This window comes from Aphis gossypii, chromosome 2 (assembly GCF_020184175.1).
Source record: "Aphis gossypii isolate Hap1 chromosome 2, ASM2018417v2, whole genome shotgun sequence".
NCBI classification, from domain to species: domain Eukaryota; kingdom Metazoa; phylum Arthropoda; class Insecta; order Hemiptera; family Aphididae; genus Aphis; species Aphis gossypii.
The window spans coordinates 49,170,685-49,306,836 of record NC_065531.1 but is presented as its reverse complement, the minus strand read 5'-3'; the positions used below and the strand labels follow the sequence as shown (position 1 = coordinate 49,306,836).

Below are 136,152 nucleotides of genomic sequence, written 5' to 3'. Positions count from 1 at the left end.
TTTTTTCAATTGCACATGCATTAATAGAATATGTATTATCATATTATATCATATTATATCATATTATATCTTCTTGTACTTGGTTGGTTATATTTAACTAAATAGGATGTGAAATAAAGTCTTTTCTAACTTAATCAGCTAGTTATTTTCATATAGTCATCCTTTGGACTTTTTGAAAGTAATTTTATAAACTAGAGTAAAGACTATACCTATGTAAGACGTAGGTAGGTATAGCGAGAAGAGACTCGCGAGCCACCAAATTAATTAATAAATATAGAAGAGCCAAAATGTAAAAAAAAAGTCATATTATTTATATAATATATAAATTCATATTAAAACAATTTGTTTGTAAAAATGTTACGATAAAATGCAAGCCGCAAAAGTCTATGTGGCGAGCCGCATGCGGCTCACGAGACGCGGTTTGGCCACCCCTGGTATATTACATACCTCATGTTCTCATCCAAACAGAAAGTACTGCATAATAAATTAGTTTATTGTACTTATTAAAATCTTTTATTTGGTTAATAAGTTTATTTAAGAGCATGATAGGTGAGGGTGATGGAGAAATTCCTTACTCTCTTGAGATACAGTTTATTACTACATAAAATATTGATTTTTTCTGACTAAATTTATTGTATATTTTAACGTGTTTTTATATTAAAATATGATCTTAATAAATTGTAAGTGGCTTGTTTAATACCGAATTTATTAAAATGCTGTACCAATATTATTAGATCTATAGTATCAAATGCTTTTGCTAAATTCAATTCAACAATAACACATTTGTTTTAGCTCCAAAGGAATTAAAACTATTACTTGATACTGTTGTAATGTGGTAACTTATTTTGTGCTTTCACTCAGTCTAGGGTACACAATGATACATTATTATTTTCAAGACAATTGGCAATTCTAAATATTTTTGAGATTAAGCCTTAACTTTTATTGTTCAACTACTCTTCTTTTTTGTACTCTTTATTTTTTATGATTTCAAACTTAAATATCATAAAAAAGCTAATGTAAAAATAAAGATAATGTTCTGAACTTTAAGTTTTATGATAGGTACAACTAAATGTCTAAAAATCTAAATACTATATAGCTCTATAACAACATGAGATTAATTTTGCTGGAAAAAGTATAATATGGCAAAGCACGAAAACAAATTGCTGTGCTCTGACATAATTTTAATTAAAAATTATTATTTAATATTTTAATTTTTAAAATATTTTCTATAATTCCATCTAAATTATAAGAACAATTATCTTTTAGGTCCTTCATCGCTTTTATAATTAGTATTTTATAGTTGTATTTTTTTATAAATCTTCAACGATTTTTATTCATATAATCTTTTGTTTTTAAAATTGTAAATATTTTAAAACAAATTAGTTTTTGGAAGTCACTTATCTATAAATAAATATGTACTATTTTTTTTTTCTTATTTATTTCTAAGTAAAAATCATATTTCTCGACATCTAATTTTCACTAAGAAATACGAACTTATGCACTTTTTCATACGGTGAAGTTAAATTATATATTATTTAATAGTTTTATTCATCTTTAATTACTCATATAAAATATGTGTATATTAAAGTATTAAAACAAGAAATCATTTAGAAAATTACTTTAAACACTTATTCAATTTAATTTAATTGTTCGATTATGAATTGGTACCAGTTAATTTATTTTATAAAACCTACGGCTGACATTGTTGCATTATTAAAAAAAAAAACAAATGTTAGGTTTGGTCCAAAACGTGGGGTGGCTTTCAACTCTTTGAACCTACTCTTATATTGCAAGCTGATTGAAAATATTACAATGTGATTTTATGGCGCATAGTAATTACAAATTTGAATAATGACTATGAGCATAGGCAGTGAATACAATACGCTAAAGACTATTACATGAATCACGCACGTTTTATTTTTGGCACTTTATTCATCATGTAATAATTATAAATAATGATAATGGAGTATATTATATTAATTTTTTCTTTTTATCGATTTACGCGTTGGAATTTTCGAGATACGGTTGAATTGGATACGTAATTGAGTTGGTGCGTTACATCTGTGTTGTGATATTGAGTTTAAAAACAATGGCCAATGATAAATCATCACATTTGAAAAATGTTTCTGAGCGAAGTTTAACACACTAAATCTATTTTATCGACCATAATATTGCTTAGTGTACATTTCTATAAATAATCTATATCTTTACTCCAATAGAACCAATCGAAAATATCGTATAATGACTTACTTCAAGTGTCAATTATATATGATGTTTTGAACCAAAAGGTATTTGAAACTATAAAGAAACAATTTTAGTATTTTATCATAAATAAAAGAATCTACGGAAAGTAAATCCTATAAAACAATAAAATGTCCAAACAGATAAACTAATTTAAATACAAGAGGATAAGAAGTAGCTTTGAAAAAAAGGTTTTTCCAAGTATATATATAAATTTATTTTAATTTTAATTTTATTTCTATGAAATATACTTAACTTTCGTTTGTTTAGGTATTTTTTTTTTTACTCACGCCTTCGAAAGTAAAAAAAATCAAGTATTACGTCGTCATAAAACAGAAGCTACCTAATTTTGTTTCGATTTTAAAAATTAAAATAATAAATTTAATATATTTTTAGATTATTTAAAAACATTTAATACCATAAATATTAAAATATTTTAAATATTTGTCATCGTTATTTTATGAAAATAAATATTTTTAACTTGTCTATACATAAATTTAGCTTATAAGTTATGTTATATTATGTATAATTTTGAATTATAATTATTCCTATTAGAAGGATCCCACACACATGTGTTTTCGTCTCCATCGTATAGTCTTACATACAACATTTTTGTTCAGCGGAATTAATTTTATGTTGTTAGCTTTAATATTTTTAAGTGAGTTATAGTTATTTAAAATATTAAAACTTTAAAATGTTCGTTATTAACTTATAAATCAAAATATCAATAAAAGCCTTCCAAATTTCCAAAATAATATTAACACTTTTAAGTTTGATAATAGATAAATCGATTCTAATATTAAAGTTAACAGCATACAGTTGATTCAGTTAAAAGCAATTTTCTGTGATGTATGTATGAAAAATGGAGTCAACACATGTGGGTGTGACGTCCTTTTAAACTTGAATTATTTCACAAAACACTGAAATATTATTATTAATATTAATATTATTATTTAAGAATTTAATAAATTTCACTAATATAAAAACAAAATATATTTGTATAAAAATAAAAAATAAATTTTCGTTATTACCTAATGTACTTTGACTTAAATGTATATTATTAAAACGAACAACTTAATAATCAAACTAATTAAGAATTTAAGTTTACCTTTTAGTCTTTAAAATTGTACATATTATCATATTATGAAGTACATGTTACCTTTATATTAAAAAAATAATAATATGATAATATAAAAAAAAAAATGGAAATGGCGATTTGGTTTTTTCATTAATAATAACTTATTACATATTCGTGTCTGCCTACCCGACTTTAAACACTATTTATGATACAATGCATACATTAAAAGGTTCCAATGGTTATAACTTATAAAAAACATTTTAATTATTATAATTAAATATTATATGCGTGTACAAACAAAAACACGTAAGAAATGAGACTGATCGATCATTGTACCAAGACAATCATTATTATTATTATTATAACAGGTAAGTAATATAATAATTATTATGATAATATTGTAAGTTATTATCCATAGAGTAGGTGCATTATTCGCATTTAATGTTAACAACAACAAGTTGAATTACAGTAGGTACTAGAACTATATGGGTAGGTATATATTTTAAGACCCCACGGATACAAATTAATTATCCATTTGTGTTTTACTGGTAGATAACTAATAAAAAGCTTAATCTTTTTCAATTTTTTACATTTTACAATATTATAAAATATAAAATATAAATATTAAGCCTTACCTACATAATTATTATACCTAATATAATATATTGTACAATATTTTCATTGACTCAAAATATTCATCTTAATAAATAAATTTAAAAATATATATATAGAATTGAATGATATATAAATAAGATATCCTAAATGATAAAAATTCACTATTTAACCGAGTTTTAACTTTACCCATTAACATTACATTGGCTAGTTGATTAACGATCATCCAAATTAATCAAATCCACGCGATAAAAGATTGAAATGAGTATTCACGCGGAAAGTATCCTATTTTAAAAACTTAGCTTGAACTTAAAATTGATTCGTATACATATATTTTTTTTTTTACATAGACAATATAATTTTGTAAAAATAATCAAAGAGATTTATTTAAAATAAAATTATACCTGAATGCTGTGTACTGCATGCATGCTATACAATAAGTAAAATATTAATTATAGAGACGAGTAAAACTTCATTATTCTGTTTGTTAATTTACATTCAATAAAGTCACCTATTTAATATCTACCTACTATCTATAATTTAAATTTATTTAATATTGTAATATAAATCCATAGTAATAAAATTATATATGTTGAAACGTGCTTTAATACTGTCTGTTCGTTATTTTTCTCACATAAGACCAAAACTACACCAACGTGCCGCAATAATAATCATAAACTTTTGTGCTGCTAACAAAATTTAAAATAATATTAGCATTATTGATTAGTGATTATATTATGAAATAATTGTATTACCCGTGTTAACAAACAGCGTTATGTATTCTTGAGCTTTCAGTAACGCAATAAAAAAATATATTTATTTATATAATATAGAAAAAAAAAAAATCCGAAAATCCGAAAATAACATCTAATTTACATAACATTGAACCAAACGGAATTAAAATTCACGACGAATACCGCGATAATAATAATAATAAAATACGCATTAATAATTATTATTCGATTAAACAAAAGGAATATATTCGCACTTATCAACACGCACGGGGATTGAACAAGATTTGGTATAATCAATTATACTACACAGTGTGAATCCATATCATCGTTTGAGAATTACGACGGTAAAACGACAATAAATTCGATCGAATTATTTTGAAACAGAGACGTTTTATTATTATTATTATTATTATTATTATTAAATCAAGTATATTTTATGATTTTAGCGGTCGGGTGGAAAAAAAAAGAAATGATTCGTGTCGCACACCACGGGTTAGATAACTACGATACGATCGAATAGGTACGACCGTATGATATTTCGGTTACAGGTACGGTTACCACTGCCGAGAGATGAAAAAAAAAAACAAGAGATTTTCTATGTAGTGGCGCTTAATCGTATGCAAAACTTTCCGATGTGAGCGATCACGATTGTACGAATTAATTTTACGGTTGTGACGGGGCGGTGTTTGCCGACTGATTGAAACAAACTAATTCGGGTCGCGTTTGTTTGTTTTGTCCGTTACGTTGTTATTGAATTACAAAAGGATCGGACGAGCTCTTCTGGGACATGGATTCGAACGAGCGCGTGTTCCTTTTCCCGTGTAACACAACTGCTATAGCACGTCTCCATCTTTTGGCGGCGGTTCGTTAAAATTAAAATATGACCAAGTGGTTTCGATGTTATTTATTTTATTTATTTATTATGATTTTTTTTTTTTTTTTTTACCATACGAGCACAAAATTCCAAACAACCTCCATAAATTATTCGTTTTCTGGAATATAACTTTGACTGCGAAACCACATACGAAAAACTCGCACACGGTCTACTAATGGTGAGAGACCTCTCGGAACTACATAATATACGCTCAGCATATATACCTACTATATAAACTATTTAATCTTATTTTTTTTTTACACCATCGGTCAAAGCCCCCCCGCTGAACGTATTTTAAGCCCTATACCGTAGTACACGGACGTTGTATATAAGTACCCATCTACCTCATTAAACCATAATGTAATATTTGTAAGTGTCGTATAATAATTGTGCGCACGCAGTTTGAGTCAAATTATTACATTATTTACTCGCAATCGCTTGATGTGAAAATCAATAATTGGTTATTAATCTAAACGTTACGGACCATATAATAGCTACATCGTTTTTTCGCTTTTATACTAATAATTACGATCAGTCAAAGACTTAATTTTTATGAAATGTTTTGAAGATAGAAATTATTATTAAAGAACAAAATATTTAGTTTTCATTAATAATGCACAATATTAAAATGATAAAAAAAAGTTTAGAGTGGTTGTAAAAAAAGAAAATAATTTTAACCTGATCTAAATACAAAATTAAAAAAAAAAACATGTATATTCAATTTAAATAACATTTTCAGCATCAATATTAAATATTGTACGCACATACAAGCATAATAAGTGAAAAACTCGTTCTAATGTATAGTATGTGTTGAGTGTACCTTGTCATCGAGTAAGTTGATGTAATGAATGTATTAAATTCGATGATAAATATAATGTAGGTAATTGGTATATATAAATCGATTCGAAGAAGAGGCGGCTTTTACGCTTATACTGTTAAATATAAATGTTTCTTATATATTTATACTTAAATTAAAATTTATTTTGCTATTTGAAATACGATGGATTGAATTATTTTAATTATATCATATATTATATTTATTGTAACAGTAAACATTTATAATGTAATATAATATAAGTACCTATACTATTATTATATTAACTTTTGAGTCAATGATTACTTAAAAGTTGAAGTATAAACAAACAATATAATTTAAAATAAATCTAAATAGTTTGCAAATATCATTGAGACTAGTAAAATATTCCTATGATAATGTATTATGTAAAGGTGATTATTTTTAGTCATAGAAAATTAATATATATTATGAAATGAATTATGTATATGATAATTTGAGCAATAATGAACTATTTCGTATATATATATATGACTAATATAAAAAATGACTAACCAAAAAAAAAATGTATACCTAAAAATACCCTAAAAATTTATCATAAAAAGTCAAAAAAACTGTTATGGAAAAAATCTCAGTTAAAAAAATCACGTTTAAAACATTTGTAACATTTTCTATGGATTTATATTTATACATTGTATTTTGTGTTTATTTAAATTGCTATTTATTCACTTAAAAATTCAAAACAAACTAAAAATTAAAACAATAAACAGTTAAAATTATAAGCAGTTGTATATTTTTATTTTTACCCTTTGATTATTCCATGGCATAACGTATTTTTCGATATTTTTAAAAAAATGTGCTTTGGTTATCTGCTAATATATTTTTATTTATAGAAAAACTACGTTTAACATCTAAATGCATTTATGATAAAATACAATGTTCATAGTTTTCAGTTAATTATTTAAAAATATATTTCGATTAAAATTTAATATTTTACTTCAGAATTTTTAATTTTTTCCCTGTTACCATTTATTAATTCTACGAAGTATGAAATAAATTTTGTATTTGAAAAACATAATTTTAAAGTTATAATCTAAGAAATAAAATATTTTCCTATTAATCAAAATTATTTTACTTCACTTATGAATATGTATACTGTATAGGTACTTGAAACACATATTTTTAATCTTTAAAAATAAATTACACTTTTTTTTATAGGTTAATTTATTGAATTGAAATCACATTAATTAGATCTAAGTAGAACTTAAATATTTGAGTACAATTAATGTTATTCAATTGGTGCTATGTATTTTATAAACGCTATAAATATTATACATATATTATTGTGTATTTAAAATTTTGAATACTGTATAATGCAACTTTAATAGTATGTCTAAATTAAATATAATATAATTATGCACCTAGAAAGTTTGTTCAAAATATTAGGAAACTAATTTTCACTATTTGCACTTTTTATTATCTAAAAGCTTTAATATTACTAACAATATTTTAAGAATTTAATAGTATAATATGTGGGTACATAAAGTGCCTATTTAAATAAAATAAAAATATTTTATTTTAATTTATTATATTATTATAGGTACAATAGGTACATATTATATTTTTATACATTTATTATGTAAAACAATAAATTAAATACCATAATAATGTACAATTACTTTTTAGAAACCCAAGTTTGTTCGAGAACTGTATATTACAATGTTTAATACTCGTTGCATGTACATTTACATAAAAATAAACATTATTTAAAAACCTATTATAAAGAAATTTTATACGATATCTATTTCATTAGATACATATTTTTTATGGAAGTTTAATTTGTTTGTTAATTCCAGATAATTTAAAAATAATAAAGTATAATATATTGTTTACTTTTATAGATCTGAACGTTTCTGATATTAATTTTAAATTGCTCATAGTGCATGATTAAATAGTATATATTTTGAAATATTAAAAAATCTTAAATGTTTATAGCAACGTCTTATATGTTTATATAAATTTATTAAATACAAATTATAAATCTTCTCTAGGGTATCATAAAAATAATAATTTAAGTATGTTTTATAATTTTTTATACGCCAGTTAGTTTTTTTTTATTTGTTGAAATGACATAATAAAAAATATATACTTTTATAATGCTGTTCCTCCGTAATGGGTCATTTATTTTTAAATCTTGTAAAATTCACATCGTAAACTAGGAACCTTAAAACTTTTTACTGATTCTTTTAAAATTCTAATGAAACACAAGTAACTATTATATAACGACACAACATATTTCCTTAACAAACGGCAACTGGTGTTCGTACACACCTGTGTTGAGTATCTATACTCATTTCAATTTCATTAAATTATATTTTAACTTTATCTATTCATAAATTGTATTATTGAAATTACGTACTTATTTAATAGATATTATAATATAATATAGACGGACTCGGTTGTCAAAAATAAAATCAAACAATTTATTCCCGAAATAAAATAAACTAATTAACATCCACGTGCAACCTACTCTGGGTCAAAAACGATGATGGAATGACACGATTTCTAGATATATTATATAAACCTATTGTCAAAACTTGAGAAGAAGTTTGGTTATTTTAAGACATGAAAACATCATCAAAAGCACTTAATCTGTATTGAAACATTAAAACTAGTGATTTTGTTATAAGTTGAGTGACAGTGAACACACGATTATCTTTAACATTACCTTAATTTAAAGTATTATAATCAATAACATGTGATTTAAGTAAAACAGTGACATAAGTTGAAATGGTAGTAAGTGAAGTTGAAGATATGCGACCACTATAAGCTAAGTGTTTAAAGAGATATTTCAAAAAACAGAATAGTTGTTGATGTTGATATACGAAGATTATATAAAAATTCCTTGGCTAAAAAAATAGTATTAACGTCAATTTTAACGGTCTAAAAGAATTATTTCCGTATATGTTACGGTGATTTTATACAACTGAAAGATAGGTTTTTAAATCATAAGATATTTTTGTCTTCTTTGTACTTATAATATCAACCGAAAATGTGTGGTAAAATTTAAATATCAGTTATGAATTTTAACTTGTATTCCAACTTTATAGACATTGATTCACTATCTACAGAAATAAAACTATTAAATAAAAATAGATCACTCAGCTTTAAAACAATTATTTAACTACAATCGTTAACTATTTCACCGACTGTAGTTCTTATTTTTTTCCAAATATACATTTTTTGCAAAAATGTTTATCTACCTACAATAACACTTTAAACTACAACAGTCAAAATATACTATTAAAGAAAACCGATTAAATGGTATACATCTATTAAGTGTTGTATTCTATTAGGTATCAACGGGTACCTATAAGATGTATTAAATTAATTCGTCCTTCAAAAAGATAGATAGAGCAGTATTTTACTAATTTTTTTGTGTAATGTATTTATATTTTAAACTTAAAAAATATTTGAAAAATTTGTTTTTAGTCATTAATTGTTTAATAGTAATTTGTTCAATCGATATTTTTAATTTTCTTTTATCTTAATAAAATATTTTGTAGACATAACGTAGAAGAGGGTATATGTTATAGATTATTGAACAATGTCTATTGTCTAATCATAAAACAACATTGTAAAGCCTTTTATAATTTCTGTTTTAATTAATTTAAAATGCTCAAATTATAATTACAAAGCATGTTTTAACATGAACATAGAATTTAACATCGAAATTTGTTAAACTCAAGTACAAAGATCAGTTTTAAAACTTTATTACATTTCTACATTATAAAAAAAAGAGGTTAATTGTTTTAGTTTTAGCTACTATATGTTTGTATACATTACAAATTTAATAGGATAATAATTTAGGCATTCATTAATAATTATTATGTATCACATTTGGTTCATTTCAGTATTTCACCAAATTGTCATTCTAATAATCTATTAAATAAAATAATATGTGACTTAATAAATAATAATATATGAAAAAAAAAAAAAATAAAAAATAAAAAAAAAAAAAAAATAAATAAAATAAAATTAAAAAAATAAAAAAAATTATTAAAATTTTATTTAATAAAATTAAATACTAATAATATATGACTTTTACTACATAACATGTAACACATTTGCACTTATAAAATCAAATGTTAGGCAAGTAGAAAAAAAATCAGTTTTTATCTTTTAGATGTTTAAAATTATTAAACACGTTTTTAGAATAAATAACATATTCTAAGAAGTAAAAACATATTATTATTATAATGTTTGATTTGATCATATATTTTTAATAATAAAGAGTATTAAATGTATGTATATACAATATACATATATATATATATATTGTACTTCAGTATGTGAATATACAAATATAATTAGTTTTATTATAACATAATATTATTACTTATTCTCGGTAAATAAGTATAAAAATATGTTTTTATCAGAACATACTGCATTATAATATTACCTACGTGTATAAAGCAATATTATCTTCACAAAACTTTAATAAAGAAAATATAACAACACGATTTTAGAGTAAACACTATAAATAGGTACTAAATATAATTTAAAGAAATAAATATTTATAAAAATCAAAAAAACCTGCTCTAGGTATTTGTTTAACTTTGCTCACTTTGACATAATACATGCGATATAATAACAGTTAATAATAACAAAATAAATGTGAAAACAATGACAATTAATCTCGCATTAGTTCCTCAATGTCGTTGGTTTTTTTTTAGTTTCCATTAATATTTTTTCTCATAGAAAAAAATACAGTAATTTGAAGAGGTCATCAAATTATGTCCATGTCGATTGAGTATAATTGCCGATAACCGTAAAATATTTTGGAATAAATTCAAACAATATTGTGATTTTGTAGAAATTTCAACACATAATTTTCCATCGTTTTAAAATGTAATATCACAATGCAATATCAATATCATTTTAAGTTAAATATGGGCAATAACGAAAGCGATCTATAAAGTGATGAAGTACCCAGAGATGTAATTAGAAATATGTAAGCCCTGGGTCCATCTTTAGACTTTTAATAATTTTGAAATTCCACGTAATAATAATAAAGTTTACTGAAAAAAATATTTTAATCAAAAGCATAATTGAAAAAATGTAATTATATTCAAACAATTAACCTGAAAAATAAAAATACCTACCTATTTAATTATATTTGACTTTATTTAGATTATATTAATACTTTTCGAGATTTTGCTGCTGCATATTTTTCAACTACTCCAGAAAAAAATCTAATGATCATAGTATGTTCAACACTTAAAAGAGCAAAGTCTGAAGTCGATTTTGTGTCATTGAAATTCATAATTTGTTTTTTTTATTAATTTCATACTTCAAAATGATCGTTATACAAGTTCCTAACTATCGAGTATAAATTCATATTTGTGTCTCACTTTTATGGATTCATTTCACTAGGTATTTATTAATTTATGGAAATATCAATGATTGAACATTTTTTATTGAAGTTATGATTTTAATTTGTATTGCAGATTCCAATTTATATAAGTATCGTGTTTTGTATTTGCATAATTGGATGTGAAAATAAAAAATAAAAATTACTTTAAGAGGAGGCATTCGTTTTGTAGCGCCCCAGGCACCCTCGTCCTAAAATTCGGCCCTACAAGTATCTATCCGAAACCGGTGTATACTGTGGTTTTGACTATTAATTATGCTAACTGGCTCATGTATTATTCTAGTACAATAGTACTATAATATATAATATAGGTTTACAATGATAAAAAATATATTTAATAACATGGTTTATCACTTTTTAAAACTACGTGAATTTAATTTATTTATGTATACGAGTTGTAAGATGTATACCTAAGGGCTAAATTGATACCTATTTTGGGTCTTGCACTATTTTTTTTCATCTGCTTGGTATAGGTGCCGCGCTGACCTTCGATCCACACGTGTTCAATATACTATCGAACTGTGAGATATTTCAATCAGCCTCGACCTTTTGATTTTCCCGGGTGGAGGACAGATGAGCCTTCAATTTACTGTGTCCAAATTTCGGGTCACGCGTTTCACACGGTGTGTTGTAAGTTCACAATTTTTTTTTATTGAAATCGTGAGTGCGCCACTTCACTCGAATTGCTATTCATCCACGTCATGTAGTTGGGCTCCTGTTTAATGTTTCTATCATAATGTCTTATGTATCCGTTTCACGTCCAAGATATCTATTTTAAGCCGCTTAAACTTTCCGGAGTCGCTTTGCAAAGGATCTTACTCGAGTTTAAAACTCTGTAAACCTTACACGGTTTTACTGTGTTTTTACATTTCCAGGCACATATATAATATATATATATACATACATATTTATATATTATACACAATGCCCGGGTATTCGCTGTTGTAACCATATTATGGATCGGAACTACATTTCTTTTTATTCTTTCGACAGAGTTGAAAAGCTTTCGCTGTATTTATCTTGTTAAATGTGTCACTAACATCAACATGACCACGGTTTTCTTAAGTAGGGTTTTCCTTGAGAGCTGTCCGTAGAATACAATATATGTCGCGGTCTATATTAATAACATTTTCTTTTTTAAAAACATTTCGAATACAGCGTATACAGTGTACTCGAATAATAATTTATTTGCGAATATGATCATAAGAGTTTCTGTTAATCAATCAATCACTCTCCGTGTTCTTTTTTCGTCGTCTTTTACGAGTATTTTAACAGTAATAATAATATCCTATTCGCCTACTTATTGGTGAACGCTCCTCACTAATGATGATTCGATTTTCGTTTATTGTGTTTGTTCCAAATCATATGCGACGCTAATACATATACGATCGTAGTAAAATACGACACGCAATCTCATTTTAAAGTACATTATTCGGTAATTCAATATAATATAAATATACTATATATAGTACTGCAATCTCGTATTTGGGGGCAAGTTTATTTTTCATCAAATCCGTATGAAATATTTTCTCTCGTGAGTCGAGTGGGTGCTCAAAAATCGAACAGAAGTTCTAGTTAGTTTCTAACGGTTAACCAGTGTTATGTGTACATTGATAATATTATTATATTATGTACGCATTTGGGTCGAATAATTTTACAGTATTATCGTTTACAGTGATCATTGTGTCTGGTAGAATGTCGTAAGGTAAACGGGGGCGGTGGTGAGTTTGGACGAAGGTCCATCGAACAACGGCGGCGGCACATGTACAATCCCGCAATAATGTATAATGTTGTCGAATAGTTTGGTGACCGCCATGCCGTTCAAAACTCCGCAACGGAAAAGTATGGCGAAACTAAATCGGTCCGGTGCAAAATGTCACGGGTTTCGTTTTCCGACCGGTCGTCGCATACTTACGCCCTATCCCGAGGACCGCATACCACGGTACATTGTTTATTAACCAAGTTCCCGGGATATACTATATATGCGTGTGTGTGTGTGTGTGTGGGTGTATTCAGTGGTAGCGTAATTGCCAAACTGCACGGCGAACGGTGGCGGTGGCCCGAGTCGAACAGCAGTGTTGTAGTTCTCGACGGTTCGAACTCGTGCGGGTATATAGGACGGATAAGTATATATATATTAACTGTAAGAAGATTATTATTACGTTATTATTACTGCAATACATATACTACAACACACACAGCGCATACGTGTAACGCACGCTCAATTAGCGTTTACAGATGTGACCGGAAACCGCGCGTGTACCAGACGATACCGCACTGTGGAGCGCTGTGCCGCTATATAATATATCTAACAAAATAATAATATTATTATGTTGTAGGTATACGCAGTTGCAGTCGACGATGTGTTCGGGTGGCTGAGCGGTTGATTCAATGTCGACCAGGTTTTACAACAATTGTAATATTATCGTCGTGATTAGTTATTACGCGGAGTACACAATGAACGCGCCAAGAGCAATAATGATATTATCAGCTTAAAAATGTTAAATTTTGGTATACAAATGTATTCGACTAGCGCTCAACGGCAACCGCAGATTTTTAACGCTTAATACATATAGCTATTCTTTCTCAGTGCACTATATAATACCTTTTAAAACGCGTCACGGGTAATATCCTTAGACGGTTGGCTGATTTCGGACTTAGACCGTCGTTAAACAGATAGAACGAAGAAGCGATCATAAAAGATCACCCGTTTTGCCTCTGTTAACGTCAATATCTGGAATGAAAATTTCAGCAACAACAATTTATTTATGTTTTTTTTTTTTTTTTAATTTACTTAAATGTTATTCGCTTATACAACATAATATCGACATAAGTCGTATTTATATATATTATATATATCAACGGTGCGTTGATATTATAATTTTACGTATTTGTTGAATTGTTTTTATTTTATTTTGTTAGTTTTCATATCAAGTCGGTTGTAAAGACCATTTGTTGCAATTCCTTAGGTAGCGGATATTACAACATAATAATTATTAATCATAGTATTTACAATAGATTGTTTAATATTGAAAAATTAGGAATTTTCCTACATTTTATGACTCGAACCGAATGTACCTTGATGGGTGATACAGGTCATACCGACATTTATTTTCGATCTTAACGTTGAATCGTTGTTAATTTTATGAGTTCGTGAATGCGACTTAAGTCATATATTATCATATAAAATGTGATACGCACGTGTTTCGGATTAAACGCTGTCAATTCGGCCAATATTCGTTTTCAACGCGCAACTCATATAATATATATATGTATATACGTATATCTGCGACCCGTTTGTAACTGATCACACTACATTAATACCGGACGATATTATATCAAGCTATGTGTACGTTATACGTAGGCTTATAAATTATATTGTACAATACATCTTTTAGTGTATTATATAAATTATAGGCGTTCGGCACTATGCGCATAATGTATCGAATTCGAGTTGCACCTCCATCGAATTTGTCAAAGTCAAAAATTTCAAAATAACCTATAACGATTTATAAAATAATGCACGTAGAGCAAACGGTAATATTATTATTATATAATATATATGATATATTATTATTATATATACCATATACGTACCTATTATACTAAACGCATTAAATTAACGAATAAATAGATGCGATTAATAACCACGTGGCGGTATTTCAGTTTCAAATATTTCAAATAATTTTAATAAATAACCATCATTCGTCAAAAGATAAACCATACTGTAGTGAGTACGCAAAAATTATGGTCGACTATTCTATTTGCTCGGTTGGCCGAGGACGAAAAGCTCGGGAATATCATACCGACATACTTCCATTATTGTCGTCGCTAACTGCTACCGCCAAAGTCAATTATAAAGGGACGAAAATACACCTAGCACTTAATATCTCATGCGAGTGATCTCATTCTTCTGTTTTCGTTTCTTACGAGGAAACGTACCTATTTTTTTTTCTTCCACCGTTAATATTGTTACAACATTGTCAATACCATAATACTGTTTGTGTCGCGTCCCTTATAAATCATTTTAGTAAGTCTTTCGAAGCTAACTTGTAGAACACGTTATATATACTCAACGAATGATGTGATTATAATATTGTCGTCTATAGTCTTTCACACTCCGCATGTCGTGGATGTAAGGTTAACTATTTCGAAGGAAACTCGTCGTAATGAATTATATAATGTATATAAGAGCTCAGTAAGCATTTTGACTGTTGACTGTCATATTCGGCGGCGACAATAGCCAATGGGATATTATTCTCACTTCTCTTAATAGCGGTCGAGTTGGCTTTTAGAATGTTGACGGTGGACCTATTGTTCAACAGAGTCAATATTATACTATATTGTATTGTACTATAATATTATATGTATAATATATTACGCCTATATCGATATTATATTACATAAATAACATTTCACGTTCAACAGCCTCGCAATATTGCTCTTTTTATCATCAATATAACTGTATATTTTTTTAATTTTAGGTAGGTATGTGTTTTATAACTCTAAATTGAAAAATATTTAATTTTTTTCTATAGTTATTTGCGTGTGTATTAATAATTTTGATTCGAGTTGTTGGCGTTCTTTTGTTTTTGTTCGTTTTAAAAATTGAAATTTTAAATATTTATATTAAAATTGTTTACAAAATTATTGATTGCATTCGTTTAATACAATTAAAATTACCGATTTTATTAGTTTATGGAAATAACAAAAAAAATCCGTTCTATATATATATACGTATTATAAAAGATAAGCGTACTAAAAAAAATATAAAAACGTTCAACATTTACAGGTAATTACGAATATTGCAATTTTAAACGACTGTTTCAGCAGAAATACTTAAGCTTACGTAAATGTAATTATATACCTTTTGAACTTAAAACATTTATAAAATCGTTGATCTGAAATTCTGAATTATTAAGTGTTATTCAATTTTACGACGCATTTACCTTTGAGTAAAAGGTTGGTAGTTTGTGTAGACAATTTGGACGACATTGAAAATATATTCAATAAACGATATTTACGCGAATGGCGTACACGTATTGATTAAAATGCTATATTTAAATATAATAATATTAATGGCATTAAAGATTTATGAACAAAATGCAAAAGACACATGGAATGCCGATGTATTAAAAAAAAAAAAAAAAAATCCTAAAAGGTATTGGAGAGTGCAAAAAAAGGAAAATCCCGTTTTTGGAAATCATTCAACTACATTGAATTCGGAAATGAGGGGAAAAAAGGTTGAAAATGTTTATTCAAACGTCGATTTCAAACGTTTTACACGTTTAACCCCATTTCTTGGCATAAGCTCTATTCCAGCTTTTATTGAAACACATGGTCATGTGTGTGCACCTCAGGCGTTGGCGTAATTCCCTCTCGTGATCGCGGCCGCGGAATAATCGTCGTCTGTCCCCCGTCGACAATTGTCACTCGACGAACTATATCGCTCGAAAATATAATACATCATAATACCTACTGCTCCTACCCATAAGTACACGTATTTTTTCGTCGACACGTCATTTATTGCAATACGCAGTCATCGTATGTGCACGTCCCCTTTGCCTGTCGATCCTTTTAAAACAAATTAAAACCGTTCGTGTTCTACCTATATAGACGCAGTCTCTCGTACCATGGAATACTATCCTTCGGGGAGAGCTCCTTGGAAGCGGTCCAACCACGACGCATATCATATTCTTTTTATCGACGTATTTTATCATCATTGCGCCCATATGATATAGTAATAATGTAGACATATAGTGCGGTGAGTGCGGCACGACGACGGTTCCGGAGAAAGCTGTCCCGCCGAGCGACTATATATAACACACACACTCACACACCACAACAGTAGCATATTATTATATTATTATAATATATGCGACGTAGTTGTGGTGGTAGTAGGTATATAATATATGTATAGGTTAGTGCGTGTTAGGGGAGGGGGAGCTGAGGGCGAGAGAGAATAGCGTATAAATATATAAGTAAAAAGAAATAACAAAAAAATCCAAGAATCTTCGCGCGTTGCTTTATCGCCACGCGCTCGTTAAATATTCAGGTCACGTTTTACCCGTGGAAAATTGTCCCATATTTCATAATACTCCAGCAGCAGCAGCAGCGAGACGGTGTTTCTGTCCACGATGTCTTTTGCACATATAGCCCTTTCCCGTGGCCCGTAAACACTCCTTTATTATTCACGGCGTGCCGACAACAATGCTGCGTAGAGCACACACGCGCGCGCGGGAGGGTTTTTTCAGTGTTTTTCGTTTTCGATTTCACTACACTCGCGGCGACGCCCTCGCCCTGTTTGTATGTATATATAGGTACCTACTCGTTCGGTTTGCGTACTCTTCCCACAACACGTGTACAACACACGAATTTTATTCAATTGCTTATAGTTGCGAATCGTATTCGAATCGAAGTAATTCGGCGCCAAACCGCGAACACGGACGAAAATCGACGAGTGAAATAATCAGCACATCCGCGGGTCACACCGAGATTATATTTCACGAATCACTCGTTAATTACGGTGGTTTGGGTTTAGGAGAGAGTAGCTTTTAAAGGTCGAGACCTACTACACCTAACGTGTACACTGTGATTATGAATCCAAAACCGTTTTAATCCCGACGGCGACGACGAATTATAATCGCGATGTTTGAATAATACAACTGTACTATCTATATGTATTATTCAAACAAACTGTTATCGCATTTTTTTTTTTTTTTGAATCGTCAAATGAAAATCCACGCACCGTACCCGATGGCCAAACAGTAGGTATATACTCTCACTATTTTTCCGCGCATACATTATTATAATATTATAATATAAGCTTGCCAGGGCATTTCGTTCGTTTTTACTGCAGGTATTACACGAGTCCGCCTCGTTTTTACGATATCACGATCTAATGTAATTGATTAAAGCTCTCTCTCGAGTGTCTTGGGAACGGGTTCGTCGGCCGTACACTGCAATCAAATTAAAAATAGATATCTTAACCATGTTACATACGAGTAACTACAGTTCAAGCAACACGCAGGATTACATTTCGAGTAACCGACTAAGTTAATTCCCGCAAGTATAATCAAAACTTTTCGTTCAACTTTACACTGTTGGTTTTGGCCTGCTACCGAAGTATGCGTTTTAATTTTAAAAGGTTGTACGAATTAATGAAACTTTTTACGAAAACAGTCTTAAGTCTTTTTAACTAGGTATACATTCAGTGCATTTGAGAATTAATTGAACTAAATTTAAAAACGTATAAGTCCCACTAAGTATACAATGTTAATTCATCTCTTAATTAAAAGATTTAAAAAACCATGAAGGTTAGGAATTGATATAGTAATATACTATACTTATAGTCTTTTGAAAATAACAAATTACCGGTGTAGCACATTTATTTACGAATACAATATAATATATATTATTATTGTAATAACATAATAATCTATTATTACAGAAATATTTTGTTAAGCTAATACGCGATGTTAGTGATAACGTCATTACGGTCATTCCAAAGACATTGTAACTACTCGAAACCCAAACAAACATTTCACCCATAAGAAATATACAGTGAATAATTTGGACATTAATTTATTAATAAAAATAATTATATTTTGGCCACAATTTTAAGTGCATAATGTTCATCGTAAAAAGGAGAATTAAAAGGTTAATTGATTCCAACTTTGTTCTTATGTAATTTTAAATTTACAAAAGAAATAAATTTGGCGGGAAAAAAGTTAATTACAAACTACAATATTATTATGTATATTTTTAATATTATAATGTACAATATTATAGTATACTGCAATTGTACATTGTAAACTGCATTTTACGTCATAATATTAAATTATTTCTAGTTTTTGAAAATCATTAAATATGGCCCAAAAAAGTGCTTTAAGTTTTTCAACTATATCAAATTATTTTAAAATTAATCAAAAACAGTTGAAAAGAGGTGAATTATCATTTCTAGCAGGATATGTTTCAAAAATTAATTTTGATCCCGATGGACTTATTAAGGGTGATGTTAAAGCCAGTATGAAACAAACTACATATCATGTGCAGGTTATTTTATATTCATATATTACTTACTTATTATAGGAATATATTATAATGTATGGGTATTAAATTTGTTTAACTCTTATATTCATGGGCGTAGTATGCATGGGGGCTACAGCCCCCACAGAAGTTAAAGAATTGGACTAGAATACCATGACAAATGACAGATTTACAAACTTCAGACTTGGATAAAATACTTAAAAAAAAAAATATTCTGAATACAGTATTCAGAATACTACCTACCCATTTCTGCAATACTTCATATTGAAATAGACTTATCACATGCAATAGAATCAGAAAATATTCTCAATATTTTTCAGAAAAACAAAGACAACTATTGAACTATGTTTAATTTAATAATTACATTTTAATTGTTTTATCTTTTATACATTGTAAAATAAAATGCCAGATTAAGAAGTAAAATATAAATTTTTTTTTTTAAATGTTCTCTTTCTTTTTAATTTCAGTTAAATGAAAGGAGTTTTATAAATGGTATATTTTTCTAGTCCTATATACTATATAGTATATAGCCCCCACATATAATTATACCAAACTATGCCCATGCTTATATTAATAAAGTTTAATATTTAATTTATAGCACTAATATTATAGTGTTATACAGTATATTTGATATTTTGATAAATTTATTTAATATAAAATAACTAATACTTAGTTTCTCTATATTTCAAAAAAATAAAATAAAAAGAAATATTTTAATTTTTTAAAACATACTTTAAATTAAAATAAATGCCTTATAGGTACCTATGCGGCTATGCATATAGTTTCTATAAATTAGTGTAATGTTAAAATGTTAAACATAATATAAAATACATTTACTTTTTAAGCTATGTAAATGTAAAGGTACATGGCTACCTATTCCATCCTAACTTCAATATTTATTTTTAGATAGTCTTAAGTGATGACACAATATCGGACTCTATGTGTACATGCCCAAGAGGACAAGGCATTTGTCATCACATTGCTGCTGTATGTATTTTCATTCATAATAATTTCAGCTCTACTGACTTACCATGTACTTGGAATACTAGAAAATCAAATAATGATGCTGAAGTTCAAAGTATTAAAGATATTTATCCATCAAAACCATATACAGCAACTAATAGTATTCCAGATGATAGTATAGACCGTTTTAAGCAAAGTCTAGCATGTATTGGAATGCCTATAGGAGTAATGTGGTTATTAAAACCTGAACCTCTTATACCTCCACCAGAAATCTGTTCGCTAATTTCAATTGAAGAAGTTTTATTTTCCCACGAATATTTAACATCGAAAAATAAACAATATTTCCTCTCAGAAAAACTTTTAGTCACTAATGACATTATTTTAAAAATTGCTCAAGAAACTGTTGGTCAAGCTAAAAATGATCTATGGCTTATTTACAAAAAACATAGACTAACAGCTAGCAATTTTGGAGATATAATATCGGCTATGAAAAAAAAAAGTATACCAAAATCTCTTTTAAAATCATTGAATAATGAGTATGGAAGCATTAAACATGTTCGTGCAATAGAGTGGGGCCTGGCTAACGAATCAACAGCAGTAAATATTTTACAAGAAACTGAAAATATTATAGTTCAACCAACTGGACTATGGTTACACCAGTGTGGATTTATCGGAGCTTCACCTGATGGTCTTATTGGTGAAGATGATATTGTTGAAGTGAAGTGTCCATATAAATATAGAAAATGTAAATTATCTGATGCAATAACTGAGGATCAATCATATATAATTTACAAAATTAACAATGAGATATTCATCAATAAGCATCATAATTACTGGCATCAAATACAAGGGCAACTATTTATGACCAAGAGAAGTAGATGCTTTTTGGTTGTGTGGACTACAGATGAAACTATCATAGTTCAAATCTGTAAAGATACTAATTGGTCAAAAAATGTTAACACCATTAAATCATTTTATTTAGAACATTATATTCCATACATTTTAGGGAAATATTAATAATTAATAACAATAAGTAAAAATTTAAAATAGTAGGTAAGTATAATTTCTATAGGTAATAGAAAAAACAAATGTTTGTTTCAGGATTATTAAATTATTTAGAAAACATATTGAAATATTACACAGATTAATAAATAAGTGATACTTATATACTTTACTTTTAATAATTATTTCAATTAATTTACATTTTATCTTGAATTTCTTTGATTAAAGGAAATTTTAAATTAGTGAGAGCAGAAACTACTTTGAAAATACAATCACTGTGAGGCAATAATAATGTAGGAATATGATTTAAGATCCTATAACATTTAATTCTACGTATGGCACGCTCAACATGAATTCGAGCTCGAGCAATAGTTTCAGTTAAATAAATTTGTTCTTTAGTAAATTGTGGTGTATCGAGAAATGGTGGTATATTTAGATGGACCCCATTTGGCAAAATATCTCTAATCAAGAACCCTTTGTCGGCTAAAACCAAATCTCCTTCTTCTAGTTGTGCCAATAAACCACTATGTAAAGTGAGAATTTTATCAGACGTTGAGCCTGGAAATAGGTTACTACAAAATGTCACAATACCATTTGGTGCAACCCCTATTAGAGCTTTTAAGGTATGATAATGTTTGTAATTACTATAAGTAGATTTTTGAATAACCATTGATTTTCTAGTTACATCAGTAGGAAACTCTGTACAATCTATTATGATCCTACAGTTAGTAAATGAACTGAAAGCATTTGGTAAGCACAATTTGTTCTTATTCCTAGATGGTATTTTATTCATACATTTTAAGAATAAATTTTCATAAATAGTATAGATCCAAGTAATAAATATGTTGGTAATAGTAGCACGACTGCAATTGAAACGTTGGGATAAATCTAAATGAGGTAAATTTAACCTTAGTTTCATTAATGTTAATAATAATTGATCCTGAGGGCTTATAGTTTTTACATTCCATCCCAAAAAATAATTTAAATTTACATCTTTAAACATCTCAAAAAGAGAATTAAAAACTGCTGAATTTGGTAAACCAGTATAAAGATTAACTAACTCATCACTGTTGCATATAGTTTCATAAGAAAATGCAACCGATAGCTTATACAGTTTACTTTTCAGTTTTTCATTTTCGTTTTTGAGGAAATAATTTTCAGTTTCTAATACTGTTACACTTTGAATTGATTGTGTGGGTAGAACCGAAACAGATCTAAAAAAATAATAATACTAATAATACAATATTTTAATATTCAATGAAATATTAAATTGTGAAAATAGGAATACTAATTATAAAATTAAATAGGTAGTATGTAGTAATATTGTATCATCTATTTGAAGAGTGACATGACATTTAGATAAAATTAGTAAAAATAATAATATAAAATTACATAATTATATGTATATAATATACATATAAATTATAGTTTTATAAACCATTTTCAAAAAATTTGAAAATGCAATAATTATATCTTTCAAAACAATATGCATTATTTATGACAAGTACTAAACTATTATATTGTTTTAATTTAACATTGTATATATTATAATATTATATAAGTATATTCATAAACCTACAACCTACATTTAGTACATGAAGCATTATAAAATACCTATAGTCAATTTTAATATGGATAAATCTAATAATAAAAATACTAACTTTGAATCTAAATTCAGATCTATCTTCTTATTCAAATTCAATATTTCAATTTCTGAATTTTCATCAACTTTAGATTTCATATCCCTAGATCATATTATTATAATGATACAATTAATATCTTTAAATAGGTAACAAAGTGTATTGAATTGGTACCTATCAACGTCTAATGCATTTTGTGTATTAGTCTCGCATGATGGCATATCTATAGGTATGGACGGTATGGTTATTTTTTTAATACTTTGTATTTTTTTGGAGGGTGGAGGAAAATCATTATTAAACGCCTTTTTTAAGTGCTCTTGCAACTCAGGTCCGTTAATTCGAAGTCCATTTTTAAAATGACAACTACAAACAACACATCCACGACCAGGTTGGTCACTTCGCCTATAATTTTGTTTACATTAAGTACAGATTAGGTACCATTTGGAATATATTATTATTTTGTAACACATAATTTGTGTCACATATTATAAATATGAAAAAAATACTGACCTAAGTAATTTTAACCACTTGTTACGGGTTTTTGTATCTTTAGGGAGTGTAAAAAATTTACACTTTTCCCTTTGGTTGTGATGATTACATCCAACAGCCCAACAATAACCCATATTAATCTTTGTATAAATAATAAAAAACAATCAGATATTTTTGAATAAAAAATAATTATAACAGTTAAGTATAAATGAAAAAGCTTTAGACAAAAGTTAAGGAACGTTTAATTGCAGTATATTATACATCATAATATTAAAAATATACATAATAATATTGTAGTTTGTAATTAACTTTTTTCCCGCCAAATTTATTTCTTTTGTAAATTTAAAATTACATAAGAACAAAGTTGGAATCAATTAACCTTTTAATTCTCCTTTTTACGATGAACATTATGCACTTAAAATTGTGGCCAAAATATAATTATTTTTATTAATAAATTAATGTCCAAATTATTCACTGTATATTTCTTATGGGTGAAATGTTTGTTTGGGTTTCGAGTAGTTACAATGTCTTTGGAATGACCGTAATGACGTTATCACTAACATCGCGTATACCTACTTTATTCATTATAATAGAATAATTTAAGATAAGAATGGCAATATAATATAATATTATATTTTCTAATCGAAATTTAAGCATAAGGAAAAAAATGTTGTCAACTTGGCAAGTAAGTGGGTAACGCTCTGCTGTTCATCAGGGGTCGAGTTTATCACTATCATGGCCTATGGGTGCGTTAATTCTGAATTCATTGATGTATAACTGTATTTGAAAACAATTCTGAGCTGAGACGGTGTATTTATAGGTTTTCAATAATTTTTGATTGAGATGTTAAAAACTTATATGAGGAGTTTTGTATTAAATTTTCAAGTATTTCTATCCAGCAAATAGCTTAAACTGAAACAAAAGTGAAAATGTTTCATACCTATAAGTACATAACTTAAAAAGAGTCAAGATTTTAAAAATCTCGTTTTTATTTTTATTTTTAGATTATAAAAAAAAGTACAAGGCATTTTTTATTTTTACCTCTCAAAGGTTCAAACTAGATAGAATTTTCTTTCAAGAACTAACCCATTTTTTAAAACCAAAACATTGTTTTATCGACTACTACTCTTCTTTCTTGACATACACACATAAAAAAACACATCATTAAAAAATATCAGTAAAATGTAGAATTGTTACAATCAGGATCTAAAAAAAAAAAGCCAAATAAGAAATTATAAAATAGTTGGATATGCAGAATAACCATATCGAGTTCGTAATGGTTATTATGTAATATAATGTTTGGATATTTACAAATATTTGTATAATATGGTCAATTTATTGAACTTGAACACAAATAACACATTACTAATGTAGGAGCATGTCCAAAAGAAAAAAAAATAATATTAATTCAACGAGTTGTATTTTATTATATAAATATTAGTGACGTATACGATGTTATTATGTTTACATTTATATGGAGATTTATTTTTATAATCGAATATACTTACATAACATTATATACATTTGCGTTGATATAATTAAAATTATTAATACCCTATCAAGGCTAAATGTAAAATCAGACATACACACACACATATTATAAATCAATCTATTAATGTATTATTAAATCAAAATATCGATTATGTATTTTATAATATAGTAATGAATATTATATAACTAATAGAATGAGACTTGTCTAAATTTTGGCTAACGTCAACAACAAAAACCTGCAATCAATATATATATATATATATATATAGTGTTGTCTTTTCTTCTTAAAATGTGACAGTATTGACAATACTTTAACATATTACAAACAAATGAAAACGTCGGTGTTTTGTGTTTGACAACTTACTGAATACTGACAATACTTTGGAAAAAAAAGTGATTGATAAAATACATATAATATACTGAAGAAAAAATAATCAATTATTTGTATAATGATTTTTTGAGTATATTTTAATATAGCTATTAGAATTAGTAGTAAACAAAAGTTTATTAAAGTACCTAACATTAAAAAATTATCCGTCAAAGAATACTAAAAATTTATTTGACTAGTGTAAATCCTAAAATAATTTAAAATATTCAACTAACCTAAAAACAAATTAAAAATCGTTACAGTATACTCATCTGTTAACAATATAGCTGTAGGTAAATTTTATAAAATTTGTACATACTTATTAAATACATCATGACAATTATTTATTTTTTTTATTAAATAAAAATTATTTATATCGTAAATTGACATTCAAACAACTATTGTAGCATTGATTAAATTATATAATATGTTCCTGTATTATATGTGAAGAATTATATGGACATACAACATTACAATTTAAAATAAATAATATAAATTCTTGAAAATAAGAATCTAGCCCAGTCTTACATTTTATTTAGGGTTTCTCTAATAATATCTATTAGTTCTACAGAAAACCTTAATCATGTATCATTAAAAATGTGTAAATTAAGTACATAATAAATATTCGCCAATGATTCATACCAAATTGAATTGATGCGAAAATATTTTACATTATATAATTTTAAGTAGATTTTGTTTTTTTAAACAACATTGTAAAAACACCGTGTTAAAAAATTACGTAAAATATTAAAAATTACGTTTTTTACCATTATGCCACTTAAAATAGGTATCAAATATTGACAAATTGAATAATGATATTTCCAACTAATTCGCATACAGAATTTGAAGTGACTAATAATTAAATTTAATACAAGTAACTGTATATATTTAATAAAATGAATACATAAATCGTATTGCAGTTAGTTACGTATAGATATAGTTTAAAGGACACGGATATAGTATACTGAAGGGATACGAATTGAATTTTAATCTTATCGAGTTTAAATCGAATTTAATCCATTAATCATCGTACTTTTTTTTTTTTTTTTGAAGTAAGCCCAAGAAGAAATAATGGAAAATAGCTTGAAACATGTCTGTCAATTTGTTAGATAAGTGGTTCTCTGCAGTATATAAAGAATGTGCGATTTGTGTACGATCGCGTATATTGAGTTAAATCATTTATTACGAAATTCAAAACTATTAATCTAACATAATATTCGCGTATTATTCTTGATCAGTTTTTTTCGTATTACCTACGTCCTATTTTAATACAAATATTATAAAAATCAGGTTTTACCTTCTTAAGCTTTAAATTTTAATATTTGCTTATCTTAAATTTGAGAAATTTATAAGTTAACACTAAATAGGTTAACTAGAACAATTTTTTTAGGAATCATTAAAAAATAAAATTTAATGTTACCTAAAAAGAAATAGTAATTAGTAAATATCTAATTATCAAATATAAAATAACCGGTTATTATTTTACAAAGATCTATAAATTAAGCATATATAAGATAATCCAAAAAAAAAAATTCACAATATTTATAATTAATTCAATTATAATAGTTTCTTTATTCGACGAATTTCCATACAATTTTGTAGAATGGTAAAATTGTATTTTCATTGCGAAAAATCATTCACTATATATTTTTTTTTTTTGTATATAAATCGAAAAATACCCGTCGAGTACACCAAAGTATTTCCTGGAAAATCCGATTACCATGGAAGTAGGAATGTGAAAAGAAAATATATAATAATCGGATTATCAAACAAACGCATTTTATTTAGCTATAGTATAGTGAACAACATATTTACTTTTTCCTTTTTGCGTTTAGTACCATTTTCAAAAAATAACCAGTGTTATATAGCCTGAGCCGCTAAACAAAGAACATTTTTGAGCTGAGAAGTAATAATATAATAATTGGTCATGTTTTCAAAGAATAATGCTTTTAACATATAATAAAGCGAAACTAAAACCTTAACTGTAGGTATATTTTAAGACATACATACGTCAAACATATGCATTATTATAACATGTTTATAATGTATGTAATTATTTTTTCAACTTTCGTAAAGTTTTTAAGGTAAAATATTTGTTTCATATTTTTCATTTTAATAAGACTTAACCGATTATGTAATATTATGATATTTAAGGGATTCATTAAGTATTTCCGAAATTAGGTATTTTGTATTACACGGATAATTTATGAAATTATAAAGAGCCTATAAATTTCAAGACAATAAATCTCGTCCTGTTATAAAATAAAATAAATATCAGTAATATATTATATATTTTTTTAAATCAAGATAAAAGTGTAATCAACTAATTACAGTATGCGTGCTAATACATAATTAATTTAAGTAATAAATTGTAGAACTCATCAATAATTACTTTTTACGTGATGGAAAACGAATTAATTTATATTAAGCACATATATTTATTACATATTTCGTTAACAGTGAAAATTATGAATATATTATATATCGTCTATACCTGATTAACCTAAACGGCATAATCACTGAGCTTTAAACGGAACTACGGAAGTAATATTTTAGTATGTATCTGAGGTAATTTACAATAACGTAACATCGTATACGTAATTTATGTTTCAAAGTTTAACTACTACAATTTTACTATTAAAATTTAACAGTGACAATAACAATATAATATAATATTATTTTATATTACACATATTTTTGAAAAATAGCAAATTAAATTTTTTTTGAAATTTTACTGAAAACCTTCAATAATGAAATAATTATATTTTGTTGCTATTATTCTTTTTTATAATCTTTATTGCCTTCTTGTTTGTTCGATAGAAAAAAAACATAATGAATAGCTACATAATATTAATATTATAATAATTAATTATTTAATTAACTACTTTTAATATAACAATTCCTGTATTATGCTTATTTAAATAGGTATTTGAATAAAATCATAACATAAAATTATGATTATGATTTACAGTTCATATAATATATAAGGTAGGTGGTTATTTTTTTGATTGAAAAAATGATATTATAATCGATTATAAGCGAATACCAGATTTTATCAGTGTAAGACAATCTGCTTTGGAGAAACTAATTAAGGAAATACAAAACGTATTTAAGTATGCAAGATGTAAGGGCTTTTTATTGAATTTAATTAGTGATTATGTTAATAGAAATTAATGATGTACGAAATTTGTATGAATAATAATTTATTAAGTACTACAATTCTCTTATTATCGACATTTCACATATATTTTTAAACAATTAAAAAATGATTATTATTGTTATTATTTGCTTAAACTACATTATATATACATAATTTGAATCGATTTCTGAAATAATAATAAAATATACATATTTTATATATGATATGTAGATTACTTATGTACCTACAGTGATATATTTTTAACATATAATATTAATAAAAATATTAAATATTTTTTTAAAATATAAAAAAAAAAATTACCTTATCTATTAGCTACTATATTATATGATATTGTTTCTGCAATAAACAGAATACATTCATATTTACTTATTATGAGAACATTGTTTTATTTTTCAAGTAATAATAGTAATATCATGATTTAGATTTCTAAATTTTAGAATGTTTGTATTAACAATGAAACTAAATAGGACATTATATTGTGTTAATTAGTTTGAATTAATTGGCATTTTATACCTATCAAAATAACACAACAAAAATGTACCAGTATATCCATTATTATGTAGTTGAGATTTTATTGGTTGTAGTTTTAATTTTTAGATATATGCTAAAATCCTTATGACACCGCGCTTGAAAGGACTATACCAGATTCGTTTTTCAAAGTTAAGGTGCTGAATTATTTTCAAATTAATTCTATCACTCTTGTACAATGTACAAGCTTAACCCTAGGGTATTAAAAGCAAAACAGTTTTAATCTGCACCCCGAACTCTGGCACTGACGTATTTAAGGAGAGGTTGATTAATAGACAAAAACGAAGAAATGGTATCAGCGAACGTGAACCAACGTAAATGAACGGGCGAGGGCGGCGTTGGGGTGTCTGAGGCTGTGGAGGATGAGAAGGATTCACCTTCTTTTTTTTTCGATAGATAAAAATTAAGATTTATTCACGAATGGCGACGGTGTAATCCTACACGAAGAGGTATTAAGACAGATTTGGGATTTTAAAGCGTCTGCTGCAAGTTTATTGTACACTTGGGAACAGGAAGGGTTGTAGTTTCTTAATACCATCACTGTAAGTAATAGTATTGGCTATAGTCGTTGTTCAAGTTTACCGAATCGTTGATGAATTCAACAATGGTTTATTATTATACAGTTGGAAAAATAGTTCAATGGGCATTGTGTTTTGAAGCATATAAAAATGTTTTTAATCATCAAATGAATCTTATATTTCGTTGACTTGCCAGTATCGTTGTTATACTATATATGTCGATAAAAGTATGTATATAAGTTATATAACAATCTTGCGATGTGCAACGTAAACTGAAATTATGTTAAATTCGGTACTACAAAATCGAATATACTGATCGGAGTCTATGAAATATTCTATTTTTGGCAAAAGAAATTCATACACTCATTAATAGTTTAAATTCCAATTATTATTTAGTTAATAATAACAATAGGTATAATTGTATTTTTATGTAAAATATATAAAACACTACTATTTTACTATTTTACATAGGTAATTACTTTTTTCTTACTTTGAAACAGGTATGCAATAATGCGTTTAAAATTTAAATTCTGAAAAAAAATCGCAAAAGTTGTATAACGTTTTAAATCTGAATAATGATAAACACAACAGTTGAATATAATGTTTAAATTCTAAATAACGATACTCAAAATTTGTGTAGTGTAACGATTTTATTCAAAATAACGTTAAACGAAATTTTTTTTCAAATTCAAGCCCTGGTTTGAAATTCAAATATTGACAAAAATTTGTCAAAATCAAAATTAATTTAATAATTAATAATTTGCAAGTTATTTTGTAGTTAAAAATTTGTGTAAAATTTTGTATAAGTAGCTAAGAATTGAAAATGTAATACAATGTTTCTATAAGTTTAGCTTACATTAATTATAAAAGAAGTTGAGCATTGATCAATTAAAAAAAATGTTATCTTAGGTTTACATTTTTACGAAATCAAAAATTAACACGTAAAATAACGATTTATTATAGAATAATTTTAGATGTTTGTTATAGTTAAAAATTACTAGTCGTAGAAACTTGAAACACACCAGTTGTTTCAATCAAAACTTTTCTGTACATGATTTAATTTTATTAAACTATATCTCCGCCCAGAATCATTTTTTGTATACAATGATACTAATCATTGTTATTATTCTTGTATAATAAATTATTGTTATTGTTATACCTCTATAGGTAATATGTAATATTTTTATAAGTCATAACTCGTGACTCAAATTAAAAAACGATAATGGTTCTATCGTGTGTTATAATAGTTTATAAATTTTAAAATGTTTTTATAATTCGATCACATTTTTTTAGTTAATATTATGAAATCTAATTCAAGGCTAATAAATTAAATACAATACAGAATTGGTTTTTAAAATTTCAAGTCTCTGAAAGAAATGCATCTGACAAAAATACATTATTGATTACCTTGGCATTTGGTGTGTATTTCTTAACTTCATAATATTATAGGTAATGATATTAAAATGAGCTATATGCATGACTGCATGAGTTGCATATTATATTATAATCAAATATTAATAACCGTACATATTTATGGTTACGTAGTTTGAATTCACATAAATATTCAGTTGAAACCACCAAAACTATTATTATACTAGTGTAACTATTAACTCATATACTTATGCCAATATTGGCTAAAATACGATTATTTAAGTCATAGGTAAGTACTCTAAAATTATGATGTTCTAACTGGTCATAATTTGTTCAACTTAGTTGTGTTGCTTATATAATATACAAGTTAAAACAATTGACTATAAATACAAGTTACAAGTTACAAGTTACAAATAACTTAAGTATTATTTATATTAGTGTATATAATATAAAACAAGAATTTGAAACCATTGAAGGTTGTAACTTATACCTAAATAGTTTATAATTCATTAAATTTTATGTCTATATTTCTTGTCTTCGTACCTAAGTGAAATTCATAAATACCAACAATATAGTTTTAAAATGCATAGATATTTTTTTTAATAACCTTTTTTTTAAATTTAAAGTTATGATTTATACATAACTGATTTGAAGTAAAGATTATTATTACTTTTTTATGCATTTTTTGTTACTTAACAAATAAGTTTTTTTAAATATAATAACTTTTAATTTTTATTGTCTTTAAGTATAATCATAACAAATTGTATTTATATATTTCTGATATCTATTCTAAAGGGGATCATAATGATACTTAACTAAACCCATTTTAGTTTATTTTTTAAATTTCTTTCAAATGTAAAACTATATTTTACGAATGGATTGGCTATATTAGGAATACCTAATCAATTAATACATTTTGAACTGTGTATAATTTATATACATATTTAGTTAAGATTAATAATGAAATAGTTTTAGTTTGCTTAGTCAACATACATACATGCTCATAAAATATGTTTCAATATTATTAACATGCTTGTTAGTGGCCAGTTGGGTTTTCAGTTTTTGAATTTAAATAGGAAGCCGTTTGTTATTTTAAACATTCATTATTCCTCTCCTCAATCAATCTATCTAGATTCTAGGTACTAAATTTTCCCACTAGAATCATCAATCTAGAATATTTATGATGAAAATATTTCTATTTTAAAAATTTTATGACATTAAAATCGAAGATAATATGTAAAAATTATTAAATTAAACATAAATTTGTATAAAATAATTATACAACTTCAAAAATATTTATGTATAGAATGTGTTCAATGGATATTAAAATATAAACTGTGTTTTAATTGTCACCTTTTTGTAAAAAAAAAAAAAAAGAAATACTTATTCAAAAATTCTCTCATATAATCATACAATAAAATATTTTACATTTTAAATTCTGATCAGAACGTTTAATGTATTGATTTGACAGTAATATGTTTTTTTCATGAAAATATATTCTTAAATTTTGATGTACCTGATTTAAAGTTTAAACGAGTTATTTAGTTATCAAAATGTTTGTATTTAAGATTTATAGTCCTTAATTATAATTTTAACTATTTTTAAGTATACAAAATATAAAAATTAATATTGAATCAAGTATTTATTATACTCGACTAATTCTACACATTATAAATATTGATAGATTTAAATAAAATACTAGATTTTTAAATTTCCATTAACCCCCATATTATTATATGTTCCAAACCCATTATCCTTATAGTACATTAAAGTTAAAGAATTTTAAAACAACTTGTTTAAATTTTAAATTAAGTACATCAAAATACTAAAATATGATCTGAAAATAATTTAAGGAAATAGGAAAGGAATTCTTATTTAATTTAATACCCAGAATTTTGTAACGCAAAAGTATGAAAAACAAAAATTCTATTACCTATACTACCACCTATATGTGTTTAATAATTCCGAAAATCACGATTTGAATAAATTCAATATTAATTAAATAAAATGGGATTGAGCGTGCTATAGTAATCTGTAATCACCATTCACCTATTTAATTTTGTATTATATTTTGTATGCGGATATTATGTCGTATGTATATATGTTACAACGTTAACACTTCTACTCAAAAATCATTCATGTAGTTATTCACTAATAATTACAATAACAATTACAATTTTCAATGATATTTAATTAATACTTTATACAAAATAAATAATTTTTTAAAACTATTTTAAACATAAATTAATATAGTCTACCATCAACATAAAATAATGATAGTTATAGATACATGAAATTAATATCTACCTATAGTTTTGTAATCGCATAATAATACCCATGCACATTTTCGAATGATAATCAATTTTACACTGAAGTATATTAATAATAATTATAATCAAAATTATTTGTACTTTATGTTTTATTTTTATTAGGATAAAGGAACGGGACAGCTTTCTGATAAAATTTCTATGTTATGTTTTATTTACGAAAAAAATACTTTGTGCTTTGTACTTTTGTTCTCTGTTCAAGCAAAAAATTATTTAAATATTTAATTAAAAGATCTAGTTAATTGTTATACCGACTTATTATTTTAGCATAATATTCTTGTATAAGCACCTATATATTATTAAGATTATATATTTTTTTTTTGTAAAATAAAAGGTATTAAATTATATGAAGTCCAACATCTTTTTTGTTTTTAATTTATATCTAATAGTTAAAGACCTGGGTTAATTTAAATTTAGTTGTTGAAAAATGTTTTACAAAAAAAAATGTGTTATTAACTTGGTATAATAAGAGTGTATAGAATTAAAATTACTATTTCAATATTAATAAAACTTAATATGTTATAATTTCATATAAATTGTTAAATTTTACACATATTTAGTTTTGCAATACTAGAAAATAATTATTATGAGTTAGGTATATGAAAGAAAATTCTAATGTTCTAAAATATTTTAAATGATACATTATTAAACATTGATAAATAAAATAACTAATAAGTAAAAATAAATTCGTAATTTTAGAAAATAACTAATAGGTATAACTAGTAGAAAGACAAAGGAATTATAGAACGAAAACAAATATGTACATATTGTACATAAATCTGTTGTGTAAATGTTGAATGCTCATGTGGCCAAACCACGAGCAGATAGGACGAAGGTACATATAATTAAGACATGATTTTAATTACTTTTCAATTCAAAACACAGAAACGTTTGAATTTGAAATAATAATTATTAAATATAACAGCGTGTATGTTCCTTATACAAGAGGTTAAATTTAAATTTATTTATAATATTTTATTTTTAGCCTTCTATTCAATATTTTATAAAAATTAATATTATATTATAATATACTATTATTATTATTATTATTATTATTATCTGTATAGTGTATATATTACATTTATATAAACTTATTTTTTTTTCCAGCATTTCATTTGAATATCTTGATAAAAAAAAATAAAAAATCACGTTAAAATAAACTGGTTATAAAACTTTATTTTTAAAATGTATACGAAAAATATGTTAGATACATCATAAGTGAACTAAAAGTTTTAGCAGTTGAAAGTATAGTTTGTAACAAGAAATAATAACAATGATTACATCAATCGAATTATATCTTAATAGAATCTTGCTATCATATTATGACGTCATATTAATGTATTTATTATTATATTATACACCTATCTATATATTATATTATCCTCTTGGCCTCCGGCTCTCTCACTGACTCGTTATAATTTTATAGATGGGGAAAACTTATCTCAAGAAGCAATCAGACAATAAAGTCACAATTGTATTTCTATATTTTTAAAATTTAAACTTATTTAAGTTATAAATTATATAACTAATATTACTAATTAGTAGGTAATTAGAATAAAATTATTAATGTATTGATGTATATTAATGTATATTAATATATTTTTGGGTACCTACCATTTTATTATTTCTTTATGTAGATGTAAACAATATATATACATAATTACCTACATTTTAAATTTAATTATATTCTTATTATTGTATATTTAGGATGAAAATTCATAGTTAATAAAAATTTTTAAGAAAAAAAATTGTATGATTAAATAAAATGTTGAGTATTTCTTTAAAGACTTACTTTTCTTAGTAGTTTCTCCAGGACCAATATTTTAAATAATTTAGTCATTAAATTTTAAACAGAATTCTTAATAATAAATACCTATGCAGTAAAATATATAATGTACAATATTATGTAGGTGTGCTTTATTATACAAAATAAATATAGTCAATAAACTATTTCGAATTATATAGTTCTTAGAGAATAGCAAATACAAAATTGATATCCACTGTCGATAACAGTTTGGTACAAAATGTATTCAAAAAATAACTATTGATCGAGTAAACGAAACGATTCCTTGGAAATCGCAAACTACGATGGCTGCCAAAACAATTTACAATCAACTTAACTATCTGCTCGTCTATTAAACTCTTTAGAAGAATGTATTTGGCAGCTCCAAAGAAATCTGTTGATTTACTCACCACGTGCATTGCGCACGGGTACCTATATATTTAGTTTATTGGATTGGTTATCTATAATACATAGCAGTAAATAATGGAAGAGGGATTATTTCTTGTCATTCGAGTTTCCGTGACTTTTTTTTACGAAAGGGTATCTTTATTTAAAAAAAAAAAAAAAAGTGTATAAACATATTATAATAATGTAATGTTGCACGAAAAAAAAATAAATAACCCCTTATATTTGATAAATTATATACCTCTAGGTTTTTAATACCATTCATTTTAAAGGAGGTGCCTCGATATAGGCATATACATCGGTACCGTGAGTAACAAATTTAGCAGTGTTTAAAGTTTGATCGAAAGAATTCTACTTAACATTTTTCGTATTTCGAATAGGTGCACACTATACTTTTATAAATAGGTTCCCAAGTACATAAAAAGAGACTAAATATTATTTCGTTCAATCAAATAAAATATATATTATATCTGTTGTAATAATACATCATATTAAAATACAAGTAACATATGTATTAAATTTATCAACATAAAATCATAAAATATCTATTATCTACAGTCTACATTAACGTATTATAAATAATTATATTAACTAACAGTTATTACCACTTATCATAAATGACTACTAGTATATGCGAGTCCTTGTCTTTTGTTATTTATTTATACTATTGCATGATTGAAAAACTGAATAATTATTGATATTAATTACATACCATTTAGAGGTAAACAGGATATTATAATTAATCTAACAAAAATCGATACGCAATTTTATTTAAATACATTTTGTTTTTTTTTTGTTTTTGAAGCATCAAGACTCAGATACATTTTTGAAAAAGTTTTGTATTATTTGTTGACATAACATAATAAAATTAATTTATGTACGATGGTTTATGGTTTTCTGATTCTTCGAAAATTTTAAAAATATTTCAATTCTTTTTTATGTAAATACATTTTTCAAAAACTATCAGCTTGCACTAAGTTTGTAATATCTTCATTTAAAATTTAAGTAGCATTTATAATGATCAGTACATGTTTATACATAATAATATATCATCATAAAAATACAATATTAAGACAAGATAAATTATGTTTACGATATATAAAACATCTCTTTTAATAAATACATGGAATGCTTTTCATTAATATCACTACTAAAACTAAAAATACTATTCTGATTTATATTTGTATTTTTAAATACCTGAAATATAATATATTATTATGATATATAAATAAAAAATATTCAATACCTACCTACATTAGAAATTATAGTAAAATACATTTTATAAATCTTAAAATCTTAAACAATTATACAATTTGAGATTAGGTAGAAATTAGTAGAAATACTCAAGTAGTATTTTTAGAATAGTATGGAAGATAATATTATATAAAAAAAATAATAAGATTATTATACATCAATGAAAATTTGTCGAAAAATTAAGCCGCAGTCGGTAGGATTCGAACCTACGCTCCCAGAGGGAATCTGATTTCTAGTCAGACGCCTTAACCGCTCGGCCACGACTGCTCAGTGTAGGTAACAGAAAAAATATCGATATTTAAACGTTTTTATAGGTACTAACGATTTTATTTGTATCTTAAAAGTTAAAACTGTATAATATTAACTGCAACTTTTCAAAAAATTAATTTATTGAAAAGAGACTATGTCGAACCTCAAAATATTGTTATTTTTAATTTGGATAATAGGTGTCCTAAAACCTTTCTGAAGCACCTACCTAGTTGATTTGGAATCTTAGTGAGAATGTTTTTGGTGTTAAGCCGTTTAAGTAAGTACCTACTGTAAGTAATACTAGTAATAGCCAGTTGATGTTGTTTAAAGCTAGGTTGTGCTAGGTATGCAATAAAACTTAAAATAAACTTCGTAGAAACCACATGATAAGTTAATAGGTATCAATTTATAAACATTCATTAATAAGTAGGTAGGTATTAAAGTGTTTTAATATTATAGGTAAGAAAACGATTGCTGTTGGAAATCAATGGATTGTACCTACATATGAACTATGAAGGTGAAAATTGCATAAAATAGGTGTACCTACCTAGGTATTTATAAAACCTTTCTTTAAACTTATAGTGTAAACTTCAATAAGTTTTATTATTCACTCTATATGAAATATTTTATTATTTTTTTTTCTATTGGAATTTTGGACTATACCTATTAGATAGGTACCTACCTAGGTAGGTATGTTTAAAGATAAATATTATAGTTATTTTTCCATTTGTTTTTAGATGGAACTAAACGAATTTTTGAGAGCACTAAGACCTCAATCTTCCCCCCACTGGTTTCTACCAATGTGTCTGGAATCTGGATTAAATAATAAGTTTTAGAATCTATTATTTTCAACAGCAGTTTTAATCTCTTTGCACTTTAGTACATGATGGTGCTTTTACTTAAAGTGTTGTACAGCTTTGTATTTATAGCCACGACAATTGTTTATAAATATTATATATTATACATATATTTTGTACTTAACTTACAACTTATAAGAGTTAGAATAGTTAGGAACCTACATTTAATTATTTAAATATCAACACTACCTATATTTTTAAACTTAATATACAATAATACCTATATAATATATTATATAGTAGTAGGTATATTATATAGATTGGCTTTTTGTTCATTGACACAATATGAAAATACTAAAGATTAAAATAAATAAAAATATAATGTACAGAAAATTGGCCACTGAGCGTTTAAGTGTATGTTACATAACTAACACTAAATAGTAAACTGCCGTTCGATAATGTCGGGTCTTTCCATCCCTCGTAGACTCGTAGGAAACAACGATAAGCTTCAAAATATATTTATTTTAAATAAATTATAAATATTGATGCGTGTTGATGCTCCTCTGTAAATATCTATTTATAATATTATATTATTATTAATCATACAACTTAATATATTAATAAATAGGTAATAAACATTTGTAATCAAATTATTTAGAATACGAGAAGTATATTAAATTCAGTTTATGCCATACTTTATAATTTTTATAAACAATAATTTTATACTTCAATATAATATTTTATTTTTCTAAGAAGTCATAATATAATGAATGAAAAACACGCATATAAAAGGTAGACATTTTTAGATTATTTTCAATAACATAATTTTATTCTCAGAGTTTAGTATGTTTATATAGATTATAGACTATTGGATGACATAAATTACTTTTGAATGGATTTTAAAATAATATTCCAACATAAAACTTTTATTCTAAAATTTTCTAGTAAACATTTCAATCACACAATTTAGTTTGCTCATATTTTATTTTGTTTTTAATACATCATACGTAGGTATACCATATCCGATTAAAGTGGTTAAATATTAAACTTTAAATTTTGACCGCTGTATAATTATAAATTAAATTATTTTTCCTAGACGTTATAATGTTAAAATTTATATTCATTGGTTAATAATAGATGTCTATAACATTTAAAAAACCTAAAACAGTTGCGTCTAAAAACTTTTTATTTATTAATTTATAAACAAAAAACTTTTATTTTGTTTTATTTTTGTTTACCTTAATCCTACATTGATGACTTGGTCATTAGCATAACATTAATTTACATTATTGTTATTACATATTTATATTGTTAAGATTTTGTACGAATAATAAATTAAATAAAAAGAACAAACTTAATATTAGGTATAAAATTAAATGTATTAAGTTAGATAATATTACGGTTGTATTACAATAAGTACATCACTATGATTCGCAAAGCTTGCTTTTTTAAATTTTCCTTATACAAAACACTTATTAAAATTGTGATTTGTGATTATTGATTTTTATGTATACTAGTATACTTAAGGATCATATTGTTTTAAAATAGATCACCGGATTTTTTTACTCATTGAATTAAATAACATGCAAATATTTACAAGTCGTCGTACTTGCATGTGTTATCTCCAACATACAAATGCTATTATTATATAATAATATCGAAACAAATTTCACGTTCAAATGAATCTATATAATACTCTTGTACCTACTATAATATGAGAGTGAATTTGGCTATTATACAAATTATTTTTTTTTTTTATTTTTAAGAAATAGAACAACAAAGACTATAATTTATAATCTGTATTTATATTATATTTAACAAAATATAAGTAAATAAGATGGTAATACAATAAAAAAACACATGCACAAATTATGATGATGGAAATCATTCAGTGATGAAATTGTACAGGCTTCATATTATACAATTTAAAGCTTAAATATTATCCAGGTCCCTACGTAGACTTTTAATGATGTTTTAATTTTAAAGGCAGTTGTGAATATTTCAAAATTTTCATATTTATTAATTAATATTTGTTCATAATCTTTTACAAGTTACAACTAAAAGTATAGTGATTATCACTTTTTATGCTAATATTTATTTATAATTTATATATAATAACAGGCAATTGACTTAAGTTTTTGACTTTTTCAATACATATTTACTTCATAAATCTTAACTACACAAAAATTACAAGTTAGTTACGGGTAGCTATCTAAACAACTATTTATATTTTTAAATTATAGATACCCTGTCGGCTGCCAAACCCGAAGAACCGTGTTAGACATTAATGCTGGTAGGTTACATGTTTAGTAAAAAGTAATGACTATTTTCTTTGAATAACATTTGTTTGCGCTTCTCTCAATTTTGATTGGGCGTAAAACATTGTGTACCTGGTACTTAACGTTAACGAGCTTTTCCATTAGGGGGAAAAATTTAATTATTTCACAATTATTTGCACAACGCTAACTGTCATTAACTTTGATTTATGAATTCTCTTTTGTGTCCACACTCTCGAAGGCATAAGCACTGTTTACAAAACAACCTATCGACACTGTCATTGTATCGTGCATTATAATAAATATGAATGATATGACCTGTTCATGCTAACAAGTATTAAAATTATTTTTCATTTCGTTTTATTCCTAAATATTGATTATTGAAATTTGAAAATACATTGTAACTGATGAGCATAATTTTACTATACGTAAAATGTACATTATCGTTGCATTAAATGTCACTAAAATCACAACGTTCAAATTTAACGACTAATTAATTTGTATAGTACATGCGATATTGTACTCGTATGTAGGTACCTAGTCCATAATATTTTGTTCTAAAATTCTTTGATATTATATCTATGCTAATAGACTGAGAATGTCATGTTATTTATCATGATATTATTTTTTATCTGAAATAACCTCGGACGCCGATCGATGTTTGTCCAGTCCAGTTTGGTAACACCACACCCCCTTAATTAATCGATTTTCATTATCAGCTTTTGTTTCTGATGATCGGCTTTGGCTGAAAAATATTCGCCATGTTAATCTTAGCAAAATACAAACCATATGGTCGTTGGAATAAAGTGTATATAAGTTACATTTCGACTGAGATAGTATAATGGTTTTAGAAAATAAATATTATCGTTCTATAAATGATGAAGTGTAGTTATACAGCCAGTAAGGCAAAATCATATAATAGCATTTGCATTATTTTTTCATAATTCATAAAAGTTACAAATTCGTTTCGTGAACTCAATAATATTTGACCATGATTAATGGCATTAATATTTCTCATGATTTTATTTAAAAACCTTAAGTTCAGACTCATACTATAATAGACAACTAATATACACTTAGGCTATACTGTATACAATATCATTAAAAACATTTTTATTGATTTGATACTCATTGCCTAACTATGATAGGTTTTTTTTAAAAAGAATAAGTAATGTAAAAGAATTTTAAAATGTTATTATTTTCTTGAAATGTATAAAAATAAATATATGATATGATTGCATATATTTTATAAATATCATAATAAAAAATAAAAAATAAATTCATATTCTAATTTGGAAAACTTATGAAATAAGGATTTTGATTGTCATTTGAAGTGCAAAAATCTTATAATAGCACAATGATAAAAAGACCCAGGAAAGTTGCTTAACTGTACAATAAGACGTGTCAAGTGTACTCGTCATTGAGTAGGTTACTGTAATGAATGTGTTGAATTCGAATTCGTTGATAAATCAATGAATACTCAAAATGATTCTGAACGAAGATGGTCATCCAATTTTTTAAAGAATATTTTATTATACAATTATATTACTACTAATAATACTGTAGGTTTGAACATTTTTTATTAAAAATATTGTGTTTACTATAATCATACAATAAAATATTTGAAAAATAAAATATTATAATAAATTATTAGGTTCATAATATTATTTTAGGTTGTACCTATCATTACTAATTATTAATATATTATAATAATTTAAATTACTATAATAATACCATAATATAATTTTTATATGTAATTATATTAGTGTGACATGTTATTTCTATGTAAATAAAATGCAGAATTTCACTAAAAATGTCTTAATTTAAGAAATTTTATTAATATGTGGCAAATAGTAATAATTTAAGTTATAATGTTTCTACAGGTGTAGTTAAATCTTTTTAGCACTCCATTTAGGTATATAGTAATAATATTATTAATTATTATAAGTATTTAAATAAATAATAGGTTGGTATAGGCATATTTAAGTTACTTATATATATATAATATATATATATGAATGGATAAACTAATATTTTTGAATTTCAAGCTTCCAAAATCCAAATAACATTCATAATATTCTATGAAAGTTTATTTAGGTGGAGAAAATATAATTCATCTTAAAAAAAATGTATTATCCGGACACGAGAAATAGAGTTTTAGAATTTTTAGCCATTGTACATGAACTAGTGTGCCCCGGGGACGTAGTTTACTAAAATGAATATAGATTATAGATATAGGTTTTTTTGCTTTTTTAAAACAACGTGATACACGACTATGATCTGAAGTTCACGTGTTTTAAGCGAAAAACTATAAAATCCTATTTTTATGTTTTGCACAGAAACGCAAGCAATCTGCAATAACTAATAAGTAAATATTTCTGATCATAATAATATTTAAAAACCATACCCATATACAATTTGTGTAAAATCTATATGGCTTATAGGACTATATATTATAAATGTATACCTATTGATTTTATTTTCATCTACTAATTACATTAGGTAATTAACAATTATGTTATAACGATAAATAAGAAAATCATACAATAGTCTTAAAATATATAATACTATTGCACAAGTGCTATTTATTATTTTTAATAATTGCATAATTATATTTTAAAAAAATACCATGTTTTGCTTTAGAATACTAATTAGTAAAAAAAAATGGACTGTCATTTTAAATTCATTCATCCATTTGTTTTAAAAAGTTAAAAAGTCAAAATAACTTAATCATAAAAAATAAATGTTTTGCATAAATTTATACTAGTTCTTAGAAATGTATTTAGTTTCATTAAAAACATATTTTTGAAAATACAAATTTTGACTTTTATAATAAATAATATGTTTTGAAAAAAAATCTCACTGCATATTATAATTGATAAGAAAAAAAACATTTTAAATATCTCATTTAAAATTAAAAAGTTAACTCATTTGTTGGATAATTAGAGTACTTAATTTAAATAAATGTTGAAAACTTTTATTAAAAAATTGTTTACAATAATTTATTGTTAGTGATTATTATTATTATAATTATTTTTTATTTTGGTGTTTGCTTCTCCATAGTAGCACACATTATATTCAAGATTCACTGACAATATAATACAGTGATACTGTTTTATATATATATATATAAAATATAACGGTAGAATATATATATACTATCACTGTGTAATATATTATCTAAGTATATGATTTACCATAAAAATTTTATTATTTTTGGAAGATAAAATTGAAAAATATTATTCTATAGTATATAATGCCAATATCTTTTATTATAAAAATAATCTTTAAAATAAAGTAGTTTATTTTTTTAATATTTCAAAATTTCAAAAAATATGAGTACAACAAAAAATAGCCCATTATTAATTCAAATAAAATGTGGAAAAGCCAGACATAATAGGGCAGTATAGAGGCCTAGATATAATATTATACTTATACGATTACTATCATGATGTTCAAAAAATTATTATGAGCGAAAATCGGCAAAACTATATTAACTAATTTTTTTTTAAATGTTTTAACGATAGACAGAAGCTTCCTTATGCCTAGCCACCATGCTATTTACAATAAGGACGTACGAAAATCTCTCTCCCCAATTCATAATGTTTGATTAATTATATTTTTAATTACTACCACAAATAAACTATATCTAATATTTAAATTAGCTAGGTATTTGTGGGTACCTATTGTTAAATAGTAATAGGTACATTGTATTTAATTATGTCAACAAATTATATTACAGTTAAACACGAATTTAACTTAAAATATATGCTGATATTTGTAAGTACTATTGAGTAGCTCGAGTTTTTGTTCTATTTTTAAAAAAACTCGATTTTTTTTTTAAATAAACCATTATTTAAGAGTATTACTGGGTACCTACATATTTTTTTAGTATACATCATTTAATCACTTAATACTATAATTTATAATACATTTAGCTATATAAACTTTTAAACTTCCATTCGAGGCTCGTTAAATATTCGTAAAAAATGTTTTAAAAGTATCAACAATAAAGGATAAAACTATATTGATGAAGATTTAACCATTCAATAGGTCGGTAGTAATCAATTGGAAATAGCATGTAAATTGAAATAGATGTGTAGTAACCATCTTTACAAAGTCTAGAGCACATAATTTTCATCGATTTAATAAAAATCATTATTATATTTATAATTATATTTAAATTAATAATATTATATATTTTTCTATTTTTTTATTTGATTATAATGTGATTTTTTTTTAATTATTGTTAATTAATAATTATGGATTTTTCTATTTTTTCTATTTGATTATTATATGATTTTTTTTTAATTATTGTTAATTTTATTGTTAACAATTATATATTTTTCTATTTTTTTTATTTGATTATTTTTTTTTTTTAATTATTGTTAATAATTTATTATAAATAATTATATATTTTTCTACTTTTTCTATTTGATTATTATATGTGTTTTTTTTTTTTTAATTATTGTTAACAATATTATTAATAATTATATATTTTTCTATTTTTTTTATTTTTTTTTTAATTATTGTTAATAATTTATTATTAATAATTATAGATTTTTCTATTTTTTTTATTTGATTATTATATGATTTTTTTTTTAATTATTAATTTTGAGACAGTATTATCCAAAATGTAAAACGTGAAACCGTGATCGAAAAAAATGCAATTATTAAGTTGAAAAGAGAAAACTATTTTATCATTTTTGGTCGAAAAGAGAACGTAGGCAAAAAGAGGAAGGTCATTTTTGGGCGACAGGGGTTGTGCCAAAATAAGGGCTCTGTAGACTACCTTTGTCATACAGTTTTGAAAAAATATATTTTCAAACATTTTATTCAAGTAATTTGAATTTATACAACCTTTTAATCAAAACTTTAGTATGAAGTATTACTTTGACCGTACAGCTATCTAGTCGGTAATTTTGGAAGTAAAAAATTTAACTATTTTTGTAATTAATACGAAATTTCACCAAATCTTCTAATTATAATTATTACCTACCATGACTTAATACCTTAAAATGATTACTGTTTTGATTCTTGACTTTTTAATTATGACTTACGAATATACTTAATATTATTAAAATAATTAACATAAAAATGGATATATTGCTAGCTAGTTGTTTCTTTTAGTATACTTTTAAAGTTTTAAACATACTATTAGCTTTTTTGATTATTTTTCACTAACTTTAAGAATTAGTGATAATTCAAAAAAAAACCTTATAACTATAAAACAACGTCGTATAACGGGAAGCTGGTTACTCAACAACATCATTAGTGAATCATTTTTTAGAAGTTTGTCATTTGAGATTTTTAAATTATTTAAACAATAAATTTCAATTTGAAATATATTAAATTACAACGGTTTAAAATATTTTACATTAAGTATATATTAAAAACTGATTCTAAAATCTAAATAAGATATATTATGAAATATTTTTTAACAAAAATTCAGTAAGATAATTATGTAACAAAAATTTGTTGTAGGTACATGTTTCTGCTGGAATTCCTCAAAAGTCAACATATTTTAACATTTAGTATAATGTATACTTTGAAGACGATATAACCAGACAATATAAATCTTGTGATATTATTTATTTGTCAACCGTAAGTATATAAATTGATATAGATACATTATATTATGGCAATTTGATGTGAATACGATAACAAATACAATTATTTTAATTTATAGGAATACATTCTTTTAAAAAAATTACGGAACTATGTGTATACATATTTTTACAATCAATACATTATATAAGTATTATATACAAAATTTATATACTATTTAACTATTACTTATTATGATTGATATTTGACTATATTAAAATAATTGAATACAAAAATATTATACTTATTCTGCGTAAAATTAAAAATATGCTTTTTAGTAAAAAAATCAGAAAAAAATGTTTCAAAATAAAAGTTTAATGAACAAACTTTAAAAAGGAATATATTATCTTAAATATTTCTAAATTATTAAACAAGCAATCGTGAAATTGAATTGTATATAATAACGTACTTATTTACTAAGTTTGTATTTTGCATAAAAACAAACAAATAAAGTATAACTATTGAATATTGTGGATTAGGTATCAAAAATATTATATTAAAAAAATTTAAATATGGATTATAATATGATAATTTTCAGACTATTGCAAGTTATACTAAGTAAAACAAGTTTTTTTTTATTAATATAACGGAGTTATCCATTCAAAATTAATTTTATTTTAATATTGATTAAACAAAGGGTAAAAAAAAAGGGATGGCGTAATGCATAGAATTTATTCTTAACATTGGTTCATCGGTCCATGGATAATGATTAATATAAGCATAATTGTTAATGATATAATAATTAATAATTCATACGAATAATGATGATAGAAAATAAAATTAATTTATTGCACCTGTGTATTACAATAAATGTTACAATTCTTTCAATGTTGAATCACTTAACCAGCGTGTATACCACATAGCTACATATTACGCCAAGACAAGTAATAAAAAACAGTAGACTACATTTCAATTTACTGATGTCCAGAATAATTTGAACAGATTTTGGTTTTTGTATTAATTTCGATCGAATGACCTTTGAAAGATTGCCTGAAGTGAATTTAACCGGAACAAACTGTGCCAGACCAACAACGTTTTCATTTTAAAGTTTCAAACCTTTTACAATGTCAAGTAGTATTGGTAAAAAAACAATTCACGGACAAACATTTTCAAAGTAAAAAACAACCCAAAGTATGAAAACGTTTATATAAAATGATAATAATAATAATACATGTGTAAATTCACATATTCTTGCTTTTGGTTATAAACAGGCAATTCTCAGCAGTTTATTACACACATAATAAATTGCAATATAATCTAGCAAGGTATAACAATAAATTATAATATGTACGTCATAGACCCTTTTATTAGTTCTTTGTTTTATTCAGATATTTATCAAAAATAATAAGAAAACGACTTCATCCACACAATGGTTTATTTCAAGTTGACAAAGGTAATATAACTATAAGTAATCGATGCAATATAAAAATAGAGCTATTAATTCCGAAATTATAATTTATGTTATTACAATTTCAACAGTGCAAATATATAATATTTATAAAAACATCGATGATATAATTAAGTTTATAAGCTACCTATGTACTATATTCTACAAGAACGAATCTTTTAAAACATTTTAAATTAGATTGAAAAAAATGTTTTTTTCTGAAATAAAGAAGGTTTATTAAAACTAAATATTTTCTTCTAAATGTCGTAAGCACAGTTATTATAAAAAGCATCCATATATTTTCTTTCCTCTATACGTGGGAATATTCACCGATGCAATAACAAAAAAAAAAAGAGATCTAAAAATATTTAATGATTATCCATATAAATTTGTTAAAAATTAATTTAAATAATTTCTATTTATCAATACATTTCTACGAGCAGACTTTCATATTATATCATTGGTAGAACTTCACTAGTTTTTTTAACATTATAGTACATGATTAACTATTTCGTAGTACTGACTGATGTCTGCTGTATATATTATACAAATAAAATAAATACATTATTTGATATAATGTTATTGGTAAATAATACATACTAGTATAATTTAAAAATTAGATAACTACTTCAATGCTATAAAGTTTGAAATTTACTTACATCGCACATATTAAATATTAATTTTCTATCTATATTAAAAAAATGTATGTATGTAATATGATTGTGTAAATATTTCAATAAATGTATTAAATAATTACCAAGTGCATAAGCTATATTTTTAGATGTCAGTTTGTACTTTATAAAGTTTGTCAAAATGTATTCATTATATTAATCATATAATATTTTTGTTGCAAAACATAATACGTTTTTATCCGTTTTTTTTTTTAAGCAATAATTTTATTTACAATCGCCCGAAGTCATAAAATGTTGGTAAATATTTTCACAAAACTGTTAAGATGATAACTTTTGTGTACTGCATTCATAATATTGCATAACGCACTATGGGCTAACAAATTTCAGTAGTATATTGTTATTGTTCCAGAAATGTTTTCCTTATCGTTTTAGTTTTTGCATACATATATTTTATACTGTCAATTTGTTTAGATGTACGTAATAAAAATGAATATTATATGTTTTAGATGCAATGCATAACCTATAGAAATAAACAATAAATGAATAAGCAATAAAGCTATTGAACAAAATATATTTGGACGGGATATAACATAGGCATAAGACAAAGCTGTATACATTATTATCATACATTTAATGTAACGATATTTTTTACACTCACAAAAAAAACCATTTGGTTAATCACTCGTGATATTTATGGGAATAATTAGATAGTTTAAGTTCTTTACAATAATAGCTAATAAAAACGTGTATATCAAACGGTTTGATTCAAACGATTAAAGAGTAATAATTATAAATCGCAATACATTATTAGATGCTTACTGAGGTAAACTAATTGAAAAATCAAAAAATATTCTCCTTAAAGTATCAATAAAATTCAAAAGATATACTTATATACATATGCAATTTAAGTTATCCTTTTCACTTAAACAAATTAGGTATATGCATAATAATATATCAAAACGAACCGTATTCCTCCAACACTGTTTATATTTACATAATTATTATTCTATTAATCAATTAATCGGGATTTCGAAAATGAACATATTTTATTTTTCTTCTTCAAAACATTGTTATTTTACCAAATAAAAATATATGTATTTGAATTTATTTATTAATATATTCGTTTTTCGATAAATTATTTTCCGTTTATATGTATATAAATTCAATAACTACATTCAGAATTTTTTTCATACCTCTTCATTATAGTTTGTACTGAATGTGCCGGCAGTATGTGCGGTGGTATTAAGTCTCTGCATCCACCGACGTACTCATAATATACGCGTACATAATATAATGTATAATAATAATATACAATAGTATACATTATGTGTTCTGAATAAAATTGTCGCATTCTAGTTTATAAACTTTAAAAAAGAAAAAAACAAACATACTTATTTTTTTTAATAATTTTATATTCCTGTCAATAACCGCAATACGTATATATACCATCTGAACGTACAATATAAATATGTATAGCTATGGCGTATGTGTTCGCCGTGTACTTTTCTTATATTATTATATATTTTTTTTTCTTTATATATTTCATATAATATCATTATTCTTTGAAGCGTAAACGATTCGCGCCTCCGCAGCGTTTTGAAGATATTGATATTATGATAATGTCATTCCGGCTTTTCTCCGATGTATTGGTTTCAATCCACGCGCGGCTCTCTCCGGTTTAAGTAAAGCATATATGTTATATACATATATATATATAATATACCTACCTTAATTCGGTTTCGTGTTTCCAGACGTGTGGATTTGTTCCATAGTGGCAATATTCATTTATCTCGTTCAAGTACATTTACGTGATATGATTCAAAATATTCCCAGCACATAAACAAAGCACACGCGTGCTTATATAATATACATAATATTATATTCATATACATCCCGTCCACAATAAAATACTTGTTATCTCCGTCCGACGACTTGACGAGAGTTGTTATCTTAAACAACACGACGGCGCCGGAACCTTGAAGTGTCCGTCCGAATTGAATTCAAGCCAAACGCACACGTTAATTCGCCATTCCTACACATCATTATCATCGTGCCTTTGTTTTGTTTTTCCCCGTCGATGACGCGTGTCTGCAAGACTTTAACTTAACCGTAAGCAAGTAACTGAATAATAAATTCGATTTTTTCATATGAAATTAAACTCCTTATCTTGGAAATAAATTAAGGGAGTTTACGGAAATACTATCTACTCTTTTTTTATTGAATGTATACCTAGATACTTATTACATTAATTTCTACGTCTTCGTAATAAATTATGATATAATTATTTCGTTTCAGAATAATTTCAAATCTTCATTAACAGTTGAGAAAATTGAAGAAAAAAGTATACCTATCGTAATTATGTTGATACAAACTTATTTATAACTAGTACTACTGATTTTATAGTTTTTTATTTTCTACTTATATATTATATCTTTTGATCAATTTTATGTGATTTTTTTTTTTTTTTTACAAAATAATTCGTTTCATGCAAAAAGTTTTCAATATCAGATTGCCTAATACTAAAGTAATACAAAATACAATTATAATTTATAATAATTAAGCATTAATATTCTAGTTACCTATCTGTATAACATTGTTATTCGAAGTTCCAACTACATAAAAAAAAATACATAATTAAGAAGGTAAAGACATTAGACAACAGCATGTACCTACCAGTACCAAAACTATTTTTATTTTCGTAATTTAAGAAACTCAAGAAACAATATAGAATTGTTATAACTAATATTTAAATATTTAATAGCTTAAAATAAATTTTAAAACCATACAATACATACATGTTCACATAAGAAATTATTAAAAATAAAAAACATCATTGTTTAACTCCGTAATTGATAAATCATGTAACCAAAACATGGTAAATGCCATTTATTTTATTCTATTCAGTAATAAATAATAATTAATAACTTTATAATTTAATAAGTGAATTATTCAAAGTATTAAAAACAAATTAAATAATAATATTACCATGATCAAATAAATACAAGTCATAAACAGCTTTTTTTAAAACTGAGAAATTAATTAATGATCTTCGTGGTATTTGGTTTTTAACTTTCCTTTTAATATGATTTGTATAATATTTAATTTTAGAATAGTGAAAATATATTTTTTTATTTTATTACACAAAATATTGTTGATAAAATGATATTATACAACGGTTATTGTGCGTCACAAGGTTGCTCATATAATATTCATCACTTTACTTAATACATTTTGAAAATCTTTACTCGTAAATTGTTTTATGGGCACTTAAACTTGTAAAAACGTCGCACAAACACTATAATCATAAACCAAGCTCCCACTAGTATCGTTTTATTTTTTTTTTCAACAAAATGATTTGTCATTGCTTTCAAGTTTAAAATAATAACGTAATACTGGCTTTGTCAGGGTGACTGGAGCGAAACCGCGCGCCCGCGCCAAGTTACCATGTCCTGTCCATTTATTTTTTTTTTGGCACTACTTTTATATTTTCAAAATGTTTTACCAAAAGTATAATAGTGAACCACGATATTCACTAAATGCAAATAATCATTTTTTTAAGCAAGATAATATTTTTTTTTATTGATTTTAAAATATATAAAATATTAATCAAGTACTGAGTATTACATCTTACAACAAAGTGCTGAAGCAAAATTCATCATATAAAAATCAATTATATTATAAGTATGAGAATGCAAACAAGTTAAAATTTTAATAAAATAATGTGTTCGCTTTATTAGATTTGGAGAAGAGCGATGAATGTATTGATTTTATAATGATGTGTGTTATTTTCTAACTGTCATACCTTTTAGGGTAGTAAAAATACTTGGATTTTAAAATTATGAGGTTATTTTTGGTAGCGAATTTGATCATTTGAAAGTGATTTTCATAATCAAAAATAAAAAATAAGAGAAAACTAAAACTTTTACACTAAAAAAGTTTTCGACAAAATTGATTTCTTTATTTTGTTATCACTATGACTATATATAAAGGAAAATGTACTTTAATAATAATCAACGCAGAGTCAAACCTATTTGAGTTATCGAATTAAAATTTTGAGGATAGATTAATACTATAATTTCACCGTACACTAAGAAAGGGTTTTTTTAAATTTTGATTTTAAAGGGTTTAAATCGGTAAAAATAAGTTTAAATTTTTTATTTTTTTTATGCGATGGAAATTTTTGTTTATGAATGGTTGCTTTTTTAATAATAATTAGTTTTAACTTGTAATAATAAAGTGGTGAGTGTTTCAACATAATATAGGTCAGGTTTTCATACCAACTATATCAAAAACCACCAAATAGCACATTATTTTATTTAATCCACCGTATGTTGGATCTTTACACGATTTTGTATTCTCGGTCTCCTTACCCTATTATTTTTGTCCGTTTATCCGAACGTCCGTCAACCTTGACTACTCTTCGGATTTTCATCTAACACGGTATCACAGGGTCGCATGACCACAATTTATGGTCATAAAGACTCTGAGATCACTTCGGAAGATCGACCGGAACCGACGTTTGTTCTGTTGTCGGGGCGATCATCTCTTCCGTATCGTCCTCAATCGTGGGCTCCAGTACCAGACTCGCTCCGATTTGCCACGGTGTCCGTCGTCGAAAGTTCGACCTGGTATCATTGTCTACGTAGCCGATGACCTCAGCATCGTATGCTCCGGGGAAGGTGCAGAGCATCGATAACAATACATGAGATGACCCTACCCTTTGCGTGAAGTGCAACGTCACAGGGTTTAACTTCTGTGAGCTTGCGGAAGCTGTTTCCTCAGTTTAGCATACAAAACTTATCAGGCATTTATTTTTAAATTTTTCATTCTTCTTATTCTTATTTTTTTTTCTTTTGGAGTGTTTGCTGAAACTTTTTCCACAGCAGTTTTTTCTACGTTAAAATGGACGTAATTCTTTGGACAGTCCGTCAATTACAGAATATAAAAAGCAAAAACTTATTGGATTTATATTCGTTAAACGAGACACTCGTTGTTACTTCTTTGCTGTTTCAGAACTGTGATACTTCATTGGACTTAACAAAATTATTATTATTCTAATAAAAATTGTATAGTAATATTATAAAACCACTTTAATATTAACATTTTTATTTATTTAAATATATAATATTATGTTGATCAAAGCATATTATACACGTAAATTTAAATTAGTTTTTACTCTTCGGAATGAATACCAAAATATAGTAATAGTTTTTTGCTGTAATAAGTTTTTCTCAAAGTAAAAAATACATACATAGAACATAATATTATAATAATATATTCCTATTTTCAACGATTACATAACTTCTTTTTTTTATCTTATTCATATCATTATTTCGTTATTTCCCATTTCGTTCGGATTTCAAAAAATATATAAATAATATATGTACACTCTGCTTAGAATAAGCATATTGTGTATTGTTATTAGTTTTTGACTTTGAAATACAGCGAAATTCAAATATTTTTTATTATAACAATTTTATTCGGAGAATTAATAAACAATGCCTGCAATATTGCTAACAGTTTTCAAGAAATGTTGCAGTAAACCACAAATTTAAAAAAAAATACTATACAAATACAAATTTTCAAAAATGTATTTTTAACTATTTTAGCTCATTATAGTTCGAGTTTGTTTACCATTCACTTAACTTATAAGCTATAATTATTTTTCTACATATATTTTCAAACATTCATACTCTGCGCAGTGCGCCGTCTTATTGAATAATTTACTAATTCAATCCGATCTATTTATAGAATATAAAATAAACTTTTAATAATTATAATAATAATTGACATGTATTAATAATATAATATTATAATCGAATATCTTTAATTATTTTAGATACTTATGTAAAAACATATAATAACTGAATAATTTAAAAAAAAAAATGAATACTTATGAATAGCACAAACGATTAACAGTAAATTATGTTGCATAATGTTGATTTTATATAGTAAAAAAATTGTAAAACCATGATTACACAGCTTTTGATAATGTAAGAATATCTATTATGTTATACACCAAATCCAAAGTAGGTATAGCCTTTAGGCTATCTCATTAATTCTATGTTATAATAGCTCACCATTATGTAAAACATGTAACATAATAAAATTATAGTAATTAGTATTGACTAAAAATATTTTGAAAATTGTTTATTTTTTAAATATAAAATTTGCAATTTTTTTTTTTGCATATTCAATAATTAATGAATGAGATGAAAATAAGTTTAACATTCAACTAAATTCTTAAAATTACAAAATGTATACACATTAATTTTTTTTTTATTAAGTATTTTATCTATTTTAAATAATACAACTTTTTCAACTCAAATTGCGCTTTTAACAATTTGAAACGATTTAACAATGTAGCTTATTTTTTGTTAAATTTAATCTATTTAGATACAACATTTGTGCAGTATTATATCTTATAAAAATATATGTTTTGCAAATACATAAAAATAAAATGTACTTGCAAACTTTCAAAGTATTATATCAAATCCTTTAACATAATGTATCCTAAATGTTGTTAGATACCTACATGAAGATCTAAACTTATATATTTAAAACGAAATAATAGTCTAGAAAATTCTAAATAACTAACTAAGTAATTTAAATTTAAATGAAAAACTTTAAGAAGTCTTCAGCAGACGTGTTATAAGTTTTCAAATGTACAGACTATAAATTACATTTGTTTATTATGTACAGTAATATTAATAATATTCAGATTTCCATATTTCTCTATACAATATTGTCTTTCTTACGCTAAACGTTTACATATAATACATCTCTAAATTTTAATTAAATTTCGACAGAACTATTAAAATGTGTACATTACTCAAGTTATTTTATATATTCTTCTATCATTATCTATTTTGGTATTTTAATTTTATTATTATTAAAATGTATAAAGAAGTCGTTTTCTGTTACAAAGTTTACAGCTTTGGGTCGTAAAAACTGTCAAACTTGAAGGTGGTTTATTCCATCTAAACATGCACCCAGGGTTATACGTCATTACACCGTTCCCTATAGTTGCATTTTTCTTTTTATATTTTAAAATGACAACGGTAGTTTGCAGAAGTATAAAAAGGAATTTAGAAGAATTATGTTATTATAATATTCTGCTGTTACTGAAGTTTAAAGGTTAAATTCCTGGCTGAGATTAATTTATAACTTTTTTATTCTTTCTTTACTCTGTATGATGTATGCTATAAATTATTAACACTCAGACAAATTTAAAATGTGTATTAATAAGCTAATGTTAAATTAAAACAACACGGACAATTAATATTTACATTTTTTGGTTGCACAATAATTAAGAAAATATTCTGTACAATATAATATAGGTACTTAAATAATTATAAACCAACATATATATTAAAAAAAAAAAAAAAAACAATACATAGCTGTAAAGCTGCACTCGTGTATCTCTTAAAAGTTCAATAACCCGTTGAATACAAATAACAATAAAAATATCATTATGTTTTCTTAATGTCGTCAATATAAAGTACAAAGACAGGTAAACAATATACCAGGTATACTACGTAGCTTTTTTAGATTATAAATCGAACAACAAATAAAACATACCTATTTTCAAACAAACTGATTTACATAAATGAATCAACGATCAGATATTATAAGGAACAACCAATGCAAAAAACCCAATTAAATGTAAATAGCAATATTATCACAGTAATTGAAGCTAATATAAATAAATAACCTTTTTAATAATATTTCATTTATTAATTCTTTTTGAAAATATTTATTTATAAATAATAATAATCTTTATTAAAAATATAACCGTTAAAATAGCCAAGTTAAAGACTACTACCAAAAAAAAAAAAAAAACACCCATCTATCAAAGTATTGATGTTTACAGTATGGCTCAATATATTCTTGGTTTAATGCATAACCTCACACCAGTTATCTTTTATTTGTATTGCATAACACTTAGGCATTTTCTGAATTTGCCTGTTGTCAACACCAGGCACATATACCTAAAGACCAGGGGCGGTCAAATAATATCGCCGTGGGAGATATAATACTGATTTTTTATTACGTACTCTGATTATTAAGAATATAAATTAAGAATTATAGATCAATTTATTAAATTAAAAATAAACTAAAAAGTTAATTAATAGGTAACAATTATATTTAAATTAAAAAATCGATTTTTTTTTTTTGCTAGTTATCTAATACTTCAATTCAGATTATATTTATAATCCAAAAATGAATAACTATTACAACTAAATCATTGAGTTGATTTTAGAATGGCATGGTAATAATTATAAAATTAATAAAAATTGAAATTTTAAATAATTTTGATTAAATTATATAATGAGAAAAAATATTTACTTCTACAACTCGTTCAACTTAATCTTTTATAATCGGGAAAAAAATTATGTTATCGATAAATTTGAATGGATATTCGTATTTAAAAAAATATTATTTTTAAAATTATTTTCTTTATAAAAATATCAATAACATAATATAATATTACTATAAATATATGATTCATCCCACGGTTTTACGTTTTTGTTTAGTACAACCTTTTATTTCGGTATAAAACGGATTTGGCCACAATATAGATATTCCTATTTCGGTACATTTTTTTTTCGTACACATCATTAACTATAAGAGAAGTCAGACAATTTTTATTTAGATATTAAAAAACATTGATTACATTCAGAAAATATAACAATAAAATGTATATTTGAAATATTTTTCCCATACAATTAGAAAAAAATGTTATTTTTAACGAAAAATACATAATTTAATGATATTGTAATTTGAATACTTTAGAATGAAAGTATAAACGAATAAAAAACTTCAACAACAATATTATTTCCATGCAATATAATTTGTTTACAGCAATTTAAAAATAAAGTTAATTCATTAACTGCAGTCCACATTTAAAACGTAGAATAGTGATCATATAATAACCTCATCGACCCACTATATATTATTCTCACCATTCTTAAATAATATATAAATATTGTGGTCGTGAACACGGCGAAGAGGTGTTCATACGTTAATTATATAATATTATGATCACTTATTATGATATACCATTTACGTACCTACATACCAATGCTCGAAATTTTCGATGTACTACGATTTTATATGAATGTATAATATTGTACGTCAACATGATTATTATTTTTTATTAAATAAAACAGTCGATTTAATCGTCATTTTATCCGTAGTTATCGATAACGTAGACCACAGTAACCACACCGTCTGTATAGTTCATACTCCGCAGAAATCTCATTTTATTCAAATTATCTCCGATGTGGGTACACAGTTTAATACTATGTGCTATACTCTGCAGAACAATCACGAGTAATTTATAAAATATCTAGTTAAATTCTAAACGACACGGTTTATTGTCTTTATTTGATTACCTATAGCGTACACATAAAGCATACCCAGATATTTCACGAAATAACACCATCCCCGTGTATACACTTTAACGCTAACACAGTTATGATATACGCCGTGTGCGGTTTCAACTCGACTTTCCGCTGAGAATACAAAACGGCGTCGCATATGATGTTATTAAATATACATAATATCGTGTCATGTATATAGGTGCTATTAACACGACGAATATAATATATTGCAATAATATTTTAAAGGCAACATAATATAGATAGCTCCGCGCGCACACGGGCTTTTGTGCAAAATATACCTTCGGGAGTTCACGGGTGGATTAGTATATACTCTCTAATAATGTACAGCAATGTACATTGTATGTTATATTCTTATAAAACGTATATTTTATTATAATATTATTACATCGGGAACGCGTGGAAATGCGGTTCGTGACCTAAATATTCTACTGCGGTCGCTGTTGAATGTTGACACGGCTTGCTTTGCAATATTTTTGGAGTTTGATGGTGAAAAACTCTATATCGACCAGTGTGTGTGTGTGTGTGTGTGTGTGTGTGTGGTGTGTATTATATTATTTGGGTACTATATACATGGTCGCCTGTTGAAAACGACGGGAAAAGTCACGTTTGCATTGAAGAGGAGGTGAAAACCCAACGGGTCACCGATGGTTATTAATGACTTTCGAGCTCAAATCGACCTTCATTTGTCAGGTCTGGTTCTGCGGTGCCCAAAATCGTTTTACTATTTTGGCGTACCGAATCGTTCGTCCAGAAAACGTTTTGGCGTGCGTCAAACGCCACTGCCGTAGCAGTGGGTTAGGTTAGCAGAAACTATACGACCGCCACGGTAAACCTTCATGAAACGACGGTCACTTTGATCGTCATCGGGTCTTTTCGGGACGTCGGTTTGCGCCTTTGTAGAAACTAATTTCATCCTTTCTTAAACAAAAAAATTGAATTCTCTTCAAACATGTTTTGGAAAAAATAAATATGTATAAATAAAAATACATTAAAAAAAAAACAATAATTATGAAACACATAACGCAATAAATAACGTTTTCCAAATACCACTTCTTAGACTACTGATCGGTGTCTCGAGAATTTAGATCATACGTTTCAATGCAGCTGGTGGATTTAATAATTTTCTACCCCCAAACTAAATTAAATTTGCCAATCATTACTCTAAGAGCATTTCTGAAAAATATTCATTTATAAAAATATTTCTTCGATATTTTATATTTACTTTTTTTATATTAACTAAATTTAAAAATAAACGTCTTGATTCAAATATGTACACCATTTATTTAATCAAATAAAAATGTAAATTAATTTATAATAACACAAAAGAAAAACATCATAAATGTAAGTAATTTTAATAAAAACTCTTTACACTGTTTGGATAAGGTTTATTTCTTAGTTTTAGAACTTGAGTCTTCCATAATATTACATATTTTATCATAAAATAATATACTGTTTTCTGTAATATAAAAACCCAGTTAATAAGTATTGCAATTAAAAAAAATAATAATAATTTTTTTTTTTTTTAAATAATCAAAATGCTTTATCGATGTTTCTATCTATAAATTATTTATTTAATAAATTTAAAGTTGTAAGTGTAAACAAAGATATTAAACACATGTACTGATATTTATATCACAATCTCCGGAATTCTACCAAATAAGTCTAACATAGGTTTTTATAATTCGGTAACTCAATTCTTATGTACAATAAGTAGACTTGCAACAATTAATTATTATAAGTAATAATAGTATTATATTAATTTTCCTCAAAAATTGTTTTCTATTTTCACCACTGATTTCTCACTTAAGTTAGGATATAATATACGTATGTGATGAAATTGCGATGTTGAAGAAGTAATGAATACGTGTTATTTTGTTATCATCGCCTAAAGCCAATGTCGTGTATGTACCCATAAAATATCATATCAATAATGAAAAAAAAATATCGTACAACATACCACCTAAAAATGTTTTCCTATGTATTGATAAAATTGTATATAATATATTATAATTTTATAATTTATATGAATGCCATTTCACGTAAATTAACACATCAAAATTATGTTGCAATATTATAGTATACTATAACGGTCATGAATAATAATCCGAATATCTATCAAAGCGGCCGAATTCATATCACAATCGCGACGTTTATTTTTTTAACATAATATAATATTCATAGTAGGTAAAACAATTTTATATCTCGTCGATAATATGTCTTCCAAAATCGAACGTTAAACATTTACAACTGACCTGACCTTATCATACGATATTATGCGCACGCGTTTGTGTACCTACTACATATTAATGGTGGTATAAAGATTAAAATAATTAAAACTTCTTGAAGCGATTTTCGTTTCTTTTATCCACATCGTTTAATAGTATGAAAAGAAACACTTTTTACGTTCATTATAACCGTAATTAAAACTAAATTAGTCCATCATTTTGACACTTGAATAATAATCCTTTAATTCCGTGTATACGTATTCCTCATTTTAAATGTTGTTAAACTGTATCTATATATTTTTTTTTTCAAATCAAATTAAAAACAAAAGTTTCATCCGTCTTTTTTCTTGCGAGTTATGGTAATCGTAAATTTCCATCATAAATTAATTATAAATAAACAATTAGTGTCTTGTTTCGGGTCCAACCACTGCGAAAACCATGTATAATATATTATTATATAGACTCATAAAAAATATAACAGATTTATTAATAATTAGAGGGTAATCAACGTTTGTATGATAATAAGACGTATAATAATAAAACCGTTAACAATTACCAAATCGTAAAAACCAATAAACACTGTAACGAGACCAGCAATTGGTACTTTTTAGGTTTATCATTATACGTAGCTGAATAGTGCAATACCTAATAAGTATTAAGGATTGAAGCATACCTCGTTCGATTGCAATCATTTTCGATTTAGATTTCAAATTAACGAAACACAAACTGTCCAATCGAAATATAAAGATAATGCAAAAAATATAAGAATCTCTGAACAGATAATTTTATTTCACGTTATTTACTTATTTGAAAATAATAAAAACAGGAGGATCAAAACCATCGAATAAAATGGTCAAGCGTTATAAAAATAGTACCTATATAATTATTATTATAAATTTTTTTTTTTACTTTTACAATATACAGTGTTTTCTTATATTAGCCTTATGAGAAAAGAGAAAAACGCTATGGGCTAGTCCGTATATCATTTTTACTTTTATAGTAAAGCATATAAATATTATATTTAATGTGCGTTTATAGCTAATAAAGTGTATCGATCAAATACCCTAATAAACCTGTATATTATACAATATACCATCTTACCACACTACCAGAAATATTTTCTAGTTGAGTAAATATTATAAAAATAAAATATGTAAAATCCTCGAAACGAGTTAACATTATATTAAGATAAAATTATTATTTTAAAAAGGAGTAGGTTGTATTTTTATTTTTATTGACATAATTTCGTCATTGATATATAAAATAGTTTTAATACATTTTACGGGGAAATCAACAATTTTTAGATTATAACTTTTTGAGTACCACAGTTATCCCATTTGTTTATGAAACTAATTTAATACTATTTAAAATCGTTTATGAGATCATTATTAAATTATTAAGTTTTATTTCAACTAAAAATTTAAATATGAACTATTTTCTTTGTTATTGTATTTATAATTTTGGTTAAATATTTCGAAAAAATATACTGAAGTCATATAATAATAATATCGTAAAGGTTACAAAAATGATATCTAATATTGCATTAATATTTTCAAGAAAAATTCGTGGAATTAAAAATTGTACTTTGCTCTTTCATAATACCACAACATAGATTTAATTTTCTGTATTAGGTATCAGAAACTTTAAAAATGTCAAAATAATACTCAAAGCATTTTCAATTTATACAAATCAAACTAAACGCTATAGCGAACATATTTTAGAGAAATTATGTACACTATATACATTGTGTTTAAGGTGTTTTTTTACAGATGTGACAACGTCAGAAATTTTAAAAATCGAGTGAAAAATATCACGAAAGGAGCTTTTTTGAAGACGACAATTATTCTTGCAAAGTAATTTACTATATTTTGTTATTGCAATAAGTTTAAAACGAATAATCGGTTTCTAATTCCACTCACTGCAGGAGTATTATAATCATTAAACGAAACAACTTGAAACACTGCGTATAAAATATTTACCACGTAGTATTATAATATCGTTATGTTTGTGCGTAGTAAGCAAACATCTCAAAATAATTACGAAAAAACAGCAGTCCTCCTCAAGAGTACAAATACTATGATAATATTATTTATATGCTAGTAGGATATTATTACTTTTAGTTGTTGGTTTAATATAAAACATAGTATATGCGAACCCAAGATAAATCATAAACGTAAACGTTTTATGTCCTCTCCCGTTTATTATGCATGAAATAGTTTTAATAAACGTTAATTCAGTGGTTTTCGCAAAGTTTTATCTGTTTACGGTTACAAAATTATCATTTTAAAAGTATAAAAATAAAAAACTTGAGATTTCACGTGCTTTCGATTTTCCACCACATTTTACGACTAATGAATTCGAACATAATTTTCGTCTTCTTAATTGAATCATTGTTATGGTTTCTGTTAGTAATAATAAATAAATTAGTGCAGTTTCAAAGTGATGTCTCCGACAACCCGCGATACGTATTAATATTAATAATATTATTACATTGTCACTTCGGCGGTGGACCTTGTAACAGCTATGGTCTCCTTTTTAAGTTATTTTGATGTCAAATTCGTTTTAGGATTTACTGGTCTTTTTGTTCGAATTAAATTTACCAATTCACCTCGGATGAACGCATATTTCTCGAGACAAATCATATAATATTAGGATTATATCTCATGAATATTTTATCACGTCGGAGTGCTGCAAATTTAAATCGGTCAAGACCGGTGCTAATGAAAATTATATGCAAATTGTACACTATTGTTAGTATAAACAAATTAGCAGTCCAGGCATAATATTCCATAATCACTGACACTTGATGCCGATACGTTTTGCTAACGTGCATGTTTATTCAAAGGAACTCGCGTATTATAGCCGTTCATTTATAAAAGCTGTATACACTCGCCAATACGATCGTATGATTATATATGATTATTATTATTATTATTATTATCATCATCGTCGTTATTATTATTATTGTTATAAAACACAAGTAACAACTTTTAAATACCCAAAACTTTTCGGACAAACGTTATTTACAGCTTTAAAATTAATCTGTAACCCATTGGAAACACATGGCATCACTATTTTTGAAGTTTGTTATTTATTTTTATTCTTTTTGAAGTGTTATACATCAAATACGTTATTTCCACAAATTCTAAGCACTTTGCACCAAGTCATATAAATATTTTATTTTTGATTATTACAATAAATATGGTATAATTCAAAAATATATAATTATAAAATAAAATGTTTGGGGTTTTTTTATTATTGAAGACTGAATTTATGCAAATTAAAATTTATCAAGAAAAGTAAATTATTTCAAAGGAGAATATTACTTTATACAAATAAGCGGTAGATAACAAAAATGATATTAAAATATTTGTATGAAACGTTATCTTAAATTATCTAAAGTCTTTTGGTCTATTCACGAGAAAAATTCCCATACAAAAATATCAAAGCCCCTACACACTCAAAAAAATAAAAAATAAAGTAATGAATTTATAAGATATGTATAATATATTAGATTACAGTATTTTAAAAATGTTTGAATTAATATTTTCCTTGTTTTTAATTTTTTCTCTATTATATACTTTATGTAAATATAAATTCATTTAAATTATAAGTATTTATCGTAATATTCAGAGGAAACTTTTTTAATACTGGTTTTGTTATCTTAAAAAGTGATTAACGACTCTTTACATTTACTCAAACCATGTAGAAATGTAGAATATGCGCATGTCAACTTATTTGATAATTGAATACACCATTAATTTATTTACGTTTACTTTACTATAAACATTCAATTCGTATTTTTCTTTTAACTCATCCATTATAATATATTTAAATAATATTATGTAATGTAAATTATACATAGGACAGTCATTACAACGCCATTACATTAAGATAAATACGCCCAACCGTTATTATTTAGTAAAATACTTCTACTTAGAGGTGTATTAATTTTGAAACGATATAATAATAATAAATTACACTTTGTATACTGTTTATTTGTTATTAGTTATCAACTGAGCAGCAGCCAACGAGAAGATCGATACGTGTTGATATCGAGAGATACGGTCAGTCGTGTAAAATCCTTATAAATAATAATATTGTGACGGGTAGGAATTGGATGAGACATTTTCCAATTTCTTCACTGCCTTAAACTACAAATATGTCCGTACGTTGTGACTTTTGTGTAAAAGACATTATTTTAGACTCTTAAAGGTGTCAATATGTCATCCGACATCTTTTGTTTGCATTCTATTTGATTAAATTAACTGATTAAACCTTGCCTGTTACATTGAACGACCACCTTTTGTTTTTTGTCTCGTGATAGCAGACAGATGGTTCACATGATATGTATACACTTGTACCTTTTCAGTACTTACATACTATAAAGTGTTTGTTTCAATACACTTTATAGATTTAATCAATTAGTATCGCCGAAATTGTTGATTGCATAAACTTAAATTATATTGAAACATTTTAATTAAACCATTAATGCAAAACTCATAATAATTTAATAAAATGTTACTGCACGATTTTACTATATTGATGCATTTTCATACAGTTTATCAATTCATGACATTTTTTAATATCAAGATTCGAGAAACGAGACGTACGTAGAAACGAGTCGATAACCAGTAGGTATAATTCTATACCAAAATGTATTGAACTGTTATAGGCATTTCGTTAAAAATAGTATATAAAATGTAATGTTTTTGTTTTTAATTTCTTTAAGATAAGATATGATTACACTATTACAATATTTTATTGACTTTGATCTAATGTCAGCTATTATTTATTACATACCTAATGCTAAATCTGATATGAGATCATTTCTCTGGAAAATATTTTAGATTTTGTTGATTATAAATAACTTTTTAGACAGCTAACTTGAAAAAAAATGTGATCTACATATCAACCGTCTATACATTTATAATATCAATAAAATATTGAAAATGAATATATTTTGGAAATGGAAATTTAAAAAAATATATAGTATCAAATTCTGTGTATTTACATTGTATAAAATGGTTACTATAATAATAATATATTCTAAAACAATACTCAAGAAATAAATAGCATTAAAAGTTTGAATTTATATATACCTATAGTTAAAAAAATATTATCATGTTTTAATAAATAAGTTTTCGGGGAAATTTCTGTTCATCAGTTTGTTATTTTAAATAAAAACATATCATGTTTATTATCTTGTATTGTATCAATATATTTGTAATTTATTATTCCATTGCAACCCAGACAGTCATAATTATTCCTAGTAGTACCCTGCAGTATTTACAGTCAAAAATAGTCTTTTACCTTTTATAAAGTAAAGAAACGCCGAGGAATAAGAAATAGTATAGTTTATTTTTTTGTTCTATTCCATTCCGAATGTTGTAGTTGGAGCATTCTGAAGGCGGTAACCATTTGGGAAATTAGAGCGAACTACGAAAATGTGTACTCAGCATTATTTATGGTCACTGATGAACCGCAACAATGATTAACGCTTCCAGTCGGTTAGGCCGCAAAGAGAGAAATGAAAATTTATAAATTCTCTTGGTGTCGTTTTTAAAATTATTGTAATAGTTATGATAGTTATTATTTTAATGATATATTCTCAATAAAACTTCTGTAAACACATTCGCCATTAAATAACGCAATAAGTGAATACTCATATATATATTGAGTTTTAAGTTTTAAATTTCAGTGCCAAAAATATTATCAAATTTTATATTTAAAATTATTCTCATGAAAAACATATGTTCAGAATAAAATTTTTAATTGTTTAAATCAGTATTAATTACTGATAAAATTATTTTATCATATTGCTCTATCAACATTTTAGTAAAAAAAAAAAAGCTATGGGGTGATCGAAATTTTTACGTTTTCAGTGGTACATAAATCAAAAAAAAGGAAAAACATTCATTGATTATTGTTAAAAATATACAATTTATACAAAACTAATAAAATACAACTATCAAAATATGAACCTTGATTTTTCAAATATTATAATGAAGAATCGTACTTAAAATAACTTTTTTGCAGAAATTATATTCTGTAAAGTGTAGACGGTACTCTGTAGATCAAAAAATGTTTTAACGTTTGACAATCGTTCAAATTATTATTATTATATTATTAATTATTAAATGATATTATATAATACTATATTTTGTTGAAATTTTCAAACATGTTAAATTTGTTTTCATGACGTTAAAAATGATTTTGTTTTACTTCGAAAGCAATATGTAAAATTTATTATTTTATATCTGATGACATTGTTCGAAGCTTTGATCTCTAACAAATTATTTTCATTCACAGTGTCCTACCGACCTTTTGTTACGTTGATAAAAGGTTATTTAGGCACGATGCGATTGTACAACTACCAACCGAGTTAAAAATGCATAGTTATTTGTACTTATTCTACTGTTATTTTCGCAATAATAAGAGATAAGCGGGAAAAGTTTTGAGTAAAAATTGATCGAAATCTTAGAATGAAGGACTCGAGTAGTATACAAGTGAAACTCCGGTAAAAAGTAAGTTTTTTTTTCTTTCTACAAAATTATTTGACAAAGTTCTCGTGATTGTAAAACTAAAAAGCATGTTATATACAGATATCAATATTTAACGGTAGATTTATTTTTTATTTACTATTACAAAAACTATTCTCATTGCGACAGTATCACCTCAATGCCTTTATAACTATCTAACGTAAGAGTGGACGTCGATTGTTTGAAAGTGTTTAGATAAAAATACGTCGTTACTGTGAATACGATTTCAATAGCCAACTTAAACGTGCAGTGTTGGATAGTTGTCTTCTTCAGGTACTGAAATGACTGCTGTGATTATAAAATGTTCAAATTAGTTTATATTCGTAGCCTTTTATTGCCAGTACATTTACCGTTGATTATGCCTATTTATACAGTAAATTGTGTAAATACGCACACGCATTAAGCGTAAAATTCGTTTAGTACGTTTAGTTTGAACATATCAATTGCCGTTACAACTTCTGTTATTCGTTAGTACTTATTAAATAATGGAAGTTTAAAAAAGAAGCGCTTGGTAGCAATAGGAAAAAAAACATGTAATTGATGATGGATACGTGTAACCATTAATTAAAAGTTTTAAACAGATAAATAAAACAACACTTTTTATTAACAAATTTTATGTAGAAATTGATAGTTAAATTTGCTTTTAAAATATACACAGAATAATTAATGAAGAAAAATAGTTAAATTATTATTTTTTCCTCTAGAAAAAATTTTCACGCGTCAGTTTTTACATCTACGTTTGAATCAAGTTTAAATAATCTGTGGTTAGGTGAAAATCGTAACTATGATTAAAGAGGCTATATATACAAATATAATATGTTCTAATGGCAGTTTTAGTATGAACAAGAACAAATGAGCCACGCCAGTACGAATATTATGTCTATATACATTATATCTAATATCACTAACTGATTTATTAGAAACGGTTTAAACGTGTTTTACATCACATATTAATATACAATTTACATATTATGTTGTGAAAATTGCTATAAATATTTAGTATAATAATGTTTTGATATAACGTATTATTATCGTCTGTTATGTACTAAAATATAACTTCAAACCCGGTTTGATGCTACTAAACATGATTTCTAAGTTATTTATAAATAAATTATAAAATGACAAAAGCGCATTGAAACATGAAATTAATACTGCAAACACAGGCGCTTCGACTAAGGGTTCAATTTCAATTATTAGAATAGTTTGTCGTGTTCATAGGACCGTAAACAATAATACGAGTTTAGCTATTATTACTAATATTGGTTTTAACAGATTAATTGTAATTCCTTCCTAAAATTTTAGTACTCAACAAATGTTAATATGTACCACAGATTTTTGTAGTAAAAATTTACCAAATTTAAGTAAATAAGATAAGGCTGTTTTTAAGAAAAAAATCTTTTGCGTGAATTCATACTGAAACAAAGCAAAACTGAAAACACTTATATATTACTATGATAATAACAACGAAAATTAAAAATAGCATAAATAATGTTAAGTGAAAAAACATGAGCACCCAGAGGGAAATTTAAGTTAGAAAAGTTAGGAGCATTTTCCCCCATCTTTGGACTAAAAAAATAATATAAAAAAAATAATTTTGAATTATGTTAACCTTCTTTATTGATTAAATAAACATTTAATTGATATTTTGACTTTAGATTTCTTTTTAACGCACTTTTTTATACTTTATAATATTATTATAATGCCCCTCTCTAATATATTTCCGACGGGTGCTCATGCATGTGCACAATCATATTTGAGAATATTAAAAATATTATAACAATTTAAAAATATGATTTTAAAACGATTATTATTTCGCGACGTTACTAATTTTGAACAAATCCTAAATTGAAATAGTTCTGAAAACTGAACCGTTTGAAACAAAATAAATAAAATTCGCTTCTATCTCACAATTAGTTTAACAGCGCATTTTAGAACACGGACGAATAAATCAAAATATCATTACCATAATGTGTCCACTATAGCGTTAATCCTCATCTGCATTCGGAGAAATGAGAATAACTTGACGACGATTTTCGTTTCCGAGTGTATGCTTTCCACCGTGTTCAAAGTAACATGTTCATTGGCTCAAGACAGACCTGCGTTATCCTGCACACTTTTGTGTCAATCAGCATTTCAATATAAATGAGCAAAACCATTCAAACCGTAATGGCTCTTGTAGTCGAATTCGTTGCGTTTTGAACGTAAGATAGAACACTATCGAATACGACACTGTAGCTAAAAATGACGATTTTCGGTCCGAGTTTGACGTCCCGATTAAAATTTAAGTCATTTTAATAAACATACATTTTAATATGGAATTATGGTGTATAATAGGCTATAATTTATAACTGTGTTACGGGACCGAATTGATCGATATTAATTAATTACATAAAAGCCAATATTTCATAATATCAAATATGTATATTGTAAATAAAATGTAATTATCGAGAACGTCACATGCCCACTGTTGGGTACAGTCACTTTTAATGATGTTTTTAGAAGATTTAAAGTTGTAAACCGTACAAACATATTTTAATGTTCATTCAAAGCATTTTTAAAATGGTCCCATGTCATTACAAACAATGGCTGTTGCGTGATTACGAAGTTATAATATATTATATAAAACGGTTTATAATGCGGAAAAAACTCACGAGTACAATATTGACAGAATATTTATACCATATTTTCAAACTACATAAAAGAGAGCTTTTATCCGTGTCGTAGCATTTTAATATTTAATAAACAAAATATGAAAAAGTAAAAACAATGTATATTTAAAAACAAATGAATTGTATTGCTGTTAAGTTATAAATACAAAAAAAAACTCTACGACGCAGCACACGTAATAATACAATGGTTTTCTCTGTGTACCGTGGAAATTAGGGTAAATGCAAATACCGTTTCCGTAAGTTTTTACCGCGAAAAACCAATTTCGTGGATAAGTTATGTGCGGTGGGGCGTCTTTTTAATTGTAGAACATTAATAGAACAAAGGTATATTATATTTGGGTACCAACCAATAAATAGGTAACGCGTAGTTACGACGAAATCCTAATAATGTTTGACGAGACTTAGCTATTATATTCACTATGACGTATTATACTCGCTGCTTGCGAGATTGAAATCTGACGTTTCAGACTGGTTTTTCTTAAGTGGTACAACCTACGTACCAAAATTGAAACTATAACTTTGCGGTTTAAGTGTTTTATGTGTCTAATACGATTAGGTCTTTCCGAGTCCGATAACTTCCGGTACAGTGTACGTTTATAATATATTTAGATACCCGGTCGGTAAAATAATAATTATAATAATGTGAAATAATTTCGCGATGTTACCTGCTTCTCGATCTGCGGAAAAACATTCCGACGGAATATTTTGTCGTTTGCACAGATGACTAAGCTATGATAAACGGAGGGACGAATAACTTACTAACTTGACCGAATACAATATTTTAAACTTGAAAAACATCATATTTTAGCTATTAAAAAATATGATTCGTTGTTACGACTTACACCGTGTATTATTGTCATTATTTCGTGTGCACATAGATTTAAATACGTAAACGCTTGTGAAAATTGATTTTTATTGTCCCCGGCTGCGTGTCATCGTACACAAATAGTTTGTGCATTTGATAGTTTTGATTGGATTTTGGACCTAGCAATACTTCAAAAATATCGCTTGTACTCGCCATATGTTACATCAATAATGATTACGTTTTACACTTAACAACACCGAACATGCTCGCACTATATAAAACGGCTGTAACACTGTACTATACGGCCTATATAGGTATGTAATTTTATAGGTAAGTTTTAACGCGCAGAATGATTTTTTTTTTTAAGTAAAAGTGCGTTAGGTTATTAACGATAAGTGTGTGTTTATATCGATTTGTCGTAAACTTTCGAATAATCGATTATGTAAGAGCTTTTAACCATTAAAATGACAAAAATGAAATAATGTCAGTCTTGACCGACCCGCAGAACGCCACGTCATATAATCTCTAATAATTCTATCGCGATAACACGTGGCTTTATTATTTTTTTTAATCTTCTTAAACGCACGCTTTAGTTTTATTTTAAATGCGTACATGGAAAATCGGGTTCAGCGAGTAGAACGAGATAATACGTATGTGTCATATGTGTAGCATTCGCAGTTATGCTGACTGACTGATTGATATTATAATACAGGAATTATGTGTATATAGTATTAAAATCAATGCAATAATTAATTAATGTATATAGCATAATCTAATATGATTAGAACAAATAATTGATCGATATATTGGTTTCAACATAAAATTGATTACCGTCAATCCAACTATTGCTCGTTTGTTTTTGATTAGCTTAAATACCGACAATAGTTCAACAGACGTCAACAATCGTACACGACAATTGATTTAAAATTGATTATCACGCAAGTAATGTCATTTAGTATATTTATATACACACACAATGGTAAAATCATTGTTTTATAATTTCCAAAACACAATGATTGATACGGCACAAGTGAATTTCAGAATATTTTTGATCTTTAGCTTTATTCGATTTCTTAGTAAAAATTATAATTTGTTTTTCACGTGTTTAAATACGGTTAAAATAAATATTATATTAAACTTAAATATAAACTATATTCATTTATAGATTGTTTTCAATATGGAAAAAAAAAAGTTAAATAAAAGTTTTTTAAAATAAAATCAAATGAAATAATGGAAGAATTAAAATAACCCTTTAAAAATGATTCAGTATAAAATATAATAAATAAAAAAAAAGTTTAGAAAACACACTAAATCGAAATTATAAAATTTCAGACGAGTTTTTAAGGTTATGTTTGTATGTCTAGAATCTAGATGGTTATAAAACGAAATTTTTAAATCTTCAAAGTTTAAACTACGTTGACAACTTGTAAAATGAAATACACACTAAAAATTAATGCAGTACAATACAATGCATTATATTATAATTTTACGAATCTACAACATCATAAATTCCAATCAATTCCGACACCTATCGTAATAACTTATGAACCAGCACCACTATATAGTCGCTAAGCAGATATGAATATTGTAAGGATACATAGGAAACGCGATATTCCTTTTTTTCTTTAAACATATTATGTAAATCCGATTCTTGAAATAAATTTTAATCTTCGTAACATAAATAATAAAATTAACATTATGATAACAATATTTATTCTGTGTCTCAATGGTATACTATATATACCTACCGTGCACCGTTCATGTATGTGTACAAATTATTTGATCTGTTTGAAAAGGCAATAAATATTGAATTATTATTACCATGTATGTACACATACACTGTGGGTTGAACATTAATACATTATTATAATTTACCAATGCGTGTTCAGTCGTATAAGACACATGAAATTTCAAATTATTCTATTTGCATATTGAGAATAATACTTATCAAAGTTATCGAATAAACAAAAGTATATTAAACAGAAGTAATTTGTAGTTCGCTTAGAAATAAGTTTGATATTTTTTTATTAGATATTTTCTACTGTAAGGAAATATTTTAAAACTTTTTACATCAAATCAATAATTTATTATAAAAAAAAAAATAATTTTTAATTACTTATACTTTCTTGCAGTAAAATTGGGTTTTTATACAACTATTCATTACAACTTATTTTATGCAGTTACTTTTGGTCTCAACAGTTTTAAAAGTTAAAAACTATTGTAAAAATACATTCCAAAGCATTTCTTTATAAACAAAAAATAGATTTTTTCATATTTACAAAACTGAATTTTAGTGTGATTTACTAAATTAACAACAATGCAATTTCTATGGAAATCGTCCAAAATGTCTACAAAATTTATATAAAAAAAGTATTACATCTTGTTTAAATATCATGAATATTATTTATTATGAGCTATGGCTTTATAAATTTGCATATCTCAACTACATCTTTACCACTTAATGTTTTCAAAAAAAAAATGAATGAATGAAAAGAATGGATAATAGTATCTAATAATCTGAAAATTCAAAAATAAATTTATTTCATTAATAAGTGTATAAAATCCAAACTTAAAAACTAGACATTTACGAAATTATTTTAAAATAAATACAATGATCATAATTTAAGAGATTTGTTTTTCGTAATTCATGTTTTAAATAACAATCTATATTTGTTTCTAAATATTACCAGTTGACACTTTAATTGCTAACTTACTACATTGAATACGACAAAAATAATTTTATAAGATATAAATGATACGATAAAGAAGAGAATGCAATTTATGACTTAGAAAAAAATGGTAATAAATATTGCTGACAAAATGATGATACACCATCAACATTTTACTCTTAATTAAAACAGTCTTAGTGTCTTTAATGTATAAGATAAGGAAAAGTCAACAATTTCTTTGTATCAAGTTTAATGAAAGCGAATTTATACGATGTGTAATGGAGTGTACAGTGTACCTACACTATATTATATTCAAAGCAATGTGACAGATTAATTAATTTAGCTTAGTTTAAATAATACATTGTAATATTATAATTATTATGATACTATTATAAATACAACCGTAAAAAAATGTACAAAAAAAAAAATGTCTTATTTAATTATTTAGACATTAAAATAAATAAATGGCTTAAGTATTCGGTTAGGTACAAGCTCTAATATTTTTTCATTTCGTTGTCACAGTTCAACTATAGTTTTAAAGTTTTCTGGATTTTTTTATCGAAAAGCTCTCTCCGCCACACGCCGTACAAGAACAAGCCGACGGCACTGGAACAGACTTGTTATACTGATAACCATCCTTGCACTGTAACACCACAGACAATTTATCGAAACGGATTGGCTGACAACATTGACATTTCGAATCGTGTTTTATTGTTTCTGAAAATAAAAATACGTTCGTTAATATTTCACCACGATTATGAAGTTGCACAGGACTTAAAGTCGGATGACCGTCGACACTCACTTTTATTGAAATACGTGTATGAATCGCAAAGACCCCGACACTCCGTGAACCCAACTATGCCTTCGATATTCGTGCACGCGTCATGGAATGGATTGTCTTCTGTTACTAGACCGACTGTTTGATTTATGGGTAAGCTCTCTGGAGCGCAAAGGCTATGGTCCTCTGTTTTAATGATTCCCGTGTTGTTGCACTGTTCGCAACATCCGTCGTAATAGATTCTGTTTTCCGGACAGTCGCCGATATTCGGACACGTGTGGTACGCCGGTAAGATATTAAACTGAAAATGGTATTAAATATACAATCGTGAGTGCTGGATTCTTCGTTAGTGTGTACTGAACGCTTACTTCGTTGAACTCGGACTTGGAACAAATAAATGACGTACAATTGTCGTACGTCCATGTATCGTTATCATTGTAGGTCTTATTTTGCATCACACAATACTTTTGCACGCACGTTCCACAACAACTGTTTGTCGAAGGTGTATACGTCCATCCCTAAAAAATGCATACAATAACCGATTAAATTCTGATTTTATATATTCAATTATACGTAATTATCGCTTGTTTTGCAGTAATAGCAGTAGAAGATAATTTACCAGTGGACACTCAGTGTTGCAACTTTTTACGGATTCAGTAATAAATGCTTCGCCATTGTTATCGAGTTTACAGCTCATAGATACGCAGGGATCAAATGAAGACCATTCGCTTCCGACTTCGTGAACCGTTCCATTGAAAATACAAGACTCTTTCTTGTAACTTGGACAACATTGACCATATTTTGTGTGCGACACTATTACGTAGTCGGAACTTATTAATGGAGCAGCACATTCAATTTTGTTACAAGTTCCTCGTGTAGACGTTATATCACAGTAACACGATCGGCAAGGACCGTCTTCCCAACTATCGTTCAACTTGAAAACAAATAATATTATAAATTTAATATCTTTAACATAATTTTATATTAAATGGTAAATTTACCTGTTTCAAATCTACGGTCCTCTCATTTTCAGAGCGCTTGCGTTCTCCACCGTCTGTCGAGGCGATCCACTCATATTCGTATAAACATGTATTATTCGGCAGTTCTAATTACAAAAAAAAAAAAAAAAACCATTTAATAAAGTTCGGAGAATCATATATTATTCTAGTGATAATTTATATTAAATTAAGTATACAATATATTTACTTACCACACTTAAATTGTGGACAACAACTATGATTGTCAATAATAGATTGTTCGTAGTACATAGGACATGGTTTTGGTGTAGGACAAGTTTCTGGCGCACAAATAGCTTGGAATGAAGGACAACACCCTTGATTATTCATAACATTAATCATACCGGGTAAAAGTTCCACATCTTTATCCGGTAAACCCGAATAACATTCATCTTTGGGTTTACATTCTAATAATGATTTGCATAATATACATTAATAGCAATAAAATCAATAAAATTATTACAGTATAATTTATATATACATACCACAAATAAATCTCTTACACCCATTTGGAGTCAACTCCATTTTGACTACTTGATCTACGGCACATACAGGCATCGCAATATCTGTACAGTTTTGAACGATATTTTCTTCTTGTACTAAACATAAACTCGACTCGTTAAAAATAAAATTAAACTTATATACTATTATTTATTTTACTTACCACATTTATACTGTACACAACACTCGTCTGAGTTATCTTCATCTTTTACTGATTTAAAACCAGTTTGACAAATCGCAAATAATGATTGGGTACATTGTTTCTTTTCACAGTGTACAGTTTTTGAACCTTTCGAACACGTACACGTAGTACATTTGTCAGCTAACCAAGTATCTCCGACAAAATGATTTTCAATGTCACAAGGTTCGCATCGGTTTTCGTTTATACATATGCTATTATTAAATACTTGCCCAGTTGGACATGTACACATTTCTGTAGGCAGATTCTTACACAATGTTTCTCCGGACCTTAAAGCTTTATAGTTATCACAGGTCTCTTCGCAACCAGACGAACAGGCCTTATATAATAATCCTAATAAAATTCTCAATTAGTTATCACAAATACATTAATGCTTATGGGACTTGATAGTTACCTTTTGGACAAGAATAAGGACATAGGTTTGGAGATCTCCAATCTAAACAAACACCAAAAGATTGACATTCACGAACGTAAGCTTCTAACGAATGACAAAATGATCCTTCGTGACCTTGACATAAAATGGAATGACATTTTTTCAAGTATAATTTAACATCGACAATAGCGTGACATTGGCCAAATAATTTAGAATCCATTAACTTAAGACATGGATCAACATCTGGATTAGGAATGGAACACGTTTCTTCTTTTTCTTTAACTTCGGTTATAATTGCTTCACATTGTTCAAATTCTAAATAAAAAGTAAAAAACTGCAATATAGCTCAAATTCATGTGAATAAAAAAATCAATTAATTTAATTACTAGTTCCATTTTCCTTCCAGCTTGTTACAAACTCATCAGCGTTTATCGGAATATTTCCATCAGGAGCTGCCATATCATCTGTAGAATCTCCGTTACAGCTTCCACATAGACCTTCAGTTTTATCGTAATATAAATGTGATGGCATTTTTATTGAAAAACCTTGATTCATAGTCATAAATATAACTTCTAATTCGAGAATCGGAATACTAGCTGTCACAGATTTTCCAGGAGATTCTGTTATTGATAACCATTTATTTGTATATGGTATTTTACTGGCTTCATTTCCATCAACAGTTGCTAATATCTACAAGTGTGAAAAATATTGTTCTAACTGAATACAACAATACATTAATTAGTTATTACAAAAGTACCTTAGAAGCATCTAAATTATAATATAAGCGTAATTCGTGAGCAGCATGAATAATAGTCAAATTTTGAACACAGACTCCATTTGAAAACAGTGGATTAGAGCATTTTCCAGTAGTCTCTACAATCTAAAATATAAAATGTATAAAATTAAATAACAAATCTAAATTAATAAAATAAATTTAAAAACAACATACGGTGAAACCAGGTTTTAATGAATCATTTTCTTTCGTAGTTTTTACTAAAACATGAGAACAATTTTGCTTGTGAGTAAAGTCAACCTTATCAAATGTTGTATAATGACTAGTACCCGATCCTTCACATACACCTAAAGAAATATTTAAATGTCAATAGTAATACATAATTTATCAAGTTGTATTCAATTTAAATATTTTTATAATTACAATTTCTGCATTTTGATGGTTTTATACAAGACCCTAATTCTTTAATAAAACCTTCTGGACAATAACATCCTGGGAAACAAAATCCTGGTAATTTTGGACATGGATCACTTTGAAGTAATGAATCACAGGTAGGCTCACACACTTTGTTAAAACATTCTTTGTACACCAAAGGCGCAGGGCAATTTACAGCTAGAAACAAAAATGTAATAAGCTAAGTAAATTTTTTTATAATTTAATATTTATGTGTTTATAATTACGGCAATCATGTAGTATACGCCAATCAGAGAGTTCAACAGATGAATTTGTTATATAACACTGAGTAACTAATCCTGAAATTGCTTTGCATCTGCATTCAGAAAACTCATTTACAGAGTTTTCAGAACATGAACAAATACTTTCTACACATTTCATTACAAAATCTTCAATATTCTGATTTTCCCCACACTGGTTCAATGGTTCCGATCTAAAATAAATTATTGTAATATTTAAAGATACCTATATACTTTCTTTTATATGTCAGTTGGATTTATATAATTTATTAATTGGGGATCTACAAAAAAAATTTGGGTAATGCGTTACTTTTTATTAATATATTAAAATTATAATTAAATTGTTATTTACCTAAATACATTACAAGCTTCGAGAGCCGCCTTTTGTATATGCAATGGACATATTTTGGCTTCACATTGTACATTAGAATCAGCCCAAGAGTTTCCAAATTCTGGTGTAGTTGTAGCAATAACTCCATCACGCTTAAGCTTATCATTTGTAGGGTTATTATCGAAAAATCCACAAAGACCGTCAACTCTTCCAGTATAATATGCATTTGCCTGCAGAAAATATTTAATAGTAAAGAGTTCAACATCAATATAATTAATAATATATTATATTATGAAAAATATGAAATTATAAAAATAAATAAAAATAAGTGTTATATATAAAATCAATTTTAATTTTAATTAAAAACTATAAATTCTTATACTACTGTACTAAAAAAAAAATTATTTATTAATTAAATAGTTGTACTTAAATATATTATATATATATATATATATTATTTTCTTTAACTCTGTAATATGAAAAATTTCAAGAAACATCTGGTTCACTTCATATTGATTATTATCTACTGTGTAAATTCTTAATACCTTTATTTTAACTTGTCCATTGACTTGCCAAATTATATTAAAACCTAATGTACTGGCAAATATAATATAATCAGTTTGAACTTGTTTCACGGCAAATTGCGTGGCTTGACTTCCTATAACTTGAAGCTAAAAATTATAAAATTAATATTTTAGCTTATATTTAACTATATACTCATGATTCAAATTTTAAATTAGATTTTACCTGATTTACTGTATAAGAATATCCATCGTAAGTAGTTGTCATATTCGGGAAAAACTCAATAGTATGATTCAAATGATCTATCCATAAAGATACTTGACAAGCACCAACGTATGGACAACGACGGATTTCTGAAATATAGTTCGAATTAGTACAATTTAGATATAAATAATAAATAATAAATATGATGTTATAACATTTATATTTACGTTTTATCATCCATTTTTTATTCACTCGATCTCTGGCAACAATATGATCACAAATTTCATATTTATATGTGACTCCATCAAAGGTTTTAAACACTCTGCCATCGATTTCACATTCACTTTCATCTAATGTATTCGAAACACATGTATAAACTGGACAAATATCGTTATCATTTGGCGTCATTTGTAAGAAATATCCTTCTTGGCATGTTATCGATGGTGTATTACACTTAAGTTGTTCTACTTGTGCTTCACAAATCCATTGTTTACATATTGGCTGTTGATTATCGTTTTTCACGCCTCCACTTTTGACACCAAAATTAATACCACCTTTACGCCGAATAGTTGTTCCTTTAGTACTAAAAAGTGGGTCTTGATGGTTTCTTTTCACCGATGCTGCTAAATTAGTCATAGGATTAAAGGGTGATGGCCATGGATCGTCTTCAATAATTTCCGGACTTCTTGTTTTTCGAGCAAATTTAATTGAATTGGTTTTCACTGGTAATGAATTTAAAATTCTTGCTATTTGTCCTTCAGGACATTTAATTTCGGGACATGGACCTTGCCCTCTTTTTTTTGGTGGTACAATTACTGGAATAGTTGTTTTTATTTCTTCTGTAACGGTTGGAGCCATAGTTGTTGTGGTTGTTGTTGTCATTTTAACTGGAGTGGTAATTTTTGTTGTTATTATTTTAGTTGGAGTGGTAGTTGTTGTTGTCGTAGTAGTCGTTAAACAATTAATTTCATCGTCGGGGCAATCTTGAATACCATTGCACCAAAGAGATTCTTCAAGGCATATGTTAGACGTCGGACATAATTTTGTGCCATTTTTACACGGTTGACATTCGCATTTGCAACTTGACATTGCAGTACTGGAAACCTCTCCCTAAACATACAATATGTTAAAGTAAACATTAAACTACATTTAAATATTTAATTTGACTTACTGGAGGACAAGGGCCACACACTTTTGGTGCACAATCGGGCAATCCACCAAGAGTACATGTACACTGTTGACAGTTTTCTAGATCGTATACTGTACCCACTTGATATGTCATAATTCCTAGAACACATGGACATTCTGAACGTAATCCACAATTCTCGCCATTCCACCACATTTCCGATGGACAGTTACAATCATTAATTGTTAAGCCAGGACAAATATTACAGTTCGTAAGATGAATAATAGGTTTTATTGTTGTCTGAATAATTGTTTCTTCGGTGGCGTATGCTTCGAAGCATCCAAGAATTTCCAATCTCAATGCCGGCATATTGTACCATTTTTCTGGGTGAAGTCTAATATAACGTGTTCTTATTGGAGTTTTGAAAAATACCGTATTTGGGTTGTTTCCATCAAAATTAGCTGAATAAATCTAAAAACAAGGTTCGTAAAAAGTTCATCATAATGTTAAATTAAATTAGCGTTTAATTTCATTAAAACCTGTTCGACTGAGTTAGAATCCAAAATTTTATTCCAGTTTACTAAATCATTGCTGTACACGATTTTGTATGCTTCAATCCATGCTTCACCTGTTTTGCTTGTTGAAGAAATACCTTTAGTTACAATTCCAGTTATAATTCTAGGTTCCGTAAAATCTACCTATATAATTATATATATATAACATTTAATATTAATTTATGTTTTGATTAATTAGCTAATTTTATATCAAATTTACTTGAATCCACTGATTTGTTGAAGCTGTAAATGGTACCCACGCTGATTCACTCTTGAGTGACACATTGGCAGCATTAAAATTGTCAAATGTGGACGATGATACTGATATCATATTGTTTAATAAGCCAGATTCTATTCCCATTGGATCAGTACAAATAGCTTTAAAAATAAATTTTTAGTAAATCAACTACACATATTGGTCAATGATAACTGATAGTTTAAATAAATTTAAAATTGAATTACATTTGTTGGATGGCTTTATAGTTGATTGGATTTCATAACCAAGTGTAGTAGATGCAATAGGACATCCTAATAATCCAACTCGCATCGCAATATTATTTCGCCAGGTCATAGGTATAATTCGTATGTATTTTGCTTCAATAGGAGTAAAAAATATTTGTCTTTCTACTAAATTATGTGAATAAGGACCTCGAAACACCTATATTACACAATATATTATTTTATACATTTAATTAATATTTTATAAATAAAATGTAAAAATTACTTCAGGTTGTCCATGATATGAAACATGACTAAAACTTATACCATCCAAGCTGTATACTACATTGTAACTTGTTACGTATTCATCGTTTAGAGGATTACCAGATATCTCTACCCCATAAACCGTTTCCGGGTACCCTAAATAAATCTGTAAATATTCGTTTTCGCTTGTCTTAGACGGTTTCCAGTAACCATTTTCTTCCGAATATATCTGGGCGTATTCAGGTGCAGTAGTTTCATCATACCACGAACTAGCATCGAATGACAATGGAGCTAAAGTAGCAGTTATCGGTTTGATTCTAAAAAATCGTGTTGTGTTAGTTTTGTAATATTTTATAATGTAGAATAATAGTATTTTAATTTACAATTCAGTTTGAAATTAAATAAATATTTACCCATGTGCATCACAGACAACTATTGGCGGAGACACTGTAGATGGTATAATAATAATTTCTCTGGTTGTTGTTTTGTTATTTTTTACAGTAGATGATTCACTTGTCGGAAATGTAGTTGACTCAATCATATAAGCACTAGAAGTGCTAGCTTCAGGCCATTTTATTGTGCTTATATATTCTGGAGTCGTTATTTTTGTTTCTGTTGTAGATAAAGGCTTTTCAGTGGTATATTCATATGAAACCGAAGTAGAAATATTATTAATTGTTTCCTTGTACAACTCAGTAAATTCTTGAAGTACAGTAGATTCATAATATTTTTGAGATGTGAGCTCAATAGTTTCAGTAGTTGATTTATATTGACAAGAAGAATCATCACAAATATAAGCGTTGTTTATACATTGGCATACAGTGCACTGGTCTTCTTTAAAAACGCCACCGGGCTTGAAATAAAATTTACCATAAATAATTATTTATTTACTGATTTTTACAATTATATTTTATTTTTGAATAAGAGATTATCTAACCTTTACTTGAGTACCGTTTCTAGAGAAGCAAGTACAGTCACTCTTAGACACACACGTGTTGTTGTCTCTCCACATCGACCCAACTGGGCATGCTGTGTACTGCTCACTTTCTTTGACACAGCCTCCAATACATTTTTGTGGATATACACACGTGTTTGTGTGTTTAAGTTGATTTTCAAATGAGTGGCACACTTGGTTACACATTACCTTGCAACCTTGCCATCTAAATCCATCCGAACAAACTAAAAATACGATAATAATGTTTAAAGTTAGCATTGTCCAACATTAAAAAAAAAAAATTTAAATAAAATAAAATAATTTTAATACAAATTTTAAAAATTATCCAACTTTAAATGAACTATAAAGTTGGATAGTTGGAGTCTTACCTGTTTGAGTTTTATTAATTGTTCGATCCTCGTCAACAAGAAGACCAAGATTTTCTTCTTCAGTGCCTTTAAATACAAAATGATTAAATTATCATAATTTAGATTTTAATAAAGTAAACATTTATATTTACTTGATTCCTTATGACAATTACAATGTACACGAAGCTCATAATCATTACATTTACCATCACACACAAGTCCTTTTTTTAAGTCACAATTGACAATATTTATGGTATTTTTAATGCCTTTTATCGCCTTCGGTGGTCTGCATTGAATATTATCCATTCTTTTATTCGCACACATTCCCAATGTCTATAATATCATATTATTATTTGTAAATTATTGATGAAATAAGTCCATTTAGCAATCTCATATAATCATTATTTATTATTATGTTCTTACATTGTTTTTCAAGTCCTCTATGATATCAAGTTGAGTAGAGACTAGCTCTTTAAACGTGGGCATGTATTCAAATTTAGTTAGACTTTTGCTTTTTAATTGATTTACTTTTATCCAAGAGCTCCAACCATCAGTACATGATAGTCGTACGACTGTTTTATTAATATGTTGGTCTGATATTGGCTTACTAGTTGTAGTAGTTGTAGTGGTAGTTATATCGTTGAGTATAGTAGTCGGTGTGGTTATTATTGCTGGAGTAGAACAGGGTTGACCTTTACATATTTTCTTATTTCTCGAACAAAAACTAAAATTAAATCAAAAAAATATTTATTTACCATAAACAGAAATTTACTTATTTAAATATACCATGAGTGACAGTCATCTTCAAAAACAATGTCACCATCATTAAATAAACGGTCAGAGCCCTCGATCTTACAAGGGATTTTGCATTTGCTTTTAGGAACGCAAACATCAGATGTAGAATTGAGATAAACTTGACCAAATGGACAATGAGCTTTAGCACAACCTAAAAAAAAAAATACATTGGGATTGTACAAGTATAAATTAAATATTCATCATAGATAATCAATATACTGATCAAAATATTTACCTTCAATGCAAAATTTATCATCACACAATTCTGATGTTTGAGAAACGTAATCGTCACATGATTTTTGAGAGCATCGTGGTATGCAAGAATCATAAGATGTACCATTTTCACATTGAATAGCTATACAAAATATTATAATTTAGTACCTATTTCTCTCAGGACTGTTATAAACATAAATATATATATATATATAATATGTATCTTATAAATCATATCAATCATGTTATTATAATTACGGCATAAGTCTTGAGATCTCCATTTTATGTAAACACCACGAATACTACATTCTTGAGCGTATGCTGCTATTGCTGTACATAAACACTCACAATCGCCTCCCTGATCACAAGCACAAGTGTCATAAATACACCTTTCTATATAGTTATCTATAGAAACTTGTGAGTGACAAGGCTTGAATATAGAAGATTTAAGAACACTGCATTGATGAATTGCCCATTGTCTACGATGTGGATGTAATACACAAGCATCCTAAAAAAAGTATTAAGTTTATCAATCACATAGAATAAAAGTAAATAACAGTATTATTGTCAATAAAGTAAAACTATAAAATTAATATTATTGTCTAAAATGACTAAAATTATGTGTATTGTCTTATGAAAAAGTTAACAAAGTTGCAACTAAAACATTTTAAATGCACTACACTCACTCGTATTCCAGACGGTTGAGTACAGTGAGGCTGTAGTTTCCATGAATCACCAAATAGTAATGCTGATACTTCAGGTATACCTCCATAAGGTGTTTGGAAATCATCCATTTGGTTATCATTATAATTTCCACATAACCCTTTAACCTGAAAATATATATATTTTTTTTCAATATTAGATATAATAATAAAAAAAAATGCTTTAATGTTTTAATTGCATTTATCTTACGTGAGTTTTCCATTTTTTATCAACTTGCAAATTAATTTTTGTACCTTTATCCCAATATATTTGTATTCCTAAATCAGGAACTTCAACTACCACAAAATGTCCAACTTCTTTGACTAATATTCTAAAACATAAAATATGTACCATAAATTATATACAATATTATTATTTGTTTCTATTGCAATTTGAAAGTTACCTTTTGGTATCGGAAGGAATATGTTTATTTTTCAAATGTATAGATTCGACCTCATCGCCACTTCCAACCGTCAAAGTTATGGATTTTATGCATGTTGCTCCCGTTGAACCACAAGGTACAACCTAAAAATATATTTTATTACAAACTACTACTACTAAAAACGATACTCATAAAATGCGATAAAAAAAATTTAATAATAATGTTATCTATTTTTTAATTCTATTTCCTGAATTTTACTTTTTATAATGTCCTTATTCATGAACAGTGTTTAAAAAATGTTATAAAATGTTATAATAATAATAATAGTTATGTTTCATTCATAACATATTTTTAATTTTAAGTAAAACCTAAAGACTTAGTAAAATACTAAAACACAAATTTAATATGATTATGTGTATGTTATATTTGTAATGTTAGAGGAATGCGAGTTAAAGGTGTTGGGCATAACACGATCCCTCCAAATATATCATTTCTTTTTTCAATATACAATTTCAATACGAATAAATTTAATATAATATTATATATTATAATTTTTTTAAATTTTACAACGGTATTTATTTTAGATTCAAAGAAATATCTTACTTTTTAATGCCAATATTATACTGTATTGAATCAACTTTCGATTTTGGTACACGTAAAGAGTACTGAATTATAATTATAATTATTTTTGCAGTATAAAAAAAAATTGAAGTTTATTTATTGTAATCTATTATTATATTTACATTTTATAAGTATTGTATTTATTACAATATGTAGTATTTTATGTCATAATATTTTATTGTATCTTAAATTAATTTATTATAACATAATGGCTTTCAAACAAACATAAATGTAAAATTAAAAATATTATGTATCTTTCAATATCTTATTTAGTGGAATCGAACAGACTATATAGTTTTGGTTGTCTTAGAAAAGCTATCTACACTTTTTGCAGAAATATGACATTCTGTTACACAAGTTTTTAATTATTATACAAATATTTATGAGATAGATCCATATAGGAAAAATTTCCTTATTCCAGTAGTATATTTAAAGTAATAAAATTATTATTTTTTTAAATTAATGTAATAAAACGTTATATTATAAAATTGATTCTATGCTACTAGTTCCTAAAAACAAGCCGCTTTTTTTTCATTTCACAATTTTAATTTTCATAATTTTAAAGGGTTTTTACAATTGTATATAAAAATAAAGTAATATTATAATTAATATAATATGCATATTATAGTATTATATCGAATATATAATATATATAATTTATATTATAACGATTGCGGTATAAGCACTTAACTAACTTTACCAAAAAAAATTTGAAAATCGGACCAGGAAACCAACATACTGATAAAGAATATGATATTTTAAGCTTATTAACCATAATAATAATAATAATAATCAATAAGATACATTAGAATTATTATAAGGATATATTATTATTGTTTTATGTATGTGTAAAAATATATTCAGCTTACAAATAATAAATAAAAATTATTGGATCCATTAAATACTGGTTTTAACTGGAACCTTAAAATTATATTTTTTTAAATCTAGAATTTTTATTGAAACTAGAAATAGAACAAAAGATATCTGTCCTAATTTAAACGTATAAAACCCATAATATTACAATTTAAAAATCTATAACTTAACAGTAGGTACCATTAGTATAAAAAATAAAAATAATACAACTCACTTCTATAGAAGTCACAAACGATTCATAACTAGTAAATGTTCCTTTGGATAAAATATATTCACATGCACCTTGAAAGTCAAAATATTGAGCATCGAATGTTTGAAAATGTGAATCTCCCCAGACCGAACAAATTCCAGGACATTCATTATTCGTACATTCCCATTTTCCCAGATTGCATTCGCTGTCAAATGATATTTTACGTCAAAAAATACATTTCCAATTTTATTTTTTAATTAGACAAAGAACATACCATGTATTGCAACCTTGATAAAATGTCTCATTGTTATTATAGCTTTTACCACCATGATGACATGGACATTCGTTTGGTAATACACATTCTTTTATAAACGAATCAAGAACATACGGTTTTTTACAAACGCATCCTGAATAACATATAGCTGGTGTTGATTGTGGAGGATCGTGCATATTCTAGTACAAATAAATATAAATGATTTATTTAATTAGTTACGTATTTTTTTAATTTTTTTTTTTTATTTGATTTGTCAAACAAATTTCAACTAGTCAATATTTACCTAACTTAAACTTATTTAATAATAAATTAGGTATAATAATCGTTAAAGTTAAATATACAAGTTTTGTATAATAGAAAAGTTTCATTTAAATAAATCTATACCGTTTAACTTAATTTACTTTGAGGATTCATTAAATAAAACGACTCGTAAATAACTTCTAGAAAGTGACTTATAATTAAATTAATGCACAATCTTACACGGCAAGTTATTGGTTCTGAAGGTTCGCATTCAGTAAATATTAAATGTTTTTGTCGACTGCACGAACTTTCCGACGTATCTTTCCACTGTGCTAATTCGTTTTTTTTAGCAGAACTACATTCCCATGCTGCACTTGTGCACGTACAAAACTGTGGTCCCTTTCCAGTAGTTTCGATTCTTTTTTGACCAGATTTAAATACTTGACCATTGTAATAACATGGGCATTCTGCGACAGGTATGCATTCACCGGACTCTGATAAAGTTAATCCCTTAGGACAATAACAGCCTTCAACGCAATTAGACTTGCAAGTATTGATAGTAGAAATATCTCTGCACGTCCGCTGGCAAGAATTACCACAGGTGTCATAATTTTGACCGGCTGGACATTGTACGCCTGAAAATTTAGAATAATTTATTTTTATGAATAATAGTAATAATAATAATTTCTATTATTATTATGTATTTATTAAAAGCTATGTATTTGTGGGTACTCTGAGAGGTGTGAAGTGTTTGTGAATAATTTACAAATTTTAGTATACAAAATTGTTTTTAATTATTTTTCATTCAGTTTTTTACATTTATCAATCACCTAACAATAATCTAATTATGCAGTGACACATTTTTTTTTATTATTATCCAATTTTCAAGTCATTAGAATTATTTATAATTTATATTTAAGTATACTGTGTTAATATTTATACTTTCCACATTTTCGTTTGATGTCAGGTATTTTATTGATTAGTATAAAAATACATTTCACAAAAAAAATTAATTTTCTTCATTATTAAATTCATTTATATTATTATGGAAAAAGTTTGAAAAATGTATTTTATTTAAAATAATACCTACATCAAAATTGCAAACTAGATAAAAATTCATGAAAATCAAAACAAAATACACAAAAACTTTTTTATTTAAACTGTACTTTCCGCGAAGTAGATTTGTAAATAGTATACTTGGCAATAAAATATAGTGATAAAAAAGTTGTTAATGCAAATTCAACCCCTATTAATTTCATTTCATAATAGTTTCTGTTTAAATTATCTATATAACTTATACTCTATATGATTATTATGAATATCACCTAATGTTTTTATTTTGGGTTTTTATAAATATTCTAACTGTGTTATTCATAATATAAATACATAAAATATGTGTACTAATATTTTTTCTCAGTTTATGACTAAAAATGATATTTAAAAAAAAAAAAAAATGCTTAATGAATGATTTTCAGTTTTGATACTAATATACAATACACGCGTACTTAAAAATTATTTTATTTTGCATTTTTTTATTTTAAAGAAATATAAGCGTATTAAACTTTAAAATTTAATTTATTACTTTACTTTATATTAACCATTGATCTTCCCTGTGAATAATTTTCCTCACAAGTCACAATCAATTCACCACAGTATTAATATTATATGATAGCAATAAAATATGATTAATAGGTACATACCGCATTCTCTCACTCCTCTTCGCCAATCTATGATCGTATTTTGGTGCAAACATTCGAGAGCATAAGAAGCTAATATTTGACAATAACAACGTGAAAATTGACCAGGATGACAAGAACAAACATCGTAAAGACAATCATCGTAATAAGGAATTGGATCTACTTGAGTGTGACAATCTGAGAATAACTTTCCTGTGATATTGCTGCAGTAGCTTTCAGCTAAATGTTTATACTGTACATTTTCATCGCATGGATGGGCAGTTTTTATTACAGTTTCTAATTTGTTATTTGCACAACTCTCTTTTGTCTTCCACTTATTTGCAAAAGAAACGACGTTTGTCTCGATGTCCCCTTCGGGAGTAAACATATCATCTTTCTGGTTACCGTTATATGTACCACATAAGCCCTGTGATTAAAAACAAAAAATCTAATTGGTTATTATATAAATAGCTGTATTACTATTTACTACATTAGTTGACAATTTATTAATAGAATAGAATCATTTTTCAAAACTTTATATTGTAGTATATGTATTACTGTAAATTAAATATTCACATTTAACATGTACCTATGCAGTTATAATTTAATATGACTTTATATTAAATAAAGAGCTACCTTGTGGCAATACATAATAGATTGATGAGTCTAAATAGATTTTTTTCAACGCAGATCCTCATCAAAATGTAGCATTGTTTCATATTATTTATCAATAAAAAACGTACCTTAGTTTTTCCTTCGAGTTCCGGGCTAGCATAAATATATGCACGAGTTTCTCCATCCCACCATACTTCAACACCATTTGTAATTATAGTTTGAAGGAAAAATGTTGATTGTTCTCTAATGTAAGCTCTCCCTTGTACATTTATCGGTAATTTGTCTACAATTTCTCCGTTAACGAATACTATTTTTCCTTGGCCCAATTTAATAGTTGTGCTATTTCCAATTCGTATAGTAAGTGTTTTAGTGCAAGTTGCTTTTCCCGATAAATTTGGTACTTCAAAACCATGTTCCAGCGACATTGTACCGTCACACGGTATATTTTCAGCTTCGATCGAAAATTCGGGTAAAACAACAAGATAATATGAACAAGATCCCATGAAATTAAATTTTAGGCCATCAAATGTTTTATAATGTGGATCTCCAATCGCATAACATTCTGCTCGACATTTGGCACTTGTGCAACTCCACTCACCGCCGATACAAGTACTTAAAAATGAATTTAGTTAGGTAATAAGACAATGAAAACTAAACGTACCAACTCACCATTTATTGCAATCTTTAGTGATTTCTTCTCCGGGTAGATATAATTTATTTCTTAACTTACAAGGACACTTTTCTTTTACTACGCATACGCCATCGTTCAAAACAGTTCCAACTGGACAGATGCATCCTTCCTCACAGTACGAGTTTACATTTTTTGTTTTCACTTCAGCTGTAATAGTGCATGTTTCTTGTACAACTGGCAAACACTGTGAATATACTTTTCCACTAGGACATTGATAAGCTAAATAAAAGTTATAAACAATATTGTAGTATTAATAAATAATAACTAAAACATATTATTTTTTCGACTATCAGTAATATTATACTAACGGCATATGTTATCATCTCTCCACGGAATATTGGCGTCTTTTCCGAAACATTCCTCTGCAAAGACAACGATACTACTACATCCACAATTAGATCCATTCATTGAATGGCATTGAATATAGTCCATTTTACACGCTTCAATAAATGCTTTAACGTTAAGATTTTTACTACTACAAACGTTAAACTTATCATTTTTTATAGTGGAACAAAATTCTGTAGCTTTTTGCACAATTTCATAAGAAACGTCAATAGTTTCTGTAATAGGTGATTCACATATTTCGTTCAGCCCATTCGCTAGCCACTTGTTCGCAAAACCTGTGACACTATTATATGACAAATCGTTTGCGGATATACCGTCCATTTTTCCACAGAGACCATCAGTCGAGTTCCATAATTCAGCACCGGCGTCCATAATTAAAGCACCCTGAAATAAACGAAAACAAGTTTTATTATAATACGATATAAATAAAAGTTTACATAATTGTATTGATTAAACTTACATTAGATTTCCAAGTAATTTTTAAATTATAAGCGCGTAAGTTAATGAATACTGTTTGGCCGCTTATAATTTCAACACTAATATCTGCCAACTCATTAGGTACGGCAAGTAGTTTACCATTATTTATCAAAGAAACGACGTTATCGTCAGCTAAAATAAAAATGAATTATTTATCGATAATATTAAATAATATTAAATTTATTGTCTTACCGTTCCTTTTTATTTGGTACAGATTATCAACAATATAAACATTGATATAACTAATCATTCCTTGATCAAAACGTGCTTGAATGTGAAATGAGTTAGTCTTAATATCGCTAATTAATGTATAGGTACAATCACTTTGAAAACTATATATTTTTCCATCAAACGTCTTATAGTTTCCAAAACCCCAACGGCTACAACTCCCAGGTCGGGTTTTATACGTATTAATTACTTCCACTACTGTGTTAATAACATTTATTAATTTAGAAGGTTGATCGTCTATATTAAAAACACACACACAAACAAAACATAAATTATCATAAAATATTACCGGAAATAAAGTAACGTTAACATTCCAATTTCTATCGTACAGAAGTTACTTACCAAATACACACTGAGGTATATGTTTTGGTTCATACTCTCCAGTTTTATACAGACAAGTATATTCAACGTCAGTTGTTTTAAATGGTTCAAGAACAGACCCTTGAGGGCACGACAGTGTGCATACGTTTTTCTCCATATCATCGGAACATTTATAATTTCCATTGAAATTTAATTTTGTTACATCACAAGAACTTTCCGCTGTAAGTAAAACACATACGCATATATATAAACACTGAATAATGATTATTTATTCTTCTGAATTTTTAATTAATCCAATATATTATATGCAAAGTTATAACATTACATTATTTTGCTAAAACAAAGTAACATTAATTGCTATTTTTAGAACCATTGCAGTTATTTCACTTTTAAAAACATAGTAAAGATCCATTAAAAAAAAAAGGCAATATGCTTATATGTGATAAATAATTATATAATAAATATTATTTGTGATGTATTAAATATCATATAATATTTAATCTATCATACTCACTCATAAAAAATTTTAAAAAAAAGGGTATTTAAATTTTTGTTTAAAAAAAAATATTTAGATACTGTGATATAAATAGAAATATTTTATAAACTATTTTATACTACAAAAATGTATCTATTTTTTTTTTTTTTTTTTATTGTAATTATTATTATATAAACTAGAAATAAAAAAAACTTACCATATTGGCATGTAGGGCCTCTAAAGTCAGTCGGACATTGACACTTCTGATATCCAATACAATTACCACCGTTTAAACAAGGTGGATCACATACTGGCCTACAGTCTGGAACGGTTGACCATTCAACTTTTCCGGGTACCCAAGAACCGTTTTTACAAAATACGTTTGCCACACTAGATGAGTCTGGGAACTGGTATCCATCCATACAGTTGATCGTACATGCACTGCATTGACGTACAAGTAGTAAAATTAGTTTCTAACTTTAAGTAGCTATTGTATCTTAGCTTCTTCCTTACTCTGAATTGCATTTCTTTTTTGAATTCATCGGTGTATTGGGGTAACCGTGGCAGTACTTATGAACTATTAGATTTTGACACGTCGGGCCATCGTAATTTTTCGGACAACTACATTTGTTGGGTTTCTCGCAAGTACCTCCATTTTCACAATATGGATTACAAACAGCTAATCAAATATACAATCAATTTAATTTTCTTTCCTTAAAATCAATAATACTAAAATCAATAGATGACTTACGGAGACATAATGGCATAGCGTAAGAATTTGATCCTTTAACTTTGTACCTGTGACCGTCGCACACAAACGAAATTTTTGAAACGCCATTAGGAAATTTGTAACCTTCTATACAATTAGCCTGACAAATTCTAATGAAATATATTACAGTTAGTTGGTACAGTTATGCAATTATAGTACTATCTACAACTTACTTGGTTGTTGTAGAACATACGGAAATAGAGTTTTCGGGTGATTTAAAAGTTGCAATGCATGGTTCCTGATTTTCTATAGTTCAGATATAAAATAACAATTATTCCAAAGTTTATTTGTTTTAATTTAAGACATAAATAGTATTTAATAATAATATTAATAGACATGAGTACAACGATTACCGATAAAACTAATAAACCTATCTAAGTACCTATTAAAAAATATTATTACTTTATATTATTATTTTTAGAAATCACATTTGTTAAGCAATGCACCCTAATATCTAAAATAATTTGTTTGATTCAATTTCAAAAGTGACGTCATTCACAAGTAACTAAATATAATGTTATTATTACAATGGTTGTTTATAAAATAATTGTAATGCATATAATATTAGGTATAGTTTTTTCATAAATATATATGCTTGTAGTATTAAATATGATAGCTTGACAATTATTATATAAAATATTATTGTAATTGAATTATACTTTACATCACTGATATTTTTCCAAATTTCAAATTAATTTAATTTTTTCTCTACAACATAATAATAACTATTATTATAGTACACTATGGTTAATTATTGCTATTTTAATGAAAAATACAAAATCACGATAACGATTTATAAAAATAAATTTGTATCAAAAATAGCCGTTTGTATCATACTACTTGTTTAATTCCCGATTTACATGGTTCTTTTTTTATCAAATTTAAAAACCTTAAAAGAAACATAGACAATTCAAACGAAAAGTTACACTGCAATCAATTATATTTAAAAATCTTAGTTGAACCAAATATTGTATTTTTTCATGATATGATTAATGTATACATATAATACTACTAAGCAAAAATGGGTACACAATTATATTGTTTAAATATTTATATAACTATGGTGTTATCTCTCTCATTTCTTAATGGAAAAATAAAATAAACATACTATTAAGATTCGCGTTATGCGTAGGTTGCTACTTATTTATGAACTTGGAAATATGTATAACTACACATTCGCATCTTATTAAACCATCTTAAACCTACGATTGTTGTTTTGAATTTGGGAACTAATTACAATTACTTACTAGTGCACTCGTCCTCACAACCCATCTTACCGTATGGTCCTATTACAATATTACATTATACTTAAATGTTTAAAGATAACATTTTTAATTAAATTCTATCCTATATTATTTACTATATTATTTGACTTGTTTAAACAAAATGTATACAAAAAGTAAATATACGTCGTGTTTTCATTATTTGATTTGATTAAAACCTTTATTTTCGATTTAGTTATGTACCTATATTGCCTATAGATAACGCCGTGCTACAAAATATATTAATAAAACAATAAAAAATAAGACTCATCTTCATTTTCTCATCACCACAACACAACGTAAATATAGTAGTGCGTAAAGGTACTAAATATAAAAATAAATAAATAAATCATTAAGTATGATAAGCTCAACTCTCTGTATAGTGTTTAGAACATTTTATAAAATAATATTAAAATTCTGCATAAATGAAATAGACAATTTACACTCAAATTATTAATCACATAATAAATAATCACGAAAAACGTTAATATCGTATCAGATAAATATTTTTAAATTTGATAATCATTTTTTCGCTAAGAAAAAAAATGTATTTATGTCAATCGATAAAGTTATTTAATAACTTGTCTTAACTACCAAAAAAATATCAAAAAAAAAAAAAATATCAACAAAAACTTTAAAATATAAATATCTGTATACAAATTAAAATAATTACCAAATTTCTATTCATTTTAAATCTTATTAATTAATCATTTCTACCACAAAAATCATTATTATAAGTAATAAATAAAAAAATGTTATTTGTATAACTATAATTTATTTTCAATTAACAGTCATAATTTATAAATACTAACCCTGTGTTTTAAGATTCGTGTTTTTTGTTGATTTAGTTCCGTAACCTGAGAATCTGAAATTCAAAATATTCTGTTTTAAATTCATATTTACTAAATAAATATCGTTATAATATATTTTATACATAACCAAGACTTACCTTGGCTGAAACTGAGAAGGGCTATTAGGATCATCATTGACAAACGAGCTAGTTAACATAAAATAAATAAAACAATGAAATAAATAAGTGCTTTATTTATATATATTTTTAACGTAAATAATGATATTTAAATTAACAGAAAATTAAATAATAAAATAAAATACAATATTTTCTAAATTCTTATTTAACTATTTTAAACCCGTTTTTCCCATAAATAGACATATTATTAACAATAAGTTATATAGTTTTTGTTTAAAGTTAAAAAGTTAAATTAAGTTTTATAACACAACGAATAACTTTTATTTTTGATAAACTTTTCTAATTATTCCACATTACACATAGTGTATCAAAGATTTTTTTTTTTTTAGTAATAAATTCAAACATAATTTGTTATCTAAAAATAAAAAATGTATAGAACATTGAACCATAATGTTGTCAAAAATCATGAACTAAAATTTAAATGAAAACTTTGAGTTGACGGTATTTTTACGATCTAATATACTATGTATACCAGTGGTTTTAAACTCAAATTACCAACAGGCCATATACGTCAAAGATAAGCGGGAAACGTACTTTTTTTTACTCATTTTTATACTAAATCTAAAATAAACAAATTGAAAATCAAAATTTTAGAAGAAATAAATATTCATTGCTGACCGAATGTGGCCCGCGAGCCGCTGATGTATACTATACATATTTAAATATATAATATAATATATACATATATATATTACATTGAGTAGGTATACGGCGTACCATATTATTATATTGCTAATAATTACAGGGCATCAAAACGTTTTTATAACGTTATGAGTAAAACGTATAACGTTAAACTGTTCAAAAAACGATTGGAACCGACAACAGGTTACATATTGGTAAACGATAAACGATTAAAAACAGATAACAGAAACAAAAAACGATATTAAAATTATTAACAAATAACGAAACAGAAACGAAAAACGATTAAAATTAATAACGGATAACGTAACAACAAACGATTAACGATTGAAACGTAAAATAAAATGTCAGGAAAAAAACATAAAAAGCTAAATTGTTGAAAACGTTTAATTGTTAATGACGGTGAACGGAACATGTTATAAATGTTTAAATTTGTATAACGTTTAAACGCACAATTTTTTATAAGTTATAAATACTTATAACGTTATAACGTTATAAATTTAAATGTCCTATAACGGTAAACGATAAATATTTTTTTTGATTTAAGACCTGTTACTAGACACGTTTTATCTATCGACAAATTATTAATTAATAACATATTATGGATAATTTCACATTATAAATTTTTCAAACTCTCTATGTACTATGTAGTTATAAGAACTGTTTACATTTTAACCATGTTAAACATAATTTATTTTATGTCTACTGAAAATATCAAAAAATGTCATTAAATAGGTAGCGATGTCTGTTTGTATACCAATAGAGAATAGCCGTTCAAGTGTTTTACTTTGAGTTATAAATTATTTCAAAATTCATAATTTTCATAATTAATATAAAAATAATACAAATACTATAAAAGATTTTAAAATAAAAAAATAGTTAAATCCAATTTCATTATTGAGACAACGAATTTATATGACCTTATACATGGGTTTATGGTGTACCTACTATTGTAGTAGGTATTTGTACTAAATAATAACAACCGTGTATACTGTATATAATATAGATGTCCATATATAAATATATATATATATGTATCGAGTGAACCTTTTGCTACTTATCCCGGAAACGTTTCAAAGCAAACTAACTACTTAATGCTTTGATCATCAACATAATTTATATTCTTAATTTATTGTCTCTAACTCTTCTAAATAGTAGTAAAATTACTGGATATAAAATAATATAGGAATGTAAACAATATATTATTTGACTTGTATATTTCTCTACAAAAATATTTTGCACCTTATGAATTATTATATTATTAGAAAACGACCAGGATCTTCTATTAAAATGCCTAATTGATTGATGTGATTTGATAGAGGTGATAACACCAGTTGCAAATGGTATGAAAAAAAATAATAATTGTACGTCTAAAGAATGTAAACAATGTTCAAAATGTAATGTTCAGCTATGTGTATGGGGTAACGTGCTTTGCTTCATATCATAATTTATATAATTTATTTAATTGCTCTAATATTTAATTTTAATTTTAATATTCTATTAATCTATTTATAAAGATAAATTTTGGTTTTAAAGAATCTAATAATATGTGAACAAAAATAAAAGTTTGAATTTCAACAATGTATTTTAATACGAAAAATAATCAGAATAATAGCCGAATGTACCCATATAATGGGACACTCTTAATCTCAGACTTGTCGAAAACTGTTGTTTTATTTTGTTTTTTTGTTTTTAAACATTAATGTATGAACATAATATTTATTACAAAAAAAATAATAATTTTCAGGGCACTGGCATTTGTTAATGATCGAGGCCTAATGCTAAAATTCTAACAACTGCATAAAACTACTACAACCGCATGATTAAAATTGTTTACCTCATACGATCGGATCCAGAATAAGGCCGTTTTAAATAACATTTTTTTTTTTCAAACAACAAAATGTGACATCCCTGAAATACTCACGTCGAGTCTGCGGTGTCGTCGGTTGAGTCATCTAACAAATCTGTAGTGTACTTGACGCGACTGCTGCCATCATCACCATCGGACAGTGAAGCTCGGACGACCGTAGTCAGCAACAGGTAACCGACGACCAGCCGTTGCAAGAGCTGTCCGTAGTTGACGGTCATCGCGTTAAGTTAACTGCAAATACTTTTGGTGACGATCGTTTAGATGTAAATTTGCGTTCAAATGATAGTGATAAATATATTATAATTGTATTAAATGTCGATGTGAAAAAAAAATAATACGTCTATGTGGACGCAAAGACGAAACGACACTGATCCGTGACCACGTTGTCGGGGTGTAATATATACGTCATAGAACTATCAATTTTATTATATTTTAATATTATAATTGTGTCAAAAGTAAACATTTTATCATGAATATTTTTCCGTATCGACAGACGCCTTTGTGGGGGAAAAACCCCAATGACACTTGGGAGTGGCGACCGTTTGTGTTGCGATATTTAATATTATAACGTTATTGAGGTTCGATGATTGGTCAGTACATCCATTTTTTTTTTTTTTGCTAAAAGTTCTTATAATTTATTTTTTATTTTTTTATTTTTTCATTATTATCCGATACACCGAACGTAGGAAAGTCCGTATGCGTGGGTTTTTCGCGAATCGAAAGCGATAAGGCTATTGTCAGTATACAGTGGCCGTGAACTAGTTAATAATTATGTATAATATATATCATTTTGAATTATTGCGCCGTTTTTACGAGCATCTAAACGGATATCTATTCGACATCCGGAGACACAACGGCCATGATTAACGCGCCAAAGTGTTAATAATTATAAACGGTATAAACGATTACGTGGTACAAAGTACAACTGCGATAACCGCATTCGACAATAATACTACCTATGCAATGCGCACCTATGCGTATATCATGTTGTTTTGATATGAGATCATTTATATTCAAATAAAAGTCGCACGTGATACGGCAATCACAACATTTAGAGGACTCGAAGAAAAAATAAAAACTTTTTAATGGCCCTTGACCCGTACGCATTTAGCACATATTATTATTAAAGTCACAAATGTGGCACTTATTATGGTTATTATTTTATTTGACACCATTCTGAAAAAAGCCTCTCAAATAATATTCTAGTTGACAACTGTTTTTTTTTTTAATTAGGTGTTATGTTTATAGATAGGAATATCATATATTCATATTTGTAAAAGTTATTAACGATAAGTTTTTATTATGCTTATTTTCGATCTTTAAAATTATTATATTTTAGTTTTAGACAACTGTTTAGGAGAGTTATATTTCACAGGTTCTTAAAATTGTGAAATCGATTTCGAAAGAAGTTTAAGAGGACGCCATACACTGATACACTCATTATTTATGGAGTTTTATATAAACAATTTTAATAAAAATTTAAAACTTAAATATACTAATTCAAAACATTTTAAAAACGGTCTCTCAATATTTACCTATACAAACAATGGTTATTGTGTAATTACAAGATTATAATATTATATAAAAAAAGTTTAGCGAGGAGCAAACTTATGAGTAGGTATAATGTTTATACAAATGATTTACCAAATATTCACAGTATATATAGAAAGAAAACTTATCGGTGTTATAGTTTTTTTATTTTATTTATTTATTTGTTTTGTTTTGTTTTTTTTTTTTTTATCAATACCTACCCACTAATTTGTAACAAAAAAAGTGTAGAATTCTTGTGAATTAAAGAGTTAGATTGTCTTTAAATCATAAAAATAAACGCCAAGAGATAACTAAAATTAATTTTTTTGTATTGAGAAAATTTCGTAAAGCTACTAAAAATGCTATAAAATAATTTTTGAGATGCGTAGAGATAAATAAATGAAAAAATGAAAAAATACATTTAAATACATTTTTTTTTTTTAAGTAAATTTAAAGATCTTAATATCTTTCATATATAAATTATAAGTTAACTGACATCCTTTTAAGCGACATTATGACATGAAAAATAAATATGTATACATGTACCATCGTATGAAAGTACCTACTACACCAAGCTTTTGATGACAGCGATGGTGGGCACTGCAAAATCGTTTGAAATCAATACTCGATACCAACGACTTACGTACCTTCTCTTGTGTTATAATTTACTAACGGATAACGGTCACTGACGGCAAAAACAACTCATCTTTCAAAATAGTCTGTATGTACTATAGAAACTACGTGAGCCAAACATCGCTGACCGCATCAGGTTGACGACGTCGTTACGAGACATTTTTGATCTTGAATCGAACTCACTAAGTAACAACAGAGTGAAAGGCCCACAACGACGAATCGTTTAATAATAATCACGGTTAACCGATGGCGTGTACCTGTATACCATGATCTATAAGATATGCTCATCAAATTTATACCGTGGTCCATCGACCGATACGGCTGGTGGTAACCATCGTCATATGGCTGAATATTATGTTGCTCGCAAACGGTATAACCGAAATATTTACGGTTGGTTAGTGTTAAAAGAAAACGGGGATGGCCACAACGACTGTTTTTCTGTTGAAAATTATTAATATTAACATCATTATAATTGTATTGTACACGATCGATTTGCAAGTGGACAATCGTAAACATGTTTGTCGTCATTAAGTCAATCCGAGAAAAGCGCTGTCATTGCTGGTAATCACCGTGTCCTATTCGATTCTCAAATAAATCTTATTTGCGTCACAGTAACGTGCACAAGTACTGTTTATCAGTGCAACGACATCCTTGAAAAACGTGTCTCTAAAATTGAATGTCTTTAATTTCAAACCCTATCACCAATATACATATACCCATCCACCTAGTTTCAAAAAAACTTCGGAGGGTGGCGCGACAAGGCGACTTATCTGACAACTGGTCGCATCTCGTTGTATAAATAAAAGTGAGTTATCTTGTGTTACGTACTTAATATAAAATAATACCTAGTAACTAGCATGATGTGACCTTTGAATGACCACCAGTAAACATTTTGGGGTAAGAGAGGAGGTTCTAGTTTAAAAAAAATTTAATTTTTCCCTGAGAATCAATGGAATCGAAAAAATACAATTTTTTATCACAATATATAGTATCGCCTTAACTCCAGGTTATGTGTTCATAATTTTTTAAAGTATATTTATAATTTATATACTAGTAGTATATTTACTACTTACTATTATTATTTAAATTTATAAACAAATACATTTTTTACTAGCGAAGTCCTGAAAATTTATTTCATAATTATAATTTATTACAAACTATAAAATTAACATATAGTTATAGTTTGACGTTGAAGCAAATACAAATTCAAAATTAATAATTGCCTAACTTGATAATATAATGTTAATAATATTAGATTCTGAGCGGAGCGAGGAATGTATATTGGTTTTATAATGATGTGTATTTCTTTTTTATTCTGTAAACACTTTTTCTCCCCCTAAACTTGCTCAAAAATTCAAGTGTAGTATATTTTCTGAAAGATAATATTCTTGAGCAGGTATTTTAGAGAAGTCATTTTTCAATTTTCGAAATGATACTCGAAATAAAAACGGTTAAAAGAGAAAAAATGTATAACTTCACGATAATGTAGGTAATATAAAATAATTACGGCTTTGTTTATCACCATAGAAACGAATAAAATTAAATAAAAAAGATCCCCTCGTCCACTCAGAATCGTTTTTTTATCAAATGCGATCCTATTGCATTCAAATTGAATACCTACAGTAAAATTACACTATCCTGTCCGAGCCCCGAGGACCGAAGGGACGATGGACAAACATCTACCACCGAAATACGCTGACCTACTTTTTCAATATGATGTAATATAATATTATAATTGATAATTATTATTATTAGTTTTTCGATTTTTTGAATACTTTAATATAGTAGATAATATAGGGTAAAATTGTATTAAGGTCATAGTAATTAATATCAAACAGATGAGAGCAGTAGATAAGTGGTATTAGCCATTATAAGTAGGTAGGTAAGCATTTTATGAGTACACGAATTTCTGAATATTTAGCTATGTTCGTGAACATCGACCTTACATAAATATAATTCTCAAGACATAATATAAAGATTAATAAATTAATGAGAATTTTGTAATCCGGTATTCAATCAAATACCGTATTATATATATATAATAAATAATATAATGGAGTTAATGATCCTTTGAAATCAGGTCGTATAAACTATTTAAATTCCAATACGCCATGATTTTATTGTAAGTACTATTGACGAAATTGAAATGTATAATTAAATATTAGTATAATACGAATTTTAAATTTTACTAAAAACGAAAAATGGATTATAGATTGTATAATGATGCAAAAAGGATTTCATTTTTATAGATTATTTTTTTATATTTGCTCAATAATTTCCTTAAAAATAAGAAAAAATTAAAGTTATACAAAAAAGTGTTAATAGAAATAAAAACAATTGATCAATAATTATTGTTCTTATTAATATTTTTGAAATAAAGTTTTATAGAATCATTTCTATTTTATTACACTCCCTAATACCTTATAGTGTATAAAATATTTTGTGTTAAGTACTTAAACACAAAAAAAATTAAAAATAAATAGTGATTTCGTATTTTTTAAAAATATTCAAGTGTACCATTTGATATCCCTACTTACAGTATACAAATTTATATGCATAATATAACTAATATTTAACATAATAAAATTATATAAAATCATGTAATGAGTAATGACTATATTATAAATAGGTTAAACACAAAATGTTTTTATGATATTAAATCATAACATATTTTTTACATTCGTTTTTTTCCATTTTTATCGATGAATTTAACATAGGTCATAGATATTTAAATATACAATATAATATACGTGGTATGTGATATACGAGTAGTATAATATTTTATATTTTTATATAGTCGCAGAATTGATTTTTTATTTATCGAATCCCGTAGAAAATAAAAGAAGATAACGTTGTTTTAAAAAAATTTGTAATCAACAATTTTATGAATTGTCGAACCGGCGTTAAAATATTTATTAATTAATAATAATATAATATATTGTTTTTTATGCAATAGGAAATCCGTATCAGTAAAACATATATAATATTGAATTACACATACATGAAACATCGACCCACGTGGCACACTTTACTTGACAACTGTAATCGTAGTAGTGTATCGTTATCAATATTTGCAATTATAAAAAAACCCCGTACTAAATACGTTTCAGGCGAATAACGATTTTTATATTTTTATCTTAATTAAGATTATGAAATCTGCAACAATGCAACGTTTGTGTTCATTTACGATGGATTTTTAACAATAACTGTAGAGATATTATCGAAGACGAATAATCAAAGGTTTTTGTGAACCCATCATAATAGTTTCAACTATTTTTATTAAATAATACATTTTCTAAAATATTCAATAGAAATATAATACCTACTTCATATATGTGCTATACAGTCACGCGTACCTAGCATGACGTTTTATTTTTTGGACAGTAATGCTAAGTTTTTTTTCGTAAAAGTAGCACCTATATAGGTATAAACAATGATAAGTATATACTTGATAAAATATCGTTTCTTCTTTTTACAATATAGTAATAATATATACAAGAGTATGAGCGTCATTTGGGGAGAAGCAGAGCATATACTTTACATCTCTTTTTTTTATGCGTCTTATTGGCTTGCCATATAAAATTTACAAACGCGTCGACGACCGATGCATAAAAGTTAGTAATACATTCTCGTATTATAAAAATACGTACAATATAATATAGATAAGTGTGGAAGTAGTATATTATATAATATATTATTTATAGATATAAGTAATATATAAATATATATATTATATATTGGCATATATATGCATGGACAAAAGCTATTTTCAACTTCCAACTTTCAAATATTTCGAATTCGTTAAAATATTATACAATATACTCGTATAGCCTTTCGATGCCATACCATACATAGGTATTAGGTACATATAAAATACATATTTTTTCTACGATAAATAAAAAGTTATCTGTTAAAATTTGGGCAATCTAATTAAAAAATTGTACCACCTAAGCTTATAATAAATATTATTTTTACATACTATTTCCATATATATTTGAAATGTATTTAATTAAAACATTTGCAAATGACATAATATAATAATATATTAATATGTGATGCATTTTAGTCGTTTATGCATATCATATGCAGCATAATATGCAAGTTTGAAATGAGATATACGAAACGCTTAAAATATAGGCAATTGGTTCCTGTGTACGATAAAACTATACTTTGTAAGTAATTTTTGAACTTGTTATATACTTCAACCCCCAAAACTCATATAAAAAAATATATACGAACAAGTATAAAATATCGTTGGACAAAATACAGTGACACTCACGCAATGCATTTAAATATTTATATATATCTAAACTATGATGCATTTTTAAGCATTTTAACTGTAGATAAAAAAAAAACAGATTGATTTTTAACGATTTTACGTCGAAATATTGTATTTAGTTTTAAATGTGTTTCCGGATAGAGAACACACACACTTGCAGGTTATATATTATGCACGATTTCACAATTCCTATTTTGTACAATATGCGTATGAGTCTCAAATTATGAAGAAAAATAAATACTTTAAAAAATATATATCTCGATAGAAAAAACTTTAAAAAAATTCAATTGTAGGTATTAAAGTTACCTATAACATTTATACATTCAAAAACGAAATTGATTTAACGATAATTAAAATGAAACGAAATTAATACAAGAGCAAGTGGAAGAAAAGAAGCATTTACTATAAAACTTGAACCCAAATGTACAATGTACGTAAGTATTATTATAATAGGTGACTACGCGTGAGCGTCTGCAGTATACTTATCAATGGAATGTTTTATTGGTGTTTTAAAACCAGGCGGAGAGGATTTTACTAAATAGTAATAAAGTATAAAGAATAAAGATACTTGAAAATGTTAATTTTACTAACATTGATATACTTATATAATATTATACACCTAACGGTTAATACTTAATAACCAATATAGGTATTTAATGTATTATAAATAGGCACTTACATATATTATAATAAATAATGCTGATATTACAGTGGATTAAATAACAACGATTCTTCCGAAAACGTTTCAAGTTCCATACAAGACTTAAAAATGTATTTTATAATATCATTAAATTGTCAATCACTGATACAATATAATTCATAAATGGATTATAGATATCATCCGGTTTGTAGTGCTCACTAATTGAGTTTTACACCTTAACAAGGAAATAATAATACATAACTAATATTTCTCGGTTATTCGGTATACCTAAAACAAAAAATATAATTATCAATAATTGACAATCGGTAAAACACGATCGGGTAAAATTTTTATCTGCGACTTTCAAGCACTGTTGCCGTTTTTTGGTTTTATTCAAGACAAAAATTGTTAAAATTGTTTATTTCTGTTATTGGTGTTACTACGGAACAAAATCTTACTTTTATATGACAAGTGCAAATGAATATTATAATTTATAACTTATTTGTCAAAAATTAGTTATTTAAGCTGACAACAGTCAAAGGTATACAATTTTAAATTGAATACACTTACAATTCATTATTCTGACCTAATTTTTAAATATCTTTACTTGTCATTTTTTCAAAATTTAATTTTTACTGATTATAAATAAAAACTTAAATGTGGTAATGTTGCACAGCAAATTATACTCAGTTGTTTGACTTTTGGGGTGAATATTAAAGTTAATTGTTTAACGTACGTAATCGTGTTCCCAAAAAGGTGCAGAAGAATACACCAGCTGAACTTTGGTTTTTGATAAAATTACGTTATATTTAATAATAATTTATACTCTAAATTCGGTGCTTATTTAATTTTAATTGTTTTTTTACAAACAATAAAAACCCTATCGTACATTATTGATTAAACAACAATTAATATTATGTAACGCTGTGTAACTTCCAAAATAAGTGAATAAAAAAAAACAGCAAAAATACCGTTGTCAGGTGTGGGGTTCGAACCCACGCTCCCGTTTGGGAACCAGAGCTTAAATCTGGCGCCTTAGACCGCTCGGCCAACCTGACTGTTGAGATTGGGGTGGATTTTACATTCTTTTAAAATGTTTATAAAATTCTTTTAAAATTAAAGACAAAGAACTATTTTGGTTCAAAAAAATATTACAGTAAGTGCATTGTGCAATATGCCTAATAACTAGTAAGTATTCTAATGATCTAATAAATTTTTGTTTGTATTTCAATCTCTTTCCAAGTAACTTTTTGAGTTTAAAGCATATTGTATATTTCAAATATTTTTATATAGCATTTATAATTAAATCAGTATAGGTACATGTTTCTTCCAAAAATATTTTTAAGTAAAATATACTTGGATGAGGTCTTATGATTAGACACCCAACTAAAACCGAATACCCACTCCCCAATCAATGAAGATACGAAGCAATTGCTTCAAATAATCCCACATCTCACTGCCACCGATTCCAAAGAACTAAACTTAAATTTCAACCACATTAACTGAACTGTTTAATTTAAAATAATAATAGAACAACCAAACATAAATACAATAGAAAGTAATTCAACTCAGGCCCGGACCACACTGTGTTTTTTTGGCTCGTTGCGGTCGGGAACCGATGGTTTTAAACAGTTCCACAAATCAGTTTAGTCTGGCCGCAATAACAAGTTTTATATATAAACCCTAGATGTAGCAGGATAGTTGGATATTATCGGCAACCAATAAGCGCATAGTGTGATCCAGGCTTAAAGGTAAGATTAGTCAATTAAAGCAAATTAATTAAACGGTTTAACTTTATCTCAAATATATTTGTTCTCTAGAAGTATTAATACTTCTAGAGATAAAAATATAATACCTTTAATCACTTATATTCTTAACTTGGAATAATAAACATATCACAATTTTTCAATATTATACAATTAAAGTAGACACTGCTTTTTAAATAAAAATTAAAAGTACAGGTTTTTTTTTTCTATACAGTGCAAATAACTTAATTTAAATATAATATTATGTAAATAGGTAGTTAGGTTAAAGGACACTGAACAAAAACAATAATATAAAATTAATATGGACAATGATAACATAAGGAATACAATATAGTTGTATCATTGATTATAAATACTAGTATTTAATATTTTTAATCAATGGTTGTATTTACCAAAAGATTAAATCAAAAAAAGTAATGTACAATATTTACATAATAATGTATTAATAAATTGGAAATTGATTTCGTTTTTGAATACAAAAGCCAATCGGTTCAATTGGCTTTTGTATTATTGACAATCATTTACCAACACGCACAAATGCATCGTCGATGAGTTCTTCATCTGTAATAGAAGGAGACGCTGAATGTGGTGAAGGTACTAATAATGGTGATGGTACAGGAGATTTGAGAATATGTACAGATACAGAAGGTGTTGTCGCATATGTTGTCACGGGAGTAACAGGCTTTTGTTGATATACAGAGTTATTTGGTATTTCCTCTTTTTTTTGAGAATAGTCTTTACATTCTGACATTTCAACAGTTGTGTCAGCTTTTGGGGTATGAAAAGAAATTAAAGGCAAGTCAATTTTTAGACTACTCAAAGCAGATTCTTTGGGTTTAAGTCTTTCTTCAACTGTTGTAACTGTTATACCAGGTAATGAATTCAATCGCTCTGTTGTACTTTTTTTCTGGCAAATATAATCACCCTGATTGTACTTTTTGTCCACATCACTCTTCTTGGCCAAATCCATGGGTTTAGAATTATCGGGCTTTATTTCAGTACATCTTTTTTCATCAGCATTAGCTCGAGCAGAAAGTTTTGGAATTTGAAATTTACTTGTATCTAATTTATGCTTAATAATGCTCTCAACAGGATTAACTACTTTTAAAGATTCTTCATCTTTAGACGTTGGACTAGATTTTCTCATCTCAGTTCTAGCAAAAATAGACTTTTCACTTCTTATTTTACCCGACCCAGATTTAACTTTGGTTACAGTCAAATTTGATTTATTTTTTGGTACACTAAATGATTGTTTAGATTGAGAAGAACTTGGACCAGGTTTGGGAATTGAATAGGTAGTCTTTTTACTATTTAATCCACTGAAACTTCCAGATTTTGGTCCAGGTTTAGGAGAACCAGCCACTGAACTTTTTTGTTTTGACTCCTTTGTTCTAGTTTTATTTATTGTTATCTTCATTCCATCAGAACTATGTTTTACCTGATAGGATTCAGGATTTTTCATATTTATATTTGTATTTAATGCTAATCCTTTATCAAAAGCTTTTGGAGTCGATTCTTTATTTTTAGGTACTTCAGAATCAACCGAATAATGTTGAGCAGTTTTGTCTTTAGACAAACGATCTATCACAGCACTTAGCTTGCGGCATTTCATTTGAGCCTTATTTGATTCCTGAGGAACTGGAGTTCCAAGATCTTCAACATCACTTTTTTTAGAACTTGATTTTGAACTTTTAGGGCTTTGGCTCAATGAAGAATTGCTAGAAGCATAACTTCGTTTTTCCTTGTCTTTAGAAAATTCTTTACTTTTTTGCTTTGATTCACTTTTTGGACTATGAACAGACATTTTTAATGCAGACAAACTTGGTTTACCAGAGTTTGACTTTGGCGAAGTTACTGTATACTTATTAGAATTAGGTAACGATACGCTACTAATAGATAAAGTAGGGGATGTACTTTGTTTTAATTTTTGAGCAGTTCCCAACTTCATCATCATAGTACTTGAAGGTAACTGAGTTGAAGCATAATCACTTGGTGATGATGACCGACTGGAATCTGACATTTTAAGAGACCCAGAGTGTTTTTTTAATTTCTCAGGTACATTGGTTTCAGTCTCCAATTTTCTTTTTCTTTTCTTTTCTATTTTACCTTCAATATCTTTTTTATTTTTTTTAGATTTCTCTTCAGCTATAGTCTTAGCAGATATCGGAGTTATAGTTATAGAACTAGGTACATTTGGTATAGGTATAACTTCAATATTTGGCCTTCTGTCAACGGTAACTTGTGGTAATATTTGTGGAGAAGGAATAGAACTTAAATCTACAGCTGTTATACTAACTGAAGGAGATTGATGTATTTTATCTGAATTAATGTCTTTTTTATCATCATCTTTCATAGAAACTAATGCCACATCTTTAGCTGTCATTTTAATAAATTCTTTAACATCATTGAGATCATGAAGATCTGGACCATCATCATCCATTTCAAATAATGATTGGTTAGATTGTTCAACATCTTCATTAATAGCGTCAAATTCTCCCGAAACAGATGAACTACTTTTTTCAACTGAATCATCACTAGATGTTTCTATTATGACTTGACCTGTGTCTGGGGGAGGCTTTTCATCTTCACCTTTTCCATTATCATCAGCTAATATGCTAATCAGCTCTTCAGTTTTAGTAGGTGAATTTTTTGGATCAGGTGGATCTTCTTGAAGGCTGGCATCCCTAAAAGACGACTGCTCTTTTTGTTCTTCTTGATCTACATCCATTGGAAATTGATTAAAATCTATATCAGGCAAAAATGAAGGGTCTGAAATATATTGGTCCAAATCCCTCTGAATCATGGATGCTGGAAAACAATCTAGAGAACTAGCTCCATCTAAAGGCTCAAGTTTAACATCTAAATCAGATGAAAAATCAGGACCAGCTGAAGGATCAGCAAAGTGTTGATTTAAATCAGAATTATCCCCTAAATTGGCTGATCCTCCAGTTCCAGATAAATTATTTTTAATATTAGTATCAAGGCTTTGTTGATTTTCTCGTTCCCAGGTTTGGATAAGACTTCGCATTGTTATTGGAATTGAAAAAGACCTAAAATAATTATAGTTAGTAAATTATTGTTTTTTTTTTTTTACTAGGTTCTTTTATATAACTACAAACCTTTGTAGTACTCTACTCGCAAATTCAGGTGAGGTTAAAACTGATTCACCATTTGTTTCTGATGAAGATGTGTAAACTTGACATAGCAGTCTAGATATATCAGATAGATCAAATTCAGCAGTCGCTAAACTTTCTTCAATTGGATGTTCAAATGAAACAACTAAATGTTGCCAAGACATTTCTTCATACGCAGCAATTTCAAATACTGTTGTATTGAACATTTCTAAAAATCAATAACTAAATATAACAATCATCTGTATTAACAAATATAATAAAATTAAATAATTACCCTGTTGACATTCGGGACGCACACATGAACGAATCAAACAATTGAACAATGCTTGTTGTCGGAGATAAGCTATAATTCTAGTTACTTGAGATGGATGTGTAAATTTTATGTTTTGTATAAATACACCTTTTAAATTGGAATCAGTCAAGAAATAGCAATGCTGTTGATCTGGTAATGTCTAACAGAAATAAAATAACAAATGTAAATAAAATATTTTACATTAAAAAAAAATTTAAAAATTAAATATATTAACTTAGTAATAATAAAATAATAATACCTAATCAATTCACTTATTTGATAAACATTTAAGCTTGTATCTATTATATATAATTACAACAAACTATTATATTTGTCACCTAATAGGCACAGTATGGAATGGAATATTTTATTAAGGTTTTACAATTATAATTTTTTAGACAATTTCATAACTTAAACAAGATTATAATTATCCATGGCATTTCTTTAATTTTTAAATTATATTGGTAGATATTAACAGACAAAAAGCAAAATAAAGTACTTATTTAGATATAAGAGCAAAGTATAAAAAGAAGATGGGGCATTGTAGCAAACAATATATTGTATTGTAAGATATTGAAACGATAAAATTTAAAAATTAATTATAGTTAATTAGTTTTTAACTTACAACACTGAGAGGTTGCGAACTTGGTTCAATGATCATTCCAAGCAAAGATCTAGGTGGAGTCATTTCTAAATCCATTTCAATAACAGATTTTATATTTTCAGCTAACTGAAGACAAATTGGCATTGGTTCGTTTAATCTCAATACAAATACTGCAGGAAGAGTAATACTATTTTGGACGGTAAATGGTACAAATATTGGTGAACTAAAAAAAAAAAATTTAAATATGCTTATTAGATTTATGAATTATTGGTTTAAATAAATATATCAAAGTACTTTATTCCAGTTGAACTTCTTGTTGCGCTTAATAATGAAGTAGATTGAACATTAGTTGTGGTAGCTGCTTCAATACATACTGTGGCATAACAGCCAACATCAAGAGTTTCCTTGTCTAAATTCATCATAGTATTATTTTCTACATCCAATAAATCATATGGAGAAACAAAAAAAATTATTTTCATTGGATGTCCTGTAAAAATAAATAATAATTATTAATTTTAATCAATCTAAGTATTCCATCATTTATTATATGTTGATATTTATTATATTTATATAAGTACCTCCTCTTCTAGGTTTAACTACTCCTAATGGAGTCTTATGTACCATTGATATTAAGTCTTTATGGTAAGTGTAATGAACTTGGGCATAAGTTTCTAAATCAGCTTCTAGAGTTTGAAGAGCATTAAAAGCACGACATTTAACCATTTTATCTGCATTCAATTGATAAATAGATGCTAATCCTTCAAGTTGAGATGTAAAATCAGCAAAGTCACAGTTGGCAAGACTTTTTATCAGATCAGCGCAACTCTATAGATCATTAATATTTATTAAAATTTATATTATTAAATGTATATAGTTTATAAGTACAAATATCTATCAATATTAAAGGACACAACACAATTTATTTTTCTTTTAAATAACTATCGTAAACAGATTTATTTGTAAGATGTAGGCAAAATTAAATTTAAAAATAAACTATTATTCTAAAGATATTAAAAATTTAAAACAGATGCGCAGTCATTGCATTTTTATTGGTTAATTTAATGTGTATTTTTGTGCTGAAAACAATAAAAAAAACCAGTTTTAATGTAAGGTACTGTTATTTTTATTCTTAAAATGGTACGGGCTATACTAAGATGGGTATACAATTATACTTAAGTTTTTTAAGTATATATAAAAAATTAATTTAATTTTAGATTTTACTATAAATCGTCTTTAGCACAAAAATAAACATAAAATAAAGTAATAATACAATTTATAATATAATTTTAACACTTTTTTTTGTAATGATTTATTAAGTGGACTACTTTTGCTTTTGTATGGTGTCCAGCACAATGATGCAATGAGATTTTTAATAATTCCCATACATTAAAGAAATATGAATAAAAATTAAAAACATAGTTCCAATAACATTATTCTTATAATTTAAGTACTTTCAAACTAAAATGAACTGTTTTGTGTAGTGTACTCTAATATTAAAATACAATATCACATAGTAAATTAATTTAAGTTTAAATATTAATGTAGGCACGGACTTTCTTTAATTGGTAGTTAGTTATAATAAATAAACTATGAGTTAAATATAAAAAAGTATGATATATTAAGCATATGATTTTAATATAAAATTCAAGATAAAAACGTTAAAAGAAATTCACTGAGTAGTAGCAGTCTTATGATTTTAATTTAAAATTAAAATAATAGTTAATAATTACATTATCAAATTGTTTAAGATCATATGTTTCATGAGAAAATTGACTGTATCATAATTAAAAATTAATATTTGCAGCAAATATATGCCAGTATATTTTTTTCAAATTCTTTGTTCTCCTTCACATCAAAATGTTAAGAAATCAGAATTTTATTGTTTTGTATCATTACATTTAACTTTAGTTCTGTTAACTTAATATTGCATTCTACAAGAAACATAAAAACTTTTAATAAATGAATATTTAATAGTAAGAGTATGCTATTGATGACGTATTAATAGTATCATAAATTGTACTTGTGGTTCTGATTTTCCATCATGATGAATCTTTACATCTTTAACTCCTCCATTGTCTTCTAATATAATTTCCAAATAAAACATATCCGAAGAAACAAATATGTCTTTACCAGAAGGTCCAACCGTAAACTTTAAACTAAAAAATATACATATATGTCTATTAAATTCGTACAACTCTTGACAGATAGAATACTATATATACAAAATATTATAGCATAATATGTCAATAATAAACAGTTAAATTTACCCTAAATGTCTGCTGACACTGTCTAAACGTTCGATCATTGTCTGCAAAGTAGTCACCTTGATATTTTGTTGTAGCAGATCCAAAGATTTTTGAACAAGGCATTTTTCATTTGGGTCTACATTAATACGTTTTTCCTGTATAAAAAAATATAAAAATAATATACATTAGTCAGATTTCTAAATTTGTTTGAAGTGTTCAATATACTTCATAAGAAACATTAAATAAGATAAAAATATAAAGTTTATTTAAGTACTAATTGAAAAATTAAATCACAACATTTTAATCCAAAATATAGTCATAATATAGTTAATTCTCACTAACCATTTACCCAGTGGCGTAACTACAGGGGGTGATGTAGGTGATATATTATCCCCCTAGACCCTTTTTTTTTTTATATAATATAAAGCAGCGGTTCCCAACCCATGGGCCGTGAACAATATAATATTATTATATATTTTTGTTTCATACTTATAATATTTCTGGTTATAATAATATTCGATCAATATTACCTACAGTGTAAAATAAGTGTACGTTATCGAACATTTGAGGTTTGAATGTAGTTTTATCTCATATAATATATTATATTTTATAATATTATAATACGTATATAGGTGTGGTATTATAGTGGGCCTTAAAGATTTTTTTACAAAATTGGTGGTCCGCACAACTAGAAAGGTTGGGACTGATATAAAGAATTATAATTTATAAAATACCTATAAATGTTTTTTTTTTTTTAATGAAAAATATCTATATCATCCCTCATAGAGTAGTCCTAGTTATGCCACTGCATTTACCACAAGTGAATAAGGTAATTAGTTATTAATTTTAGTTAAATTAAGCTCATTAATCATTTAAGATTAGAAAAACTATTTATTTATAAAATTAGTACTTATTTACATAATTAATACAATTAAAATAAAATATTATAATACATAAATACTTCTGCAATATATAAATATCATAACAAATTCCCACTGTGAAAATATATTATCAATTACTTACACATTTTTATTTAAGTATGTAACAGATTGATTAAATAACTTATTGGTACCCTACTATGTTAAAAATAAATAAAATTATAATAATATTAACTCGTCTTGAATATACGAAACTTGCAGTTTTGTAAATATTTACAATGACTTTAATTAGGTTTGCATAATAGTAATCACTCTTAAATAAAAAATATAATACTAATAAAGTGTAACCTTTCGGGTATTATACAGTATGTAAATAATCATTATTAATAAGCACTAGGTACATTTACTTTGAATAATTAAGCGTATGAACTGTATGAACCATTAAAACTTTTTCCATACAATATTATCTAGCTAATATAGGATAATAGGGATCATTTTAAACATATTACATGTATGATATACTTTAAACATATATCCATATTATTTGAAAGTTTAGATTTAGCTTAATAAAAATGTACATGAACAATAAGTTCTCAATTAAGATATGCTACAGATCCCGATTCTAACATACAAAGCATTGTTGTAGTTGTTCATGGGCACAAAAACTCTGGTAAGTAATCGATACTGATTTAAAATTCAATCAAATTTAAATGATAATTACTTATAATGGGTAACTGTTTGTCGACTCACCAGTAAAGCCAATTTGATGTTTTTAATAGAGTCTGTCAATGGTTTGTACTGGGACTGAAGCGCTTTGCTCCGCAACTTTTCCATCATCAACTGCATTTGTAGTTTTCTCGATTTATCTTCTGATAACCCATTGTGCAACAGGACTGTGGCCGACATGAACACCAAATGATATATTATTTAATATCTCAATACATTTCCATACGTTCGTTATTGTTAACTGGTGTCTAGACCACCAAGGTGGCCGAAAAAATACTAGCTAGAAATCTAGAATACGGTCTTACCTGCTGACTGTGTGACGGCGGCGTTCATGATCGTCGAAACTAGTTTCGAAGAGAAAGGGAATAATCGGCTAAATACTTCGACAGAGCGAAACTGGGACACGATTTTCAGCAGCTGATAGCTGTACAATAAAAATAATAACGTATTCGTAGAAAGTAATAAAATTGTAAATGAGTTATGAGCGTAGTTAAGCACTTCAACACTTGTACAAATTAGTGGTGTACAGTCGTAGTAGTCGTACCTCTTATTACTTGTATATAAATATCATATACATATATATACTAAGAAGATATTTCTCATATTATTTTTCGATAATATGATCTTTTTCATAACCTCAAACTTAATGTTTCTTACGGACGTAATTCTCCGGTATACCGAAACGAGCGCCCTCGTACGTAAACAAGTCTATTATCGCGTATAGGTTTATCAGTTTTCCGTTATCAACAATAACAATAACGATTAAAATTATTGAAAGATAGGTGGTAAAAGTCGGTCGGGTAGGATTTGTTGGAGTGTTTAGGACTTGAGAGTCACCCTCGGCTACATTAATTATTAACACTCATTTGAAATTTCTAATTTCTATTCAAATCTCCAGACAATCCAAACGGAGAACTGTCCTCGGAACAGTATCAAGTGACGCCGTTATTTAACGATAACCTATCATACTGACATCCGCTTTTTTTTTTTCAAAAAACGAATTATTACGATTTACCGTGAATTACATTATATGATATAGTGTTATTATAACATTTGTTTACTAATATTTGACGGGTTTCCATGGCGACCCATAATAGTATGAACGACGATGATCTGCGAAGTCTATTGGGTAAAGTAATATTACATTTTTCTGTATTACTTAGTTCACGTACTTAATCATAATAGTGTTAAACAAAACAGAAGTTTTTCACGGATAGTATATTTACATCTTTTAAACTACCTATACTTAAATATTTTTATTGTGACAAAATTAAAACTGATACTTATTGTTTTATTTAAATAATTTTGTTTTATCTATACTTTTATGTGTTTTTCGAGTAAGTAACTTGTTTTACTGTGTTTATTAATTTATAACACCTATATTATTTCTTTGCTTACGAACAATTTTTGCTGCAGTGGTGTCAATGAATTTCATACATTTACCATAGTAGGCTGTGTATAATGATATGCCGTATTTCAAATCAGAATTTTGGTTTTTTTTTTTGACTGAAAAATTTTGAAATTTATTTTGACTTTCAATTCACAGTATTTAGTAATTTAGGTTAGCATTAGTAATTTATTGATTTTTAATTACCGTGCTAAGTCGATGATTTCACAACTACCAGTCTTGCTAGTAAACGACAATTTATTTCCATTGTTCATAATTATTAATTATTATTATATATTATTATTAAATTATTATCTTTAAAACTAAATACTTATGAATCTCCACAAAAAAGTCTTTATCACAACAGTAGGTACGAAAAATTCTGCCATTACCCATTACTTAACCTCCGCCACAACCATCATCTCAATCACCTGATCTCAGAACTATCTGTTCCCAGTATTCCTGATGATCCCAGAAGGCGCCTAAAACGAACTTCTGTGTCTTGACCTATTGATTGATTAATCCTACCCACTCATGCCATGAAGAGCCATTACTGGATGGCTTCTTCACTCAATCACTCAAATCCTCAGCCTTTTTAAAGTGTAGCTAATTTATTTTATATTAACCTTTTAAATGTAATTTATTCTTATTGTTAAAGTATATTTACCTATAGATTATATGAATCTATATAGAAAAAAAAATAGAGATTAAAAAATCGTTTTATTCGTATTATAATTAATACTCTTTTTTATGATATTATATACATTTTCAACAATTTGTCAAAATATAATACCATTGATTATACCTAATATAATATACATAGTAGTTTACTATATATAATCAATGGTAATACCTATTGTTACATAAAAGTAGTTGTACCTATCCGTATTCCGTACACATTGCTTTATGTCGTACACCTATTAATTGCAGTGATTCGCAACTACGTATCTATATGTGATTATAATATATAGGTACACTCGTATGTGTTTTCTGAAGAGTTCTCCGTCTTACAAACATTCAACATATCAAATTTGCACAGGACCGGCTCAAGTATTTAAACACACTTAGAAAAATTTAATTTTTGTTGCCCTTTACAAGTATCAAATGTAGTTAAATGCCGCCCTAGGTGTGGGCCTATATCACCTACCCCTTAAGCCGGGCCTGAATTTGCGTTAAACAAAACCAATCGTGTGTTGTTAGCTTTAACATAAGATATTTTTCTATTATTAAAACTAAGATAAGAACATGATTTAGCTGTGTTCAGGCATTAGGTTTTTTCGATATTTCAATTTTTAAGCTATAGCAACGAGAAATTTAAACTTGAAATATTTACAATACCTACTCTTTCTTGCTAAGAAATAAAATATTGAAAAAATCTTAAGTCTAAACATAGATAATGTTCTTACAAATAACTTTGATGAAAGGAGAACTCTATTAATTAATGGTAAAAACAGACGATTGGTTCTAATGAACGCAAATTTGTTATGTTGTATAACTATACGATTGTAAGACGAAAACAACAAACTCTTAAAATTGGTTTAATAGTTTAAAATCAATGCTTTTACTCGCAGTATTATACATTTTAATATTTCATACAGACACGCCTCGATTTTATATAAACACATTTTAGGCCTTATAAAAGCTGTTCGTATATAACTCTTAATACAAACATATAACACATGTTTACAGTATTAACTATATGTATATATAATTTTATAAACGCAGTCACTTCATATCGCAGTATCATTTGCATAATGGTTTATGTCATTATATTTATTATCGGTTCAGAAATGATAAAAATATTAAAAATATGTACATTATGTAACTACATTGAAAACACGTTTTGTATATTAAAATTTATTTTAAATATTATTTTTTACTAGATACATATCAAGTAAAATTTATTATTGAAAAAATAATGTACTTCTAACTAAATTTAATTATATCAATTGTTGGATTATACAACAAAAAAACCCTCAAAATATAAATAGATTATAATTATTAAGAATTCAATTAGGTACATTACTTAACTATTTTTTTAAAATTTAAATTAATTTTAGTAAGACTTAATTACTTAAGATATATTTTAAATAACATTTTGAAACAGACTTTAAAATATCAAAGGAGGTTTTCAATATTTTTATTATATCACTGGGTCAATCAATTACGGTAGGTATACTTGAAATTACTGAAATTATGATTTAAAATTAAACTGTATAAAGATAAAAATATATCTTATTAAAGCAATTAGTCAATCTTCAATTTTTCATAGGAAGTCACATATTTTTAGTAAAATTTATTAATATTATGTTTTTAATATAATAGATATGATTTAGTATTATCTTGAAGATTTTGCTAAGAATATTTTTTTTATAATTTCATTGCATTAAATCAGTTGTACGTAAAAAGATTCTCAAAATTTGTTTTGAATCAATTTAAATGTGTAGGCCTAGCAATGGCGCCCTGGCCAATGCCTAGTTGACTTGACACGTAAATATGTATATCAATTGTGGTATTAGATCATTTTATAGAAGCCATGATTGATATTTATCGTTAGATTACAATTAAAGTTTTACATTTTTACTTGTTACTAATTAAAAATAATTATCAATAATTTTTGTAGTATAAATTGTCATACGTCTAAATCTATTTACATAAAATAGATAAATGTTCTCAAAGACAAAACAAAAACCCTTCGATGTTTATTGTTTCCAAGTGGACACGAGTTATTAGTAGATTAAAAAAGATTACAGTAAATTAAATTGTTCTACTATCCTACACACGTTTGTGTGCAAGTTCAACAAAAAATGCATGTTTAAATTTATGTTATAGGATTATGATGGAACTAAACTCATTTAAATTCGTTTTAAAAGATTGTTTAAAATGAGTTAGCTGTAACTTGTCATTAATACCTTTATAAATAATAATATAATACTTACATTATTAATCATATGATGATTATAGAAAAATGTTATAAAGAATGTAAATTATTTGAAAATAAATCATTGAACTCTCATGACATGAAACATTAAATATTAATAAATCTTTTAAATTTAATATTGATATGAAATTCAAAATTATAAAAATCGATTCCTACGTCATTCTATTATAATCACATAATAGGTATGTATATTGTACATCTTCGTGTTTTGATTTAGGTTACTGTTAAAAATATATTTTAAATATAGGTATTACATATTAATATATTATGATTAAAATAAAAATGTAAAATGTCGGAACTATTCTGTCTGTATCAAAGTATATTAGTGTATTACTAACAACTGACATAGGATTACAAGATTTTTACATTTAATTAAGCTTCTTTAAAATGAGATCTAAACACAACATATTAACATCGAACTTTATAAAATATGTGCAAAAATTAATTACGTGATCAATGTTTTTCTTGTAGATTAATATATTATATTATATGTATAAATATATCGTATATTTATAGTGATTGAGTTATTAAGGAAATAACTAATTAAACTTTCAAATGTGTAAAGTAAGTTATATTGTGTGTCTACTGTCTAAGAATATTGTATATAGTCCATTACATTATTATATTTATAAATATTAACACGATATTATTATTATAAAAAGTATTTGACAATCATTAAATCATCTAGGTCAAATATATTGTGTTTGTTTTATATTTAGGTATTACAAATGGTATTACTCTAAAATTAGTTTTATTTTAAATGTAATAAATATGTAGCAATTATTCTGTATTTGCTTTTTTTCTACCTATTTAAAATATATTATAAATTCAGTTTTTTTCAAACTTTTTATCGTACTTAATAGTAATAAAAAAAAAAATGCATAGGTATTGTAGGTACCTATATAATAAATGTGCATATTTATATTTAACATCCGTAACTATAAATTTCGTTTGTGAAAATAATGGACGCATACATGATACATCTATGATAAATACTAAATAATAAACATGAATATGACGTGTAAATAAACGTAGGAACAAAATATAAATACTTATAAAATGTATGTATCATGTGTATATAAGCTATGAACTATAAAACGGTTTTAACCAGCTTACTTGCCTTAACTTATAACCTATTGTTTATTAAATTCTTTGAAACTATTCCTAAATTATACTTGAAAAATATTATGGCTTTTTAGAACTATTTACAGAAATATGAAATTTTCGCTTTTTTATAGTTTTTTTTTCAAGTTAATCACGATAACTGATAAAAATTTTATTTATATGTAATAAACATAAATCATGTAATGATTTTAATGCATAAGATCCCTCTTATATTATATTTATAGCAATAAAAAATTATCGAAAATAACTGTGCATAATTTTTTTTTTAAATATTTAAAGGTAAAACTTTGATAAAATTAAACGATTAAACGATATATTCTAATATTTACGGTATTTCTCTATGAAATGGTTTGTTATTATGTTGAAATTCAAAAAATATAAATCGTAGGTAGGTACTTTAAAGTGTTCGTAATTTGTTATTTTTTATACCTAGTTAATGACTTTTTTAAAATATTTATTAATTTTCAAGGTATTATTATACTACAAATCTTATCACCTCATTACACAGTACGCGGTATTAGCTAGCTTATGAGTATATAATTTATAGTTAGTAAAGAACAAATAGTAATATTTTATGAAATTATATCATGATATTACATGTATACGATTTGCATTTGGCTAAAAATTAATTAAACATTCAGTATTACTATAATAAGCAATCCCTATTACTTAATATACCTATTGATAAATCATACAATATCCTATGTACAATATTTTACAAACTTATAGGTATACCAGTTTTGTGTTACATTCTCTAACGATAAAAAATATTTAAAAATTAAGGTTATTGTAATTAAGGAAAATATTATAATTTATAATATCAAAAATATTTTGATTTAAGACCGTAATCAAATCAAATTTTTGGAGTAGGGTTGACCTTAACATTCTCCATGATGGATACGGCTTTATTTTGATGGAAGATATTCTTTTTGAATATTTTAAAATAACTACTAAGGAATAGTTTACTTTTCTCCTATAAATATAGTTTTTACTATGTATATACTATATATGTATAACCCCTTCCAAAAATAAATTCTAGTTACACTACTGTACCTATATTACAAACTACACTCATCTATATTTGTCTTTTATACGTAGCTGACAATATTATGTACAACGTTGCTGTGTACCGGGTACGTCATTACATCTGGTTTTAAATATCATATAAATAAACATACATCCATACTTATACGTAGTACCCACTTACAGATTCCCAGAAAATATACAAGATGAATACTTAATTATTTTCCATTTGCATAATATTATTACTTATTTACCTATCTATTCCCTATTGCATTGGTTTTCATGTTAATTATTGTTTGGGTATTAAACACATTATTAGTACCTAATAGATGTCTAAAATATGTATATGTGTAGATTTTCAATATTTAGGTAGCTAAATTAGCTTTACAGACATTGTTAATTGATGTATTGAATAATTTAATTTTTAGTCTTTAAGGAAGCATATTGGATAAGTCACGGTGAAACTGATAAAATAAAATACATTACTGAGCCATAATGTCGACGTTTTGTGCTGATGGTCTTATTCCAGCAAGATTTTTATGTCTCGTTGCTCATTTTATAATGCTCATCATGGCTTTAAATCATAGGGTAAGACATTAAAAAAAAAAAACATTTTATCGTATTAGGTATCTATATAATTTGGAACTGTAGCGTTGACTTTATTTCTTGATACCAAAATTGTTCAATAACTGTGCATAAAAACACAATTAATATTTCTACAATAATTACTAAATTTAAAGTACTTACTACTTACCCATCCTCTCATTAGGTTTTTTTTCTACATTGAATTATGATAGATCTAAGGTATAAGCGTACTGTTTTTTATATTTATTATTAATATAGTACGTAAATACTGTAGCGTACCGCATTGTGCCTAACCACTGACGTATAGTTCACTCTTGTCTGAATCTGTTGAAGATATATGCGGATTATTAGATAAACTCGATCCTCACAATTATTGACGTACATTGTCTCAGACACAATTAAACTTTTTGTTCAAGGTCTGCAAAAAAGAAAAATACGAATGTGACGTCATAAGCAATTTGTAATTTTTTTTTTTTTGGAAATCATAATTATATGACTTTTGAAATTTCAAACTAATCTGGCTGTTTTGATTAGTAGTTGAAAATATAATTATATGCATAGGTATGTAATAATAGTCCAGTGTTTCGAAGTTATGTTGTATAATTGCACACAATATGTTGTAGCTATTACTCCAAGCCAATAGTTAAAATTTGTAAGCAATAATTTTTTATAACACTTGTATTACCTATACCTATTATATAGATTACGGCAGACACTTTTTTGGGTATAGGTATGTTTTTAATGAAAACATTTTAATTTAACACTAAAACATATCTAATAATCTGTAACCTATTCTCTATTCCGGTATTACGCAGGACTATTCGTAATTGTTTAGGACGTTTAGGTAATAATTTTGTCAACGCTACATTGCAATTTTACATTACGTGTAAAATATTAACGGTTTAATGTAATAGTTACAATTACTTAGGAGCAAAACGTAAAAGCCTGTCTACCATACGACTATGACAACGACCTTTACATGGAACAAGACAAAAGGTAAATTCAAAAAACTGCTTGTACTTACCAACAAGAAAATATTTGTAGATAATATAGTTATAGACTATATTTGTAGTTTTTGTACCTAATACGTTAATTATTGATGCACTTTTTTGTATCCTATATTTTTTCACTATAAACATTAAAATGTTGAATTTAATGTATTTGCCTGCACGGTATTAGATCACGCCTCATCATTATATTGTGTTATTTTATTATAATGGCTCGCCAATAACAGGATTCTACTGAAAAAAAAACGTGCATGCATTTCAGTTACGTTTGGCACATAAAAAGATTAAAAAGACCTTCAATTATAAATATCTTTTAAAATGTATTGAAACATAATATTTAATAGTTATTAATTTTATGTTTTTTTAAGTTGTAAAAAATGTTTTAACACTAAACTGAAGGGAAGTACCTGTAACTATCGATTAATCGTTCGTTTTATGATAGGTACATTTTAAATAAACAGATTCTAACTCTAATGTTTCAAAAATTTGAAAAATAGGCAAATCTAAAAGATGCAGTAATCCAAATAGATTTGAAAATAATTTATTATCACATCACTAATATAGTGGTATAATAATTAAACTAATTATAGAGACATATATTTTCTTTTAGACCCAATGCAATAATAATCATTAAAACAATCACGATAGTATACATCTCACGTATACGTCCTTTATTAGATACCTATATGATTGAGTTTGTTGATTGCGTTTGTCAGTTGTGTGTCACACTATATAATATAATTATAATGATACGTACATTTAAAAATTAATTTTTAAGTTTAAATTTCATTAAAATTGGTTTTAATGTACTCCTATAGTTCTATGTAATTCTAATTAATCTATAATTTGAACGAGAGTTTGTAATTTACACCACCGTAGGTAGTCTAAATTAATGTTTGTAATTTACACCAAAATTAGTATCTGTATGTATTCGATTATTTTTTCGGTATCCTCGTTGATACTGTTACGGTCAACTAGTCTCAATGACTTGAATGACATTAATAATTTTTCGGGATTTTTTTTATTATTCGCTACTTTATATGGTAATCATAACATAGTTTTACGTCTCATCTGTCGTAATCGTGTTATTATACTCATACATAGGTAAGAAGTAAATAGAATTAGTTATAGAAGTATTTTGCCAAAAATAATAGATTTATAACATAATTAAATATTAATATAATCTATGATATTATGATATTATATTTCAATGGCCAATACAACAACAACTTATTTTTTAATTGTTATGTATATTCTTATTAAATAATACACTATCTATTTACAATTTTTACAATAAGCAAGTTAGACATTTACAAAAATAACACGAAATAACGCGAGTTACGTGTAGAGGAAGAAACCCATTAGTAATACCTCTTTTACTAAGTAATTTAATAGGTGTCTGTGCGTTTATATGTATTATATTTTTATATACTCGTATATATATATATATTTGTATACTATATGTATTAAATTGTTTATTACTAGGTAGTTGTAAATCAATAAAACGTACTGTTGGGCGGTATAAAATATAAATAGGTTAGTGAAATAAACTCTCATAATCTAAAATGGAATATCCTATATGTTATTAACTTCTCATAAATTATATATCTCAGCATTTTATATTTTGTTAATGCATGTGTTATCGAAATAAAAATCGGTTTGAATTTTGGTGTAAATTACGGTTCAAATTGTCTATTACTTGAAATGGTACAAATTACATATGTTTTATGTACTTGGTGTAAATTAACTATAACCATCTGATTGACTGTTTTTTTTCAACCCTATTCGAATTAACGAAACCCTACTATAAGTACGTACTTATATCAGTAACGTACTCGTAAATATACTTTTAAATGTTATTAACGTATTATGATTTATATGAATTCAGATGAATTTATTATATGATGCATACCACATTACTATGGTTTGTTAATTTATTTAAGATTATGTATCATTTTGTTTATTTTTTGATCTTTCCTTCATAAATAATAAACTGATAAAATATTATAAAACTATTTTTTAGTGCGCACTGGTTTTTTTATTATTCAATGTCACTAATTTTACACATATAACACGTTATATTGAATATGATTAAATAAAATGCTTGATTTTTTGTATTTTAAATTTATAAATATATAGGTAATTGATTCTTTACATTCATAGGTTGATGATTGGTTACACACTTTCAATTGGTTTCATTGGTATCGAAATGTTTGGATTTATGAGTGGTATAACAATGTTTTCTCCAACAAATGGTTTTATTTGTATCCTTTTCTTTATATTTTGTGTATATTTTTAAATCAATAAAATACTTAACAGATCTGTTTTTTCTTAACTTATCTGACCTCAGCTATGATTTGCCATGGCTTGGCTACCGTGATGATGTTTTATTTCCTTCAAGACTTATGGAGTTGTGAGATGTTTTGGTCCGTGTTTTTTTTATGCAGCATATTGCCGTGTTCGATCGAACTAATTATGATAGGCTATTCTTTTATAATGAAAAAATGAAAACATTTTTATGAAAATTATATTTGAATTATTCATATGTATCTAATATGTAAATTTATTTGAATAGTTTTAATTATAATATGACTTATTTATAATTATATAGATATTCTATTAATAACATATTAATTTTAATGTATATTTATTCTTTATTATTAATTTATCATACTAATTAGGTATTTAGCGTATAATTAAAAATCGAAGTCCTAACTATAATATTTTGTTTTATGCATTATTTTTTGTATTCAAAAGCTAAAAAATGTATGATTAAAATAAATATTACTGTTATAATACGCATTCTTTCATTATTAGGTGCCTACTAAAATGTATGGTCGGACAAATGATTTATTGAATTGCGCACACCAATTGTGCTTGGTAATTAAAACATTTTGAAATAATCCAAAGAGTGTTTCACGCATTTAAATTATGATTTGTTTATTATACAAATATATGTATATCTATGCGCAATTCACTGTAAATAAAATTGTTGTATTATTATTAAAAATATAATAAAATATTTTTGACTATAATAATTAGGTAATAATAATGAAGTAGGTAACACTGTTGTAACAATTATTACTATTTTGCATTAAATTCACGGATTAGTAAGTTAATAAATAAATAAATTGTAGCAAGAAATATATTAATTATGGATTGTTACTTATAGGCCATGGCCTAGAAATAAAATATTACATTTAATTATTTATTAATTAAATTATTATTTTTATCATTGTTTAATCCACTTCAATTGGCAATTGGCACTCTTAAACAATACGCATTAATCATTTCATGAGGACAGTAGTGGCAAATTCATTGTCTTCTATGTACTCTTAATTTATGTTTGAATTTATAGTTAATAGTTATAGTTATCTAATTATTGACAGTTATTGTTTTTTCATCAAAATCTTTCTCTAATATCAATTATTTTAGTTAATCTGATAATTGGACACACGCTGTTATATCAACTTTAAATGACATGTAAGTGTAAATGTTAATGTAAATACATCATAGTTTGATTTTTGTTAAAGATTTAATTATAATAAAATACATTATTCATTTATAACAGCATACATTTTGATAATTATTGTATTATGATACTTTTTTATCGCTTTGTTATAACTTATAAACAATAACTATACGTAATAAAGTACACAAACATTTTATTGCTGTAACTAGTGTACCTATGATATATCTATCTTAATAGATACTAATTATGTTCTAAAATTATTGTCTAAATTTTTTATAAAATAGACGTGGATACAAAGTTAAATGCTAATATCCATTAAAGTTCAAAAATAATGGCTCTTGTTTTCTTATCATTGGGTAGATATAATTGTTTTAATCTTTTTAAAATGAATTTATATTTGTGGATATGCATAGCGTTTTGGTATAATCTCCATAGACTTGATTATAGCTTATATCTTATATATCGAGTCGCACCAGTGAAATATTCATAATATTTTCACTTTTATCGATGAGTTATTCGTTTTTCGATAATTTCCATTTTCAACCCCTTTTCATATCTTAATTTAAGTATTTTTTTTTCTTAAATAATTTATTATATTTTTGAAAGACATGAGGATGATTGAATTTAATGAGCAGTTTCATGTTGCGTAGGTAATTTTATTATTAATATAAATTATCTAATGAAAATACAGTTAATAATTTCATTTTGTAATTGGTCTACTTTTTAATGAACATTTTTAACATAAAATATAAATCATCTATAATTATGATGTATATTGTTCATGGAAGTTTATGTTTCAGTATGATTTTTAATTCATCCGTTATTTACTAGGTACACAAATTGTTAAAGTGATACATATCATTGTAATTAAAAAAAAAATAATAAAATGATGACGATTGTAATATTTTGACAAAATTGGAAATCTATTTTGATCACCTAAGAATAGAGTGAGTTTTTAACCTACCTATAGAAAGTTTCAACATTTCTCTGATATTAATTATTATTATTTATATTTTACATTCCGCGGCAGGTTTCACTGATCTAAGTTAAAAAAAGAAGAATTTTTCATAATATAGTTTAATATAATTAGTGAGTAGTGAATCTTGTATAGTAGGTAATGTAATCACATTTTAAACATATTCTGAAGATTAATACCACAGAATAGAATAGAATAGAATACTGATAAGTAATAATACCATACCATGAATTTTAATGGACGTATTTATAGATACATTTGTCTGTATACATTTTTATTATTTATATAAACTGGTAATCATAGTTGAATAGTTGATTTTTTTTTAAATATTATGCAAATGTATATTTATTGTGGCTTACGGCTTACTGTTTACATATTAATACATGTATTGTCTACTTGCGACATTTACCTATAATTAGTGTCTATAAACTTATAACACTTGCGGTTTTATTTTTCCTGTATTGTATATTTGTATATTAAAATATCTTTTAATAATATTTTCTTAAAATTATTATTTTTAAAAGGTCTAAATAAATAATATAAGGTTATATAAGTTATAGATACTGTTATAAGAGTTTTACAAATATTCATAAGTTTCTATTTTTTCTTTATATTAACTTTGTGATTATTACTTAATGATCGATACTTACTAAAAATAAAAAAAAATACAACGAGTAGTATTTATCAGAATCATAGGCTTTTTTTATTAAGAATTGGCATATTACCTGCAATAGTATCAAGTATCAACGTTTATATAATAATGTAAATTTACTCTACTAGCTAATGGAACGATAAAATAAATACCTAAGTGTTAACCATGTACATACGTCTTAAACTAACCTATGCTGTAATAGCGTACTTAAACTTCGTTGAGTGAGAATGACGAGTGTGATCCTGAAATCCAATGACGCACACACGGGTTACCAAGTAATGCTATTTCAGCATGTGTTCTAGAGAGGAGGGGGAGTAAATTATTGGTATAATGTGAAAGTTTATGTAAATTATAATAATTAATTTATGTGGACTATCAAATTTATTTAATGATTTATTTAAATATTTAATGGCAAAGACGTAAAAAGTGTAAACCTTTTATGTACTTATGTTTTATATTTTTTAATGAATTTAGTAAGAACCTATGTATATCTACTATATTGTTGATTATTGCCAGCCGGCAATAACCGGCCATCAAACTATTTAAGGTTTAAGTAGGTACTCAATACTTTTTTAAACTTAGTTTTAAATGTTTTAAACAAATAATCATATGAATATGTGTTGAGCGCAGTGATACATTTTTTTAGATATAGGTATACAAAATATGATGGTCGAATAGATGGATATTTTTGTTATCAAATATTTTACTCTCAAAATGTCTGCGTGTAACACTGCAATAACTCAACCAGTATCATTTTCGTAATCGATACCTGTATAAAAATTAATTTAAATATTGTATTATTGTAGCAATACACCAGATGTACTTAATAAATTGTCCTTTTCAGTAGGTAAACTAGTAAACACCAAGACAAATCCTTGTGGTCTGTCATAATTATGGATTAGATTTCCTGATACTATTTTAGAAATTAAAAATATAATATTGAAAGAATATAAAATTATTTTATTCAAACAATTTATACGATATAGGTACCTACTGTTGTACGAAACATGTAGTCAGACATATCATGTACACAAACTACTATATAAAATAATTATAAACTATAATATTATTATTATTATTTATACTCGTAATAACTAATAACAACTTCACCATCACCACTCGCTACCAAGCATAGAGCATTGATGCTCATACAGTCGTAAAAGTTAATACTTAATTTTAATATATAGGTAATAGGTATATTAAAATGTGTATATCTATAAAAAAAATATTTTATATGAGGATAATGTACATATTTACATAATTATATCTACATTAAATGTTGAAAATATTTTTTAAATAATAAAAGGTTTATTGTCATTATTATATTTTTATGACTATATTACAATGATTATTATACTACTTATGACCAAATTATTTGTCCTCTATTAATTTTTGGCTTGGTAAAATAAAATTCCCGGCCTGAAATATTGACCTAGTTTGCCTCTGGTAAACTTAGTTCATTTCATTTGAGTGCGCTAATATTATAGATGGGTAATTTACTATGAAATGCTCACGTTGAACTTATTATTATTATAAAATATAAATTATGCTTGACTATTTAATTACATTATTCATTGTTTAATTTTTTTTTAAAAATAAACTTTAAATAACGCCGATTAAAAATATATACAAGGTAGAGTAAGTAACAATATATTATAAAATAAAAACAAATATTTTTTAAAAGTAGAAACATTTTCTAAAATTATAATATGAAAAAATTGATACATAATATATTAATAAATTCATTGAAAATTACATGATATTTTTATGTATATTATGACACCCAATATTTATTTATTTTAATACTATTTTTAAGCTAATGTATTGTTACCTACTATATAATAGTCTATTACTGGCATTACTTTTAAAAATATTATATGATATATTAAAAAAATCATGTATTCGTGTACTTTTTAGGCACATCTAATATGGAAAATGAAATTATGGTAAATAAGGATGACTATAATCAGAAAAATCCAAATTATTTACCAGATGATCAAGAACATATCAACAAAGTAATAAATATTTAATTGATAATTTACTTATAACATATACCTATATACATATTACATAAGTATATATATTTTAGTATTCTTTTTTGTTTGTTTGTTTTAGAAAACTAAAGTTTCATGGGTTCTAATAGTAACAACAATAAGTACTAGTTTAGGTTGTTCAATTCCTGCCGGATACAACACCGGAGTCGTAAATTCTCCTGCAGAAGTTAGTACTTATTCCAGTTTAATTTGACTTTTTAACATTTTTATTTAAGTTCTTATGTTTAATATTAAATTAAATAAGACAAAAATTATCAAACTATAACAAAAAAAAAAAAATTGAAACTTATAGATATTGAAACAATGGTGCAATGAAACTATCGTGTATCGCTATGATGTACATTTTTCACCTGCTCAACTAGATGGTCTTTGGTCTATATTGGTTTCCGTATTCTTGATTGGTGGCATAGTCGGTGGTATAGCTGGTGGTAAATTAGCGAATTCATTGGGCAGGTAAGTTATTTTAAATACCACATTTTTAGAGTTGTGTAATATAAATCGGTCAGTTAATTTTTATTCTGCTGTGGAGGTACAGATTTTCCAACTATAGGTGAGAGCATTATACTTGCACCATAACATCCTACCGTGTTAACTACGTAATCTTCAAAGTTACTCTCTAATTTCCACAAAACACCATCATTGTCAACATCTATATGTGTTATTGTACGGCAGTCTACACTTTTCTTTACCTAAAATTAATATTATCTTTAATACTGGCATTGCTATAATTAAATATTATAAATAATGTAATTATGTACGACTGCTAGTATGAATTTACTATTTTCATGTTTTCTTCTAAAAAACTTTCTTTTGTGTCCCAACTATATAAATGGTTCAATCCTTTTATTCGGAAGTACATTACTGACCCATATGCAGCGCCTAAAACAACCATTTTGCAAGGCTTTCGTCCAACATCGATTATACATTTTGGATTTATCTTTTTTTGTAAGTCTTTGGTGCGTACTTTAAACATATCTGAGCTCGACAAATAGGTGAAATATATGTAATTGGAATTAAAATTTTCTATCAAAACTAGGTAAAACACATCTTCTGTAGAAAAATCTGTGCACGTTGTAGTTGAAGAATATGGCAATTTTACTCGGTAGCCTTCGTTAACTTGTACGTTCCACACAATAATTGAACGAGTTCCTCCGTCTCCGATATAAATAATTGGTTTATCATTGTTTACATTATCATATTCAACAACTATGTATTGTAGTCGACTGCGCGTGCGACATATTAACGGTCTTAGTGGTATTCTATGTACTATCTATAATAATTCAAAAATAACCATAACTTTGTATTGAATCTTTCAGATTAAAACTTGAATTGTAATTTTACGTAAAAATGGTTTTTTTTTATTTTTTAGACATTTCGATAAGTAAATATTTAACATTCAAATAAGAGTGCGTTATAGGTACAATAGGTACTATAATACGTTTACATAACATTAAAAAACATATATTTTCTTTATGAAAAAATACATCTATAGATAGTGTAATAATGAAAGTAAACTGCATTGTATTGGTGCTTATCGCTGATGTCATAGTATGTTGACATAAACAAAGAAAATAAATATGAGTGTAAAAAATTGAAAGTGATATTTTTTATGAGTATGGTGTAAACAATTATGATTGGTTATTTGTTATGCTCTGTATTTGTGTAAGATTTTTAAATAACAATTAAGAGCTGGAATAAAAATATAATCATAAAACGTATTCTGTTGTATTGATTAGGACTGTATTTGACTTACGTTTAATTTTTACATTAATTTTTCTCCCAACACTCAGATAATTGATAAACCTAGTTACATGATAATATGATATAGGTTTTATAACCATGTTTTAATCAAACATTAACTAACCAAGACAGTAACATGTTTTAATTGAATAATTAATTGTAATCATAAATATTAAAATAGTATTGCCGTATTGGTAAACATTTCGATGCTTTGTGGATGTGGAACATTAGGGGAATGTGACGTTATGAGATCTTTTATAATAATAAATAAATCTAATACTTTCAAAAAAAAATAAACTGACTCAAATAAGTGATCTTTGGGAACATTATGAACGACGGGTGATCTATCTATAGATATCTTTAATATCTGTGACACAATAGTTATATATTATTTATGTTATTTAGTAATTTACTCGTCCATCTCCATAGTCAATCCCTAATATTTTAGCTTCGGATTCTCTCTTAGGAGTTTCTTCTAAAGTATTTATAATTCCTATATCCAATACCCAAACTATACCGTTTTGACCCATGTATATGTCTATGGCATTTACAATGGATTTATTTTCGTCTGCGGTATTCTTCTCTAAACTAGGAAACGGTCGCACATAGTTGAAACATTGATCTTTATCGTTGAGCATTAATTGACTCAACGTGAATGGCACACCTTCCCTAAATCATTTTAGACTTTATAGATTTCCATTATAATGTCCCCATAATTTTATATTTTTTTTCAACAGCTTATTTAAAAAATATAAAAAATAATTTTTACTTGTAACGTGGTGAAACTAAAATCACTTGATTTCCACAAATTTGAAACCTTGTGAAAATTATATTTTTTGGTATACAGCGTTTATCGTGTAAATAATTGGCTTCCACTTTTTTATTTGGCCAATCAATATAATGTCCATTCAACATGTATGGTTTTAAAATAGCTGTAACATTTTGTACAACATTTTCAGAAAAAACATAGATATTGGTATAACACATTATAAATAAACCAAAATAAAGTTTCATAATATTATTATTAATTTCAATATAAAATACATGCTAATTGAACACATCGTTTTTTATATATTTTGAAAAATATTATGATTACTTTATGTTGCTTTGGTTACATGGATTATATTAATCTGATTAACTAAATTTCCAACGATGTTATTAAAAAATGTTTATTTGAATCTTAGTTACATATTATATAATAATATTACGGTATCTATTATAGGTATACCTTATAAAAATTAGTAGTGAATTTGGGCACATGTAAACTGTGAATCACCCGTTAATTTATAATAAAAAATTCCCGTATACATAGTATATAATTTGTTGTTTTTTTTTTTCCAGGAAAGGAACTATAAAACTTATATACCTGATTAATTTAGTATCTGGTATCCTCTTTTTTAGCTCTAAATCATTAGCTCAGGTAGAATTATTTTTCATTGCAAGAATTTTATCTGGTCTATCCGCTGGTAAGAATTGTTATTAGTTGTTTTAAATATTATTTCGCATATTATATCAATATGTTTTTAATTGATTATAATATTTAAATTTAAACCAAATTATTAAATATTTGTTCTAGGCATTACAATGGCAATGGTACCAATGTATTTATTAGAGTTATCGCCTTCCGATAAAAGTGGTGTATTTGGTGTGATATTTACAGTAGGTTTGAACTTTGGTGTGGTGTTATCTCAGTTTTTAGGCTTGGAAAATATTTTAGGTTGGTAAATATTTTGATTATCAAGATATAATATATAGGAATGAGTTCAATGATATTTATTTTATATTTTCAGTTATTTATTAGGATTACAATAATACATTTAAATAATTAATAGGATTCATATTATATTTTTTAGGAAATGAATCATTGTGGCATTACTTATTTAGTCTATATGGAATTTTAGTATTATTAGCACTTCCTACATTAAAATTCGTTCCCGAGAGTCCTAAATACTTATATACTGTATGCAATGAACACAACAAGGCATTATCAGGTATCATCTATTATTTAAATGTTAACCATTGGGCTAAAACTATTAATTTGTAAAATATAAACAAGATATTTTTTAAAATGTGATTTTATAAACTGTTCTTCATTTTTAGAATTAAGCAATCTAAGAGGAATGCCAATTTCTGACATAAGCTGGGAATTAGAAAATTTGCTCGTTTCTCCTGAAAGGTGGACATTGAAAAGGGTTATCAATGAACCTTACAGTCGTAAAGCCATTATAATAACTTGTATAGTAATGTTGGGACAACAACTTTCTGGAATTAACGCCGTAATAATTTACTATTACATAAAATATATTAGTGCGACTAAGAGGAGAAGAAATTCGATACATTAGATCCCTTTCAGTGTTATAGAAATGTTTATTTTCCATAATTTTTTAACCTTTTTAATCTTTCCCTCCCTACTTAAACTTCGTTAAATGTAAATGGCACGGATTTTTTAACATAGTTATTTAGATTTTTTTGACCAAATATAAAATTCAGTTCAAAATTATATCCAATATAATGACTATTTTATTTTCTGTAACTAACTGCAACAATATATTATATAAAAAAGAAAATCATTGTTTTACAGTGAGAAAATTATATTCAACATTTATGTATTGAAAATTAAAAAGTAGACTATATGAATCTTGCAGAATCTATTGTCGTAAATTTTATAAAATTCGGTTGAAAACTATTTATTTTATTAAAGTTCGGTTAGTCCGTTTCAGGACTTTAATTTTATATACATATATTATGTATAGTTAATATTTTGTTACCTAATGATATTTAACCCTGCTAATACCTATTTGAGTTTTTCTTGCCAAATCTAAAATACTAGTTTACAATTTTAAAAATTAGCTATTTCATTTTCTGTAATCTATAGCAACATTATAAATAATCAAAAAAAAAAATATATATATATTAAATATTCGTTTTTTGTGAGCCAATAAATCCTTGTAAGGTGAGCCATTTTTTAAAATACCAAATTGAGTTGCACATTCTCAGGTATTATATAGGACTTCTTGTAGTCATATGTACCGAATCTCAGGAAAACAGGATCGCGATTGATTTGGCTGTGGATCGCATCACTTACACATAATATACACACAACTATTGCCTTTTATTAATACATATTTAATAATTGTATTTAAATAATTGTATAGGTGTTTTATTATTCTACGTCGATCTTCAGAAACGCAGGCATGAGCACAGCTGATGCACAATATGGAAATTTAGGTGCGGGAATAATTAACTTTATTGTAACTATTCTATCAACTACATTTATTGACAATTTTGGACGCAAAACATTGCTAATATTTAGCAGTGCTGTTTGTGTATTTATGCTCACGGCATTAATGATTTCAATGCAGTTATCATCCATTGTAAGAATTTAAATTATATACAAGTTATTGGCTTACTGCAGATAATTCAATATTATATATTGATGTTTAAAATAAATGTGTTTAGGGTACAATACCTGGAATATCTTATTTTTTGATAGTATTCGTTATTGGTTATGTTTTATTTTATGGATTTGGATTAGGACCAATCCCATTCTTTATTGGATCTGGTAAGTTATATGTATATATATATATAATTTATATATATGTCATTCAAATTTTAAATATTACGAATTATAATTCGATTGTTACTTCTTTTTAGAATTAACCGATGTTGGACCTAGACCTATTATAATGTCAGCAATGAGTGTTGCTAATTGGTCTGGAAATTTTTTAGTTGGACTTACATTTCCTTTCGTCAACCTTATTCTCAAACAATACTCTTTTCTTCCATTCATCGTTTTCACCATATTTTTGATTATATTTACATGGTTAGTATTTAAAATTGATCTGTTTATATTATTTTATTAAATATTGATTCTAAAATTATACATCTATTCATAAATATTATAATATATGTTATTCTAATGTTATGTATAATTTACATAATCTGTACAGGAAAGTAGTTCCAGAAACAAAACCATCTCTTAATCAAGAGAGTACCGATAGTGAATAAGATTTTAATGATTTTATTGATTTTACTTATATATTAAATTAAAAGTTATTATTAACTATTAACTGTTATTGTATATTATAAACATATAGATCGTATACAATAATAGATTCGAATTTAACTGATGTAATATAAATTTATATGGAATTTGTTATGTTAATTTATTAACATTTATAAAATTTATTTATTTAAATTTGATACATTTAATTTAATATATTATTATTATTATTATATAAATATTTTTAATATAAGTTTTAATACAAGTATACGAGGCATACTATAGTTGATAATAATTATCCTGACGAAGCTCCCCTTTTATATTACTTTAATACTTACCTTTAAGTATATGTATTGGTTTAAACAAAAAATAACTGAAAAACAGTAATAAAAACTAAAAATAAACTTTATTGCCATTAAAAAAAAACTACAAAAATATATATTTTAATAGTATTATTATTTTTTTTTATATTTATATTACAACATAGTCTATTTGTTTATACAATATTATTAATTATATATATTTTACATAAAAAGTTCCTTAAATAATATTAACCTATTTATTTAATCTTAAAATTATTTCTGTGTAATTTTGAAGTAATATTGCTTATATTTATATATATTTATATATTAATACTATGTTTACTTGAAATATGTAATTGGTGAATTATAATAAAATATTGTTATGCAAAAAAATTGTTATTTTGCTAGTTGGTTATTTATATTGGTTTTACAATATTATATAATATCATATTTTGGTGCAGTAAAAATGCACAACTTTGAAGGTGGTTTTAGTTTTCAAATTTGATTTAGCTAGTAACTTGAGGTTAACTCTTAGTGCTTTAAAAAATAATTAAGAAAAAAATTTATGTAAAAACACATTTTACACAAATACAATTCTGGATAAAAATCGATTTTATTTTTTTCTTATAATACTTAACAATGAATAATAATAGAATTAAAATGTTTACCAAATATTTATATTAGTACAATAAAATTGTACTATTTATATAATTGCAATATTTAGATTTTTTTGATTTATATTTGATGTTTATCAGTAAAAAGCTTGACCCAAATTATTTTTCCTTATAGCTATTTAAAAACATTCAAAATAAACATCCACAATTTTTTTTTTTAACAATTATTTAATCATTAAATTTTGACAAGATCATCAGAATTTCAAAAATTACAAGCTGATTCGTAAATAAAAATAACATTTAAAAATGTAACTGTTCATATAAACAATATATAAGTTTATATAGAACATAGATATTACATTTGTAGACATTTGAAATTCAAAATTTTGACGAAATTAATATTTAAATGAAAGATATATTTAGTTATTTTTTAACTCATAGTTATTTATAATATATTATCATATTTACTAATAGATATTAATAGCAAAATTTATATATTTTTGAACAATTTTCACGATCTTTATTTAAATAAATACGTTTTGAATAAAAAATTATTTATCTATAATTTACTGCATATAATTATACTAAAAATGTTTATACAAACTATATAATTTGATTTCTTAACAATTTTTAAGTACCTATATAGTCAAAAGTTGACTCATATCTCTCAAATAGTTAAATATATTATAATTCGAAATATTTTCCTAGGAACAACTAGCAAGTTCCCCGGTTTTTAAATATTAATATAGGTACTTAATAAACAATAGTCTATGTTATTTTAAAGTAGGTTAAATAGTTACAAATTTAACTATAGTGTCAATGCGTGTTGAGCAAAATTGTTTAAAATGGAAATCAAATTGTATAAAACAATATATTTAAACGTTAAACGGGTAATGGAACATGTTGGTATACAACAGTTTAGGAACATCGTCAAGTCAAAGGAACAAATGATATTATTAAATAATAATGTTAATTTTATGTTCTATATATGTATACTAAGCTAACATAGTATAATATGTAGTCAGTCGGATGCACAGGCACAGCAGTGGCCACCATAATTTTATTATAATTATAATCATATAGGTCGATTTACTTGACGGCACCCTGGCATGTATTAAACACTAACAGTAATATTAATTTACCCTTGAAAACTTTGTTGTAGTACTACATACATGCGGACATGATACAAAATATGTATTTAGAGTTTAGACTAAAAAAACTAGGATGTAAAATATACCTACACGGAAATAACAATTTTTTTTTTACAAAAAAAAAACCTAACATCTTATATAATGTATATAGAAAATATATATGATTCAATAAAATAATAATGGTAAAAAACATATTATAATATCTTAAATGTATCATTATATAATGTATAACGTTCGTTATTTGTATGTATACCTTAATACCTACCTAACTATTCACGTGTTTTTCGATTTGCATTGCTCAAATGCATACGTTTAATAGCATATGGTCAAACGCG

General features: G+C 26.2%; 5 protein-coding genes and 2 non-coding genes across 12 annotated transcripts; 1 reads left to right on the top strand and 6 right to left on the bottom strand.

Moving 5' to 3' along the window:
* Window positions 1-21,976: 21,976 nt before the first annotated feature.
* LOC126549819 (uncharacterized) lies at window positions 21,977-24,043 on the bottom strand. The gene is made up of 5 exons (XM_050200200.1): window positions 23,931-24,043; window positions 23,595-23,822; window positions 23,442-23,525; window positions 22,689-22,994; window positions 21,977-22,553 (listed from the first exon to the last, which is right to left on the bottom strand). Exons 1-5 carry the CDS (start codon window positions 24,041-24,043, stop codon window positions 21,977-21,979), a joined length of 1,308 nt encoding a protein of 435 aa, XP_050056157.1.
* Window positions 24,044-37,298: 13,255 nt separating this feature from the next.
* Window positions 37,299-37,380, bottom strand: Trnas-aga (transfer RNA serine (anticodon AGA)). Its single transcript has one exon. It is a non-coding gene; the product is annotated as a tRNA-Ser (tRNA).
* A 34,847-nt stretch (window positions 37,381-72,227) lies between these two features.
* LOC114119270 (hemocytin-like) lies at window positions 72,228-96,542 on the bottom strand. The gene is made up of 51 exons (XM_027980777.2): window positions 96,112-96,542; window positions 93,510-93,557; window positions 93,373-93,425; window positions 91,472-91,544; window positions 91,281-91,408; window positions 91,043-91,208; window positions 90,747-90,970; window positions 90,076-90,273; window positions 89,698-89,970; window positions 89,489-89,637; window positions 88,992-89,412; window positions 88,662-88,902; window positions 88,121-88,604; window positions 87,402-87,804; window positions 85,942-86,336; window positions 85,462-85,640; window positions 85,212-85,392; window positions 83,525-83,646; window positions 83,332-83,452; window positions 83,106-83,249; window positions 82,678-82,927; window positions 82,442-82,561; window positions 82,198-82,357; window positions 81,835-82,135; window positions 81,564-81,744; window positions 81,433-81,498; window positions 81,047-81,288; window positions 80,523-80,962; window positions 80,132-80,426; window positions 79,870-80,065; window positions 79,628-79,785; window positions 79,393-79,551; window positions 78,899-79,324; window positions 77,955-78,837; window positions 77,749-77,876; window positions 77,547-77,672; window positions 77,023-77,231; window positions 76,659-76,864; window positions 76,402-76,590; window positions 76,195-76,325; window positions 76,003-76,125; window positions 75,632-75,935; window positions 75,267-75,560; window positions 74,837-75,205; window positions 74,658-74,771; window positions 74,367-74,579; window positions 74,158-74,261; window positions 73,776-74,090; window positions 73,525-73,674; window positions 73,181-73,457; window positions 72,228-73,095 (listed from the first exon to the last, which is right to left on the bottom strand). The coding sequence occupies exons 1-51, from the start codon at window positions 96,273-96,275 to the stop codon at window positions 72,914-72,916; spliced, it is 11,478 nt and encodes a 3,825-aa protein (XP_027836578.2). The 5' UTR covers window positions 96,276-96,542; the 3' UTR covers window positions 72,228-72,913.
* A 7,571-nt stretch (window positions 96,543-104,113) lies between these two features.
* On the bottom strand, window positions 104,114-104,197 carry Trnal-uaa (transfer RNA leucine (anticodon UAA)). Its single transcript has one exon. It is a non-coding gene; the product is annotated as a tRNA-Leu (tRNA).
* A 721-nt stretch (window positions 104,198-104,918) lies between these two features.
* Window positions 104,919-113,404, bottom strand: LOC114119264 (mediator of RNA polymerase II transcription subunit 1). Of its 2 annotated transcripts, XM_027980770.2 has the most exons (10): window positions 113,091-113,404; window positions 112,810-112,952; window positions 111,203-111,336; window positions 110,956-111,091; window positions 109,514-109,760; window positions 109,230-109,422; window positions 108,957-109,158; window positions 108,314-108,491; window positions 108,025-108,247; window positions 104,919-107,955 (listed from the first exon to the last, which is right to left on the bottom strand). In XM_027980770.2, the coding sequence occupies exons 1-10, from the start codon at window positions 113,116-113,118 to the stop codon at window positions 105,423-105,425; spliced, it is 4,017 nt and encodes a 1,338-aa protein (XP_027836571.2). In that variant the 5' UTR covers window positions 113,119-113,404; the 3' UTR covers window positions 104,919-105,422. The 2 variants fall into 2 exon arrangements, with proteins under 2 accessions (XP_027836571.2, XP_027836572.2); XM_027980771.2 differs by lacking the exons at window positions 110,956-111,091; window positions 111,203-111,336; window positions 112,810-112,952; window positions 113,091-113,404 and adding an exon at window positions 110,666-110,814.
* Window positions 113,405-113,514: 110 nt separating this feature from the next.
* On the top strand, window positions 113,515-134,242 carry LOC114120484 (solute carrier family 2, facilitated glucose transporter member 1-like). Of its 5 annotated transcripts, XM_050199640.1 has the most exons (15): window positions 113,515-113,914; window positions 119,337-119,371; window positions 119,690-119,849; window positions 120,761-120,842; window positions 127,871-127,968; window positions 128,069-128,173; window positions 128,300-128,460; window positions 131,089-131,213; window positions 131,324-131,464; window positions 131,601-131,738; window positions 131,848-132,023; window positions 132,903-133,121; window positions 133,207-133,309; window positions 133,402-133,570; window positions 133,698-134,242. In XM_050199640.1, exons 4-15 carry the CDS (start codon window positions 120,809-120,811, stop codon window positions 133,753-133,755), a joined length of 1,527 nt encoding a protein of 508 aa, XP_050055597.1. In that variant the 5' UTR covers window positions 113,515-113,914; window positions 119,337-119,371; window positions 119,690-119,849; window positions 120,761-120,808; the 3' UTR covers window positions 133,756-134,242. The 5 variants fall into 5 exon arrangements, with proteins under 5 accessions (XP_050055597.1, XP_050055596.1, XP_050055598.1 ...); XM_050199639.1 differs by lacking the exons at window positions 119,337-119,371; window positions 119,690-119,849; window positions 120,761-120,842; XM_050199641.1 differs by lacking the exons at window positions 113,515-113,914; window positions 119,337-119,371; window positions 119,690-119,849; window positions 120,761-120,842 and adding an exon at window positions 113,935-114,122.
* LOC114120485 (uncharacterized) lies at window positions 128,500-131,040 on the bottom strand. The gene is made up of 4 exons (XM_027982403.2): window positions 130,517-131,040; window positions 130,161-130,416; window positions 128,786-129,277; window positions 128,500-128,696 (listed from the first exon to the last, which is right to left on the bottom strand). The coding sequence occupies exons 1-4, from the start codon at window positions 130,759-130,761 to the stop codon at window positions 128,514-128,516; spliced, it is 1,176 nt and encodes a 391-aa protein (XP_027838204.2). The 5' UTR covers window positions 130,762-131,040; the 3' UTR covers window positions 128,500-128,513.
* Window positions 134,243-136,152: the final 1,910 nt, after the last annotated feature.

Excerpts from the sequence above, each read along its gene's own strand:
- LOC114119270 (XM_027980777.2), bottom strand. The coding sequence starts at position 96,275 with ATGACCGTCAACTACGGACAGCTCTTGCAACGGCTGGTCGTCGGTTAC. Across the intron at positions 86,337-87,401 it reads AAGAGGAGTGAGAGAATGCG|GCGTACAATGTCCAGCCGGT; the intron begins GTATGTACCTAT and ends CTAAATTTTCAG. Across the intron at positions 75,936-76,002 it reads ATAATTTAGATGCTTCTAAG|ATATTAGCAACTGTTGATGG; the intron begins GTACTTTTGTAA and ends TCACACTTGTAG.
- LOC114120485 (XM_027982403.2), bottom strand. The coding sequence starts at position 130,761 with ATGAAACTTTATTTTGGTTTATTTATAATGTGTTATACCAATATCTAT. Across the intron at positions 129,278-130,160 it reads TTGACTATGGAGATGGACGA|ATAGTACATAGAATACCACT; the intron begins GTAAATTACTAA and ends GAATTATTATAG. Across the intron at positions 128,697-128,785 it reads TAGAAGAAAACATGAAAATA|GTAAAGAAAAGTGTAGACTG; the intron begins GTAAATTCATAC and ends TATTAATTTTAG.
- LOC114119264 (XM_027980770.2), bottom strand. The coding sequence starts at position 113,118 with ATGAACGCCGCCGTCACACAGTCAGCAG. Across the intron at positions 108,248-108,313 it reads GCGTCCCGAATGTCAACAGG|AAATGTTCAATACAACAGTA; the intron begins GTAATTATTTAA and ends ATTGATTTTTAG. Across the intron at positions 107,956-108,024 it reads GCGAGTAGAGTACTACAAAG|GTCTTTTTCAATTCCAATAA; the intron begins GTTTGTAGTTAT and ends TAATTATTTTAG.
- LOC114120484 (XM_050199639.1), top strand. The coding sequence starts at position 113,866 with ATGGCGACCCATAATAGTATGAACGACGATGATCTGCGAAGTCTATTG. Across the intron at positions 113,915-127,870 it reads TGATCTGCGAAGTCTATTGG|GCACATCTAATATGGAAAAT; the intron begins GTAAAGTAATAT and ends TGTACTTTTTAG. Across the intron at positions 131,739-131,847 it reads ACACAACAAGGCATTATCAG|AATTAAGCAATCTAAGAGGA; the intron begins GTATCATCTATT and ends CTTCATTTTTAG.
- LOC126549819 (XM_050200200.1), bottom strand. The coding sequence starts at position 24,043 with ATGGGTTATTGTTGGGCTGTTGGATGTAATCATCACAACCAAAGGGAA. Across the intron at positions 23,823-23,930 it reads AAGTGGTTAAAATTACTTAG|GCGAAGTGACCAACCTGGTC; the intron begins GTCAGTATTTTT and ends ACAAAATTATAG. Across the intron at positions 22,554-22,688 it reads TTAACATTAATGAAACTAAG|GAATAAGAACAAATTGTGCT; the intron begins GTTAAATTTACC and ends AATACCATCTAG.